Source organism: Phalacrocorax aristotelis, chromosome 7, assembly GCF_949628215.1.
Source record: "Phalacrocorax aristotelis chromosome 7, bGulAri2.1, whole genome shotgun sequence".
NCBI lineage: Eukaryota > Metazoa > Chordata > Aves > Suliformes > Phalacrocoracidae > Phalacrocorax > Phalacrocorax aristotelis.
The window spans coordinates 7,557,984-7,679,879 of NC_134282.1; the positions used below are offsets into that span (position 1 = coordinate 7,557,984).

Genomic DNA, 121,896 nt, shown 5'->3' on the forward strand with positions numbered 1-121,896 from the left:
AGGCTTCAGAAAGGTTTCCAGAAAACAGGTTCCCAGTTATACAGTGGGGAAAGAAGTGCTTGTAACAGGAGATAAAAAACATGAGCAACATGGAGCACAGAAGAAAATCCATCCTAAAAAGAAAATTTTAAGAGGAAGAAGCCTAACCGAGAAAGAACACACATTAGAGAGCATCAAGAAAGTACTGTGAAGTGCCTGCCCACCTAAAGCATTGCCACAGGGGAGGACTGGAAGAAGATGCTGATAGCTCTCTGCATCCAGGAAGGTCAGCCTGCTCTCCTAAGCATCTCCAGCACAGAAATCATCTTCCCTAAGTGGCAGCAACCTTTTTTTTTGTGTGTGTGTGTTGGCATTTTATCCTGATCTGATCCCTTATACCTTAACTAGTGCTACCTTAAGGGGTATAAAACTTTATCTAGGTAGGTATAGCTCATTCTCTAGGGTCAGACTGTCCAGTTCCCAGCCTCAGACTGAGCCTGTAGCGCAAGGAATGTTCTCAGAGGCAGACAGCTACGTGCAGCCGATGAGCCTTCTCCAACATTTAGACCCCTGCACTTGCTGTTACATAGCAGATTAAATTTACTGTGTGTGTAAGAGAGTTGCTGTGAGTTTAGTTCCTGAGCTCTCAGTTCCTTAGTCTGCCAATCCCAGCACTGCTTTGAAGAAATTTCTAATTTCAAGCCCAAATCCAATCCAATATTTAGTAAGAAACCAAAAGGAGCAACAGATGAAAACAATACACTTATGCCTCAGATTAAATTATATATATGCAGTCAATTGTTATAAAATTGTTTTAAATACTTATTTTTCTCTGAGAGAAAACACTGGCACAGATTTCATTAGGTTCAAAAAGAAATTTTCTTTTACATGCTAAATTTATTAACAAACCCAGCTGCCTTGAGTCTCACTTTAAAAAAAAGTCTAGAAAGCACTTGGCTCAAAAAGTTGGTAACCATGAGTCGCTACCTCTGAAGCAGTGCAGATCCAGTTCGAAGTGTTCTTGGGCAGGAGCTGAATTTTATTTTTACAAGGAACTGCCAGAGACTTCAAAGGGCCTGTGGTCTAGCTACAGTCCTTCAGATATAGTATTCACTATTGCACCCTCTGTTTTAAGTTTGCAACCATCCTTCAGTAAAATTAATGGGGAAAAAATACTGATCTCCTCAGAACAGGACGCACCACATCCTGGTTTCCCAGGGGCCACTTCTGAGAGTCTGCAAAGGGCTTTTGAATCCTCTAGGCATCCTCCATGTTGCTGAATAGCAAGCAATTAAAAATGAAGTGATGTGTCCATTTGTTTTAATGCTTTAAGGATGGAGTTTGAGACTGAGCACCCAATGTCCTTCCTTTATATTTGCAGGTGGAAGACACTCTAACCAGTGTTATTTGTTTTAGCGACAGGACAGGTACAGACAACAGTAGCGTGTTAAAGGCATGAAGAACTGAGAGTTAGTACCACAATGCTGGGGGGTGGGAGGAGGGGTTATATCTACCAGAACCTTATTTCAGTGGTTCATCAGTATCCATGCCTTGTGCCTGTGTGCATAAAGTGTGTTTATGAGAATGAGATGAGTTTTCATCTGGGGTGTCTGTCTTGACTGGATTTAGGAGAACAGATTTAATAAGTGATTATCAAACACTTTTTCAATTCTGCTTTTAATGTAGCATGGACAGAGATTTAAGAGTCCTGTTGATAAACTAGACATAAGAGAAAAAGTTGGTTTCTTTTTCAAACATCTTGTAAATATTGATAGACAAAATGAGGATCATTTATGAGAATGTAAAATAAATCCACCCTTCCTATAAAACCTGATTAGGTGTATTGACTATATAATAAAAGCCTATAGTTTGGTTTTAATAAGTTACAAGTGACATGTCCAAAGTGAGGAACACCCTCTTTGAAGTTGCTGGAGAAGATGCAACGTTCTTCCTTCTAAAGTCTTCCTGACACCATTCAAGCCAATAGGATTGTTAGTGAAAATAAAGCCGACCTTTTACATACCTTTTTTTTCCTAGTGATTAACGGTATTCAGAGAACTCTCACCAGTTACAGCTGGCTTGGGGTAATGCCCCAAGCAGATCTCAAGGGTAAATCCATACCAATGATTAAAAAGAGAGGCATTACCTGGATTTCAAATACTTGCAACAAATTGTCCATGAAAACTCCATGGGTTAGGAACGTATTTGCAGAATGTATTAAAAGCTAACACTGACTTTCAAATGAGCTCAAGAAAAATCTTATGGTGTTCCCAGACAATTTGAGAAGAGAAGGTGGTATATTTCCTGGATAACTTTTTTCACCACGATTATACATTAATCTCAAGCAGCATTTTAGATAGATACACTTAGGCTATCTAAAGCAGACCTGTGCTTATACTGTGAGTGCATCTGCAGCATCTCAGGAAAAAAATTCCACCTTGGATCAGCCTGGGATCCATAGAGACTGAATATCCAGCACATGATTTTTCATTAGACAGTGCAAGATACCAAGAAAAAGAATAAAGTAGGCATAGGGACTGTGGTAAGACCAGAATAGCAGGGAAGACACCTGCAAGTGGCAAGTTGTTTATAGCCCTGCAACCTTGTCTGTTCAACGTTCTTTGGTTAGCACGCAATTATAACAACTCTGGACACCCTTAATGAAAACACTAAAAAAATTTTTTGCATCAGCAACACCACTGTACAGCAATTGCTGGTGAGTACATTTCCCTAAACAAGCAGTTTGGACTCGTAGGCACTAATTAGCGTTCTAGCAAGAACAAAACCAGGAGACAGTAAGCAAGACTTGGGAGGACAGATAGCATGAATATTGTAAGGAGACTAAGTATCTGGTAGAAATTTGAATACTGAAATCTAAAGCAGTTATACCACTTACTGGAACAAAATTGAACAGTAGAAGATATTCTGGCTTTAGGCTAAGTTCATGAACAACTGAATTCACCTTCAAGTAATCTAACTGTTAAATCAATCAGCCTATTATCTAATGGAGAAGCCCTTTGAAAGATATTATCTCACTCCAATTTAGTTGCTGGTTCATTATCTGCTTAAACAGGCCTTCTGTTCTTTCCTGCTTTGCCATGCATTGTATGATTTGGGGATTGTATGATCTTTGTATATAAAATATGCAAGATATGAGCATCACTTGTAAGTGCTTTTCAATACTGATATCCATCATGTTAGAGGCTAGAATATTCTGTCACTGGCTCAGAAAAGAAAGGAGAGCTCTCTAAGAGCATGGGTACAATTTAAGAGCTCACTGAGGGCTGGTGCACAGCCTGAAGGGACACAGGAATCCAATGCACAGCAAGAGCTGTTACTTAACTTCTTTATTACATTTTAATTACTTTTTTGAACGTGACAAGCAATCAGAAGTTTTATTTGCAGCAGGCTCTACCTGCGTTTCTGGTGGTCCTACTTAGGAGTATAAGGAATACTTTAATGGCAGAGAGAATCAGCCATGGCCACATCACAACTCTGACACTGCACTGAATGGAAGAATTGACAAAAACGTAAATCTTTTCTTCAAAAATGTCATCCTTTGCATTTTGTTTCCCCTCAGACTTCTCAGGTATTAAAAATCTGACTCTGCTTGAGAGGAAGCAAATGGCACGAAGACACCTCCATTCACAGGAGCTTGAAGGGTTGTCAGTAGTGGGAAGTTAAATAATCAGGAAGAGCAGAAAAACCATCATGTGGCAAGTTCCTGCTGCAAAGCAATAAAAAGGCCCTGTAACAGAGGACTGGAACCTCAGAAAGGAAAGTGTCAAATTGAGAAATGCATTGACAAAGATAATGCAGAAATAAAAGGTAAAATGTTTGGGGAGAGGCAGCAGTGGAAAGGAAAATTAGAAACAATTTGTACATAGCAGAGGCTTCAGGAAGTTCTCAAAGCATGAAGTAGACTAGACAAAGTTTCAAAACAGCCACTGGAAAGTTTAACACATTTTTGCTAGGTTGTGTATTAAATTAACCAATTTCAAATACCAGATCTGAAACCTCTTGTTCCAACCTCCATGTCATGTCTGCAAGCTGCCTTTGCAGAGGAAAACATAAACCCCAAGAAGAATTGGGCTGCCCTCGCTTCTGTACTGTTTCCCCAAAGAGGAAGATTTTTTTTTTAATATAATTTTAAGTTTGGTTGCAATGCCTACATGACAAGGGCAGATACCACAGGCCTGAAAGCAGCTCTAAGTAATTTAGGTCTTGATCCCATAATCTGGCTAGGTCCAGGAAAAGATAGCCATGAATAATGTTTCTCACTTTGCACGCTTTTCTGCGATCACCAGCATTTATCAACACTGGCCAAGTACTTCAGGGAGAACAACAAGCTGCCTTGCACTAAAATGTTCAAGGTTTGTACACAGCATCAACTCAAGGTGGACTAACACACAAAGCCACATATGGGCTTGCTCACCTGCCTGCCACTGCAAATGCATCCTCAAAGCTTGGAATAGGCTAGAACTACAGATTTTACTAAGCTCATTTATATATTGCAGTTAGCAACCCACTCCCAGCCCATCCAGAGAGACGGCATGTCAAAACATAACATTTTTCTCAGTGCACATAGCAAATCATTTGCAACGCTCCCTGCAGACAAGCCATATGCTCCTCAGGACTTCATCCAGAGCCACACGTAACCGACTCTTCCTCTTGCACAGCCCCAGCTTGGATAGCCATGGAAATCACCGTGTCGAGATCTGAAGGGGCTATTTCAGGGTCCCATCAGTTCACACCCCACATCTCCAAAACCCCTACACGGTGATAACACAGAGCATCTGAAGCCACTCACAGTAAATGAGGGCTTACCTCCCCAAGGTATCCAAAATTCACCCAAAGATAAATCTTATTTTCCTTTTGCATCTCAAGTCCATTCATATGGATAGTAAAAACTCCGACAGGCTTTGGAGACCTCTTATAACATGTTACACATGTGGAGAGGCTCTGAAGAACAATTTGAGCTACACCTGAACAAGACAGCTCAATTTGGCTCCAAATGGCTTCTTATTACCCAAGGCATGGAACTGCAGATTTCTGTTCAATTGCATGTTTTACCACATACTCCCCAGAAGTGAGGGAGTTGCTCTCCAGCTTTCTGCTGGAGAGAAAAATGGTTTTATTTATTTTGATTAATAAAGACTTTCTCAGATAATGGCATTTCTAGCATTTGCAAATCTGAAAACACTGTAAATCCCCAAAGCTTCCCTGCTCCAAGTCTTTTAAATCACAGGCAGATTTGAAGTCACTTTAAATCTCACAGAAAGTGATTCTCCATAAATCCCAGTGCAGCCAGGGTGCGTTAAACACATTTTGGGTGATAAGAATGCCTCGTGAAAGCACAGCTGTCGTAACGGGTCCAGCACATCAATTCTGCTCACGTCTGCCATAGACTTCATAGGAGGGGCTGGCTCTGGCAACACAGTGGAGTGCTTCTAAAGCATTATAAAAAGAAAAAGCTTCATTTTCTGAAAGTATAATTTTTTTTCTGCCCCACTAAACTTTTTAATGTTTCCACCAGTGTTGATTTATTAGGATTGCTTTGGGAGACAGCACTCAGGAGCATCTTTTGCTATGAAATCCCAATGATGGAGAATAACTTTTACATCTTTTGATCTGTCCACTGTGAGAGATTTTGTTCATTAGGATGAAGGTGTATAGGGATTTTCTGTATAATGTGTGCTCCTCCGAGAGCACGTCTGGGCTTGGTTAGGAGGCCACGAATGATGAAGTACTCCTGGATGGGTAAGCGACTCTGTTTCCACAGCACTTATTTCTCTATTTGAGTGAAGTAAGCACTAGCGAAGAAACCCTGCCACCAGCAACGCGCTGTGCAAAGCTCACCAGGACTTTTTTCCTCTTTGAACTGGGATTTGTAAGAGCCAGCAATGAAGCAATTAGCCTTCTGAAGACAGAAAGCTAATTAGCAGATGTCACATGCAAACAGTACTTGCCATATCACACCTTAGACGTGTAAGGCAGAAGTGCTAAAAGGGGTAAGCAACAGCTTCCACCAGAGCACTGCAGTCCCCCATCCCTGTGCCCAGGCACCAGAAAGTAACTCTGACTGCTTTCTCGGGAAGCACGCACATGCCAGGAAAGCCCAGATGGGCACATGGCACAGGCAGGGAGAACATCACCCTCCCCACCCGCTCCTGCCCCAGCATGTACTGGGCTTAAATAGCAGATTCTTCTGTATATTCAGTGATGAAGGAATATCTATACTTTTCACACCAGCTTGAAAAAATTTTACCCTATCTCTACTTGACTTTCATATGAAAAGAAAGAAAAATCACTATTTTTCTATTAAACCTACACACAGAAAAAGCCAGGACATTTTCTTATCCAATCCTGCTACAGAGTATTTTTGTACCCATGACACATTTTGTTAATGCATAAATGACAACATAAAATATTTATCTTCATCAAAGTCCTTCCAATGGTATTAAGCAACTCCTTTGAGAAATTAAGGCTCCACCAAGAGCTAGTCCATAGGCAAGAGCACATCTGGAGCACCACAGGTTTGCAGCTGGCCCATATGCTGCAGACTTCAGCTTTGCACGCATCAGGCTGCACACCTCCCACTCCAGTGTGCTTGAGAAACTCTAGAGTACCCAGGAAATTAATAAGCACATTCTTATCATGTGAAGAAAGTGTTGCCTCTTGAACACCTTCATTTGTAAACAAAAGGGGGCCACATATGGAGTTGAAATCTGAGTGCTATTTTCTGCATTGAACTCCGTTTCAGATACTGGTGCCTGTGGGTTCACTTTAGATACTGGAGTTGTTGAGATTCCTGTAATTTCAATTATAACTTGTTTACTCAGAATAAAACAGACATGTAGATATAACCCTAACTTGATACCAGGTTTGGCCAAGCTGACAGTTTGTTACTAAAAATTGTAAGTTACTTTTTTGCTCAAGTGCTTTATTTTAGTTTTAAAATTACTTTCCAGTGCCTGACATTTTTTTAGTTTTACTTCTTGATTACTCTTTTTGGCTGCCAAGAGATGCTATAACTCTAATTGTGTTGCAGATGAATTTAGTCTCTGTTGGGAACAGCAGCTCGTATATGGGATTATTTTTTTTATTATTTAGTTTTAGGGAAGGTTTTATGACCCTCTGAAAGAATATATTTAGGCACATTTTTTAAAGTTATTTTCCTTTAAGTGACTGAGTCAATTACAACCAATTGAGTGGAAACATTTATATCAGAGTTAAACACAGATAACAACAGTGAATAAGAAATGGGAAGATACACACAGAAATAGCCAGAGAGACAGTGGTATGGCTGTTTATAACTGTGATTACTGCTTTAATAGCTTGGAGTTCTTTTCCATTATAGTTATTCAACTGAAAGTTAAGTTGTACTCAGTTTCAACCTATAAAGTCTAATTCAGGAATAAGAGTAGCAATTCAGCACAACAGGGCCCAGCCTCAGGGCATCACGGAGGCGTCCTCCTACCTGCAGCCATCGGGCTGGATCCAGAGCAAAATTTCTGCTCCTTTTACAGGGCATTGGAGCAAGTCTCAAGGGACAGGCCTGAAAGACGAAAGCACTCTGCAGCCCTGCCTGCACGGAGTTAAAAGAGTAGTTAAGGCAGAGTACAAAAGCTATGTTCAAAGGCCACACATAGATGCTAATGGCATCAAAAGCAGGGTGCCTGCTAGCTGGGAGTTGCCTTTGTGTGGGGATTGAACAAAATCAATCTATTTCAATTATTCTTTACATTGTTCTGAGTGCAGGAAGGTGGGCTAAACGTCTCATTTTGGCACTGGGGTCACACATTCAATAGGACTGTAAAGCACTGCTACATGGAAAGCTATTGATCTGAATTATCTTTAATCAATATTCCAGATAAACAGTGAAACCATGATCTAGGATGTACCTGCTGAGAGGTAAATACAGAAGGAGTTGGGCTGACTCCCTCCATCAGGCATCAACCCAGCCATACCACTTCCAGCTTGCAAGTAGCTTGGTGGCAGCCAGCGCTGATGTCCAAGTTGTGTTTCACACAGTATCTCTATGCCTTGAGCCAGCAAAAATAAGCATTCAAGCCAGGGAAGACCTGGAGAGAAAACTGCACTCATGCACAAAGATCAGTGTGCTCTGTTATCAAGATACACAGCAGATTCTCCCAAAAGAAGGTACATCGCACTTTATCGTTCATTACAAGCCTGTTTGTCCTGTTTTCCAGAGCTTTATCAATGCATTTTGGAATCCAAGTCCAATATTTAGCACCATCTTAGAAGACAAGTTGGGGCATGGGGGAGGGTTCCTGGTTTAAATATACCCCTCAGTGACCTCCTACTAGTGCACAAGAGGCTTTTTTTTTTTAAGTTTAAGAAGCCTGAATATTGTGTCATTCTGCGCAGTTGTTATACCACAAAACATGCACCACTTTCATGGAACACAGCCGGATCTGGAGCGTCCAACCCATTCATAAATACCATAGCTGTAATTTATGTCCAAAAGTCTACTGCAATGGCTGAAAACAGCAAGGTAATCCCACAAATGTATTTATTCCAATTCACCTCACACAGTTAGACAGTATTTCTGAACTGTAGTCACTGGGAAAGTGTTTTTAAATAAATTCTTCATAAAACCAAAGTTGCAAAGTCTACCAAACAGGTGTCTCTATCCTCAGCACTTTCATCTAGATTCACCAGTATATAAACCTCACAGAAAAGCCTTCAATGCTGAATATTAAATGCACTGAAGATGGCAAATATTGAATATACAATGCACTAAAGATGGCAAATACCATTTTATCTTCATGTAACTCTGGTATTCCAGAGCTCTGAGCTTTCAAACACCATTTGTTGCACCCTGGTATCTTTATACAGTAGCAGTGCAAGTAAAGCTACAGCCAATAGAGCCTGTGACTACTTCTCACACGCTAAATCCACATGAATAAATCTTATTAAGCTTAAAGGCAAGTGGTTACTGCACCTGTTTGATAGATTTATTATCCCCACAACCTAGTGCACTGATGTGAAATGCAGGCATGAATTGAATAGTTGCACCGTACAAACAGCCAGCTATTAGTTATATTATGGAAGCAAGAAGAATATTGATAAGGTGCTCCATTGGGATATTTAACAAGTGCCAAAGCCTAGATTGAAAGAGGCATTTGTCTATGAAAGTCAATGAAGATATACATCCTCATACCAGCTAAATTTCACTCATATAGCATACAGGAAAGCAAAGGAGAAAAAAAAACAGGCAAGGTGGGTGGTTCTATTATGTTAATCAACTTTCTGTAGCTACTATGGCTTCAAAGTTGACCCTGCCTCGGTTGGGTGGTGGACCAAAGACCTCCAGAAGTGCCTTCCAATCTAAATCATTCAGCAGCTGTGCTTCCAGCCAAGCCATGTGTCAGCCCCGCCAGCCCGCTGTAAGCTGCCATTAGCCACAAGTCCTTGTCAAAGCATCTGATAAGCTGGAGGTGGAGGTTTGGGGGACATGCCAGACACCCCTCACTTTCACAGGAAGCCTTCACTTAAAAGCACAGACTGACTTTTCTAGGAAACCTAGACAGCATAGTTACACTTCTTCATAGTTTCAGTTTTCAAGAATTTAAGAGACACACACTACCTTCTCCCCCCCTAAAATTGTCTGACATTTGAGAGCCACTGATTAAATAGAGTAAAACAGCCACCTCAGGGATGAAGAAAACCCAGCTACCTTGTAGAGGCGGACTTTTGCTAAAGGTCACACTGTGTTATGCTATGCATGCTTTAAAGCCTTTCTCAGGGCAAGTGATCCTTATACCTGGCTTCAGACTATTCTACACAACCTCATTTCTTTCCTCAGTGATGTTAATAACACTTTTGTCTTCTCTTATATGTCCACACTATTTATGTTCTGTCTCGTAACAAGATATTTTGCTGGTCCTAGTCATTTGGGTGTCCCGACAAGGCAGGATTTGTTCTTTCATACATATAAACTGTGTGAAAATAAGCTTTAAACCATTTGACTTTAAAGTCTACTTCTATTAAGCTATACTGAATCAAAAACAAGACGTTCATCTCCTCTTATTCCCATCTGCTTCAGTACATTTCAGAGAACATTACCTTATTAGAGATTTCTAGTGAAAAAAATCATTATTGCTATTCTAAAATAGCTTAGACTGGTGTGAGTGTTACTGACAGCATTTAAGAACTCATTGCATTGCAGCCTAATGAGAGAAGTCTGTAGTATAAGAGGTACTTCAGAAAGAAATATCACTTCATGCTTCTGTGGAATTTGGCAGTGTAGCAGGAATTAAAACCCCGGTATAGAGCTTCTCAGAGGCCAGAGTCCATCCCAAATCCAAATTCTGCACTTCTACAGTGTTTGTACCAGGCTGTTTTTCCTGCAGTCAGCATGCACTTGCCAGTTGTGAAACTGTCCAAAATACAGTAAGAACAGGTTTAGGAAATGCAATGAATTTGTATATTAATAATCATTTTGTCCAAGAGCATCTCCAAAGTCCAGCTTACAGCTGAAAACTACCATGGATAACCAGTTTTGATCCACTTTCACTAGGACTTTTTCTTTCTAAAGAAGGTGCACAATTTTTCAAGTGGGCAGGCAAGTGGTGTCCATGGCAGAGGAGCAGGAGGGGACAGGCAGGGCAGCGGGCAGCCTGCAGTCACAGCACAGGCAGGGCTGGCACCCAGCTCTGGGGTTCGGGAAGCACCCACCAGTGCTGAGTGTCAGACTTCCTCACGGGGGATCAGTCAGTGGCTTCAAGTGCTGCATGAGCGACAAGCAGTCAGAAAAGTTAAAAAAAGTTTTCCAAGCACATATTGGGGTTGGGGAAGGGAGGGCAGGAACAAGTGCTGTGTTCTCCCCCACCTCAGAGCCTCACAGAATAAAAACAGCCTAAGTAATAAATAAATCAAATAAATAAAACCAGTCTGCCCTTCCCAGCTACACCAGGGGAAATTCCTTGTGAAAAGAGATTTTATTTAGTAAATTAGAAAGCTCCAAGGCAGTGCTTTTAAGGGAGGCTTATGTCTTCCTTCACAGTGGAGGCAGTAGCTAAGGACACAAGACTACAGCGGATTCAGATCCCAGCTCATTCAAAAAATTAGAACAGATCTTCCAAAATAAGGTAAGAGCATGAAATTAAAGAAAGCTAATATATCAAGCTAACAGCTTCTAGTGCTTGCAAGCTCTTCCTGAGGAATGGAAAGCGCAATTATTTCATAGTGCATCTTCCTGAAAAGCCTTCACACTCTGTTGCAAACAAAACCTTTACTTGTTTACCCAAATTTTCTCAGCTGTCAGTCACCAGATCTGTCATGACTGCCATTCAGTTATTGTTTTCCACTCTTCATTCAATAACTTCTGCTAGTATCTCTGGGCCCAGGCAGGTTGCTCGCAGAGGACCCATTTCCAGTCCAAGTGCTCGGCCACCATATTCACGTGCACTCACTACTCACAACGTTTATTTCTTCAGCTGGGTGAGAAAGCCAAGACTCCAAACCTTCTTGCACCAACACTAGATGATACTAGTGGGGTCCTTCAGATCACAAAGCACAGAGAAGTTAAATTCTGATATTCCATTAGTTAGGCCAAGAATTAAGCAAGGGGAAAAAATACTTTTCTTAATATATAGCTTTCCACAATCTCTAGTATTTTGAGCACGCATTAGTTATGAAAGAGACACCCAGTAACAGCTCCTCAGTGCCATACAAGTGTATGTGAGGGCATGCAGAACATGGGTCCTGACATGGTTTTGTTTGCTTGGTAACCATAACCCTATTCTTCAAAATTCACTCCCACGTTGTCCCTCTTCTCCCTGCTTGTCCATCCAAAATGAGCTCCAGGGCAAGTGAGGCACCTGGGAAGTATCAGTACCTGCAGAGAACCTGAGAACATCTTCTCCTCATTCTCCAGGCAGTAAAAGGGAGAAAGAAACATCTCCCACACTGAAAACCCACTGGATTTATTTATGGTTCGGGCTCCAAAAAGGCTAGTGAATTTTTGTTAAAGATCACCTCTAATTATGTACCAGTAATTTGCCATCCAAAAAGAGAGTCAATTGCAGGTGCAGATAACAGCATTTGGATGTCTAATTAATTGATGAGTCTCACAAATCAAGAAGATGTCCAAGAGCTATATGTTGCCTTTACAGTTTTTCCAACTTCTGATTCTGTGCACTCGGAGACACCAAAAATGTGGAGTTTTAGGGTTTGGTACATTTTTAGCCCAAGCCTTCTATGCAAAAAAAAAAGAGCCCTCCAGGTGGTCACACACTTCTTAAAACTCTGAACTGTAAGAGTTGGGGAATAATACACATATGTGCTGAAGTTTGCACTCCAGCTGTCTGTATGCAGAACGCTCACCACAGACACATACCCTCTGTGGCAAAACAATGTTTAATTCAAAACAAAAAACAAAGCTAGCTTCAGGGATTTGAACGTTTGCAGTCTCAGCACAATCCCTCTTGAAGAGGCCTGGATGCTTTTGCAGACCATATATAGGTCTTCAGTGTAACATGCCATGACAGCATGTGCCACAGTTTACTATATGGCTCCCAACTGGTAAGGCTGAGAGCGAGGAAGAGGCTGGGAGGAAGAAACAAGCAGACATAGAGGCAGGTAGCAGCAAAGGTACTAGGAAATCCCATTCTTCTTGTCTATAACAGCCCTAAAATACACACAGGGAGCTACTGGTAAGTGTGAACCACCCCACTCACAGACCCAAGCTTAACCTTTCCTGCAGCTTCTGGGACATTAAGTCATAGATCGGCCTTCACTGTAACCACTGTAAGTGGAAGGGATGCCCTGGTCATGCCCACACCACCACGACAGCCCCGAGCCCAGTGCTCTCCCACCTAGTGAAATACCAGCTAGTGGCAAAGAGGACGTGGCAAACCTGAGGAGGATGGCCAAAGCAGCGTGCTGTGCGGAGCCTTGCCATCACAGGAAGCCTGGAGACAGGTTGATAAGCAAAGCAGTCTCTACACCACACCTAGTTATGCTGGAGACCAGAACTGATTATGCAGCCTCAACTCCAGCATAAAACCCCTCTTTGCGCCCAGTCCGCCAAGGTCAGAACAGAAGGTAGCTCCTACACAGCAGCAGTCGTCTTGATTTTTCAGGGGACTTTGTAGGCCAGACCAGAATTTCCTCAAATTTGTTGGTTCGTTTGCAGCACCACATTGCCATCTGCTGTCCCTCGCCTTCCTTGGCAGCCTCACCAATAAGCAGGTGAAATACAGCAGCACAGCTAGCTCAGTCTAAACAAAGCTGTTCAAAATGCAAATAGGTCTGCAATCCATCACTTATTTGAATGGATTTTAACATTTTCATTAACTCTTTAAGAAATACAAGACATGACCTTGCAAGGACGCAGTCAGATTAAGTGTCACAAACAAAAAGCAGTGTACAAGAGCGGTGCAGGTATTAAGTCTTGGCACATTAGGACGTTAGCATGCACAGGTGTATCACTTCAAAAACAGCTTTTCTATACGTGAGCAATTCAATCATTCAAGAATAAATCATGCCTCTTCAGCTGATGTCTCGTTTTTGTCATCCAAACATACAATAGTATTCTTTAACTCACTCTTGAAATGATGCACCACGCTATTTGCAGCAGATTTAACCTTCCACTTAAATCCTACGTGCAACCAAGCAAGCTACCTCCTTTTGCAAACAATCTTGATGGCCTGCCCAGTTTTTTTTCTGAAGAACCTTCACAAAGGGCTCTATTAAATACATGCTTAAGCGGTGGCTTTGGGACAAAGTTACCCAGACTCAGGGGATAGAATTTGGGTCTTAATTATGTTGGGAAATTGGAAGAATAACCTTTTTCAGAAAGTTACCTGGATATGAAAAGCAAGAAAATAAATCTAGCAAAGGTAACTCCTTCCTCAGCAGCTGGTATCCCGCCTAGTGCACAGTCCTCTATTAGGGTGAGTACAGTTGCTCCATTTGCCTAACGATAACGAGTTTGTGTACGGGCCATAGGCAAACAGTCACTGAAATATTTTAGGCAAGATGTACTGTTTTTCTTGTTTTGTCCTCCTTGCTTTACAAAACATTTTGTAACACCACAGCATCTTCAACACATTTTACTTAACTCGTGTGTTACACTCCCCCTTCCACCAGCTTGGCAAGAAAGGTCAAACAAGCAGGATCTCCTTGGAGGCTGCGCCTCCTCCTGGCACCTCTCTGTCCTGGCTCTTCCTTCACAAGCTCCTGAAGGCAGGAGCCCCATTTTGCATGTAGGGAGGTAAAGGACACTCCCAGGGATGAATCTCAGCTCATTTCGACCCCATCTTCAGCATTGCCAATGCATCGTAAAAACCTAGAAAACACTGCTCTTCACAAATCATTTAATTTCACCATGTCTTCTCTTCCTCTGTCTGTAAGATGGAAATAAAAGCCCCTTACTAGTGAGGGATGTTGAGGGGATCAGTCGCACTCATTCAGTACTCCAAAAGAAGTCTAAACCAGTAGCAGGGAAATAGCATCAACCATCTCTGCTGCCTGAGTAAACAGAGTAGAGCGAGCATCACCCATTAACTTCCAGAGGGAAGCACAGGACCACAAGACCAGGCTACACAGAGGCACAGAAACCAACGGGGGGGGGGGGGGGGGGGGGGGGGGGGCGGAATATAAAACACCAACAGGAACATAGAAACAACAAGGTATGAGGCTGTTTCTTACTAATTCTGGCTAGCCTAACTTGCATGTTTACTACATATACGTTAATCCCTTTTACAGCTCACAGTGCAAGCTCAGGAGGAAGCAAACAGATGGACAATGACTTATCATTGGAAAGACTTGGATCAGCAACTTAGAAATTCAGATTGCTACAGGAAAAGCAAGTTAGTCATCCAAACAAATAGATATGCCCTGGGGAGAAGAAAAATATGGATAGCAATAGAACTAAAAAAAAACCTTAAGAAAAGTAAAGACTATGAGTATGCAGAAGACAGAAACAGCTATAAAGTGAATATAAAGAGAAAAGAGCCAAGGCAACACATGCATATACAACTCACTGCTAAATGCTCTTTTCTTGCGTGACTACATTTACAACACAATGAAAGAAAAATATTTAGGTCTTAAAAGCACTAAATATATTGGCCTTTGTAACATACAGGTCCATATATTTGTGTTCTCTCAGCCACCTTTATATTTCCTGGCCCTGAAGTTTTTTCAGAGGAAGACTGAGGCTGCCTAGTTCCCAGGTGCACCCAGCTATGCATGCACAAACCCCTTCCAGCACACCTGCGCTACGATTCACAGGGCTGCAAGCAGCCAGGGCGCCCCAGCTCTGCGAGAGCCATATACCCGCCACGTCTGGCCAGCACCACATATGCTCTGACATTGCAGGGGAATTTCGGCACATCCTGAAAGTTTTGGGTAGTCCGGGCATGGGGTCACCCAGGAGCATACATGTGATGCACAGAGTGTTTGCCAGCAGCATCAGACCCCCTGCACAGGCACTGTGGGGTGCATGTTCGCCTTCTGCGCACCAGCAGCTAGATGTGATAGGATATTCAGGGTATATTAGGGTTCAAGATTTAAGTTTAAAATTATTAGGAGGTGAAGGTCACAGAGCAGGATCTCTTTGGCAATAAAGAGCTTTTCTGGAGTCATTTCTTTTAGATATATTCTAGAGGAAGCAACCTTGCCAAAGCAGAAGATGGTCTGGATGATCTAATAATCTCTCATGTCAGGACTGTGTCATTACCTTCAGTTTGCATTACAGATTACGTGTAATACACCGTGTCTAGAAATAGCATATGCACAGCAGGTTATTCTCCTGGACCCTGTTGCTTTGCACCTGTCCAGAAATTGTTTGCCAGATCCACAGATGCAAATTCTGGTAAGTCAGAGGCTATCATCTTGTTCAACAAGAGGACACAGGGATAAAGAGCTGAGATACTGTTGGTATTTACCCTTCACAGAAGGCAGGAGGAAAAAAAAAAGAAAAAGAACAAGAGAAAAAAACAGAGCCACAGGAGTATTAAGTACTCTCTCCAGGAGCACGTCAGACATCTGGCAGTGAGAGACAGTTACACTAGCCCTTGCCCTGTTTCCATCTACTTGGTAAATTAACAGGGATGAGCTACTTATTACTCTGGCTGCTATTTCCCACTTCTCTGTATAGCAATAGCATCAGAACAGCAAAGAGGCTTTGCCTGGGAAACAAACCCAAGAGAGGCCCAAAGCAGAATCCACGTTGGCATCATTCAATTAGAGCAGGAGAGTTCTAAAGGATTTATCTTCAGGTGTTTCCAGATGGAGGTTGAGGTTATTAAAGCTAACTTATTGTTTTGATAAAAGTACCATCAACATTCAGTGCCTCAAAGAAAACTTATCAAAAAGGTGTACTTTTTTAAAAAAAAATATAACCCACAGCTTGTTTTGACCAGACTGGACTTCATCCTTTCTCCATTGATAAAAGGAAAATCATGAGAATTCTTAAATCCTGTAGAGTTAGCTGCATAAAGAATTTAGAAGCCTGAACAACAGAAACAAGAAGAGAGGTAGGTCACACAGGTGAGGGAACCCCATGCTTTTTTCTTGAACACAGGCAGAAAGATCCTGATGTTTCAGCCTGCTTCCATCAGTGCTTTATTTCCTCCTGATGCCACGGAGCTGCGCTGGAGTAGGGATGGCAGAAGCAGGGGTATCACAAAACAGCCAAAGAATAAGAGCTCTAAAACATTAGAAAATATTTTGATTCTGAAATTGCTTCCAGCCCAAGCACCATGACTGGGTACCACACTTCATTGGGTTCAAGAACACATTTCATTACAGTTATTTTAATTTACCTCCAAGAAATGGATTTCAAATATGTGAATATTTGGAGCAGAAACATTTGAAATCTTCCCATCACCAAGATTATACAAAAAACCCACGTATTTCATATACTTTGAGAGGCTGTAGCACTCGGCAACACCCCTTAGCTCACCAAAAGCGGTCAGCCAAAGAACAGAACAGTCTAAAGGTACAGTTTGCTTATCATTGATGCAACGCATACCCACCCACCTTTCTGTTATATTCAGCACTGCAGAGAGGTAGGAACCTCCAGTTACAGCTGTGTCAGCCATGGCAAAGCCTTTGGGGAATTAATAGTGGTTCACTCTTTCCCTCAAGACATCATTACAGGCAAAAGTTCAGTAACATATGCATCAACTCCCTTCTCCCCATTTATTATCCAGGAGAAGCAGAACTAATTAAATATCAGCCTCAAACAGCCAATTCTTTCAGCATGAGGGAGATTGTGAAAAATCACATTCTCCCATTAACTTCCCATGCAGTACCAGAAGAGCTAAGTTAGAAACCCACCAGCCTGAAGACATTTTCTCCTCCAATTTACATTTTAATGGGACAGCAGAGGGCTTATTGCTAAGTGCCAGGAGCTGATAGAGCTGTGCACATTCTGAGGGTCTAATAAATGCACTGACCCATATTTTTCACATTTTATGGGACAGTGGGGAAAACTGCTGAAAGAGCTCGTTTGCAGCTATGTTAATTACAGTTTCTATGGGAAAGCTGAGGAACATGCCACAAAGAGCTACTTGCTGATGCATTTGTGGGGCAGTTTAATCTACTTTTTAGAGCAGGTAATTGCATGCTGGAAGGATCCTAGGTTCTTGTGACAGCTGGACCACTGGGCTCTGTGGTGGTCATGGTCAGACCTTGACCTTTCTGGACTGTTCAGACAACTTACAAAAGCTATAAAGGCAGTAGAGCTTTACAGGGCAAAAAAAAAAATGCATTAGAATTGAGCTTTCTCATGTAATTAGGTCCTACCAAGGAACTGTAACAAACTACAGAGGAGTTCATAAAAAGTTCTCTGTGGCATTCATTTCCTCTGATCTATCCCTGACACTGATTGCAGCTATTGGATAGGTGTTTCTCCTCCTCTTATCACAGCGGGGAAAGAGGCAGAGCTAAAGGGAGCCCCGTGCTGCCGTCCTGCCTGTCAGCTTTCAGAAGAACAGCTATGCAATTTGAGAAACGTCAGCTTTCATCACATACATCAGAGCCCTTCAATCCACATCTCGTGGCAGAGGAGAGAGGCTGAGGATGACATTGGTATGCGTGAAATGAGTAGGAAAGTGAGCTATGGAACAGACAACAGAATTGCTTAATTTAAAAATAGCAATTCAGCACGGGGGAAAAAAGTCAGCAGAAGGAGAGTCAGGTTTGTCCTCTCTGCCATGCAGCATGTGGGGCTCTACCAGGGCTCACCAGCTAACCTGGCCCTGCAGACACCTTCCAAAGCTCTAGGAAGAAATTCTTCACAGATGGTCTGTGCAGTGTCTCATGTCAATGGCAATTTCTCAGGGTATCTCCTGAGCAAGGCAGGAACTGGGACATGAGGTTTCTTAATAGTTCCCTTACACCACTCACTTAAGTCCAGTCTGGGTCCCTATTTAAGCAGGCAGTCACCCTGTGAATGTCTGTGTACTTTAAGTATTAAGCAATGTTGCACTGAAAGATGACAAATCCCTGGTTATTTTATTATGGGGATCTTGAGAAGGAAAAACAACAACCACTTGGCTGTTGTAACTGATCCCAGAAGAAACACTTGGGGCAGTCACTGTTAGTTTTTGGTAATGTTGATTTTCAGGAGCTGCGATCTACATGTCATGGAGATACTGGAAGCTTTAAGATGACTTGTCAGGTTTAATAAGAATTTTTATTTAGTTTTGATATCAAAAAGCTTACTAAGGACTTGGAAGCTTGTAAGAAGTATTTTTTCATTTCTTCCCATTCTCAAGATCTGCTGCAGTTTCAGCCATACCTGCCATGGCTCTGAGCTGCTTCACTCCCTAAAGAGAAAGTATTCTGAACAGGCCGATACAGTTTTAGCCAAGCAAGAGATGTTCTCTAGGGTCATAACTGCTTTGAATCTAAATTATTACAGTTTGTGTTTATAAAGCTACCCTCCATAAGCCAAATCTTATATCTTTAAAGCCAATTTACTGGCCTGTGTTATGCAGCTCAATACCAAAAGAAAAAGGGGAAGAGTCAAAGTGAAAAAAATAACAATTTAGTCACATAAAGCAATTGCACTATCCTGACATTTTATCAACTCTTTAAAATGAAAGAAACAGAGACAGATATCTTCATTGACTAGGTTGGTGCCCTTTCAATACCAAACTGATGAACAATTGCATTAAGCTAGCCACATATTTATGAAAACCTTATAGCTTAATAAATTGTTATTGAGCAATGAAAGTTTATGTAGACAACTAGAAATGTCAGAATAATATTACACAGACACCATAACATGGAGTATTACTCATTTGAATCACAGTCCAATGAAAATAAAACTGAGTGCTTGTTTTATGGCTTCGCCCTCATAGCAAACTTCAGTTTTGCAGTCCTTTCTCACTACTTGGTGACTCAGCACAGCAAAATACTCCACAGATGTAATTTTTATTTACCAATAATTGATTTTTCGTTAGAGAGCAATAGGCTTAAGTTTAAGATATAGAAAGACAAAGTGCAGAGATAAAGGTGGCCAAGAGGTAACTATAGAGACAGTTTAACAATAAAGTGAGAACAGACATTTCCTCTGCCAAGGAGAGCAGGTACACCAGCAGTTTCCCCACTTCCTCGTGCCTCCTTCTAAGAGATAAGCAATTAAGTGTTATGTTGTCTAGAAGAGACACATTTACATTGATCTCTTACCAGAAGAGCATAAGAGAAAGAAAAAGCAGCTCTGTCTGGTTATCTTCTCTCCCAGACACCTACCTTGCTTCCTAAGAGACACAGAGCTGGGCTAAAACAGACCACACACACCAGCCCCTTTGCAAAAATCAAAGAAATCTCATTCCAGATGATCCATCTCCCATCAAACACTTAAACTGAAAGCTCCTTGGAGCAGGATTGGGAGTCTTAAACATTTATATTATCTTGGAGGGACTGCCAAAAAAAGTAATCATCTCCTTTGCACAGCCTCCACCAGAAACACAGAATGGAAAATTGAAAATAATATTTCAGGCTATACCTTATGTCTTCTGTATCTGGCTACTTTACTGCCATCTTACGTAAGGAACACTGATCTTTAAGGGGGGGAACCTCCAATTTTAATCCAAAAATTAACCCAGGCTTTCAGCAGTACCAGTGGGGGAAGAAAAAGTTTGTTCCCCCTAGAATAAGCAGCAGCTGAGGACTTGCTGGGCTGCTCTCACACACAGCATGTGAAGAAACAGGCCCAAAACCCTGTATTAAGTTGTGCAGATCAAGAATTAGAGATCTTCTTTGAAGCTGTGCCTTGACAGACAAAATATTTCACCAAGAAACATATCTCTGGAAGCAGATCCATTATCAGAACACAGCACTTTTGGACAAAAGCCTTCTTCAAAAAACCTACCTGGAAAAAGACACAGGGAGAGGTAGGGAAATCAAATTACAGATTACCAAAACACTTTGGTCATGCTGTAACATTGAGGTAGATATACTCAGCTGCTACATATACAACTCCAGGCGGGTAGGACATAGGAAGTGGCAAAGGACCAGCAAGGAGCCAAGAATAAATGCATTTTGTAGTCCCTGCTATAAACACACACGTACACCAGTTACCCAAACCTTATCTGTTACAGGGAAGAGTGTAGTATCATCTGAAGAGGTAAATTCTCCTAAACCAATACTGTTCCTTCAGATTGTTGCTAGAAACACCAAGGACATTGAAACAACTAAGTCATCCCTTGCCACAATTGCCCTAGAAGTGCAATGCAGATTTGATGCTCAACTCTGAGTTTTCATTTGCTGAGCAGAGCTCACCAGAGAACTCCTTAATGCTGCTCATCCCTCCAACTTCCTTTTCCTAACTACCCTACATTGCTTTACTAGGGCACAACTGCAATCTAAAGGTGTTCAGGAAAAGAAAAAAAAAAAAAAAACCACACCACACCAGCTCAGTTAGCCACGCTCCCTTAAACACTACATGCTGCCTCCTAACTGACTTCATTAGCATTGGCCCATTGACTTCAATCAGAACCAAACCATAGGTTCCCCAAAAGCTCATTGCTCCTGTTACCTGCTCTCTTCCAAAACACATAGGTCTAGACTCCACAGGGATATAAATCTCAGTAACCTATTTGATCCAATCAATAGATCGCATTGAGGCTACACACACCACCACCTTGTTTACATCCAGAAAATATAAAGCAATTAGAACAGAGCTGGCATATTCTAAAAAAAAATTACAAATATTTTTAAAGTAAGACATTCCAACCTCTTCTCCTGTTCCCTTCCTCTCCCATTACCTTTGCATCTTTAGATCAGACTTGCTATTTTTTCCTGTTTACATGAAGAGTATAGTTAGTAAGTGCATTGGACACAATGAGGAACTGAATAGGGGACACTCATAGCCAGTACATGCGACATAGCACATAGAACAGCCCCAGCACCCAGAGACACCCACCAGCATGCTTACCCTAGCTCACAGCACAAATCTGGGTGCTGGTAACCACAGCACCATGAACACGCAGGGAGGCAGAGGGGAGGAACAAGGACACAACAACATATGACAACACCACTCCCAAAGCAGTGTTTGCACAGTGATCTCCGCTAGCCACAGCCGCCAACACTTGCGACAACAAAGCCATGGGTTTTCCAGAGGTCGGGTGTGTCTACAGGAGTTCCAGTCACCATTTAGATACCCTGAAAATAAGTAGTAAAAGCAATGCCTTCCACCCATGCACCATCCCACAGTAAACACACAGGCACATCAAAACATCCATCTGCCTTGGCATGTGCAAACATAAAGGTGCCTATAGGTGCACGCTCAGATGCAAGCATTTAAGGCCCAAGTGAACTAAAACCTCTTTTTTTGCTGGGGGGTGGGGTGTTTGTTTTATTTGGGCATGGGGGTTGTTTGGGGGTTTGTTTTCCTTAAGGAAAAAAAAATACTCCCAGACATAGTCCCATAAATTAATTTCAAATCCCATAGACCGTAAAAAGGTTTTATAGCAAAACAACATTTAAGTGCTATGGAATCAGCTACATGGGGCTTTTTGACCAAATAGAAGAAAACTTATCAAAACAATTTATTAGTTTCCTCTCTCAAAGAGCATGCACCTTTTTTTGCTTCATTTGATGGCTCTAACATCATGATCTGATACCAGGCCTTTAGCCTGCTACCTCACTCGCACACACACCCCTGTGTCTCAAGTGCAAATACCTGTTTCATGGAAAAGAAAGAAATATATACATAAAATCAGATATCTCAGTCTAGAGAATCTCAAACTTAAAACAGATTGGTTTGGAGGTTGTAAGACAACTTAAGCTGAGAAAGATTAGCTAAAACAAAGCCAGTGAGTTTTCTCTCCACCCTCAATTTTACCTTATCCAAATAAGAGATTTAGGGTTTTACCTCAAATGCAGTGAGGTTTTACCTCAAATAAAAGGAACAAAGTATGAAAGTTCTGACTACAGTGAGTGGAACTTTACCCAGAAAGCCTTTTTTAATCAAGACAGAAAAATGCCTGCTTGAGAAATAATTCATTTACAAAAATCAAGAGTAATTCAAATAAGTCATTAAAATGCACAAAGTGATTCAAATTTATCCCAAAATTGACTTTGCAACATTTAATAGATGCACTTAAGTTCAGGCACCTCTATAGAGGACCATAGCTGCCATTAAATCAGACCTTGTAACAGTGTGCAAGAGTAAACCCTTTCCATCTGGAATTCAAATGATTGCATGGTGCAGTACTCTGCTGTTCTGAAACAATTTCAAGTAATATTTCTGAAACCCCAGCCTCAGAGGTACAGCTTCACAGACAGAGCACATAAAACTGACAGAACTCTTACTGCAAATAAATAACAGTGGCTACATCCAGAAAACAATACCAGCCTACACATTGCTTGATAAATATCCCCTATTAAGAAGCTCCAGCATTTTACAAGCTTATCAGATAACTAGCAGTGATCACCTTATAATCCATTTTAATTCACATCAAAGGATGTTTTTTCCTCCTTTGAGGAGAGCCTTTCTGCAGCCAAGCCATTTTAAGCAAAGCAACAGATCTCTGAAAACACAGGACATATTTCAACTGAAATACCTTAATTTGAATTATCATATTGCATTTTCAAACCTATTATGAAGCTTTACCTTAAAGTCAGCACGGCTTCACTGAAACACATCCATTTTCATCCAAACTAGTCTATAACAGCAAGTGCTTGCTTACCTGGCTGCTACCTAAGACACAGCATATTGATCCAGGAGGAAGACCTCACCAAGGATGGCTATCTTCCACCAGCAAAGGTCACTAAGACATGATATCTACTCCCAAAGACACACAACATCCCCAGCTAGTGGGATGTTATCCCTTTTATTAACCAACCCAGCGTCCCTCAGGCTTTGCAGGTGGCCTTCGTTCTGGGGCAAACTCAGCTCAGCTGGTGAGCAAGATGAGGTGCATGACAGCAAGTGATGGCCCTCAGCACAGGCCATCTGGGGAGCCACAAAACAGCAGCAAGAAGCACAGGGACACCTGAGGTACTTGGTGCGGGACAGTGCCTCTGATGTTTCTCTAGGCAGAAACCACAGCCCTACCAACAAAAGTATGAAAAAAAGCGTTAATATTGTGGCATTCCTAACATCTAAGATAGGGATGGAAAGGCATGAAAAACACCAGAAGAGAAATATTTTCCTCTGGAAAGCTGAACAGCTTTGTAATCTCATTATAGCTGATTGCAGCATGACTTGTGCCAGGCAAGAGGGAGTTCAGCGCTGCCCTGACACCACTCCAGGTACTTTATTTACTTTGAGATGAAAGCGATGGCACAAAGCAAAGCTGTATCAGATAGGGGCTTTATCAAAGTATCAAGAATGATTTTCCTTCCCACCAGCATACCCTGTTTTCTGAGGTTGGGAAGAGTGGTGGCAGCAAGGAGTCGTGACTGCTCAGGATCCGTCCATCTGATAGTCCTCGCTCTCCCCTGGTCTTATACAGAGGACTTAGTTGCCTAACTCAGGGCTCCAATACATTTTTGCTAGCAAGGCACCCAAATCTTTCTGTAGATTTAGCCCTCAACATCCTAATTAAAGATGCAGCTGGGTTTTATGGCCTTGTGTCAGCTTGGAATAATTTTTCTTAGTTATTGAAAACAGCTGCTCTTCTGATTAGTACACTGAGCATTTGTTTTTCCTTATACCAGTGTCAAACTGCTTCATTGTAGCCCAGACAGGAGACACTTAGTTTTACAAAATAAATCTGTGCTAAGTAGAAGCAGAAGTAAAATGGAACAAATATTTTGGTATTTCTTAGCAGTGGCACACAATGAGACAAAACACATCCTCAATCAATTAATTCGCTGTTGTTCTGACATGGCATGAAAAATGAGGAAAGCTATATAAAAGTGAGGGGGGTTTTAAAACCTCCTGCAGAACAGTTTACTTCCATTAAAAGTTGTTGCAGCAGAACGCTTCACCAAAGAACCCCCACAGCAGTGAGACTGAAAAAAAAAAAAAAAAGACCTTTTACAATGGAAAATGGCTTGGATTAAAGTGTTCCAGCCAAACGGGAGCAGGCAGGAAGGGGTAAAGCCCAGCACTGCAGCAGGTGGAGGCAGCGCTGGCAAGGGCCGAGACCAGCAGCATGTCACACCCAGCTGGGCCCGTCTCCTTCATTTCTGCCCTCCCGCAGGTCTGCCGTGTTTAAAGCTCTGACACCCTTTGAGCAGGGAGGTTTCGTAGGGCCTTTAAAAGACAGAAACCCTACAGAGGCACCAAGCCCATCGGTCTCTGCCTGTAAAAGGAGTTGTTGTGTACATTTTTTTGTGTTGAAAATTTAAACTGATTTGGGGCAATTTTGGAGCCCAGCTGTGGACTGATCTGATTAAAGGTACTTGGGTAACAAACAACACATGGTTTGGCCAAGATATCAAAGCACAAAAAATAATAATGTAGAGAAACAATATTTTCCAGGCAATGTTCTTAATTCAATTTTATATTAGATAAAGATAACTCCCTCTCTGCAAAGATCCATATTTATCCAAACCACGCCTCACTGTGTTTAACGCACTTGACTTCACAAGATACTTGTTTAATGTATATTAACCAAATTTAAAGAAAAAAATCTGCTTTCAAAATAAACATCAATACTTTAAATTAAACTAAGAGTACCTCTGGCAAGGCCATAGACCCTAAGAGACTTACAGTTATGAAGGAGCTGTGTGTTGTTTCAGTAAGTTGTAGAGATGCTTCTTGCCTTCCCAGTCAGGGTTCCAGGCAGAAAACCCTTCCACTCATTTGTAGTTAATGATCAAATATGTCCTTAGCACAGGAGCCAGTACAGACTGCCATGGCAGCCCTCCCATATCCATTATGGGGGTTTAGAAATCAGTGGGATTGTGTCATGTGCATCCCATGTCCTTCCCCAGGATCTGCAAGTCTGGACCTTTGCACAGCCTGAATTGTCTCCAGCTGCCCATATTAACCTGCTCTCAGAGCACCTTTGCAGGATTTAAGCAGCTCAATGTCTCCTAATCTGGCTGCCCCCTTCATGGGTATATCTTATACGGAGATTTTAGGAAGGAAGAGGCACTATTCTAGTTTGTACGGTCTTGCCAGCTCCTCTGTCCCCCAGAGCACCAGGCAATTAATTTATGGAGACGATTAGATCTGAGCAGGTTCTTGAGAGAGACTGAATTTTTGCATTGCTTTCTCAAGAGCATTTGTAGAGGTTATTTATAGAAAAAGTGTAAGAAACTTCAGCGGGAGAAGAGAAAATTGCTAGTCAGATGTCCATATACCACCATCTGCTAGAGGGGCCGTATGGGGAGCAGCGTGAAGGCGCAACAAAAGAATTGAGGGTGTCGTCACAGCAGGAATCTAAAATTATTATTACAACTTCTTGGTTTTCCTCAATATTTAACAGCTGCCAGAGAATTCATAAACTGAAAACTGCATCTTTTATATACTTAGTACTCTGGATTTGAACCACATAGGAACTAACTCAGATTAAGTTCCAAATTAAGTACCAACTTTTTGACAAAGTCGGTTTCGGTTCAACTCACAGCTGAATTGCTGATACTGAAAGAGGGCTGCAAAGCTGATGAGTTGAAGGGCCCTTTACATTTACAGGATAGATAGGATCAGCCTTTTAAAATGGCCTTGTTTTTATCTTAACATTTAATGGCAGTCCTCTGGTGTTAACTTTCTCACTGTATTAAAAAAGTCTCAGGAACTCTTCACCTTGGTGCCATGTAAAAAGAAGACATTAGGGACAGGGACATGATTTATGATGGTATTGATATATGGTATGGAAAGCATGATAGCAATTTAAGCAAGGAAACTGAGAGCAATGGGAATAGTAGACTAATTTGCCCTGTTCGCGTTGGGGGTCAGACCCAGCATTCATCAAATCGCTGGGAAAATGTCCCGGGCTTGTGACTGTCTGAGAAGACAAGTAAATCCCAGTGCCACTGAAGGCTAATTATGGGACTTGAGGTTTTTTTCTCAAAAAAAGAGTGATTGGAACAATTTTGTGTGCCATAGTTAATATGCCAAAGGTAGTGTAAAGTTACCATGATGAGAGAAGGCGCATTAATAAGGGAATATATCCAATCTGACATCCAGAGATTATTTAATGTCATACTTTTATGTCACAAGATTCAGTTCCATTTTGGTAAACCGGCTTTTTAAAAATGTGCCCACACGTCTGCTGGGCTGTCACACCACCTTAGGACTCGTGCGAGTGTCAAAGCCTGCTCCTGGCTGCCTCCTCCTCTCCCCCACAGCCAAGAGCCAACCCTGCAGCATCAGCTGAATCACCAGTGTCTCAGAAACCAGGGGGTTCTGAGTAGCCTTACAGGGTGGATTATACATCTCTCTCAGTTACTTTTGAAAGTTTCAGATATATTTTTGCCTAAGTTAGGCAAAAGTTAGGGGTTTTTTACGCTGATCAAATAGCTCTAATACTCTTTTTGACAAACCTTTATATAATTCATGACCAAGTCTAAAGTACTAGATAATACTATTTCAATGATAAAATAACTTTAAATCTTTTCATGTGATTTCAAGAAACCTACTGCTCCTGTACAAGTCTGATTAAGCTCTACAAATCAAAGTCTGTAATTTTTACCCAAACCAGTGGTTATCAGTACTGATTTCCAGAGGAGTTTTGACCATGCAAGGATTGCAGGAGCTGGCCTGATTAAAATTGCAGTCGGACAATGAGTTTCATCAAATAATTTGAATAGGCTAATTACAAACCTGAAGTCTGTGATGTGAAATCCCCTCCCTTTGCGGGTCCTGCTGGCATTTGGACAATGGTTTCTCTTTGCCATCACCCACCTGCGCAAAGGACGTGCTGCTTCTTGGGGCTGCTAGTTAAAACTAATCCATATTTTGCAAATACAAATATTTTTGTTAAAAGATCATGAAATCTATCAACTAAACCAATATGCTAAACTGATGCTCATTTCTCCTCTCACAGGCAGGGGGAAAGGCATGTTTCTCAGCAACATCTTTGCCCTTTAAATCTATAGCAGGATCTCAAAAACATCTGGGTACAGAAGAAACCCTGTAAAGACGCTGTCATCCTCAGCACTGACATAGACCCCGTTCCAGTCCCGTGCAACCTCCAGCCACACCTGGTCGCCTGCGCTCAGCTTCAGGATGGTCAGGAAGGATGCCTGGTCAATCTCCTGGCCATAAAGCGTCTCGCGGGCTTTGGCCATCTTCCTGCTGCGGGCGACGAGGCTGACGCGGGCTGGGCGCCCTCTCACTGTCAGGTGGTAGGCGAAGACGTATGCCCCAGGCACGCTGCAGTTGAATTTCCCCGTGGAAGGGTTGTAATCTTCTTGGTCATTGTACAAGACCTTGTCAAATCTAATGGGGACGTTGGGCGGAGGGAAGGGCTTGGACAAGCCGGCGCTGAATGCTGATCGCAGGAGCTTTGCGGTGTCCCCACGGGCGCCCTTCGCCCCACGGGAGCCTTTCTTTCCTGGGACCCCTCGACCTCCCTTGCTGCCAGCAACCCCCTTGGGCCCAGAAGGTCCCATCAAGCCAGCAGGTCCCAGGTCCCCTTTTTCACCCTTACTTCCTCGCTCACCTTTTTCTCCCTGCTTTCCATCCACCCCCTGAATTCCCTCAACCCCCATCTCCCCTTTGCTCCCTTTTTCTCCCTTTGTCCCCGCTTCCCCTCTTTCTCCCTTTGCACCTCTCCCCCCTGGCTCCCCACAATACCCCTTCTCCCCTGTGTCTCCCTTTTCCCCTTTGTCACCCTGTTCTCCGTCCACTCCTGGGTCTCCAGCATCCCCCCTGTCTCCCTTGTCTCCTTTGGTCCCATTCTCACAAGTGTCCCCTTTGGACCCCTTTTGTCCCTTCAGTCCAGGGTAGCCATAGTTGCCCTTATTGCCTTTTACTCCAGTTTCACCTAGGAAAGTGGGGAAGAAAAAAAGATAAAAAGTATTGGATTGCTTTGGAGATGGAGGAGCATCACCAACAGCAAAGGGAAAGGGCAGTGCAATATTCCTGGCTTTCCCAGCCTGTGTTACATACCTTGCGGCCCCGGTTTGCCTGGATAACCGGGGTTTCCACTTATTCCTCGCTCGCCTTGCTCCCCTTTGCCTCCTAGGACATTTCACCATTAATATACTGTTAGTGATGCTGTCTGCAGCACAGCAATCATTGCACAGAAGATGACTGGTACCATTTTGCATGCGTCCCTCGCTTCATTAGTAAAACAGAGATGAGTAATGCATGCCTTCAGAAACCTCAGCTGAATCTCACAGTACCAAGCACCATCACGCAGACAACTGCATCTCACCTGAATGTTGGATTTCTGACTCTAATCAGTGATTTGTTGGGAGGCTGTTGGTGCTGTTTAATGGCAAGATGGAGAAGATGACAGCTCTGCACTTCTCACTCCAGGATTGCCAAAAGTCTTGCTCAAGAAGTGAATCAAAGCCTAAGAGACCACGCCGGCTGAACTGCGCAGCACGCTGCTGCTGGACCCCCGTTATCAGCTTTGCTGTGCATTTCGCCACAGCCAAAGGCAGCCACAGGATTCCACCAGTGGTGTGTGGCCACAGGACAAAGCTGCTCTGGGTCTGAAATGGAGGGCAGGGCTTCCTTTTGGTTACTACTGATGAATAATAATTGCTCACCGCCTTAGCTGAAATCATTTTGCCTAAGATACTTAAATTGAAATGCAGCTTCTACACCTGCACATAGCTTCCATGGTGGTTTTTTTTCCTACTTATGTCCCTAATCCAAAGCAAATTGAACTCAGTTCTTAAAATCCCATTCAGGATAAGGAGTTTCAAGTGAGATCTTTACGAGCACCTGTTCCTATACTGCCTGCACATATGCTACCGCCATCTGAGTTATTGACCCTGCACTAACGCCAGCTAAAACTCTCAAGGTGTCAATCCATATCAGAATACTCTTTGAAAAATATATTTTCCTATAATTTTGTGGTATTCAATGAGGACAACAGCACCTGTTTTTTGAAATAAGCAGTTAGTCTCCTTTACCTCTTTCTCCTTTAGAACCTTTTGGACCTTGAGGACCTGGAGCACCTGGCAGACCTTGTAGACCAGCATTTCCCTTCTCCCCCTTGGGACCTGTAATGTAATCACATCAAGAAAATTATCTTATTAATTAAAAGGTTTAAGTTTATAAAGAAAATTCACTAGGCAACGTGGCATCGAGAGATGCATGTAAGGCAAACTCTGTTTCCACCACCCTGAGGAGAGCTATTTGGCATCACACAACCAATGCAAGGAAGACATGAGACAGACAGGTTTGGCCTGAGCCCTGCTCCCCCATGCGTTGCAGACGTGGCAGCTGAAACCCTACGGCAGGGCAAAAGGTAGGGCGGTAGGGGTGGTAGGGGCAATGCTGCACTGCTCATGCTGAGATTAGTGGGGTGCGTGCTCGCAGGTCTCCTGGTCAGGCACGCAGCTCCCCAGCCTTTGCCTTTCAGCTACTGCAATACCCATACCTTATGGTTTGCCGTTTCACTCATGGCTGTAGTTAAAGAGTTTTTTAAAACCAACTTTCAGCTGCCCTTGAGCCACAGGAGCTCAGACATTCATAAAACATCAGAAGTAATCTGTCTTTAATATTCGAGCGCATCTAAGGAGCTCCCATAGCTTTGTAATTGCCCCTCTCCTTAAAAAGAATTAAGTCTGCAAATATAAAAGTGGAACCTGGCAGACAGCTCCATGCTGCATAAAGGATGGGTTGAAAGGCAAGCAAGCTGGCTTCAATTTTTTTTTACTTTTTCATCCACTTGGGGATCTAGAGACTCCCGGTGCATGTCTGGGAGCAGACTATGGCAGCTTCAATCATGACAACACAACCCATTTGACACAAGGACTTTTCCATCAACACTCAAGGGATGTATGAGCGCAAAATCCCTCTGCAGCCACTATAATTTCCATTAGCCAATCCCTCCCGAGCTATGGGAAGTGAAAATCCACCAAGTACATTGTATTAAAAGAAAATTATTTCATGATTTTACCACCTTTCCTCAGATGAATAGTTTCTATCTCCAATATTAGTGCTATTAAAGTGAACATTTGCAGACTAATGCACTATTCATTATAGAGGTATTAGAATTGGGCACTCTGTAGATATGTATTTTAGCAGCAGAAAAAAGAGACAAAGTACGTCTTATAAAATATTTAGGTGCTCTATATAGAGCTGCCTCTTGTGAGAGCAAATAATTACTTTAAAATTTGAACTCAAAATTATTTTTGTATTTAACTTCCTCTTTTCCAAGCGGAAAAAAGAAAAAGAGGCTTTTATCATAAACCTTCAGCAAAGACGCAAAACTGCTTGCAGGTAGTTTTGAGGGTCATAAAGCCATGGTTGAAGGGAATGTGAAAGTAAATCTGTAACTCCCAGGGGATCAGACACAGGGACAGAGAATCGCAGAGCGTGGCCAGGTGGGGCACCCGCCAGCTGCAACGTGCTGTGGGGCCAGCTCTGCATGCACTCCCGTGCCAGCGTGGTCCTCAAAGTGAGTGCTATGGGCAGGAAGTTCCTTTTTGGGGCTTTCCCACTCCTATAGGTGTTTTATAACTCCTGGGATGTGGCTGGCATGCAACTTTTTGCTCTGGCTTTACACAATTACAATCACATTCGGCATTTGCTGCACAAGTCCTGCCGACTCATTTCTTGCAGGAAAAGCAGGAGATGCCTTGATACGGTTTACGCGCTTTAGCTGAGAGCAGCAAGACAGGCGTCGCTGTACCTGGGGGTCCCTGCTCCCCCCGGGGCCCCACGGCAGGCGGGCAGCAGTCACAGCAGTTGAAGAAGAAATCGGCTGTGTCAAGTGTGTAGTTCTCAAAGGGGAAGAGTGTGGTGGCCCCTCGGGCCACGGGGCTCAGGGTGGGTAACTCGGCTCTGCCCGGTGCTGCCGGGAATGGGCTTTTCCCCGCGAGGGGGGTGAGGGGGGTATGAGAGGCACCGTCACCCGCCAGCTGTAAGGGCTTCGGCTTCGTGTACTTCACAGCTGGGGTCACCTTCGCTCCCACGTGCACGGCGGCAACAACCAGCATCACAAGTGCTGAGATGGGCCCCGGTGAGCTCCACATGTTGGCAGCTGTAGGAAAAGACGAAGGCAATAATAAATTGCTGCACAACACCCTTTGCACTCGCATGTTCCCCACAAAGCCAGAAGACTTGCAGGAGTAGTGTCAGGCACACGTGGGCACCTGCCTGGAGGACTATGCTACAAAGCTTCACTTTTTATAGGGAAAGTAAAGCACAATTAGCGAAACCTGCTGCCTGCTCACGCCTATTGACCGTCACCCTACAGAGCACTTGTCATTTGGCTGCTCCTGCCCACTGTGGTCAGCGGTGCTCCCACGGGTATCAATAGAAGTTCAAGGGACTGACTAAGTTATATGATCACTGGAACACATGACATCTCTCTTCCGAGTGTATGATTAGGAATAATTCAGTAATGATTTCACAGTGCAACACAACTTCAGATTGTAAAAAGGTTTGCTCTAAAAGAATAAATGGAAACAAAACAAAACATCAAGTATTCCAAAATTTTGGTGTCGATTTTTCCTTTGTTACTGACTGATTTTCTGGACTTGCATATTCTTTTAGTGTAAACTTTCAGGTCCGTTCTTTTTATTTTTGAAGTGTTGATTTAGCTGAACCAGAAAGAAAGAACAAAGTAAGAAGCACACATTTTATTCCTATAGGACAGATGACACTTCTCAGATGACTTGTCATATAATGCATCTTTGTTTCTTTTTTAAACCAGTGTACGGACCTGTAAATACAAACAGAACAGACTCCCTTTCTTGCTGAACCTGTAATCTAACCTTCCTTAGCAGCTAAGGCACTTCATTGCATGAAAAAGTCGCCAGAAGAAACTCTGACTATCCTTGCCATCCAGAGGGCAAAAGGAGGTCCAACTCAGAGTCAGGTATTTGGGGGCTGAATTATAATCCTTCCATCTTTAAGAATTCTGTTCTAGAGGAAGGGGTCATGAATTTTTCCATTTTCACACAAAACCAAATCATTTAATGGAAAATTTATTATCCACACAAAATCCCCCGTGATCGCTGTTGCCTGTAGCTGCTGTTCAACCCCATTCTTCACCCCATCAGCTCTAGCAAAGGATAAGTCAGAATAAGATAAGAAGAAGGGATCTTCTCCATGCATGTGTCAGGTTAGGACAGGCTACCGGGCACTGGCTTTTGTCGTAGGCCTGTATTTGCTCCCAACCAGCCCCTGCCAACCTTACCATGAAGAGTTTAACTCTGGGATGATTGGCACGGGAGGGCAGCGCTCAGTGCGGGCAGGCAGAGAGGAGCCAGATCTTACAGCCAGCAGCAGGCAAGCAGCCGTAGTCGCAGAGAAGTAGGGTCATCTGCTGCTAGGAAGAGGAAGAAAAGGCACCTAATTCTCCTTTTGAAGAATATACTCATGCGGGAGCATTTTGCCACTGCTGCAGATAATGAAATAAACCCGTAACTGCCCATTTCTATGTTTTGCTGTCACAAACCACCTCTGCAACAAGCTCTAAAACCAGACACTCTCCAGTTACATAGCCAGATTGATGTATTGCTGTCAAATACTGGAAAAAACATAATTAATAAAAAAATTATACCTTACCAGTCTGTTTAGAGAATAAATTGCTCAGAGAAAGGAACTGTTAAACAGATTTTCATTATAATGGGCAAGACTGTTCCTAAAATAATTATTCCTAAATATATAAATGCAGTTTAATAAAATTGAAATTTTGGACTTTTTTTATTACATTAGCTCACCACCACTTGTTCTAAAATAATTCATTTGAATTCCCCCCACTAGGAAAGATTATGATTCACAGTGGACACAAAACAAGAAGAATTAAACTTTGCTGCAGTTGACATCTCGTTCGGTACATCTACATTTAATTGGATCTAAATATCTACTAATTGTTAGTATGTGTCCCATCATAACATTGTAATAATACACTTTTTTTTGGTCCCTAAAATTATAGTAATTAGATATTCTAGTTCACAACAGGTATTTAACCCCAATCTCCCAGCTTTAAATGGCAGGGAGATGATTGCACTTTCTGTTATTTAATTATTTCAAGTTCTTATACAGGGGAGGAAAAACACTAGTCCTCATGCAGCTATACATTCATTACAGACAGTAACTTTCCTTGAGACAAATTGTATTGCCAGTATGTCTTAAATTCTATGACTACATTGCAAATATCCCACCTGAAGACTAAACAACCAGTGCATGCTATCTCCTACCTTATAAACGGTCCTGCTCCCAGGACGGCCCCCCCTCAACAGCACTTTGAAAAAGGCAATCTTATTTTCGGAGAGAATCAGTTTTATTTGTGTAACAGCTGCTCCCGTGGCCAATGAGAGCCTGCACGGTGTGGGGAGAAGGGGGATTGGCAAAGTCCCCTGAAAGGAGCAAGGTGACATTGAAATCTGAGGAAATCCAGACGCCTTCCCCAGGCTGGGACACTGCTCTCCACATGGGACTTTTTTGGCTCTTCCCCCAACACCAGTTTTCAGGGCTTTAGGGACACTCCTCTTTCAACTCACAGCATCATGTTTTGGTACCAACAGACTCAGTGTGAATTTGTCCATTTGTTTCAGCAGGGTCCAGGTTTCTCTCCTGGTATTTAGCGTGCGGTTTGGCCTCACACTGCCCTCCTTGCAGTGGGAGTTAAGAAAGGGTAAAAGAGAAATTACAGAAATAGCTGCATGGGATCATGTGTGCATGTGTGCATGTGTGCAAGCGCCCGCATGGAAACGCACTGAAATGGGAATTCAGCCTCAAATCCAGGCTGTCCCAGGTAAATGCAGAGATGGAGCAAGCAAATGCTTTCTGCTCCCTCCACCTCTGGCATAGAGCACGGTACCCAGGGCCTGGTTTTGTCCCCCTGGGACAAATCTCCCCAGGGAGGGTTGTGACAATGTTGTTCTTATTGGAACTGATAACCCCTCCAGATTTCATGGGCTAATTGATTTTCCTCGCTCTTTCCCAGCAATCACAGCAGTCGTTTCCTTCCCCGGTGACATTAAAATGGGCCAGCATTTATTCTTAGATTTCCCAACCCAGTTCAGAATGCAGTATGAAATGCAGGAATGGGAGGTTGCCTTTCATTGCCTTGTCTTGGTGAAATATGAGCGAGGAAACCATCTCACTCAATCACTCTGAATTTACTACATACCAGTACACTCAAAGCTCAGCTGCTGGACAAGAAAGGCTGCTTGTTTCAGGCAGGCTGCAGAAAACAATCAATTCTCCTTTAATGTAAGTGGAGAGAATCGTAATCCTCCATGATTTATTTGCGAACACCTCTTCCCACACAATAGTCTACAGCTTTCAGCAATAAAAATTTGATTAAGGAAAGCCTATTACTAAGCATACCAGGCTAGATTAATTCACCAGCTTTTTAGGCTATTCCAAAGAAATAAATCAGGAGTTTTGCAGCACGATGCTCTAATCCCATGTAGCACATGGGCTTGTCACAGGTCCCGCAACGGAACCTGCACCAGCGCTCACTGATGCTCCTTCGTACTGCTGAAAACAGAGCTGGATCCTGAATTTAAACAGTTCTTTTTAAAAAATTAATAACTCTTTTCAATACTGTTAGTGTTTTAAACCAAAGGTAAAAATACCTGTGTCTTCAGCAGTAATATTTCTGACAATATCATGAACACATAAATTGAAGGTAAAAGGCAATCAAATCAATTGTAATAAAATCCTTATTTTGGTGTTAACTCAGGACTTTTAATTAGCAACAGAAGTTATTCAACAGGGGAAGATTAACCATTTTTAACCAAGATTACTGTCATTCTATAGTGTTGCCTCCATATTCACCAAAGCTACTCTTACAGACTTCAGTTTAGTGCCATATTTGCTGTGAGCTAAAGCTAAAGCAAGATACACAGCTTTTATCCTGGGTTAGTGTACTTTCCTGAATAACTTGAATAGTAGCGGTCTGGAATAGTATTATTAGATTATGTGGCAACTGCAGGCTTTTAAGTTATACAGTGCTTGTTGAGTTACTGAAGCAGTTTGGAAAACTCATGGATTGAGAGTGTAAATTAAAATTTAGCACTAGATTAATCATCCTGTTTATTCAGGGGATCGGGATCTACATTTTACTGATATAAATGATGCATGTGGGCCATTAAAATTCCTTCAAAGTACATTTCAAACACATTCCTAGCCTTGCATATTTGCAGATACTGTTTTTGACGGAGATTTGCAAAGCTAAGTAAATAAAAGCTGTGTCCATGCTACTGATTTCTACTGGCACATCCACCAGCTATGGGTAGGAAGGGCTGGGATCTTCTCATAACTGCTGGGTCACTAAAAGCTACTCCAAGGACTTGGCAAAAGAGAACAACACAAAAGCCAGTGCATCCTGGAAGAAGCTTTAACAAGCATAAAGCAATTCCCCAAGGAAGTGGCATCTTTGCAACCACTAATCCTTGCAACCCTATTGCCAGCTCCCCATCATTATTAGAGATGGGGAGGAAAGGAAGGATTTCACCAGAGACCCTCATGTCTCCCTTCCTGTGCAGCCTGATGCTCCTCCTCGGACAAAGCGGGGTCCTGAACCTGGATGCGGCCACAACAACCTTGTACTTGCAGGATCCTCTCCTTGGCTGCCATTCTGAAACACAGAGGGACACAGTAAACTGCGTAAATTTATTTTGTATTAAATTAATGGAGTATTTCTTAAATGAGATCAGCAAAGGAGATTCAAAAAGCGCCTCCCAGAGGGTTCCGATTCCAATCGTTTGCAAATGAAAATAGAAAATTTAGACCTGCAGACACAAGGTAGACTGATAAACTGAAAAAATCTGTTTTGGAAATACAATAAAGGAGGAAACAGTGAAAAATCAAACGGCATAGAAAATAAGCTAGGTTTGTAATAACAGGTAATTTAAAATCTTAATGCTCAAGTATCAAGAAGGCAAACTGAAAAGAGAATATTCACATAGAATAGGAAGTGGGTAAAAATGAAATTAAATTACATTCGAGCTGGGCAAAAAGTGTTAAAAGGAAATTAGCATTTCTGTGTGAAAAAACAATTAACACTTCTCACAAGATTTCCCACCACAATTTAACAGACCTCCTGGAAGAGGCCCTCCTCTCCCCCGCCACTAATTTTATTTTCTGAAAAACTGAAATGTGTTCTGCTTTCATTTATTCATTGTCACAAAACAATTGAGCTAAACAGAAAACAGACTGAAAGGAAAATTTTCTGCTATGTTGTTAATTAGGGGAGGGAATATTTCCGTATAAGACAGCACAATAGATAAAGTAATCAAGTCAAGTTACAACCTTTTTCCTCCTCTCTTACGTACTCAGTATGCCCTAGCCTCTTAAATGTCGCGTAGAGCCAGCACTAAATGGACAGCAGGAATTCACCCTTGCTGGGTGTTAAAAAAAGCAGGAGGCTGCTTTTTTTTTTGAAGACCCACTGAAAAAGCTACAATTTTGTTTTCTCCCCCGTTTTCCATCTGTTCTTTCTCTCTTTTTCAACCTGGAAATCCAGCCAGCCCATGTTTTCCAGGCTTTTTCCATTTTTCCAAGGAATTCAAGATCTCTTTTGGGCCCAAACAACCCTCAGACACCAGATGACCCCATGTATCCCTTCCAGCCCTTCCCACCCATTTCTCCTCTGCCCCCCTTGGACCTTTATTCTCCTCAGTTACCTCTCAGTCCTGTGTCACCTCTGGGACCCAGTTGCCCCTTGTAGCCTGCAGTTCCTGGAGGTCTTCTAGGACCAGTTTGTCCCCTCCAGGAAGTCAGTCCTTCTTCGCCAGTGAGCACCTGATTACTCTTCTCCTTTTGGTCCGCGCTGTCCAGGTCCTCCTGGGGGTGTTTGTACTCCTCCCTTCCCAATGCTTCCTGGTTTACCCACGAAAGGGGAAAAAATGGTTAAATTCCCTTTACTAAGAACAACATGTAAGAACAGACAGAATACAGCCCTGTAGCAGAGCCTTCACTGGTCATCAAATTACATGTTCTCCCAAATAATGCCAAATTTTTCTACACAATCTATGACGATTGACAACTAAGCTGTAAGTGGTGTAAAAACACAACAAAGCAAGCAAAATATAAACGATCAAAATCTTCTTCCACGTGGAGATGCTGCTATTCAGATGCCATGGAGGACACTCACTCTGGGGACACAGCAGCCATCCCGGAAGCCAGGAGGTCCTGTGCAGTGTCCCCATGGGCACAGCATTTGGGATGCTAGCTTGCATTTTGTTGCAAAAGGAAGAATTATAAACAAAATGCTTGAGACAAAACCTAAAAATGAAAAAAAAAAAATCTTTGGAATTTGTCTCTATGGTTGTTCTCTTTTCAGCTTAAAATTTTCAGGGGCTTTCATTTGTGATGAGAACATTAAATATTGCGAGGTGTGTGTATTAAACAAGTCATGTATGTAAAAAAAGGAGCTACTACTCATGCAGGATTTTAAAATGCTTGACTTGAAAAAAATACTGCCATAGGGATTTTCATTGGTTGCAAAGGAATAAAATAATCTCCCTGTAAAATATAACTGCATTTAGTGTTATTAAGATTCAGACATCAAGGGGAAAATAAGATCAGAAAAAACCTGCATCAGTCTATGTCAGTTTATCCCACAAACCCTACGCCATATGTTGTTTTAAATTTCCTAAGCCTGCAGGAGGGCAGTGCAGTTACACCTAAATAGAGATTTATGGCACTTTAAAGTATAATGGCTAGACGGATCCAAAAGCTATCGTTTCACATAAATAAGCATTTAGGGAGTTATTTAAGGACTATAAGAACTTCATGATACCTCTTACATTCTGTCAAGTCAATCACTCTAAAAGTCCCTAAATGCATATTTAAAATACTAGTAACATGTACTTATTTATGTGAGAGGCTGGAATTACAGCACATGAGTTATTGTAGCTCGTCAGGCAGAACTCCTACACGGTGCTGACTCCTGAAGCCCTTTTAGTAGTGTAAAATGGCCCTGAAAACAAACGCACTCCCGCATGCATCGTACTGCTGCAGCAGGGAGCAGAGTGCGGCTCTGCTCCAAGCCCTGCTCCGCGACACGGATCTCCTTTGTCAGGACCTACAGATGCCTCTGGTCTTGACTAAGAAACACGTCCATTGTGCTTGTCTGGAAACTCTAGACAGCCAAAGGTAAAAAGTGATAAAATTACCTGGCTCCCCTTTTTCACCCTGGTCTCCCTTTGTGTGTCGTGGTTGGGGATGTCACAGAAACCCTGCTTCTCTGGTGTACTGCTGTTTTCCTTCAGTGCGCTTAAGGAAAAAGAAACAAAATAGTACTCAATAGCCATGCCTTTGCTAATAGCCAGTGGTGGGATTGTTTCCCTCAGTTTTCCAGTACCATCTTTCAGGAAAGACAATACTTCCTCAGGGAGGGTCTGAAACGCCAGGCTGGCTGGTGATAGCAGCATGTCCCTTTGGGGTGAGGGTCGTCAGCCCCTCCACTGGCCACATGCTGCAGCTGAGGGTGTCAAGCAGCCCAGGACCCCCTGAGTGCCACCCTCTGGGACCACTTGATGGCATGTGTCCCCAGCCTGGGTCAGTGGGGGCAGCGGGTGCCTGTGGCAGGTCCCCTGTTCCTGGTCCCTGTTCCCCACTCCTGCCGGTATCAACGGGAACCAGGTGAATGCACCGCGAGCACGAGCTTTCCCAGCAAAATGATTACTTCTAGAAGTAGAAGAGCAATACGCAGTCATAATGCAGTACCTCACCTGAAGAATACCTGACAATGCAGAAACTTCTTTCCCATCAACAAATATGGAGATTGTTGTATTCACAGGAGCAGATGCTAAAATAAGGAAGAAAAACTGCATATATTGCACAGTCCTTAAGCACCGAAAGATCTCCACTGTCACTATTTGCAGGACACACAGAGCAACAGCTGCTTTATTGCAGCTTCCTGGAAATTGTATTTTCTGGCTGAAATCTTCTTTTTCATGTTTAATATAAAAAACCCATGAGATAGCCTCAGTACCTACTACCTATGAGGTAATATGCTGCCTTTGTGTTGCTTCATGAGCAAATTCTGCAGCTTAAAGTGGCCACTCGACACTTTGTGACATATATCCCAGTATTTGATTATCCTGAGATCAAAATAATCCCAAAGGAAGTACATCATGCCTATAGCACATTACAAATCAGCAGTTTTATGTATCCAAATTTATAATAGCTTACGTTTAAATAGGTACCTAACTGATTAAAAATATTTTTTTCTCTCAGGCTAAATATTTGCTTGTGAATAATCTGGTAGAAATCACAGTGACCCCTATAACAGTCATGAGCTGTAATTTACCTTTTAAAACTACTCACTCTGTGGGCTATAAAATTGTATTTTGGATAATATCATGGCAAGGAGATGAACTGTCAGAGTGATTTTATATGAACATCCAACTTTAACTGGATTTTCTGAACAATTTAAAGAGCCAAGGGCCCCTGCTGGCTTCTGGTGGGTGTAATTCAGAAATCAAAGTGCATTTATGGAGCCAAAGTAAGGAGGAGAGAGGATCGGTGAGTTGGCAACAGCACACATGGAGAAAGATGCACTGGAGTGGTCGATGGGCTGCTTGGACCACCCTGAGTACAGGAGTTTCTACATCTAAGCACTGTAGTGGGGGTGGAGGTGGTGTTTTATATATATATATATACACATATGTGCACACATATGTATAGACAGGAGTATTTCTAGGATACATTCCTATTGCATATTGTTGAACTCAAAGAGCAAAAAGCACACGATAAAGTTTTATATTCTTTCTAATTCTTTGTACCCTCGGTTGTACTGCCTCATTTGTCTGTTGCCTCACTCATCCTACATTATCTGCGTTCCCCAAAGTTTTTAGGGGTACATCCCATCATGCCAATGCCTTCTCCTTCCAGCACACATCCCTGTATCTCCTTCGCTCCAACACCAGACTTGGCAGCTCTATCGATGTGGCGCAGGCATTAATTAGTATTTGTGGGTCTTTCAGGAAACAGGCAATTTCTCACTCCTTCTTTCCACAGACCCTACAGGCCCACAGAGGCCAAATAGTTAAAGGTCAAAGCTTGGTAAAAAATTATGAACCACCATTGTTTAAAAATTCATATTCTGATATTCAAAATTGTAATTTTTTTTTTTAATAGGGAAAGATTTGGCCATACAGCTGCTGTCGTACTTGGATCAGGTGCAATTACTCTCATACATGTAAAGTTCCCATAAAGTTCCACAGACAAATAACATTGACTTGGCTGCCTGCCAAGTTTCAGGAAGTTTTTTTACTATTAGAACAGGTAACATTTACCAAAGGTGTATGCTGGGATCACTAACACAGCAGCCACCTATTAATCAGCAAAGGGCAGGTGTTCTTTTCTAAGAACCTTTATGCCAGCACTGTGGATTAAGCCAAATATTATCAGTTTTAATCTAATTATTTCACAGAGGGTCTTGCTAGTTCCATACACCTGCCACTTTCCCTTCTGAAAGATAGAATTTCATTAAAGTCAGGAGCTTCCTCCTGTGCCTATGCACCTTCTCTTTCAAAAAGGAGATGTAGTATCAAGGAGCAAGTCAGGCACCAATACTGCCAACCCGCATAGTTTTGCCATGACACTTAGGATATTTACTACTTTTACAGCTTAATCTCTTAAAACCCTGTGATTGCAGAAAATCGCAGATTTCATTTTAAAAAGTCAGTTCTGAGCCTGGTGTTAAAAAGGCTCAGACTCTAGGAGGTAAAGGACAATAATCCCAAATGTAATTATATTTAAACATTTCCAGCCTCACAATTTGAGAAGAAATGACTCGCAGCTTATAATATTTAAGGGACCTCAACCTGGTAACTACAGCCATTTTTACACAAAGATATAGCAAGCCATGTGTTTGATTTCTGAGGCGGATTGTGCCCTTGCCAGTATTAAGATGTATACGTATGAATAGCATCAAGTAAAATACCAGGATATTGGACTCGGTGATAGACTCAGTCCTTTCCTAGTCCTCAGCTATGCTACCAGGCTTTTAATTATTGTAGGTATTAAACTTATAATAAGCCTGAACAAAGTCTATGTTCAGGCTGCACCTGCCCAAGAGATGGCAATGTCTCACTGTCGGACACAGCCCGTCCAAGGCAAAGTGCTTTTCATTAGCAACGGCTTTTTCCTACACTTATTATTCCATAATAAACACTGCAATCATTACCTATTTTAATACTGTGAAATCCAGTCAGCCTGAAACTACCCAAGTTAATAAGTATCTTATGAGACAAAGGGCTTATAGATCTCCACAACAGCAAATTTTATTCAGCAGAGAATCTTGTCCTGCTCCTCTGTGCACAACGCCAACACGCAGTGACGTAGATGCCTTTGCAGGTTATTTTATATGAGGAGGTGTTGCAACACCCCTTGGAAATAAGGAAATGGAAATATCTACTTTCCTCTTACCCAAATTCTTCTTTGCTCTGGCAAATATATGTTTTGTAACAAAGCAAGGTTACAGAACTTAAAGTCACAGTGTTTTAGAGAGTCGCATGCTGCAACCTTGAAATCCTGACAGGAAGCAAAAAATCCAGGAACAAAATTGTCTGTGTGTGCTGGACTCAAAAATTGTTGGGAGTTTATAGTATTTACAAAATTAAAAAGCAGCGGGGAGGGAGAAAATTGTTTTTTTCTGACACACAAACTAGATGCAAGGGACTCTGGATCAACACCAAAGTCAGAGGAAAGATTCCCACTGATTTCTTTGGAACAGATGCCTAGTACACATGCAAGGGTGAAAATTAACTATCCCAGAAACACAACTCCCCATTTAACAACAGGCGAGAGGCAGTGTGAGAACATCGTGGTTTGGGGCTCATTTCACACCTCAGCACGCTCAGAGACGACCTGCAGAGGCAGTGAGATGCACATCGGGTTTGCATCTGCCAAAAAGCGTAACCACCCGTGGTCTCCTGTGCGGTGGCTGCAGTTGCCAGCGTGGGGCTGGAAGAGCATCTTCTGGCTCTGCCACAGCAATGTTACAGGACTTTCATTAGCAGGAGTATCTCATGCCCTGCAGGGTTACACTCACACCCACCAAAGCACCATCCATCTTCCTCCCACACACATTTATTCTAATTTCCCCTGAAGATCCCCTGAGAGGAGCCACCGTGCAAACCTCTCCACCTCTTCTGCACCTCACCCAGCAGCAGCAGAGGCAGCAAAAAAGTATCTCCAAATGAATAATACAGGGGCATGTGTAATAGTAATAAATTGTAATTATAAATAAATTACAAAATAAATTGTATTTTTTAGATCTTCTGATCAGGGCAGGAGTAGAGTAACTTTCTTTCTGTCTCTCATGGCAGGCCCTGAAAATGGAGAAAAAGCAAAACATGCTTCAGTGGGAAGGATTTCTACGGCAGTAGCTGCTGTTTCCAATGAGGCAACAGGGCCAGGTCTGGGCTCCAAATGTAGCGACAAGCTTTGCCATATGCCAGACCTCGTGGTGAAATGTAGCATATTTTTACAAGCAGAGCTGAAAGACAAAGAAGAGGGTTTCCACGTTGGCAGGTGCAGCTGTGAAGAAACAGGGATGACAGGGCAGAAGGCGGGATGGAGAAGGGTAGCACAAGAGGTTTCGGAAAATGTGGAGAACTGCTGCTTCAGCCAGAGGCTCATCACAAGAGGGCACTCCAAGTGTTCCCAACAGCCCTGCACAGGATGATCTTACAGCCCACACCATCCAAAGATGAAGCACAAACATCCCGGTCCTAAGCCTTAATCATCCCCAGAGACCCTGGGCATCATGCTCTGCATCCTGAGCATCCTGCTCCACCCAGGACAAGCAAAACAGGAGACAACAACCAACCTCCCAGAATAACTTACCAACAGCTTCTAGAGAAAAAATGAATTTTTGAACACCGAGCAAATGTGATTAATAGATAAAACATGAAAAATCAGGTATCTGTGAGACCTACACTTTTCAAACTTGTTTCCACTGAGAGCGGTAATAAAGGCAAAATCTGTATGGTCAAAGTATACAGGGGAAAACAAACAAAAAACAAACTCTTGCTAAGAATAGAGAATCACTCATTTTAAGAAAATAACCCATGGCAAACTGGTATCAGAATGAGCAGGATTAATCAGAAAGCTGGCTGTACTCATACAGCATTGCAAAAGGGCATGAGGAGATGAAACAGGTAGGGGATGGAATTGCGTGTTTTTAAAATGAAGGTGAAGGCTTTCTCCAGCAACTGGCTGCAGCCCAGAGGAGCTGCAAAACTGGCCGGCACTGCGGTTCAATGGGCAATTCTATCCAGACCACCACAAAACACAGCCACCTTCTCTAGAGGGAAATTTTAAACTCCCAAAGCAACTTCATTTTTCTCTAAAACACTTAAGAAGCAGTTCTAGGACCAAAGCATACACTCACTACCACAGACGTAGGTCGATGCCTGCCCACTGGTAGAAGTCAGGTAATAGTGCAAGTCACCCAGCAGACGTGGGAAGAGGAATGGCTTGTATCTTGGACGTATGAGCATCCCTGGTTGAAACTTACAGCAGCTTCGCCTATCAGAAATTAAGATCCCATAGATGAGCCACTCTGCTAAGACAAAAGAAAGAATTCCGCAATAACTAGACCTCCTTGTGAATATTCATCCAAAACCAACACTGATTTGATTCGCATTTACTCCTCCTGTTGTTGTCTTTTTGATTATTCAAATGAACAAGCTTTGTAGCGAGTAGGTATGTCCATGAAACAATAAATTTCCCAGCAACAATTAGACAGAGGTACTTTTAATCCATAAGCACAAATCACACCTGATATCTGAGTGAGGATGTGAGTAGGGACATGCTCAGGTCTTCTATAGGTCAATAACAAGAATACAATTATAACAAGAGATCACACACTTGCTTTTACAGACCATTAAGCTGGCTGTAGCAATTTAGTATCGTCAAAAGGACGCATCAAGAGTAGAGAATGATGAGAAGACCTGACTCATTGAGAATTATAGAGCCTGCCCAGCCCTTGTACTCAAAGTTGATTAATCCTTTACCTTCTAATTACTTGTTGTACCTGATCTCAGAATGCCACCCAGCCCCTCCTCTAGCTGGGGTACAGGCAGAGTTACCCCAACTGGAATTTACCCAGAATATCAGTTAATACTGATATTTATGAGGACAAGTGATAGGCTGCTAATAAACAATCACAAATTCGCTGTATGCTACGTACAAGCAGTTCCCCGTGCAACATAGTAATTTCTCACACCAGACCATGGATCTTACCTTGCACAAAATCCCAAAAGAAATTGCACCACGAGGCAGGATCAGACCCAATTACTGAGGGTCTACCCGCCAGCATCTACACAGCCTTTCCTGCCTTCCAGCCACCTTTCCACTAACGCTAATCCCCAAAATAGATGCTATAGACTAATGGGGTGTTCAGCTAAAGCAAGTAGAGAGATAATCACCCAGAAATGGTTGTCATACACCCCCCACAGATGTGATTGCTTTATCCAGTCTGCCCTTTAATTAGATAAAAGGTTGTTCTCTAATTTGTTGGGTTGACTTCAAATGCAGTTTTGTCAAGAGATTGGTCTGTGACTTTCAACAGGATCACAAGAGTAACATCAAATTAGGACAATAATCAAAGGTTTAGCCAGAGCATCACCTCTGCCCAGCATCCCAGCCGAGGGATGTTTTACAAGAATATTCTGCAAACTCAGACAAACCAAGTCTTATGCTTACTCTGGAAGTTTCCTTTCCATTAATCAAGACAGCCTGACTAGCTGGACAAGACCTGAAAAAATATATCCAGATATCTCACTATTGCAAAAAGAAACTAGTTTGGGCCTGTTGTTTTGTCAGGTTTGCAGGAATATCCTTAGGTCTGTTCCGGTAGGTCTTTAGCGGACCCTGCAGTTATTTTGCTCCTGCACCTAAAGTTAAAATATACTTACCAAAATAAGACTACATGAAAAAAAAGTGAAATTTCAGACCTTGCCTGCAAGACAGGAGAAGATCTACCATCTGCAGAAGACAGGTGCAGACTACATAGTGGAGTTAATAAAAGCATCGTCATGGCACTTTGACATGACTTGGTAAATATTTGACATTCAAAGCTTGCAAATACCCATGGCACACATTGACAGTGACACAAACACAGACAGCTAACCAATGAAGGTCTTTATTTTTAGAACATTCATCCCTTTCTGCCCTCAAAGAGTCACCTTAATCCCAAATGAGCAGCCTCACAGCCTGGTGGTTTACCTTCCAGGATGGATGAAGCCTGCACATGTGAGTCAACCAGCAGAAGACAAGGGGCAGAGGCACTGCAGAAACCTCTGTGCCCGCTGGCAGGAGCCAGCCCGCAGGCAGCAGCAATGCAGCAGTCACGTGCAGCGATGGGCTCAGGCTGCAGAACGGTGCTCCCTGGCAAGAAAGCAACCGCTACAGAAGTCACCTAAGCTCCTACTCAAATATGACATCCATGTGTTGAATCCAAGTCGTGTTGGCAAAGGCAAGCTGCGGGAGCTAGCAGAAGGAAACGGGATGGAAATGCACCTGGACAGCAAAGCCTGCCCCAGTGTGCAATCCAGCTACCCGCTGACCCGAGCTGGAAAGAAAACTTGCCTGTTAGCAAGTATTTCTGCAGCAGGGTGTGACAGAGCCTGAAGACTCATTAAATATTCAAAGACTATAGTTTTGACTTTATAAAGGTTATGTTAGCCTTTACAGCAGGTAAGTTATTTTATTCCTGTCTCAAGGGGGTAATCTGGATGTTCCCTGCAGGAGCAAAAGCCAACGCTCAAATCCCCAGTAATAATTAACACAAATCCCCAGTGGTAAAACAAGGAAGGGAGCAGATTTTCCAGAGCACCAACCCCTGGGGAGACAAGGAAACAAACTGCCTTATTTCTACATACTTTATACAAGTAACAGCTTTGGTATGACTTTTACCATGACAAGCACAAGACTCTCAAAGAAGCCTGAGGTTCAAGCAAGTTTGGAGCGAGGGGCTGGCAAACCCCAGGGAAGGAGGCATCTAGGTCTAGCTTATCAGTGTTACAGAATCACATAATCACAGAATCATATAGGTTGGAAAAGACCTTTGAGATCATTGAGTCCAACCATAAACCTAACACTGCCAGTTCACCACTAAACCATATCCCTAAGCACCATCTAAGGTACTCATTTTTATTGTATAGGCCTGTTTTTAAAGCACTGGGAGGGTTTTTGGTTCCTTTGCTCAGGGCCTCCATGCCCTAGGGCCATCCTGCAGCAGGGGCTGTGCTGGTAAATGCAAGGGATGAGGGCTGGGGGGATGCATGTCTCAGCCCAGCCAAGCAAACCCACCCACTTCCCAACACAGCTCTGCAGCCATCGCACTGACACGGCTCCTGCAAAAAGGGGCAAGCACGTGGGAGAGGGAGCACCCAAACCCGGCGCATCGGCACCTGCCTCCTGGCTCACCGCACGCTGCTTGCAAGGGGTTTAGATGGTTTTTTAAATGTATTTATTCGACCACATGAAGTCTCTCCCTTTCAAACCCTGGTTGCTCCAGCTGGTCTGGTAGAAAAGGTAACTTTTTGTTTCCTTGTTTTGCTCTCTTTCTTCTTATTATTATTTGTTATTTTTTATTGTTATTATTCCTGTTTCACTGCTTTGCTTTTAATTTCTTCCAAGGTGCAAGCCAGCAGGCTTCTCTTGGGTAAGTCTCAGTGAGTGGAGGAGACCACCAGGAGCAGGCAGCTCAGGAACAAACAGTGGGTGAGGGGAAAGAGCCTTCCCTCTTTCAGCAGCAACGCACAATAAATCAAACCACAGCCTCCTTTAGATTAAATCCTGTCCTACTTCTCATGCAAAAGTTATTAATCCTGAATTCCATCAGGAGGCAGTTCTGACCATCCTCCTTGGTGTGGTTCCTCCCTCTGGAAACACCAGCCCTTGACACACCAGCAGGGCTTGGCAGGGCCCCTGCAGCTCTGTCTGGTCTTAAGGCAAACAACACTTGACTATCAGCAAATCTGTAATTCATTGCAAGGCAAATCCTTCTCCATTTGATAACATAGTGTGTGTCAAAACACAAGCTTGAAGCTTTCATATGCACACTGAACCTTCATCTTATATAAATTGGCAAATAGACCTAATGCAACCATCAGCGGGACTGAGTGAAGCAAGACAGTAACAAATCATCAGGGTGATGATGAGACTATGGAAAAGTTACTTGTAAACTCCTCCTTGAAAAATACCCTAACAACAGCTAAAGCTGTGTGTGGAGCAAGTGTTCTGACAACCAAGAATGATTTTGCAAGTATTTTTACAGGACTGGTGTAAATTATACCCAGCCGCTGCTACACCACTGGCAAAAACTTGCCATTTCAAGCACCTTCCACTCGGGCACCAGGTATTTTACCAAGCTAAACCGCACACACAGACACAACGCAGGCTCCTGTAGTACTCCAGGACCAATGGGAGTTCTGCTTCGAGCTAGAAAGGGGCACAACCATTTAAAAGTTTAAAACAAGGCTTCTGCATAAGTATTTTTTTAAGATTGAAGACTAAGCAAACATCAGTTCTGCAGTCAACAGCCATAAAAATAGCAGCAGAAGAAAGAGGCACTGTTCTTGCTGTATGAGCTGGGAAAGAAAGCATCACATCCTGACTGCCCCTCTGCCGCCTGTGCAGCTTTGTTTGTGTAAGTGTCTTTTAAAGATATTAATTGAGGAAAGAGAATTTTAAAAGCATCATTAAAATCTGTTCAAATATTAGAAGAACAAATTTAATAACAGCAGTTACATCTGGCCCTTGAAGCAGTTTGCGTGCCTTTATGGCCTTCTGTGGTTCACAAGACATCAGGCAGTGCCAGAACAGCGATACTGTGGCCCCGCTGTGCCAGAGGTGACCCCAGCTCCCACAGCCACACACTCAAGACAAGCCACCCTTCTCTGCAGGGACATCCCCACTGACCCAGCGACTTCAGGCAGAGACAGACTGAGAGGTGCGGCCACGACCAGCTCTGCAGGCAGAGCTGTAGTGACAGTCACCTCTGGCAGGGTGAAGCGATGAGCTGAACTGCACAGCGGCAGAGAACATGCAAAATTCAGCTCACCTACAAAGGCACATCTGTAAGAGGCAGCTTGTTGCGTAGAAAAGTAGGCAATTTACCAACGCAAGTTCTTTTTCTCACAGTTCCCACCTAGTTGTAAAAAGCAGCTGTACTCGTAAACGTGAGAACAATGCCATGGCTGGCTCCAGCCTCTGGGTTCGCTGCAGTACCTGCTGCCTTTGGGGTGTCTGTGTGTGGCTTCTGCTGGGGTGTGAGCACAGCCACGAGCCAAACACCTCAGTGCCTACAGCCAAACAGGCTGCAGTCATACCCTCAGAGCACTGCTTCTTGAGCCCCATCCCCACGCTGCCCCGGCCGTTTGCTCTCACCTCCGTGGCACAGACAGCCACTAGCAAAACAAGCTTATTTTTCAGGTGGTTACTCCCTCAGCCCAGCTCATCCCCCTGCCATGGGAGAAGATGTGCCCCCAGAGGGGAAGGCAGGAAGAGGGGCAGGGCTCCAGGGGGCTCAGTGCCACAGCTGAGGATGAGCAGACCACACTATGGGCTTCCCAGCTCTTTGGGATGGTCCCTCGTAATGGCACTCCTGCAGCTTCAGCCAACCTCTGGCTGCGGGAGCTGCCCTGGCACCAGCAACAGCCCTGGTCCCACCTGCACCTCAACCACATTTATAACATCCTCATTTTCAAACCCAGGAGGCTGAAGTTAAGGATTTTTGCCCTCAAAGGCAACAGGAGTTTCTCTCTAGCTCCTGCTGCACATATAAATCACGGCATGTCCCAATGCCCAGGTGTACCTGGCTTAGGCAGTTTTTACAGGAAGGCTTTGTACAGCAGCTGCTTCGACGCTCCTTCAACAGCTCAGGGCTGAGCAGGACAAACAGCTGCTCCCAGCGCTGCAGAAATTTGGATCTAGCCTGGCAGCACATCCGAAGAGTGTGCACGAGACCACACAGCAGTGCCTGGAGTCCCCATGCCCAGGTGAAAAGTGCAGATGTTTCACGGAGCCTGTCACGCTGCGCTCAGAGCCAGCACACTCTGAGAGATTCATTTGATGCGTCCATTTAAATGGGATGCTGGCTCATGCCCATGTACCCGGCAAGGATTTTGCTCATTCTGCATAGGCTGTTTCTTTTGCTACAGTACCAGTGCGAGGGTTTGGGTGCAGACACTGCGCTGGCAAAACTCATTTTGGAGAGGTCACCAAGAGCGATCCAGGGATCCTTCATCTCAAGCAGCGCTACCCCACTGGACCCAAAGCTGAAGCCACAGCCAGCAGCAAAACCCATAATCTTAAACGAAGGAATGCAAAACAAAACCCACCTTCTCTTAATGCCACTCGTTTATCACTTAATTAGTGTCACATAGTAACACTTTTGAAGGCTGAGGAATAGCATCAGCCTGTCAAGATCAGGTCTTTGCAATTCCTGTGTTTAGTGAATGAGACTCTACCTGGTATCCCTCTGCCCCAGGGGAAAACAGTGAACAAAGCATTTCTGTTACTTTTATTTCTTGCTCATACCGCAAAGTTAAGTTCTTAAGTAGCTCTTTGGTAGCGAGCAGGACATTAAATCATGCTTTTTTATACCGGGGGCAGAATAAACTAAGGAAACCTAAGCCTAATGGTTAGCAGCGTCATGTAGTATTTCACAGGATTTCAAATAAAGTCTTGTAAGTACTTGTCCATCTATCTCTCTTTATTCTGGAAACACCTCACCTGATACATTATCACCTTTTCCCTCTTCACACGCCGGTAACACTGGTTTCTCACAACGCCCTTGCAACGCTCAGGTCTTTCCCACTCAGCCCCTTGGAGCTGGGGAGCTCCCGGGCACCTGCCAGCACCCCCGGGCACCCTTTCACACACCGGGTCATCCCCAGCTATGCTCTAAACGATATTACAAGCTTATATATGACAAGGTATGCGTACAATATAAAGCACTATCGGTAACTAAGAGGCGGCTTGGGGGCAGATGCCCACCGGAGGGCCCCTGCTCCCGGCTGCGGGGCGACGGGCGGCAGCACGCAGGTGCACGGAGCAGATGCCGCCTATAGAGGCGGCACCGCAGGGAAACATTAACCGCCGCGGCTCCGCGTCGCGGGGGTGACAGCCCGCTACATCCCGCGGGTTTCCCCGAGCCCGGCCCCGCTTCCCCCCCCCTCCCCGCCCACGCCGGCCCCACGCACGCCGCAAGCCCGAGCGCAGCGCGGCGGCCGGAGGCGCGCAGCTCCCGCCGCGGCGGGGCGGGGTGGGGCGGGGCGGCGCGGAGAGGTGCGGAGCGGCGCGGAGGAGCGGCAGGGACCGGCCCCCGGCGCGGCCGCGGCCGGCGGGGCGCGGAACGGAGCGGGGCGGTAGGTATTTAAGCGCGGCGGCGCGGGCAGCGGCGATGCGCGGTATCCCGCGGAGCGGTGCGCGGTATCCCGCGGAGCCGAGGTGAGGGCGGCCGAGTACCGGGGAGTGCGGAACCCCGGCTTTGCCGTGCCGGGGGGAGGCGGCCCGGTGTCCCCCCGCACGGCCCGGTGGCGGCCGTCGGCCCCTGCCCTGCTTCGCTCGCCCAAGGGCATCGCGGCAGAGCCGCCGTCCCAAGGCTTCCCCAAATCAAGGGGCCGGTGGCCCCGGGCGGGCGGAGCTGCCTGCCCTGCGCCCGTCCGCAGCGCGGGAAGGAGCCCTGGAGCAAAGGCCTTGGAGCAAGAGCGGCGGCTGTGAAGCCTCCAGGGTTTGCTCTGCGTGTCCTGCTGAAGGTAGCTCTTGGCTGGTGGCATTACAGAAGGACCTACAGCCTTCAGCAAGGTCTCTCTGGACTTGTTGCTGTAGACCTGCAGTCAGAGATTTCCAGGTGGGGTGTTGCTGGTGCAGCTGTCAGGAGGATGGTTTGCCTTAGCGGGGGTTCACTGAAAACAAGTCAAAAGGTTAAAATAAGTGGGGAGTGGTGGAGGAGGGAAGGTGAAGGTGCTACTTGTACCGTCGTGTTGGCAATACTCGTTGTCTGTAGATTTCTGCTCTTTGGTTTTCCTACAGTTGGTGGTTGCTTCCAGTAATCCTTCAGTGTGAAATAGGAGCAAGAGTACCTCCCTGTTGTATAAGCAGATTTGGGATAGTATAGAGGAGAATCCCCATAGTAAATGCTGCTACTTCATCTAATCAGCAAGCCTGTTACTTTTTGGAGTGTGTATTTTAAAATGCTTTAGGAATTTGGATGCTTTTTTATATCTTGCTCGTGAATATCATGAGCATGGCACAAATAACTATGTCTTGAGAGCAATCCTGCAAGTCCTTGGAGTGACTTTCTAGGTGGTGTGGTTTTGGCAGAGAAACGCAGGGAAGCTCTGCACAGAGCGTGTATGTCGTTCATCCAGCAGCAATGGGAGATGTGGTGAACGGGCGCCTGGAGAGCAGCCCAGGGCCACAGGAATACTGGTGCCGTCCCCACTGTGCCCAGAAAGCGTCCAGGCCACGTGATGTAGTGAATGGCACCAAGGCTCAGGTGTCTGCTGGCTGATAGTTAAAAACATCTATTGCTCTGCGGTATGTTCTGCTGATCCCTTTTTTACTGAGCTTTTAATTTGTGCAGTAGCTGTATGTACTTCAAGCCTGGCCACGCTCCTGGTGTAGAGCTGGGTGAGTATTCCCCAAACCAGCGCCCCAGGAAGAGAGGAGCCCACGCAGCTGGGCTGAGACACGATGCTCAGCTGCATCCTCGCAGAGGGGAACCCGCCGTGCCCCACTTAATGGGTGTTTGCTTCTCTGCACCCGCAGCTCGCACTGCTTCGTGTGCACATCTATAGGCATGTGCAAAGCCCTTGAAGAAAAGATGTCAGCAGGTCACTCTGGAAACCTCCTCCTTTCTCTTCACCTGTGCCGCCTGCTCTAGTTAAACACAGTATAACCCAGACCCTGCTGCTTTTCAGGGGAAACTGGCATGGTGGTGTGTTGTAACTTCGAAGAGCCTTGCCTTGCCCTGCTGCCTGACAGGAGTATTTCTTGTGTCCTCCCCTCCAAAAATTAAGGCTGGCTTTGTTCTCCCCCGCATTTGAAGGGTATTCTACTATATCAATAGTTTCCTGTGTTCAATACTGGTTGCTCAGAGGGGTGAAGTGGGTTGCAAAGGAAGTTGTTCTTTATTGCATCTGTGGGATTAAATCTGTTCATGTGAAGAAATGTGAATCTCCCTTTTTACTACTTATCAGTTGCAAGTATTTCCCTGCTCTGGGTGTGCCTGCTCAAGCAGGGGGGCTGGACAAGGTGATCTCCAGAGGTTCCTTCCAACCCCTGCCATTCTGTGATCTCACTTCGTTTTTCTTTTCCCCCTTTAGACCTGTAACTGGCATGGTGCAACACTGCTTCCTTTCATAAGATCTCAAAGATGCACTTGCACAAGAGTTTGGTACCTGTTTTCCACTAATACCTGTCATGACTATGACAGTATTCACCTTCTCCTATTACATATAACCCAGGAGCAGCTGTTATTTTCAGCTGCCTCAGAAATGACTCAGAGCAAAACAAAGAAGTCTGAGTAAAAAGAGGAGTACATTTAAAAGTAAATCTTCTTATAGAGCCCAAAGATCTTGGCTATTTTGTTTATAGAGTGATGTGTTTATGCAACCTTCTGAACCTCTAAAGTCTTTTAAGTCCCCTTGAAGGATCTAGCCAATGTCCTAAATCTGAGAAGTCTTGCAGGAACTGAGGCTTGTTGCTGAAAGCAAAGCCAAAACCCCTCAAAGATACCTCCTGGAACAGTTCTTTAAGAACTCTCAATTTTTAAATATTGGCAATTTAAGCCTGGTGCCGGTTTCCAGTCACAAATTTGAGGTCTTGCTTGGGAATCAGCTCTGTTCAAAACCATGTTCATAAACTATGCCTACACTGAAACCACAGGGAAAGCTTGCCCTGAGACTTCAACCTGCCAATTTACCTGTCTTCTCTGGCAGAGCTTATAACCAAAGGTGAGTTCTGCTCCAATGTACAAGTCCTGTCCCAGGGGGAGGACTTGGAGCCCAGAACATGCTCAGCCCAGAGAAAGCTGGAAAGGAAGAGGTTTGCACATAAATTGTAAGAAGAAACTAGTTATGTAAGAAAATGACTGAGGAAACTTCGGAGGAGGGAGGAACAGAAAATACTTTGAAAAATTAATTTGACCTTGGAAGAAAATGGGACAGAGCTGCTCTGAGAATGTTTTTGTTATAGAGAAGCTGCATCATCTTCTTTCTCCATGCCTGAGCAGAGAAAGGAGAGTGCCAATAAATCAGCCAGGCTTCAAAGTTAGGGGGAGTTGTGGGGGAGGGAGGTTAATTTTTTTTTTTCTAGGAGCCAGCCTACAGTTTTCAGGGAGTAATTAAGGCATGAAATCAGTCTAAACACTAACTGCTTTCAGCTGCTGTGCTGTAACTTGACTGGTTGGGAGCCTCTTTCCAAAGGAGATCCCTGTGGGTGCTGGAGATCATCCTCTACTTTTCTTGAAGGTCAACAGTTATGTATCACATCTAGAATTACTTTCCGCATTGTTGGAGGCCGTCATACACTTGATCTGTGCACTGAGCTTGACTGAAGGAATAAAGAGTATTTCAGAAATCATCTGGGTGTACTGCAGTCGAGGTGGAGAGATAGTCTGACAAGAATCCATTTGCTCCAGTTACAGATGCAGCAATAGTGCCAAGCCAGTGCTTGGGACCCCAGTATTATTGAGGGCTGTTGAAGGAGCGTGCACGTGACATGTACATGAGGACTAGGCTTGTGTTCAGAGCTGGAGATGAGGAAGTTTGGGTCAGATTTTATGCAGGTGTGGCATTGCCACTCCTGTAGTGCCACTTGATGAGTGTTCGCTGCCTTGTCTGAAGCTACTGAAAGTAAAAGGAAGTCTTTTCATCAACAGCTAGACTCCTAGGTCTTGAGTGCATTATGTAACTCTTTTTTGTTTCTTTGTTTTCATTTAAAAGAGGCAAAATAGCACCTATGTGCTACCACTAAAGTCATCAGGAAGGAGGCTTAGTGTTGACAGATTAGGGAGCTGCTGGAGTTCATTCTTCTGAGCAAGGTAAAGCAGAAACATGGCTGAAAATGCCATTGCCTTTTCTGCCTTACCATTTCAACTCCTGAGGTATTTTTCCACTCTTAGAAGATTTTTTTTTTTTCCAAAAAACGCCATAGGCACAGTTGAACCATGTTCACCCACACACAATGTCTGAGTCATGTACAGCAACAAAATTCTACCAGCTCTGAACTTCCTTCTGGTGTTGCATGGATGGTGGCAGGAACACGTACGTAAGAAGAGCACAATTCCTGCAGCACAGTAGCTGGCAGTAACGTATGGCCAAGTGTGCAATGAGCTGCTGATTCAGGAAGATAAATGCTGAGGAAGAGAAATCAGAGATGGCCTCACTGCTGCTGTGCATTTTTACTCCAGAATTAGAGGTGGGGTGTTACTTAAATCTATATGTAAAGACATTTTTAATGGTGCACACTTGTCCATAGTGGGAGCTATGCCAGGATTATTGCTGCTGTTCTCATTCACATTCTTTGTCTGGCATTACCTCCCTGTGAAAACAAGCTTTAGGGTACATTTAAACATCCCTGTGTGAGTACTATGGTAACCTGAGGGTTCAGCTTGTCAGTAGGTAATAGGCACCTTTCTGGGCTGAGCTGATACTATATGGCCATGGTGTGTATGGGGAATCTGAGAAGCACAGATGTAAGAGGAATAAACTGACACTGTGTCCCTGGGAAATGCCTTCAGATTCTCTGCATAATTTTAACTGCTGCCGCATCTAAATTTCTTCCTGGTTTTTCTTCCCAATTACTGGTCCATAGGACCTGTATTTCATTCCTTATGCACTATGCTTGGTGCTCACTGAATAAAACATATTAAAGCAAATGTGTGATGGACTGGAAACGTGAATCCTGTTGTTGTTCTGTTTGCACTTACAGAAATGTCGGTCTACGTAAAATCAATGGGTTCATCCCAGAGTTATGTTAGCATTAAGAGGGACAAGGTTGGTGCCTTGGATAAGTTCAGATATTGTCTGAGTAACAGCAGTGCAAGCCTATCTAACACAATAAAATAACAAATAAGTAAGAACAGTTACAGATAAATAACTTGCACAAAGGATAGATATTTCAATACCCAAGAGGGATGACTACCTGTTCTTCTAATAGCTGAAATTATTTATCTATCAGACAACTTTAAAGTAATTATTGCACTTTGCCTTGTCACACCTGCCATTTGGAGCTTGAGTGTTGTAGGTGTCCTGTATACGAAACCAAATACAAGCTTCAGGGGCTCGTGGTAGGATTTTACTTAAGGTTCAGCATAAGCAAGGTCCCTTGGAATTCTGCGAGACTGACCAACTCTTGCTTCTGTGCTATCACCTCGCTTATTTAGCAAATGGCCACTTTTTAGCCAATTAAGTATTTGCATTTTGAGGATTGATTGATTGCTTTTCCCTCCTACCTTGTTTATAATACTTGTCCCTACTTTACACTCAAAGCATCAGAGACCACCTGTTTAATCATTATGGGGCTATCTCCAGCTCCAGGATTTGTTTTTCCCTAGTCTAGATAAACTTATCTAGATCTGAATATATAGAATCATAGAGTCGTTAGGGTTTGAAACACTTTCTCTCTATATGTGTAAGTCAACCAAACTCTCCAGCTAAGGGTGTAAGGTGTTTTTCAAGCATTCTTTAGAAACCAGTCTATCCCAGTTCCCCTGCAAGAATATTTTTTTTTTCACAGGAATTTCCCAGCAGGTGCATTTTGCCATGTGCTGTGCAGACACCAGTCAGAGCTGCAGACTGCTAATGTGAACAAAGCCCCCAGAACTCCATTGCTCAGAGCAGAAATAATATAGTAAAGTACCCAACACTCACATCTTCAGATTACAACTCTAAACACTAGCTCTAACACTGGGAACTGAGGTTATTAATGCTTTTTTTTTTTTACATTAGGCATGCTCTTAAATGAAACCTGGGAATTTTATGATGATGATTTATCTTTCCAGCTGCCCTAATCAGAGACATGTGTCAACAAGCAAGAAAATCAGGTTGCCACTTAACACAATGAAAGCTGCTTTACAGGTTTCTTTTCTTGCTTGGAGGTGAAATTGCTGAAAACAATTTGAATATTGCTTAATGGCTTTAGAAGCTGAATTCTATTCATTTTATTCATAGCTGGTTGTAACAGTCCCATGGCCTCTAAACAGGAAGGCATTTCCACAACGCAGCTGAATACTTAAATTCAAATTTGCAGACAAATGAGTGCTATGTTAAAATTGCATAACAGCAAATTATCTCCTGTTCTGGAATATTGGGAACTGATGAGCTAATAACACAGGACCCTTTCAACTCAGAACACCAGCTGATTGCAGCATTAATGTAATAAAAACCAGTAAAGCTTAAAAATTCAGTGGAAGCCTCTCTAGGACAAGTCCTGTTTAACATAGAAAATCTCTAGCCTTGAGAGTTTCTGTTTGTCTAGTGATCAGCCATTCCCTTTGATTATTGCTAGGAGGTAATTGGCCTGGGTTGGTAAGGCTGCCTGAGACCTCTGGAGGTGTGGAGCTTTGGGCTGTTGCTTATGCTTAAAACTGGCCTTGAATTAATGCAAATGGGGTATCTTCAGAAAAGGTATCTATGTCACAGTAACACAGTGAATCCTTCTATCTCATTGACGGAGCAGCTGGTTTAAGATGGCTTTTTTTTCCCTTCCCTCCTGTGTTTTCCTTTTATAAATTATGCATCTAGAATTGCATTATCCCAAAATGCCTCTCGTGCTTGCTGCATTTCCAAGACAGTCCTAACGGAGAAAGTCTCTGGGTCGATGAAATGCAGTGGAAGTGTGTTAGCGGTGAGGACAGAGACTGTAATTTGACTGTCTTTTACTTATCTCAACCTCTATCATTCATTTGGAGACTGTGCAGTCTCTACATTAAGATGGCTTGCGTTCTTGCTGGTAGCCCAGGGAGCCCCGTTACAGGTGTGTCTGAGTGCCTGGGGATGGGGTTATCCCCCTGTGCCATGAACAGCAAGAACTGAAGAAACACAGGGTGGCTGCTAGGACTTGGTGACCAAGCTGAACGGAAACACAGTCCCCAGGCTGCAGAAAATGTAACAAGGTCTTGGGTATCAATCAAAAGGTCCAATCCTTATTTTAATTACTTCATACTTTATTGATGTATCCCTCCAAGACTCCGATGTCTAGTAAGTGATAGTGGTGAGTCTGCAGCCTGGTCTATTATCAGTAAAATCAGCCTGGGGAATTTTTGTCCTGTCTTTGGCTTTTCCTTATACCAGCTCTGTATTGAGATACACAAGTGCATGTGCTGCTGTGGGCAGAAAGCTCCATCAGCCTGAGATCTGAGATCTCTCCCGTCAAAACCACTGCAGCACCCTTCTCATAACCTCATAGCCTCAAACACCCACAGCAAGTGCTCCAGCCTTGCAGTTTCTCCTTGCCATCGTCAGGCTTAACAGATATTTACCCAAGAAAGGTATGAGCTCAACTAGCACAGGTATAACCACAATGTAAATACCATAATCCTAGATAGTATGAGAGGGCCTTTATCATTTTCCTTTCAATTGTATAGGAAAGTGCTTAACCTCTTCATTGAAAAATGCTGCTCTTTTGCAGAAGGTATAAATAGAGACACGTTTGGCTCCCAGTGAGTCACAGTTTGCCAGCTGTGCCATTTTTATTACAGGCTTTGCAATATTTACAAGGCTTTAAGGCCTCTCTTGAGTTCTGCCTTAAAATTATTTGTCTGAAAGGAATCATCTTCCATTCATACCAGGAGAGAAACCAGTGGTGGCCTTCCTCCCCGGCCTGTACCCTTGCACGTAAAACGGTTCACAGCAAAGGCAGTCACTGGTAGACTTAAAATGGAAGTGATCTGCCCCCCGAAAGCACTGTAGGCGGCCTCTTGGTCTAGGAGATGTAGTCTAGGAGATATGGGGAAGATGGAAGCAAAGGAAACGGACTGTTTTGGGACAAGTAGGGGAAAAAAGATACACTGGGGAAGGTACTGATAACTGGAGGACACAGAAGAAGAGGGGTTGGTGGAAAATAAAGTCTGGGTGGGTGATGGGGGAAGTACAGAAATTTTTCTGCATAAAAATCTGCTAACACAAACAAGTCTCCCTCCCTTTTTTAATGCACAGTGTTTACAGCTTCACTGTGCTTGCTGCCAGCAAAGAGGTCGCATTCATGGGGGTGTTGAGAGTTGAGGAGCAACTGGGGAACAGATGCGAGGAGGTCTGGACAGGAAGCCAAGGGATGGGAGGAGAAACACCAGGAGAGGAGCCAGCACATGGATAAAGGAGGGGGAGCAAAGACAGTCAGCTCCCTTATCAACACTGATGGACAGGCGATTGGAGTGCCAATTCAATCAGTCTGCCACACTCAGGGTGAGCCTATGGTTGTTGCCTTCCCAAAGAAGAAGGGGCAAAAATCTACCTTACAGTTTCACCACATGGCGAGGTGTAAGCTAGGCTGGCAGGATGCTCCATTTGCATCTTAACACAGGAATGTTGAACCTTAACAAATGGCAGTACCGGTGGCCTAAAGGAAGAAAGATGGAGAAATACGATCCGTCAAGGTGTGTGCACTTAACAGTGCATCCACCGGACGAAATTTTACACATCAGTAACCAAAGTAAAGCCGTTACAAAACAAACCAGGGATCCTTTTTATCGGTAATTTGTCTTCCGTTCAGTAAATACCCACATACCACCAGAATATACTATTCAGCCTCCAGAGGCAGTAAACCACTCAATTTTGTAATATATTTGTCCCATACCAGTGGCCCATCACTATTTTAATCATGGGCTGCAAATTTTCGAGTGCTACCATAGTATTTGTTGCCTTGAGGAACAAAAAATTTCTGGTGCCCCAAACTCACTACAAACACAAGGCTGGAGGAATGTGACATGTCCAAGCAGCCCCATTCCTGGCATTTGAGGCAACAGAAGTGTCGAACAAAATGGTACCTTGGAAGGTTTTCCAACAGGACTAAAATCTGCTGTTTTCCCTTTTAGTGTGAGCTGACCTGGTCAGCATGTGAGTCCTCAAACTCAACCCCCAAAATAAAGAAGTCCCTCTATGAAGCCTTATACAGTTGCTTATCATTCTGTATCTGTATTTCCTCTAAGTAGACATTTTTAGTCTGAATTTAAAGATCCTTTAAAATACTGAAAAGTAATTTTAAGAAAAAACAGTGGAAGGCAAAACCCATTTCCTAGTTAATACTTGCTGAGCCATTCTCCTTTCTGTGTGGAGATGGGAACAATGAATGCGTAAAGGCATTACCTGAGAGGGAAATCTTTCCTAGACTTGTAACTTCCATTAAATACTCTTTTAATCTGTAATGTATCTTATTTCGTTGGAATGAGCTGAAAAAACTTCTTATGCTATTTGAGATTACTTTTTTCGCTCCCTTTCATACCTTGTCTTTTCGTTATTCCCAACAATTGCAGAATAATAAAAATTATTATCAGAAGCAAGCAGGGGAGATTTTACAGAGCAGTTCTTTTAATCTCACCTTTATTCCAGAGCATACGAGTCTGCCTTCCACATTTATGGAAGCTGGCCTAAAGCCTTCCCTTTTAAATGCGTATCTCCCTGACTTTGACGTGAAACCGGTGCCTTTGTAAGCTAATGCATTTTTAATTCTTACTGCAGAATGAATAGCAAAACGCACTCATAATCAGAATGTAGGAATTGAGAGTGCCCAACTGATACAGCTACAATAACTACAGGCAGCAGTTGCTAGCGCTGAAGATGTTTTCCTCTGCTCCAGGGCAGCAGAGGGTGATGACAGCACCGATGCATTATTTCTGTTTGAATTTTATTTTATGTAACAATTACATGCAGTATCAAACTGGAAATGATGGTCACACCGCTTTTTAGTTCCAGGTCTTTCTTTCTACTGCAACTGTAATCCAGGCTTCTCTATCGTTACAGGTCATCATCTCAAAATCACGGAAAGCTGAAGATGGATTTTAAGCGTGTGAAGGACTCTATCTATTGGCTGTACTACCAGTACCTACTCATCACCTGCAGCTACGTGCTGGAGCCCTGGGAGCGGTCCATGTTCCACACCATCACCGTGACTGTTTTCGCTATGGTGGTGTACACGGCTTACGTGTTTGTCCCTATTCATGTCCGCCTGGCTTTTGAATTCTTCTCCCAGATATTTGGAGGCCAGCCTGAAAGCACCGTTTCCATCGTGAACTGAACTTGCCTGAGTAGCGATTAGCAGCTCTTGCAACTTGTGAAATGCAATGTCTTCTTCAATTCTGTGTATTTATTCTGAAGCAGTTTTGCAGTAATGAAAATACCATTTTCTCTTACAAAACATGGCTTGCTTAATTACCATAGCTGAAAATGCACTGAGTACTGGCTGTTAAATGAAACATAGGCCAGCTTTTGCTGCATGATAATGACACCCATCACCTGGAACGCCACATTTACCTAATATTCAACTGGCTCCCACCTTCAGCGCTCTATTTTAATGACACTGGCATGTATGGAACCACAAAGACTGTTTACAATGGCTGTGAGGAGGAGTACTACGCTCATTATACACAAAGAAGTTCTGCCAACAGAGTGCAGTGGCAAAATATCCCAATCTTCTTTGACCCCGGTTAGAGAATATAAGGAGATGAGTATAATACAGCACGATTGAGTGCTAATATCTGGCTGGTTATTGACTTCTGGTTTTTAATGGATGGGAGAGGAGATTAGAAGAGAAAGTAATAGGAGTATGAACTTGAATCCAACTTTTTGCATCTAAGTTGCTGCATCTGAGTTTAGATGGTCTAAGATAGTAAAAAAACCATACTATAGGTAATCTTGTAGTTTACTGAAAATGACAGGAAGAAAGAGACCTGGCTCTGTTTCAGTGCACTCCTGCCTTCTTTGATAAAAACTGAGACATCTCTTCTTTCTGCTCCCATTCACCAAGGCAAGCAAAGTGCATGTTTGCACAGACAAAGGTGATCCAGAAAACAGAGCAGAAGTAATATTTTAATAACTGCAGGGAAGTCTGAGAGCTTAAAAATATCTCCTTTATAAAGAAGAAATTAGATTTATTGTAGTTGCATGTAGGGAGTTTCTTAACCAATAGGTTTGTTTGGTTTTCACTCTACACCTAAATCAAATGTCAATGCCAAATTGTAAGTTATAGTGCATGTATCTAGCAGCTGATGCTACTGTTATTAGAAGTGAGAGGTGCAAAATGTAAAGAGCTTTCAAATTATGTTTGCACAGTTTTAGGATTTTAAAAACTCTCTTCTTTACCAAGCTGCAGTGGGGTCCTGCATGCTTGAAAGAACCCTGTTTGGGAACTAAGACATGTTTTGAAGGTTGAACAGATCTGGACATGTGTATGCAGTTTTATCAGAGAAAAATAAAACTTTATTCTTCAGAAACAAAATTTAAGTGAATGACTCAGCTCTTCCTGTATTTGTTCATAAATACCCTGGATGTGTGCAGGCCAGGCTGGCACCATGGCAGATGGACTATTTGGTTGCAAATGTTTCGGGGCAAGGTTTCAGAGCCCCTTAAATGTATCCATGTGTGGACTGCCATGTTCATCCTCATTAGTGCTCCAGCCCAAGACCTATTCTCTCTGGTGGAGTTTTAAAAAAAAAAAACAAACAAACAACAACAACAAAAAAAACACAAACCCCAAAAACTTCATTGAAGATCCTGCTCCGCAGACCTATTCACAAAGTCCTGAAGGCAACTCTTGAAGATGTGCAGGTCTCTTGCTAGTAAGTAGCCACGTTCATCATATCACAGTGTCGCTAATTGTGTTCAGGTTCTGTCTCACACCGGAGCCACTTGTTCATATTGCCAATACAAGCAGGTCATGGATGTGCCGAAATTCTCTTGCAGACAGCCACTGATACACTTCAAATTAAGGTTACAAATACCTGTGTGTGCTGGTGGTACAACAATTGAGTGGTTTAGGCTCAAATGGGAGCCAAAGGCTTAGCTGTCCTCTCAGTTTAATCACAGTTGTTAACCTGCAAATATGAGGGACCAAGCTGTAATCACGCTTACAGTAATAAACAGAACATTGGAGGAGACAAAAAATGTCAAGTACCTGTGAAAATTTCTAGGAAAGCTGTTTATAAAATAGAATAAAAGTAACAACCCAAATGTTGGAGGTGAAAAGATGAAAATATTTACTTAGTAAGTTGGTGCTTGAACCAAAAATACTTCCCAATATTACATCCTCAAAAGATTCTACTTTTTATCTACATAATGTGATGATATAAATGCCATGGCATCTCCTCATCAATCCTGTTTCCAGTAACATCTCGTTTTTTAATTTCTCAAAAAGGTTATTTGTTCCCAATGGCATCAAACACAACTGACCTGCTTTTAGGAGTACAAGGAAAAACACTTTCTTATAGGTATGCAAAGGCACACACCCCAATGTAATGTTGCTATCTAAACATTTAACTTAAAGCAAACAGAACAAGCAAATGTCTTTGTTGAGGAAGAGGGAATTTCCACTGACCTCTCATGGTGGGATACCTGTAAAGCACTTCTCTTCCTTATTATTCCTGTTATCTTTGTTTAGCTTCACAGGAGGTGCTCGGAAGATGGAGGAAAAAAGTTTCTCTTTGGGAGGGTTCCTGCAGCCTTACTTAAGTGAAACACTTTTTGTGTGTGTGTTCTTCAGCTTCTTTACTAAATTTTGGGTCTGGGCAAGAGGTATTCACCAGGAAAGAAAGACACAGCTGAAAATAACCCTTCTCAGCTAAAAAGCCTTTTGAGATTTTTCCAACCCTTTTCACTTCTCGTTTCTGCTAGAAAAGCTGAAGTAACTCTAGCTACTTAATATTCAAGATTAGTGGGTTCCAGAAGGAGATTTCAAAGCATTTTTGGCACAGGGTAGTGAACAGAAACATTTGTTCCCTGACTGAAAGAGGGAGGAGGTAGGACACCACTTTTGACAGCTTGAGACCACACCACAGCTTAGGAAACTCTGCTCCAGTTTTGAAATCCTTTTCCCTGTAGATGAAGCCATTCATACACACTGGAAAGAGGTTTTAATCAGACCATATCTGCACGTTAACATGGAAGCACCATTTGCAGTATAGCAACAAGCCACAGGAGGAGGGTCGCGTTTCGGAGAGCTGCCGCTAACTCCAGCAGACGGCTTGGTACAAACAGCATATGGGCAACAACTCCATTGTGAAAAGAATAGTGTCGGGCTCTTTATCAAACACCTTGGCAGGGCAGTCTTTTCTCCTGCTTCATTATTACTCCATGTTAATTGTAGTTAATTGCTCCATTATTACCCTATGGTAATTGTAGTTCAGGCTGAGCACAGCAGCTAGAAGTTTTTACACCAAAAAAAGCAAATGAAAGGACTATGTTAAGAGTAAACAGAACCAATAATCCAACAGTGGCAAATGAAACAAAAGCGAGAAGGGAGATGAACCAGATCCAGTTGCATTCACCCTGAAAGTACGCATGCATCTTTAAATTAAGCGCTGAGAAATTTTGGGCTCAGCTGGCCAGCACCATACCTCCCTTATTTAAAATTCATTTTCTTAAATTTCATTTAATCAAAGCTAGCATTTACCCTGCCGTAAAGGTTTCCTGGCCAATTTCATGGATCGCCTCCTAGATCCATGACTGAGGGCACATGTCCAGACCAGGAACCTCCAGAAGCTTCTTCCTGAAGCCCCTCCAGGCAGCCTTTACCTAAGACTATTAGAAAAAGCTTTCCAGGGACCCTTTCCTTAGTGGAAACATAGGGATCAGCATCACCATCAGTGTCTGTGCCATCTAGCAGGCTTATTTCTAAGTTATTTTGGTGCCCTCCTTTTATTGCATTAGTTAAAATGCAGAGCTTGAAATAGGGTAGCAGCAGTTTATAGCTCGGAGGGTCGTCAGTGGTATACAGACGTCTCTGATGATCGTCTGCTAGCTAAACACAGCTTAAACACGCAGTGACTAAATGTAGTGCTAACTCATTTGAAATGTGATATTCCCAGTCCTTTTCATACCCCCAGCTTGCTTTACAGTGGCTCTTGCCTTACTGCTTGTTCACAGAAGAAAGAGAAAGCTCTATTTCCATCCTTTCTCTTGATCTTTCTAGAAAAGACTGGCAAAATATTCCAAGGCGGTTGGTGAGGAAGCACTGTCACTGCCTATCCTACACATCTTCAGGGCATCTGGGTACAAACCAGTCACTTGTCAGGCCATCATCACAGGCCATCATCTGGGTGTCCAATTTCATCTACATGAAATTCCCTGAAAAATGAGACCCTGGGTTCATGAAGTTTTGAAATCTTAAGGATGTTTAAGTATACTTTTTTCTGAAGTTTTATTATTGCTGTTATTTGGCTATAATTTAAGATTCTTGCTTTGCATGCAAATTCAGTGAAAAAAGTTACTTTTTTCACTTACAATGATTCATACAGTTATGGTTAAAGGTAAAAAGTCCCTGAAGTTTTTATCAAGTGAAAGATGTCACTAACATATTTTAAAAAATAATTTTTATAAAGCTCCTATTTTAGATAAACCCTCCAAAACAGCAAACAGATACCATCAATCAGTAGCATGCAAAAACTGTAATGCGTGATAAATCTGCCTCCACAGAGATACCTCTTTGAAACTTGCCTACGAATGAAAACGGTATGTAAAGGGAAGTCACTCTAATCTCCGTGGTAGGAAGTTTCTGCTGCACTACTGCAAAGGGCAGATGTCGTCCTGGTCTTCTTGCACACGCAGAATTAGCCCTGCCCAGCATGCACACAGTGCATACCATGGAGGACTGTGAATACAGTACATTGTGTCTGTCTCCCTTCACCTCTTACCAAGACAACGCTCCATTTCTAGAGTTTAATTTCCCTAATTACTTGGAAGCTAGGAAAAAACCCAAACCAACCATTTAAGCCATCGTAAAGTAAGTACAGCAGGGTGTAGTAACATTCAGCAGAACCATACTAACTGCAAATCGCACTTGTGCAGCACCAGAATGCGATTGCTGAAATTGGGCAGATTCTCGCAGATAGATTACTGCACCCTGGGGCAGAGACGTGGACAAGTGGCGGTGTGCCAAGCGAGCATTTGAAAATTAAAGTAGAAAAGGCTGATTTTCAAATTAAGTATTACTGAACGTGTAATAACTTTCTCATAATCAAAGAAAACTATCAACATCCAACATTGTGTCAAAAGCAGTGCTGCCCTCTCACAGTGAGCAAGTCGGCCCCTACCCAAGTAATTTTAATTATTTACTCCTAAAATACCAAACCGCAGCTATATCGGCGAGTTACTGATATCCTACCACAAACTGCTTTTTGCATGGAGCCCATTTCTCTCTGTTTGGTAACTCCAGAGATCTTCCTAGGCAAGATAAGATAACAACTAATTTATCTGGACTCCCTGTGTGCATCTAGATATTGACAGCAGCAGAATCTAGTGATAAACCATGACAAAGATAGCCACTCCTCTCCTTTCTGGAGTATTGGTTGCCTTCCTTGGGACAAAAGAGGGCAATGGGCTCATAGGACAGCAGGAGACATCAGCTTCTTGTTTCTCCCTGCTCCACAGCCCTGCCAGCAGCAATTGCCAGTCCCCCACGGAGCTGTGGCTGCACCTGACTCACCCTCTTTGCAAGGTGACTTTTGCTGCTGTTGCCCCAGACAGGATTAAGGGTTGGCTGAGCAGTGAGCGACCCTTGCTTCACACCCCTCCTGCTTTTAAGAAGTTTCTGCAGCAGACATTGATCCCCAGAGGAGGAAAAGAGGGCCCTATCTATTTCCCGAGACCAGCGTCCAGCACGCTGCATGTAAAAGGATGCACCGCTTTGTCCTACTGTCCCAGTGAGATTCCCACATCCCTTCCTACTAAACTTCCAAAACCAGGTGGGCTCCTCATTATTTCCAGAATAAATTATTTCCCTTTCAGACAAAGGGGATACAAAATCACAATCAAAAAATAAATCTATCTCTTTTGCCAGCTAAATTACTTGGTGTTTCTTAGCTTGCACTAAGATCTCCAGCTGCCTGGATAATTTTCCAGCACAAGCCCTGAAATGCCTCATTCAGATCATATCAGCACTTTCATCCAAATCAAACCTGATCAGAAACTGAAAAACTGGGGAGTCAGTAGAAAAGCTAGGGTAGGCTGCTTCCAAAGTACAGATCATGAGCTCCTACAGCCATAGTAAACTTCACCAAACATGCAGCCCTGCGGCCAACTTGTTACAGTCAAGGGAATCAAGGGAGTTGAAACTACCAAAATGTTCTGGTAAAATAAACTATCTTAAATCTCAGGAAACTGGAAATTCAGTGTAATATCAGTGTTCATCGGCTGACAAAGGAGGTCAGATGCCTGTAACATTCCCAAGGTCCTCCAAAGGATGGATCTGAGTGCACAGTGATGGCACAGAGCTCGTCCCACGACTCCAGTGAGGGAGCTCCAGTAGTGAGAGCAGCAATGAAACAGGATCCTCTTCATTCTCTTTCCTTACAAACAGGAAATAAAACTCAACCTGGACTAAGCAAAGACATGTTCGTTCAAAGTATGATGAATTTTGTCCTTAATAAATTTATTCCTTAGGATAAGCCACATTTTGCCTGAATTTGAGGAGCCCAGGTTGTGAAAAGATCTCCAGGCAACTTCTATGGAAACTCCCTAGCTGTAAGGCTATGATTCACAACTGGAGGTAAGAATTAACGCTGAGAGTTCACACTTGTCATCATGAGTCCACCCTTATTTCAGAGGGTGCTTTCAGTAGTTGCTACATCAGGACACCTAAGAGCTGATAAACTCTGCTGATTCTGGTGTTTCAGTACAGTCAGCCCCAAAGCGGGGTAGTCCTGGAGTTGTTACCAGGATAACTGAGGCCTCCTCTACATTGGGGTAAGAAGCTCTGAACTAGAAATAGGCTGTAGAAATTGCTTCATGTGGCCTAAGATAAGCTATAGCCACTTCAGTTACCAAAAGCTAGGTTTAGTCTAGGTTTAAAAGTGAAATTAAGAAGATGCGTGTGTATCCTTTGCATCAAAATACGTATCCTGCTTACATGGTATGGGATGTTCAGGCAAGAGAAAAAGCTAGGAACCAGGACAAAGAGGAGAATGGAAATCTCTACAAGATGGAGAATAGGGTAAATCTGGAAAATCTGTATGAAAAAAACAGATTCTGCTGTGCTTACAATGACTGAGCAAAGAGGGAGGAGGGGAGGAAATGAAGGTATGTTGTGGCAGCATCAGAAATAGACACATTGTCAGCTAGGGTGCTGTTTCAGTTATTTTTTCTGACAGCTCCTATCTTTGCTTCATAATCATGGAGTAGATCAGAAATATCTCATTATTTCAAGGTCATATTCAATGACGAGTTACATGCCACAAATCTCTATAAGGTTTAGATATTAAAAAAAATTAATAGGAAGAGAAAATGCAGGTTCAAATGTACATCAAGGAGTATTTGACACAAAAAAAACCTGAGGCTAAGCTCGGAATAAAGCACCCTAACATAGGAGAGGGCTGTAATAGGATTGCAGCAATGTAATTAAAAGACAGTGTGAGAAGGCACAGCAAACAGCCTCACCCATCAGGCTGGCAGAGGAAAGAGCCTGTATCAGTTCTTTGCATTCTTCACAGCCACAAATTGCACAATGAGAGAAGCCTGGTAGCTCATACACATTAATTATCTGCCAAAAGCAGAGACTGAGTGATTTATGAAGTAACAACTGGAAAAAAAGATGGTACAAACCAAGTAGATCCATCCAGCTCCATACATCCTGGTGCCTTGCCCAGAGGAAGTACAGGGCATACCAGATATTTCACTCAAGGTAAATAATACTCAGATCCCAACAAGCCCTCTCAACATCACAGATGCATACTCTTTACTTCCCTTTCCAATATGCCTCCTCACATGAGGATAAAGGGCACAACTTGATAAATCAAGTAGAATTAGACTGCTATCGAGGTGCACACATCTACATCTAGCCCTGTGTTCAGCTATCCCACATGGTGTGGAGAAACATCAAGCAATGCTAAGTGCTCCCTGTAAAAGCCTTTCACAGGGCTAGACGTAACTCATTTGCTATCCAATAATCTAAGCATTTTAGTATCCAAAAGCTCTTCCTTATCACAGATATATTTCAGTGGCACAAAAATACCTCAGGGCCCCATACCCAGTTCAATATCAGCTTTCTATTCAGAATTTTTGTGCCCTCTAAAATCCACTCCATCCCAACCTTGTTACAAGAACACAGGACTTGAGCACTGAAATAAGCATCTCATTGCAGCAGCCCTGGGTATGTGGCCTGTTTTACCCCAAGAAATCTTCAATAACAAAACTAGAATCACTGAGGTCGTATTTTATGTAAATGCTCCTAAATAAATCATGAGCTCCAAGCGTTCATATCAGTTTTGGAAGTTTCCACTCATAAAGAGCAGTTTACAGGCAGTGCCTTTACATTAAAAGCCTATCATACATACAGTAAGTTCAGGTTTTGCAATTTTATAGCTAGGCAATACCTGCACAGCCATCTTTTAATAGCAGTGTGTCAGATCATCATGTCGTGCATGTGCCAGCAAGATGGGAGCAGTGGGAGGAAAAACTCAACCCACTAAAATTGCAACAGCTCTTTCTGAGAAGTTATCTTGATGAATAATTATAAAATGCATATACCATCATAGAGGACTGTCACAAGCAAAAGAAAAAAAAAAAAAGAAGAAAGAGCTAACTGCCATTACATTTATCAAACCTGCTACTTCAGCAACATCCTAGGTTATCACTTGTAAGATGCTTAATGCTAAAATGCTCGCGTGGTCTGGCAGAGCCCTAGGTGGGCAGAGCACCCCTGTCCTCTTCCTTTCTTGTTTTCCTTTCCTGACTGTTTATGCAATTTTCACTTATCAGTCCACACACTCTGGCACAAATTACCCACAATCATGCAAATAGTTCTCAGGTTCTTTCTGCCCTGAGCCCCTTTGAATTGGACTGTTTCGCAGTGCAACCCTGCCTGAGAGGATGATTACAGCGATACAACGTTGGCACAGTGACTGCTGGGACACTACCAGTGCTTACTGAAGAAGGCATCAAGTCCGGACAAAAGCAAAGCCTCTCAACACTGAAACCATGGCCTCATTGCAAAGTTGGATCGTTATTTCCATTTGTTCCACCTCCTGTTTTCACCAACAATGTCTCCTTTCCTTTCTCCTCTTCCCCCCATCAATCTTTGGCTCTTCCATCCACATCGAAACACCTAACTTCTCCCTCCACCATACCCTTGTCCTCTGTTTCCCCTCTGAAAAGCAGTGATGGAGGGAGAAGGAGCAGTGCACATCCCAACCAAAGGACAAGGGATACGGGTTTGTTTCTATAGCAAGTTCACTCAACTGTTTTTTGGCTTTTTCTCTGTCTGGTTTTGTCTCCAGCCAGCTAGTGAGGAAAGTCTAGGAAGTGTCAACACCATCCATAATATTTATGTACAGGTTTCTAACAGACACAACGTGCAAAATATTTTTACCTGCATATTGCTATTCTCATATATTCTCATAGGAGAACTCAAAGTGCAAATATCTGAAAATATCTTCTACAAATATATTTATTTTTCTGATGCCAAGGTCCAGAGTTCACACTGGCGTGGGCCCTCCCCTGGCAGCTCCACACCTCTCAGTGCAAACCACCCTCTCACCTGGTTTCCTTTAGTTAATGGGATGACATGTTTGTGGCTGAGACATGGAAGATTACAAAAGGCCAGTGGAAAGCAAACAGCTACTCCACAATAGCCTCTAAGACTCCTATCATGTTCTGATGATCAAATATTTACCCTTTTAAAACAATTATTTCTTAGTCTGAGGTTCAGGTCTAGAGCATCCCGATACAGGTAACAAACACACTAGCACGAAAGCAACACTTCCTGGCTCCTGTCCATGCTTTTGCTTAAAATTAAATCTTTGCCACGGCTGTTCCCCAACCCAGGTAAAGAAGTCTGAACTGAGTAACAAGACCGATCACAATCTTTTACACTGAAAAATCAAAATTGTAATAAAAGTGATTGCTAAGTTGAATGGATCTGTTGGCACTGGCTGTACTTTCTGCACAGGTTCTCATGGATAAACAGGCAGGTACTAGTTGCCACACTAAAACTGCCACCCCTCTTTAAAAGTGGAAACAAAGAAGAAAACTTTGCAATCTCAGAATCATTAAGTATTATAAAGCAATGGAGAATTAATTACCAAAGAGAGTTTCTCTGACAATACAGCATGTTGATAAGACAGTGTAAAGGCTGAGCTCCTGGAGTTGTCCTGATGATAAAGTAAAAGCTTTGGTTTCTGTGGTTGTCAAGAAATAATAAGCTGTGATGCTTAATAAACACAAAATGGGTGATAGGAGCTGTGGAAAAATAAAAGTTAGCACGAAGAGGATTTTCCCTTATATTACCCAGAAGAGGATCCTATTTCATGGATGTAGGATGTCTCCTTGTTCAAGTAGCTCAATTCAGGTAACTTTGTGGTTTGGGTTATTTTGGTTTTTAAGGACTACTAGGAAAAATTCATCTGTTGCTAACCCCATGCCAGGCTTAGGAGTGATTCTTAAAAGGCTCCAGGAATTTAGAAAGCAGAGGATGCCTTTCAGTGCAAAATTGCTGCGTGTATCCACTGTGCCTCTGACTGCAGCAGCAGGACTGAATTTGCACAATACCAGGACCTATGCCTCTCGCACACTGAGCACCTGGCTATTCCCAGCTGCTTCAACACACATCAAGACTGAGAATTATCCCCCTCTGCTGACAAGCGGCAGCATTTACCCATTACTCTGTGGTACCCCTTGCACAGCCTGCATGGAAGCTGCTGCTCTTTCAAACATTATTCGAGAAGCATGCCCTGCACTGGATCAAATATGCCTTTTACGCAAGCTTCATGCAACACATTACCTAGTTAAAAGGAAACTAAACCACAGATGTGCGCACTGCATCGAAGCTCATTAAAGCTTCATGATGCAACGCGCAGGTTTTATCTATTGATCAGCTGAAAGTGGAGTGTCACAACATGCTGATCTCTGTTGCAAAGCTATTTTGAAGAAGTTTCTTCTCAGTGCTATTTGTTCCTGCCTCTGAAGTTCAGCAGCAATAATGTTTGCAGTTCATACTATAAATTGGATTGCTAATTGGATTCCTCACAAGGAATTGAAGAAATAGGAAAGAACTGGAAAATAATTGGAGCATTATCCCATTAAATTTAGTGCAGATTATCTCACAGAAAGCAGCTCCTGGAAGTGTCGTGTCCCAACAGAATTAGCTGCTGTTGTTCTTTCCATTCGTATCACTCCTTGAGACTGCAGGAGACAAGTCAAAGCAGCAGTACCCCTGCCAAAGCACAGCTCTGCCTTGTACGGCGTTGTTGAAATTACTAGTTTGCAACTTCACAGCTGCAATCAATACAAGGCAACAAGAACCCTTCCATCCTAAAGGAACAGGCCATGTGGCAAGGTCCGATTAAAACCTTAAATGGGGGGGTTAGATGAATCTGTGACTGTAAATGCAAAGCTGCAGGAGAAACAGCAGAGGAGAGCAATCATCCATAGAGGGGATGTGATGACATCCCTCCTGGGGCTCAGGACCCAGAAGCAGTGGTGTCCACAGAGGCAGACAGAAGCCCGTGCTGCATATGGAGGGTAAGATACCTCCTGGTCAGCAAAGCGGCTGCCTGGTCCCTGCTGGGAGCTAGATCCTGGTTTGTACTAAATTTGGAAGCTGGGAGTTACCGCCCCACACGCAGGCAAGGCACAATCTGTTCCTGCACAAGAATACCTCCTGCAGCTTCAAGAACCGCTGGCGCACTGAGCTGCTGCCTTCACCTTGCATCCTTAAACAGCTCGCTTGGCTGCAGCCATACCTTTATTTCCCCACTCCGCGAACTGACTACGCTTCTGTCATTTGCCTGCTCTCTGAACGGAAGCAACTTCATGCCTCCAAATTATTACTTGACACAATAGGAAGGAAAAGTAAAATTGCCAGAAATGTATGCGTGCTCAGGGCCATGATAACTAAAAATACTGATTAGGTGTCATCACAATCCTCTTAAAGATTAACTTTGACATTGGTAAAGACCATAGAGGTGTTTCGTTGTTATTGTGCAACCCTTCCCATGTAACCAGGTTAATGTTAGAATACTTCTACAGTTAAATGAGGGTATTTTTATTAATTAGTGACTTGGTGGTGCTGAATGGCCTAGAAGTTGTGCACACTGCTCTGAATATAAAATTTATTTTAAAGTGAATATTAAAAAAAGTGTAAATCAATATGTCTGCTTTTGTTCTTAAATTCTTGAGAGCTTTGCATTTAAATTAACGCAGCTAGTGAAAACAGTAGCCCAGACCAGAACAAGACCTTCTTGTTAGAAGGTCAGAGCAGCTCTAACTGGACAGGAGGTCCCAGGAGCGACTCTGGTAGCTCTGCCGCCTCCTTTCCTGGATCCAGTTTATGTGAGGGAATAGTGACCTCAGGCGTCTGTTAGATTAATCACAGGAATATCTTTCCCATGATTTTATCATTCTATGCTGCTTCTATTTATTGAAATTTCTACTGAAAACTAAGCTGCTGTGAGCCAGCTGTTCAAGCTGGCACACCTCCACAAATGCTGTGCGGCTTTTCTTGCCTTGGCACTTGAGCTTTCATGCAAACTAAGTACCGCTGTTTACCCAAGGGCCCAGTCATCCGCATATAAGAATGAGAGCAAACCTGGGTTAAAACTGTTTTTAAATGGCGTGCTTGCTTTCCTTGCATATCACACAGATCCTTTTAATGCTGCGACTTCAGTATTGTTTGGTAGTTTGGAGACCAAGCAGTACTTCTAAAGATCAGATACAAAGTCTACTGCAAATCTTAGGATAAACTCATCTTAACTTGCATATGAGATCAGTGTCACTTATGTAATTCAAATGTCAGTGTGCACATCGGTTAAATATTCGGATAGCCTAATTAATAGAAATGAAACATAATACAGCATAAGATGAAGTAGTGTGCTTACAGTAATGGATTATATAGACCCTAAAGAATGTAACAGTAAGAGCAGAAAACTAGAATATAGCTTAAATATAATATTTAATACTTACTGAAAAACACCAAAGGGAAAGATATCAGTGCAAACTGATACGCTTTTCATTTGGAGTAAGATTCAACTAGATGTCACCAAACAGCTAATCACTAGCAAAAACTATTGGCTCTGTTCTGCTTAGGTTTCTGCTGGCTTAGTGATGAGAACCCAGTGGCAAAGGTGCAAAGGAGTTTCCCCAAGGGTCAGCAATATGTAAAAAGAAAATATGTAAAATACAGTTGCCATTCACACCTTCAGCAACTGTACCCATCCAGAAAAGCTCTTACTGTCTCCATTTCTACAAATCATTCTGATGACTGGTTTCTGGATTAATGGGATTGAAAATAATGTTCATTGAAATATATGTGCCTCTTGGAAAAGGCGAATCAGGGTAAAATGACACTTAAAACTTGCTACAGCTCTTGATAGTGACAAAATTAATGGAAGAGTGAAAAGGTTCATTCTAAGATGTAATAAAGTATATAGACTGATGACTGAATTAATTATACAACTGCTGTAATTATTAGACAGTTCTATAAATGAGGTGTGTACTGTACACACTGACAATTAATAAATTCCATATTTCTATATGATGTTTTTAATGCCTATTTTAATTCATATTTTCTGATTCTGTAACAGGAATTAGAAAAAACTGAGTTATTTAAAACCTCAGTCTACAACCTTTGTCTGTGGCCTCAACCTTTGGAGGAACAATGCTTCAGAACAGACCTACCTGCACAAAGACAGGATGCACAGTACCGAGAAGCTTGTAGGACCCAGGCCACTGAGGAGCAGGGCCTTTTGCTTACCCTTTCACGACTACTGCAGCATCCAGACTGCTGCCACGATAACGTAGTGTGCTCCCGATTTGAACCAGTCAGCTTTGCACAGACACAGATGCAGAGGATTATCAAGTGCGTACTTTTCCTACCGAGTATTTATTTCCCAGACACTCTCATCCTAGCCTGTAAATCCATATTGACAGAAGTGGCAAAACATTTAAATCACTCTACATCCCCAAATTCTGCGAAGAAAAAGTGTAAAATAAAAACTTACGTGCACTGCTTGCCATGCTTCTGACCTTAGGGAATCCTGAGGAGTAATTCACAACTCCATGCAACAAGCCATACATTGAAATGCCAATACAGTTTTAGACAGCAGCAGTCACAGAAGGGGGAACAACATTTTCCACCCTCACCCTTTCCACTCTCCATCATTAGTACTAGAGTAGCTGGTGGTGGAGACCTGACAGCTTTATCACCCAAGCTGCCAGAATTTACAAAGCCGCCTTTAAATTCATAGTGGTGCCTGTACACAGACTTATAACTCCTGCAGCTCCTGGGTGAAAAGGGAAATTAAATGGAGCTGTGAAAACTGAAACGTCCTGATGAGTTACCATCTTGCACTTTGGCTAACAGCTCCAGAGACATTTGCAGGGAAAGAAAAAGACACTCAAAGCCTTGGCCCACATTAGAAGTATAATTCCTGTAGGGGTTTTTTCCAGAAAGGTAAGCAGCGATTGCCACTTTCTTAATTCTGTCTTACATATGCCATTAAAAAGTGCACGGCTCTCTCACTGAAAATGAATGAGAATGAAGCCAAGAGTACCCATGCAGCAGCACATCCAGACTGGGTTGAAATCCAGCCCCCAGCCCCCACCCCCACATCATTCTCTGGCCTGTTTAAAACATTTGTAGTTAATTTTCCTACCCTGTGTTTCCTCCAGTCATTTATACCAGACCACAGCTGAACACTCAGGAAACCAATTTTTCTGTTTCCACGCTACAGTTTTACATTGACTGCTACAAACATGACTGCCCAACATACATAGAGAACAGTGAAGAATCACACAAATGTACTTATGCACTGTTTTCTTCCAACACAGGATCTCCTTCTGTGCCCCTCGTACAGTCCCTCTGCAGCTAGTAGGGCAGTGAGGAGACAGCATGTCTGGTTTTGAAGACATGCCAGGCCTGTCAGATATCCTGCATGGCTCCTGTGAGTCTGGCTGCAGTATCAGTAAGACAGCAACAACACATGATGGCAAAAATACACAGTGATCTTCCTAAATGTAATGTATTCATTTAAAAGACTCATCTGGACCACCACAAATCAAGCTGATGCAGCTCAACAGGGCTGAAAAAGAGACCCATGTCCATCATTTTTTCTACAGGCATTACTTTAGACAGGTGGTGATCGCATGCTCAGAAGAAATCAATAGCCTACAGGTTTAATACTCACACTTGTGCAAATCTGACCCTCTCTTACATGATCTGCAGTATAAGTCATTTCCTAAGATGCCAGATCTTTGGCTCCTGCCAGCCTATAGCAAGTAAGGTCCTACCCATAAAGCCATTCCTAAAAATGCCATCAATTTAGAGGAAGTATCATCCGTCTTGACAACTACAATACTGGCTTTTCTTTGAATGCTGGATCCTCACTAGGAAGAAGTGGTGAAATCTTCCAGTCCACACCACATGGCCAAAGTCCATATAAGAAGTTCTGAAATCGAGGCCTACCGTTGCTAAAGTTCTCAGGGAATTCTGTGGTCTGCTTTTCATCTTAATGTGTGCAAAGATGTAAAATCTTTCAGAAGTGGTGCTAAGACTATAACAATACTTTGACAGTTTAAAACATACAAATTTTACTTGGATGGGTGGAAGCCACAGGGCAACAAGAGCTTGTGGAGACAATACAGAGCACCTTGGTGACTACAAAGTATATAGTTCTGATTATAACTGGCACAGAGATGGTGGCTGTGCCTTGAGCAGAGGTAGGATTTAGTATATTAGTATATTAGGATATAGTATGTTTAGGATATTAGGACCAAAATAAGGTGGAGAAAACTGCAGCTGAAAATAAATCTGCAGTGGAAACCTTTAAAGTATCATTAGGATCTAATTCTCTTCGCAGTGACTTTGCAGAAGATCTGGCTCCTATAAATGACAGGCTTTGTCCTACCCCTCTTGCAGCGTGAGATTCGCCAGGTGACAGCCTGGAATTTACCTGGAATTTGCAGAAGTGTATTATTTCAGAAATCAAAGAAATCAAAGATAGAGTTATTCATCAGGGCTTGAAAGTAAAAACTATATATAATACCCACTGTACAGCAGGGTTCTGAAGAGTATTGAAATGAAACTTCAGTGCGGGGAAACACTTCTTTTTAATCTTTTTTTTTTTTTGATTTTTCCTTTTTTTTAAATAATATGGTCCACAGTAAGTCTCCAGAGAGGTTTGCAAAGAAACTTAATTTCAAAGGAGCAGAAGTGAGTAACAGTCTGTGAACACAAGCAGCCCATCAAAGAGAAATGTGCCAAAGAAGAAAAAAGCAAGTCAGACAGCTTGACAGCCTGTGATTTTCAGTCCACAAAGCAATTCTAAAGCAACCAAAACAACTCATCCTTTCCATCAGGATATTACCATATTAAATAAACCACACACAATGTGTTTATGCAATTCAGCTCTACTTTTCTCCATCGTAACTGTAAACCTGCAGAAAAGAAATTCTGACCCACAAACACACCTTAATATTATAAATCCCCAAGGTTCTCTTCTCCAAAGGGAATGGTTGGTTACTGTACACCATGAATGGAATCTGAGCCAAATGGATTGTACCAACTCCTGCTTCTAAACCAAAGTATTACGTAACTCTTAAGGAATGAATTACAACACCATAGCTGACTCTGGCACTGGGGTGGCTCCTTATGTCAGGGAGTGTTTCGACTGTATAGAGCTCAATGATTGTGATTATAAGGTCGAGTGCTTACCAGTAAGGATGAGGGGGAAGGCCAACAGGGCAGATATCCTGCTGGGGGTCTGTTATAGACCACCCAACCAGGATGAAGAGGTAGATGAAGCATTCTACAAGTGGCTGGCAGAAGTCTCACAATTGCTAGCCCTTGTTCTCATGGGGGACTTCAACTTACCAGACATCTGCTGGAAATACAACGTAGCAGAGAGCAAAGAGACTATGAGATTCCTGGAGTGTGTGGAAGAAAACTTCCTGACACAGCCAGCAAGTGAGCCTACCAGGGGATGTGCTTCGCTTGACCTCCTGTTCGCAAACAGAGAAGGACTGTTGGGAGATGTGGTGGTCAAAGGCTGTCTGGGGCTTAGCGACCACAATATGATGGAGTTCTCAATCCTTGGTGAAGTAAGAAGGGGGGTCAGCAAAACCACTACCATGGATTTCTGGAGGGCAGACTTTGGCCTGTTCAGCGCACTGGTTGGGAGAGTCCCTTGGGAAGCAGCCCTGAAGGGCAAAGGGGTCCAGGAAGGCTGGACATTCTTCAGGAAGGAAGTCATAAAGGTGCAAGAGCAGGCTGTCCCCATGTGCCGTAAGACGAATCAGCAGCGAAGATGACCAGCCTGGCTGAGTAAGGAGCTTTTACTGGGACTCAGGAAAAAAAGGAGAGTTTATCAATTTTGGAAGAAGGGGCAGGCAACTCAAAAAGAGTACAGGGATATCGTTAGGTCACGCAGAGAGAAAATTAGAAAGGCAAAAGCCCACCTACAACTCAGTCTGGCCACTGTTGTAAGGGATAACAAAAAAATGTTTTTACAAATACATTAACAACAAAAAGAGAACCAAGGAGAATCTCCATACTCTATTGGATGTGGTGGGAAACACTGACATCAAGGATAAAGAAAAGGCTGAGGTACTTAATGCCTTCTTTACCTCAGTCTTTAACAGTCAGACCAGTTACCCGCAGCGCATTCAGCCCCCTGAGCTGTAAGGCAAGGATGGAGAGCAGAATAAACCCCCATAATCCAGGAGGAAGCAGCTTATGACCTGCTGCTCCACCTGGACATTCACAAGTCTATGGGGCCGGATGGGATCCACCCCAGAGTGCTGAGGGAGCTGGTGGAGGAGCTCACCAAGACACTTTCCATCATTTACCAGCAGTTTGGGGGACAGGGGAGGTCCCAGATGACTGGAGATTAGCCCACCTACAAGAAGGGCCAGAAGGAGGATCCAGGGAACTACAGGCCAGTCAGCCTGACCTCAGTACCAGCAAAGATTATGGAGCGGTTCACCTTGAATGAGCTCACCAGGCAAGTGCAGGACAACCAGGGGATCAGGCCCAGCCAGCATGGGTTCATGAAAGGCAGGCCCTGCCCAACCAACCTGATCTCCTTCTATGACCAGGTGACCCACCTGGTAGATGAGGGAAAGGCTGTGGATGTTGTCTATCTGGACTTTAGTAAAGCCTTTGATACTGTCATTGACACTTTGATACTTGGACACTGTCTCCCACAGTATCCTCCTAGAGGAGCTGGCGGCTCATGGCTTAGACGGGTGTACTCCTTGATGGGTAAAAAACTGGCTGGATGGCTGAGCCCAGAGATTTGTGTTGATCGGAGCTAAATCCATTTGGCAGCCAGTCACAAGCAGCATTCCCCAGGGCTCAGTGTTGAGGCCAGTCTTGTTTAATATCTTTACCAGTGATCTGGATGAGGGGATTGAGCGCACCCTTAGTAAGTTTGCAGATGACAAGAAACTGGGCGGGAGTGTCAATCTGCTTGAGGGTAGGAAGGCTCTACAGAGGGATCTGGGCAGGCTGGATCGATGGGCCAAGGCCAATTGTGTGAGGTTTAACAAGGCCAAGTACCGGGCCCTGCATTTGGGTCACAACAACCCCATGCAACACCACAGGCTTATGGAAGATTGGCTGAAAAGCTGCCCAGTGGAAAAGGACCTGAAGGTGCTGGTGGACAGCTGGCTGAGCATCAGCCAGCAGTGTGCCCAGATGGCCAAGGAGGCCAACGCCATCCTGGCTTGTATCAGCAATAGTGTGGTCAGCAGGAGCAGGGCAGCAATGAGCCCCTGTACTCGGCACTGGTGAGGCACCACCTCGAATGCTGGGCTCAGTTTTGGGCCCCTAAGTACAAGAAGGACATTGAGGTGCTGGAGCGTGTCCAGAGAAGGGCAACGGAGCTGGGGAAGGGTCTGGAGAACAAGTGTGCTGGGGAGCAGCTGAGAGAGCTGGGGGGGTTTAGCTTGGAGAAGAGGAGGCTGAGGGGAGACCACCTCGCTCTCTGCAACTGCCTGAAAGGAGGCTGTAGTGAGGTCGGTGTTGGTCTCTTCTCCCAACTCACTAGTGATAGGACAAGAGGAAACGGACTCAAGCTACACCAGCGGAGGTTTAGATTGGATATTAGGAAACATCACTTCACTGAAACAGTGGTCAGGCATTGGAACAGGCTGCCCAGAGAGGTGGGGGAGTCACCATCCCTGGAGGTATTCAAAAAACATGTAGCCGTGGCACTTCAGGACATGGTTTAGGAGTCATGGTGGTCTTGGGTTGGTGGTTGGACTTGATGATCTTAGAGGTCTTTTCCAACCTTAATGATTCTATGATTCTATCTCACTGTAAAGTTTTTTTCAGCTTTGTGGTTAAGCTGTATTAGCAATGAACCCAGGAAGAAAGGTATTAATTATTCTGCTGTTCTCCGCTGGGGAAACTCAAAGCTTCCTTTTGAAGGGGAAGTAACAATCCTACAGAGAACATGATGGGTAGAATAGAGAAGAGAAACTTGCTGCTGTTAACTTGGTGTCAGGCTTGGATATTTGTTATTTAAGCTTTAAGTTATAGTTCAGATAGATAGATACTAATTGTTTTGAATCATGCAGGCTGGAAGGGACCAGTCTGGAAGGAGGTCTCTAGTCCAACCTCCTGCTCAAAGCAGGGTCAAACATGAAGCCATAGCAGGTTGCTCAGTGTTTTAACCAGCTTAGGCTTGACACCCACCAAGCACAGGGACTGCACAGCTCCGTAGACAACCTGCTCCAGTTCCTGACTGTCCTCATGGTGAAAAAGTTTTTCCTTAAACCACTCTGAATATTTCTTGTTTCAGCTTATGCCCATTTCCTCTCATCCACCCACCATGCACCACTGGGAAGACCCTGGCTGCTTCTCCTACATGACCTCCTCATCAGTCTGGATGGCTGCTCTTAAGTTCCTTCACAGGCACCTCTTCTGCAGGCTGGGCCAGCCCTAGTCCCTCCGCTCCCCCACAGGGAAGGGGCTCCAGCCCCAACCATCCTGGCAGCTGCTGAACTCTCTCAGTTTGTCTTGCACTGGGAGACAAGCACCAGTTTGGAAGGTGAACTCTTAAAAAAAATTTTAAATATTTTATTTCTGTAAAATGTAACTTTAAATAAATTTTCTCAAAATCCAACAAGGCTTTGCTAAGGACTGGCTATCATGAAAAAGAAGTCAGTAGATTATTGACATCAGTTAGGATAATGTCCTGTTATTCCACTATTGAAACTGCATCCTCCCTTCAGAAACTCCCAACTGCCAGTTGGTCCTGGGGGTAGTTTCACGATAAGTGCTAACAGTAAATTAAAGGCATCTAATAATTATCGTAGTTTAATCCTTTAGAAATCAGTGACGAGAACCCTTAGTCATTCATGATTGATAATGATTTCAAATCAAAACTGAATCCTCAGCCGGAACAGTTGTTTTTTCATTTACAAGCATCTGCACCACCACATAATCTATAATCTATGTCCTCAGAAAAAATTGTGATCTCATTGCTCAGATACAGGAAGATTAAACAACAGGAGTTCTGGCAGTTTGGTTTTACCCGGTTCTACAAAGTGATGAGAGGTTGCTGGCAGATGCCAAAGACAGCTAGTTAATTCTTAAAGTAGAAGAGAACAGTCTTTTTGAAATCAACAGGCAATAGAAATGTAATGCCAAACATCCCTATTCTTACTCTTTCCCCCAAAGTTGGAAATTCCTTCTAAAATACACTTAAAGAGTACTTGGAGACGACAGTTGACAAATGGGTGAAAAAATAAAACTGCTTCAAAGCAGTACTTCTCTAAGATAAATTAGCAGCAATCTTTAAGGATTAATTACTGTTGAAAAGGGCCACCTCCTCATGTATTGCTGACAGCACCAGTTCACACCATTTCCAGCAGGATTTGTGGCAGCGCAGTACCTGTCAGATCGGTCCCCATGCTAATAAATGAATGTAGCACACTTCCGTGCAAAAAAAAAAAATAAGGACATAAATCAATCGGCCGAGGGAGGAATACAAGAAGCCGCCGAGGTTGTACCCTACCGCCGCCATTTGCTGCAGCAACAGCAGGGTTCTCCCCGCGGTGGGGGTGGGAATGGATGGATCAAATCGCATGGTTTTCAAAGGAAAATGAATTAATGTTTCAAAAAAGGATTAATTAAAATGTTTTCCGCAAGCAGCGCTGACACACCGGTAGGCAGCAGAAGCCGCCATTTTGCGGCTGCTGCTCCCGCCCCCGCCGCCCGGCCTCTCGCGGGACCGCCGCCCTCCTCCCCTTCCTCTCGCGCCCGGAACCCGGCCGCGCGTGGGTCGCTGCAGCCATGGAGTACATGGCGGGGCCGGCGGCCCCCACCCAGGGCAACATGTAAGCGGCGGTGGCGGCGGCCGGGTGTGGGGTGGCGGGGTTCTGCTGGCCGGGCCCCGGCCTCGGGGCTCCCCTTTGCCGCGGGGGGGGGAGGGTACCTGGGCGGCCATAAACGGGGGCCGCAACTTTTATTTAAAACAAACACAGTTAAACCGCACACGTACCTTCGGTTCCCGCTGAAGGGGTCCCGTAGCTGTCACCTGTGAGGGCAGAGTTGTTGCTCGTGACTGACTTTTTCTCCTTGCGTTCCAGCCTCTGCTGCCAGTGCGGCGTGCCCGTCCCGCCCAACCCGGCCAACATGTGCGTGGGGTGCCTGCGGGCCCAGGTGGACATCACCGAGGGCATCCCCAAGCAGGGCACCCTCCACTTCTGCAAGCAGTGCGAAAGGTGGGCAGCCGGGCCCCGCTCCTGCTCCCCCGGGCGAAGCCCACTCACGAGGGGGAAACGGGCCCCCTCCGTGGGGTCGCTGCGGCTGGGAAGTGGGGCGTTTTATGCCGGCAGTGCGTGTTTTTGTCGGGTCTCTGGTGATTTTCCAGCACATTCTTATATTTATTTTCTTGTGGAAGTGGAAAAGCGTTGGTATGTAGGGCCTAGAAGGTTGAGATGGGTGAATTTGTGGTCCCTGAAAGAAAAAAGTAGGCAGATTGGTAAGGATGGCAGTAAAAGCGTGAATGCGCTTGGAATGCGTGAATCTCAATGCTTAGGGAGGCAAAAATTGTAGCTGCGTAGTTAATACTAAAACCAAAAGCTTGGTAAATAACAGCTCCACTTTTGACTGATTTAAAATGCTGAAGCAGCTTCAATGTGCTGTGAAACGCTTCCTGTGTCACAGGTATCTTCAGCCTCCAGGAACCTGGATTCAGTGTACCTTAGAGTCAAGAGAGCTTCTTGCTTTGTGTCTTAAAAAAATCAAAGCTTCGCTGAGCAGGGTGAGTAGCTAATTCTGTTGGTATTGCATAGCATGTCTATTGGTATTGCATAAAATGAAGTCCAGGTAGCTGATACAGGGTTCAATCCTTCCGAAGCAACTGTTTGTACTTGTGTAGAGCTTATCAACTGATTTATATTAAACGTAGAGAATGGCATTCTGATCTCTAATAACTATACTAGAATTTTGGAGGATTTGGTAAGGACAGGCTCTAACAAAAAATCTCCAAGCACACTGGGGAGGGAGGCTATTGCAGTGCAATTCTGTGACTTCAGAGTATACAGCGTACTGCACAAGTGTTACTGTAGAGGTGGGAGTTGAGCATAATTAACTGAAGGAGGCTAATATGTTTTTGGTGCACCTTAATTTTAGAGTTTTCTTTTAAAACATTTTTAAAATTGTCTATACAATACTTACGCTTACTGGTTTATGATGATGTAAAAGAGGGTTGCAGAGGTCTATATGTAGATTAAATTGCAAGTCATGTGTTTAAGTTGAATAATTCTCAGGTTCAGAATCTTACCAGAGGAGAAAAATCTGAGGTATCGTTTTAGGCAAAAGAAATGCTTTGTTTCCATAGACATCAAGGTTTGAATTAGAGTGCCTTATTGAGCTTCTTGGTATTGGATTAGTACGTAAATATACTGAATATCTTTTGCTGCAGTAAACTTGCATGTTCTTAGTTTTAGAGATTAAATTGGCTTTTAAGTCCTGAGGAAACCATTATACTATCCAAATTCATCATTACGTGGCAGCCGGAGAGACTGTTGAACATGAACAGCGTATTCAGTTACTCTGGTGTGACAGTCTGAGGTTGCATGTCCATTATTTTAGGTAGATCAGACTCTGTGTTCTACCTAAACATTATTAATTCGGTTTGGTAGACTGATACATATGTTTTTAATTAAGGTTATTCACTTCCTCACTTGGGTGAGGAACAATGGGCTATGCCATAAGCTTGTGTTTCGTGGTAGTTAGAGCTGTATGTTTTTAACATGTGCTCTAGTACAACTGCTGGTGGCAGTAGCTGAGTTCTTGTTCTTTCCCACTGGCAGGTCCGGCTGATCGATGCTGGCTTTATTTGGACGGAACCACATTCTAAGAGGCTGAAGCTGAAACTGACTGTTCAGAAAGAGGTAACTGGAGTATAGTATTCTGCCTGTGGCTTTTAAAAAAATTTTGATGGCAGATAGTATGATTTTTTTTTTTTTCCCTTAAATGACTACATTTTAGATAAGTGGTTCTCTCTGGTAAAATCCAGCCTGTGTGTACTGGCTTATCTTGAAAGAATATTGATTTCATCCTGCTTAAATTTTGACATTAAACTGCCATTCATTGCGGTTTGAAGAGGGCTATTGGCTGTTTCAGGGACATTGAGAAAATACTAATACTTTTGACACAAGTACAGCTGTTGGTCACATAGTTTTAGTGTAGTATGGAAGTTATTTCAGAATGCTGTGGTAAACTAGCTTTCTGTCTTGACAGGACTAACAAGGAAACCTTTTAAACTTCTGTTTTGCAGGTCATAAATGGAGCAGTTCTTCAGCAAGTATTTGTGGTGGAATATGTAGTTCAGCCTCAAATGTGTGAAGACTGCCATAGGATTGAGGCTAAGGATTTCTGGAAAGCTGTAGTGCAAGTCAGGCAAAAGGTAGAGGCATGCTGAATTTTCATTTGTTTGTGGCTGAACAATCAGGCAGACAAATCTTTGGATAAATTTTTTATTTTCTCAGAAAAAGATGTACTCACACTCGCACGCTGCCACAGAAATATATTTTGTGTTCACATTGGGGTTTTTTTCTTACAGATCTTAGTTTAGAAAAACTTTCTGTCTGCTGTCCGGTATTATTGGCATATTCTTTTTAGATTATATCTGGCAGGAGGATCTTGTGTGAATTATTAAATATTTTAAGGTACTGTTAGTTAGGGCATATTTTAAGGCAGTCTTAGAAACAGTGATATAGATTGTTTATAAATATTTAAATCTTCTTTAAAGAAGATGGTATCTTTAGCAACCAGTTACATAAAAATGTCAAACAGAAACCTTAAATAATTTGGTATAAATAGAGCACATCTCTGAAATCTTGTTGGTTACTTGGAATAGGCTTTGGACTGTTTCTTCTCTAGATGATCTCTTCATATAAATGTTTATTCTTGAGAGATACTGCATTTGCACTAGACGGTGCTTAAATAACCTTGATAATTTTATGTTTGTTTGGTTTTAGACTCTGCACAAGAAGACTTTCTACTATTTGGAGCAGCTGATTTTAAAACACAGGCTTCATCAAAATACACTTCGTATTAAAGAAATCCATGGTAAGTGAGGTGGCTTGTTAGCCTGGAGGTAGAATAGACTAACCTGTTTTATACTGGAAGAGTGCTTGTGCTAGTAGCTATGTGCAGATAAGCAGCAGATTACTCAGCCTATGTATTGTATTTGAAAAAAAAACCACAGTACTTGATGTTCATCAAGTTTTCTTTTCTTTAAGATGGCCTGGATTTTTATTATTCTTCAAAGCAACAAGCCCAGAAGATGGTAGACTTTCTTCAGTGTACAGTTCCATCTAGGTATATCATTTACGTTTATTGCCTTGAATACTGAAAAGCCTTTTGGGAAATGTCTTTTACCCTTCATTTTTGAAGAATTTTGTGAGTGAAAGTGTAAGAAACCTGTGTTCCAGTTAAAACAGACAAAATCCCTTCTACCGAAGCCCCATGTTTTCCACTTAGCCATTGTAAAACTAACCTTCGTGTGTTTTCTGTTTTCTTAATTCTTGCATAGCTACATACTTTCATTGCTGTACTTTGTGCTGTTTATCTCCTGTTCCAAGGAATGTCCTTCTTGCTGCCTGAAGGCTCTATGTTTATGTTTCATAGATGTAAAGCATCCCAACGTTTGATGTCACATGATATTCATAGTAATGTCTACAATTACAAAAGCACTTTCTCTGTGGAAATTGTTCCAATATGCAAGGTAGAGTTCCTCTATTTTATCTTCAGGGTATTCTGTGAAGTGGATAGACTTTGGTTTTGGTGATGGAGGCCTGGTTTATTGAGTATTTGGAGGAATGGAGGGGTCTACTCCCCACAAAGTGCGGGAAGTGCAGATAGCAGCTATCTTGAGGAAGTTATTGGGTGGAGAACTGTAGAGATAAGGTTTAAAAATCTGTTTAGATTTCTCTAAAGACTTGATTAAAAATTAAGGAAATAGGAGTGTAAATTATTTTCTGTTTGTACGCAGGACAGTGTTGTATGTCTGTCACCAAAACTGGCACAGAGTCTTGGTAACATGAGCCAGATCTGTGTGTGCATTAGAGTAACAAGTACCATCCACCTCATCGATCCTAGCACTCTGCAGAGTAAGTCATGGGTTCTTTTCTGCAGTACGGCAGAATCTGATTTTTCTTCTGGCAAAGTTTTTGGGGGGTTTGGTTTTGTTTTGATGAAATATTCAATTTTTAGACTGTAATGCTGTAAATGTATCTGTCAATCACTGATGTAGAAATGTAATCGCGACCTAAGACAGTTCTCTGAGCTTGTCTTCTGTAGTGTCCTAGGCAAAATGTGCAGGGTCAGTGTAAAGTTCATAGATGTTCAAGGTCTCTGCTAAGCACTTATATTTGTCAGGTATATTCCTCTCAAATTAGATGGCATCTAGTTTTTTTCTGGATTAGGATTCTAGCCCCTTTGGTACCAGAAGCACTGTGCTTTGGTGTTTGCTGGTGAGCTCTACCAGCAAAATACCTCTAATAAGGATATATCCAGGAGAATTATTACTGTAAATAAAAAAAAGTCTGTGCTTCAGATACATGATATGTGATTCGGCTGTCACAGATCAACTGCTCTTGTAGCACAAGTTTGCAGTATGGGTCATGTCCTAAATACTTGTGTTGCAGTAACAAACTCGAACAAAATACATTTGGTGTTTGCCTTAATTTTGGCGAATGCTTCTTTTTCCTTCAATTTCTTCCCAAGAAAATACCTCCTTGTGATTGCCTGTGCTTGTGGTTTTTTCCCAGTTGCTGAAATTGATGGAAATACCTACTGGCGCCACCCTTTCAATAGCTTGTTCCACCCAAAACAACTAGAGGAATTTATCATCATGGATATCAATAGGGTTCAAGACAAGAAAAAAGGTGCAGGTGCAGGGCCAAGATCAAACAAGGTAAGAGTTCCTCTCTGTTTGATTCAGTGTTTTGGGCGTTCCGCTCCCTTCCCTCCCCTACCCAGCTGAACTTCTGTTTTGAATCATTCTACCTTGCAAAGTCAGATGAATACTTTTCTGTATCTTGCCATTGGCAAAAGCTCTTCTCGGGAAGATGTGGACAGTGTTTTGGTTTGGAAAACACATTGGTGTTATGTGAATTCAGCTTCTCTGTTGAAGACTTCAAACCTTGCTTGTTACTGTTGGTACTGAAATTATTTTATATTGGCTTTGAAACTCTTCAGTTGTTAAATCGTTTTTGTTTAAATACAGAAGCATTTCTTTTTAATCAGAATTAATGAATCGGCACAAAATGTTCTCAGTCAAAAGCTGTATGTGGTTGAAAGGTGTGAAGTAAAAAAACAAAAACAAAAAAAACCCACATGTGTCCAGTTATAGAAACAGCCCTATAGAAGAGCCAATTCCTATAGAACAGGAATTCTTGTGAAAAGTGGTTGGCATGTCCTTTTCCTTACTTCTGCAAAGATGAGAAAGGAGGAGTAGCAAGCAATACATGGATGGTTGATGTAGACATACAAGTTTAATTACAACACACTAATATACCAGTGCAGATGTTCTAATAGCACAGCAAGTTCAGCTGCATTTGATTCCAAGAGTGTTTTTGTTTTTCATTCCTCAAGCACACGCTGGCTGAAGCCTGGGTACAGAAAACCTCGGAGTTGAATACAGACCATCAGTATTTCTGCTGTACTCACTTGGGACACATTCTGAATCCTGGTGACCTTGTCTGGGGGTCTGTTCTGTTTCTTGTTTTTTTTATTAATTATTATTTAATGACTGAACTCTCTGGATCCTCTACAGTATTATCAAGGAAGTTTTGAACTGTTCGTATTTCTAAATGAAATCAGCAAAAGGGATAGAATTTTTTATCTTGACCATGAAGAGATGGTCCTAATATAGGAAACCTTTTTTCTAGCAGAAGTCATCTTGGGCAAGGGGCTATTATTAACAAGAGAGCTGAAGCAGTGACCATAAAGTACAGGTTGGAATAACAGTTTAGATGCAAATAGATGGGAGGGGGTTTTAAAATACCAGGCAAGATCTTTTTGTTTGATAGTGAGTGTTCTATGCAGCAACGACAAATGTGAAATTTTTGTAAGATTAGGCAAATTAGGTGATTCTCAAACAGGCATAAACATAATAAACATAAACATACTGGAGCTGTTGTGATCCTGACAGAACCTCAGTGGATATTGCTTTTGGGGTTCAGGAGGCTGGGGAGTTCTACTGAACAGAATTTGGGAGCAGCAGCTTCTGAGTTATTCATAGTTATGACAGCTGCATATTGATGTGGATTTTTTCTTTGCTCTGTAGTTCATTTGGAAACATTTATCTTAGGAGCTGTAACTTACAGCACGCTCCTGTTTAATACAAACATGTGATACATTGAGTTCAATTTTGCAGACTTCCATAGAAGGGGTAAGGTAAAATACCTGTTTTCATTTTAGATTCGACTTGGCGAACTGCAACTTAAATGACGAGTTTGCCAACAAGATGAACCCACACAATATTCCTGATGTGGTAAGACCATTCTCTTTCTCTGTACAAAGTTCTCCGCGTTACCCAGGGGTACTAGGGAATATGATTTTATACTGAATACTCACTAGTACTTTAGTGCCAAAGGAAGAGGGGATATTCATACTGAAATTTAAATAACATCTAAAATTATTTTGTCACTAATGAAGTGTTTGAGTGGTGGTTGAATGATACATTTACTTTAACTTACCTTACTCTTTGGTTTTGTTCAAATTATCATGTACTGTGTGGTGAAAACAGTATTACAACTCCAGTGTGTGCATGCCTCTTCAGGACATAATCCAAAGTGTTTGGAAAATTTTTAATTGATAGATGCTGTATAAATTCTATATCAAACTTCTGAGTGCCAGACTGCCACTACCATTTGTTCAGCTGATTTTACAGTTGCCCAAATGTAGACTTGGGTGGAGTTTGGGGTTTTGAAAGAGTGTCATCAATAGTATTGAAGGTGTGTATGTGTAAATACTGTCTGGTTTTCACTGCAGGTATTAATAAAGAAGAGCTACGACCGTACCAAACGCCAGCATCGCAGAAACTGGAAGCTGAAACAGCTAGAAAGGGACAGAGAAGGCATGGATACAGATGATGAAAGGTTCTGTATCTGCCATGACACTTTTTAGTCCCTCCTACTTAGGATACTGTGCCAAGTCAAGAAATAACATCTCTCGGTTTCTGCTGAGGCTAAACCCAGTGTAATGCCTAAGCTGATGAGCTGACACTTAAGGGGGCACAAGCAAATGCTGCTGGTGTTGTTTGAGCGTGATGGTTGCTCATAGGACAGGTTGATATCAGTGTCCTCTGAAGAGCATTATCTCACTTCATTTTTCCCCCTTCTGTAGTGCAGGAAGTGCTTTAAGCACCTTACTGCTGTTTACCTATCTGCTAAGTTTTCAGGGAAGATGGGTGCAGAGGACAAGGGGCCAGGGGGAGTGTGGAAAGACTAAATCCTGAAATCTTACAAGACACCACTGCAGGTTTTCCAGCTTTACTGTTGCAAAATACAAAAACTCCTTTTGTGGTTTTTCCAAGGAAAGCTTAAATCATGAGAGAAGTAAGTAATACCGGAAGCATTGTGTCTGTAGCTTATCATTGGTGTCTTCTGTGAAAACATGCTTGTCACTGCTTGTTCAGTGGCAACGCTGATACAGCAACAGCAGATTCTAAATAACGTTCAACTGAGTGTAAAAAAATGAGGCAATTGGAGTTAAATGAGGACAGCCAAATAATTTGTTTATTTGGAAACTAATAGGTGATAATAAAAAAAACCAGGCAGAAAAAATTAGGTGGAAATGTAGGAATGCTATCTGAAGGCACATCTGAAGGACTGTGGATTGCAGCCCTTCCTTGGGGCTTTGGTTCTTTGGTTTTATTTTGTTTTATAAATTTACATATACCCACAGGAAAAGAGAGTAAATATATTAAACATCTTTTACAGACAATACCAGGACTTCCTGGAAGATCTTGAAGAAGATGAAGCCATAAGGAAGAATGTCAACATTTACAGAAGTAAGGCCTTTTTAACCATTTAATTGCATGTAACTACATCATGACTATTTGAGTGACAATATTTTTACTGAGGTTCTATATTTGAATTCTTTGAACTAGTTATGCCTAGGGAAATGCTGTCATCAGTATCCACTGAATGGATGTTGATGGTTTTTGTTTGCTTGCCTTTAACATGAGAGAGAGAAGCATATTTTCTCACACACCCAACACCTCTGCTGGGTGAAGGATTTGATATATAATTCAGTGTCTTCCATGATTGCAATTGCCATGAGATTGCTGGTTTTTAGGAGTCATTTGTTTGGGGTTTTTGGGATTGTGGTTTGGTTGTTTTGGGTTTTTTTTCCCCTTCCTTCCTTGGGGTTGTTCAGGGGGTTTGTGGTTTGTTTTCTTTGCTTCGTTGTTTGTTTTCTATTGTTTCTTAGTTGTTGGTTTTTTTTTTCCTATTGCTTTTCTTAGATGCAGATATTCCAGTGGAGAGCGATACAGATGATGATGGTCCTCCACGAATCAGTCTGGCTGAAATGCTAGAGGATCTCCATATTTCCCAGGATGCCACTGGTGGGGAGGGAGCAAATATGATGACAGAATAAGAATAGTGCATTAGTCAACACAATAAAAATTCCCTTAATGAGGAAAAAGTACCCAAAACATAAGTAAACATAACAAACTGATCACATGAACATGAAAAGTAATGTGATAACTACCACTATACTCCTAAATAATGGCCCTAAAATTGTATTTTATATGTATCTTCTAGAGAATGAGCAATTAAAGTTAGGTTTCTGGTGCAAGCATTGTAATATAAGTTGCAGTGGGGGTTCCTCCCATCCCCAAGTGCTCTCTCCTTGCAACTTCTGCAGTGTAAAGGCCAGCTGACTAACTTCAGGGTTATCCATTGGGAGTAATCATTGTCTTGTGCTGAAGACAGCTAATAAGGAAGGATGTCCAGAGGGAGAGATTTTATCCCCGTTTGCTAGATTTGTAGGTAGAATTCCTACCTACTGTTTATTGCTTTCATTTCTTCACATGAGAAGGATTTTTCCTCCTTAATCTTTTCGGTACAATGGTTTGAAGCCTTTTATGATATTTCTAGATATTCCATATAACAATATTTTGGGGAAGCTCAAGAATGTATCTTCTGTTCCTTTGGTAAGGGAAAGGCTAATGTACATGTTGTGTACTCAGAAGAACTTCTCTGTAAATTGATTGAAGATGCAGCCCTTCATCGGAAAGATTGGAAACTTCTGTTAAGTATAATTAGTATTATATTGTATTTTACTATGTTCCATTCCTGTAGCAGTGGATTAAAAGCAATATGCATAATGTCTTAATACACCAGGTCTGAACTACTAAAAAACTACAGATATTTTTGGTCCATCATTTAGTTAACTTTAAAATCAAATTTCTCTCTACTGCAAGCCCAAAGAGGACATAAGTGGTGTAGGAGGACGTTACATGCTTCTGTTCATCTGGCGTTAATTCACTTTACTGCACAAAAGGTGGTTGAAGAGAATTTTTTCTAAGAGTTTATGTGCATGTATGTTTGTTTTAACTCAGTATAAATATGGAAGCATAGCAAGAGTGGATTTGCCACTGCATTGTTTTAAATTAAGGAGAAAAAATTTTCAAAATAACTGGCATATGTAAAGGAAGGAAATACTAGTAATGTAAAGTTGGAAAAAAACAATACAGATGCGTAGGAGTCATCTAACAGGGTATTAATGATTCCTCTGTCAAGGATCTGTATAGCTCAAATGAGAACACGTAGTTTGTCACTGCTTGTATGCTCATACGAGAAATACAAGGGGCTGAAAATTCACTGTTTCTCTGCAGTATCAGCTGAGGAGGTGTTGGGAGCACCTTTCTCTGTTTCACTGTGCTTCACAGCTTTTCAAGGCCTCACAGAAAAGCTAAGAAACTCATGGAGTTAGCCGTGTTCAGCCCACTGCCAGGTGAGAGACATTTTTACCTTATTCTTTGGTTTAAATGTAATCTTCTGACTAAGTGTTTCCGAGCAGGTGTGAATCTGTTGGGTTTCAGGCTTACTGTCTGAGCCCAGGCCATATGCCGTAGAATGCAAAGCTATTTTTGATTGTAAAAAGTGGAGCCAGGTTTAGTTACCAGTTACTCATATACTTTTTTTTTTATTGTGTCTCACAATCTCATAATCATCCATTTGTAAAGGGGGAAGAATGGGACAGTTTTGATGTCACGAACCTCTAAGCAATGTCTTGGCGTTAGCAGCTCAGCCATCCCCTAGTGCCATCTTTTACTGTGTGTTTGAGTCACACTAAGCTCTTCTGCTTCCACTCTCGGGAGCTTTGTCATGTTTTTTACTACGTAGAAGAGCAGTTTAAAAAAATCCATAAAGCTGCCAAGAACTAAAGGTACGATTTCTGTCATGACAGTGACTTAGTTCAGTATAAGGAAGGCATAAAACTGTGCTTAAAAATATTTGTGAGAATGCAGCTGCATAGCTACCCTGAATTATCACTACAATAAAAATGTTTTATTATGCATATTTTACAGTAGCTGCACCTGCCAGTAGTGCTGGGGAGATGTACATAAACTCAATTCTAGTGACCATTAGGCCAAATCTGTGAAAATCTAAGAACTTTAATTTGTAACCTGTAGCCAGTGAATGCATTCTGTGTCTGGATGAGATGTGGTTTGGGTTGTGATTTTTCTGACAGAGGTCAAAATGATCAAGCCTTTTTCTTGCATAGTTTGGTAATAAGCTTCCTGTTGTTGGCAGGAGAACAGGGAGTAACAAAAGCTTGTTTTAAACTGTCCTGTTTTGATCAATTCTTTTCCTTCATCTCTAATATTTTCCTTTATAGTGTCTCTCAGTAATTTCAGATGTACTGATGTCTTGTCTGTCATCCTGTTTGTCACCAGAGATGTCCCTCTTCCTTTCCCCCCCTCCCTGTGGTCTGTTGCCAGTCTGCATTAGGTTTCAAGCATCTTTCACCAGGAGTCTTGTTTGGAAAGATCTCATGCTACAGATGCTAGGCAAACAAGTCATAAATCTAAGTATATTGCTTGGCTTCTTTGTGCATCTCTCTGCTCGCTGGTAATACCTAGTAGCAGCTCGCCAATGGGTGGGTAAGCTGTGTGTACCTGAAGCCAAAGTTAGTTCTAATTTTAGGTTCTCGAGTTTACAGTGTCCCTTTAACATTTAAATGGTTGGGAGCCAAAAGAGGCTTGGGTGGTGTGCCAGCAAATGAAATGTTTGCCAAGGTCTTCTCACTGACACTGGATAAGGAATTTGACAAAAGGTACTTAATTCACAATAGATAAAAGACTGCCACTTAACCCTGCATCTCTTTCTGAAAAACTCTTAACTGTGGACTGAGCCACAGCTTAAAGATTCTCTCCTTTATACATACAGAAGTTGCTTAAGGATTTTAAGTCATAACTGCTTAAAGATTAATTTGCACCCAGATTCTGATGAGTTTTGAATCAGAAGAATTGAAGCATAATATCCCACTAGTTTGCCTGGGGAAGAGACGCTTGCTTTTGCAATGCAAATATATGCACGTGTGTGTACCAGATTTGGCACGGGGTATGTGTGATAGCGAGTACCAAGCAGTAGCAGGACGTACAGTGATTTATGAATAGTAACGCAGATGTAAAAGGGTTGTCTGAAGTAGTTAAGTGATGGTTAAATTTGAAGTGTACTTGCCACATGTAGTAAGCTAATAGTAAGACTAAAGAGAAAGAATACTTTTAAAGTATTTAAAAAAAAAAAAAAAGCAGCACAGCCAGCTGATGAGATTCTGTTTCAGCAGAGAAGAGAAGTTTTGTGCTTCAAAACAGCCAACATTTTGTTCTTTCAGAAGCAAGGCTTTTACAGTGAGAAACCAAATAAGGCTTCGTGCAGCCTTTCAGCCCTGTCACTGTAGCTTCCCTGGCTAGGAATGGTGGGAAGAAATAGTTCAAACTATAAGGGAGTTTCACTCCCGCCCGCTAGTGAATTCCTGGGGGGAAGAATGGAGACAGAGAAAATGCAAGACTTGGATTTAAACTGTGGTGTCTAGTGCTCAATTTCCATTTTGGGTAATGATGAATCACTTGTTTTTGGGGGTTCGATTGCCTTAGTGAGCAACATGTGCAGTAGTTCCTGTGAGCAATTGATGTATTACTGTGGTTCTAGATTATTTTATTGAAGTTCAAAGTTCTATTAAAAAAAATTTTCATTTGTCATGGGAGAAGTTGTCCAGAACTTTGTAATAACTGTCTGAAAGTTTTTTGCTCACAGAAAATGGTGAAGGAGAATGTTATGTTGCAGAAGTCAAACCTTACAGCAAAAAAGCCAGACGATTGAGGGGAAACAAATACACAGAAAAAGGTGGTTCAGATATGCAAGCACTACTTTTTGATATCTTTTTTTTCTATAGAAAAAAAGTGTTGTATATTGATGATGAAAAGCCTACGGTTGATAACTTCACTTTTAACTGCTTTAAAAATCTGTTAGTGGTTTCTCTTAGGTAACTACAGGGGTTCCCAAATATGTTTCAGGTGGAAATTGTTCAGGAAAATAGTGTTAAGATTGTGTCAGATAACTTACCTTTGTTGTATTAAAGGACTGCTTCTGTGCCAGTTTGGGGAAATCTCAACCTGAGGAATAGCGTTGTCATTGAGATACTGCTCTGGTGGAGAGTTTTGATAGAATCAATATTATTTTAGTCTGTCTTACACTTAGAAGTAGCTTCGATATAGGGCATTACAGGGGAATGTTTTGTCATAAATCTTTCCTTAAAGCAGTTAGACTCAGACTAGTATATAAGTTGCTCCTATTGTTTGGTTCGTTGGGTTTTGGCTGGGGGGAGCATCCTGTCACTGGATACCACTGAGAAGAGCCTGGCTCAGTCTCCATCACCATCTCCTATCCCGTATTGATACACATGGCTACCATCCCGCTGAGCCATCCCCTCCCCAGGCTAAACAGTCCCGGCTCTCTCAGCGGCCCCTCTGCCGGAGTGCTGCAGTGACGGTGGAGGGGAGGAAGGAAATAGCGGGCCATTTCCAAACAGGGAGCATAGTTTGGGAAAACCTACACATACAAGATAGTGTTCATCCTCTCAGACCACTTTGGAAAAAAAAAAGGTCTATCTCTAGATGTATATCTCTCTGCCCCTAACCTTGGATTAGTTCCCATATCAATTCTGCATCCTAACACATCCATCCACGGATGCTCAGTGCAGGTGTAGGAGCTGTGGGGCAGCACACCACTGGCCTTTGCTGCCCCTGTAACCCAGGCATGTTTTATGCTCAGCCTCTTGGCCTGTCCTGGAGAGATGCTGGATCTGATCCTTCCCAGGCTGGGGTCAGCAGCAGCTCTGCTGGGCGCAGGAGGGAGGGCAGGGTTAGGCCTTCACAAACGGGCAGTACAGAGTAGCATGTGGTCCATTCTAGGATACTGCCTGCAGTCAAGTTGCTGAGAATCTGATGTGGGCAAATACTGTTAGACAAACTCCTTTTCCTTTTTGTAACTGAAATGTGCTCAAGGTGGAGCACAAAGTGCCAGATGTGGTGTAAGGACCTTCCTAGGAATGGCCAGGTGCACTTCACCTGAAAGGCTGCAACGTCTTGGTGAGATGCACAGGTCTCACTTTGGTCAAGAGGCATCCACAGTGGCAGGCACTTGCCTGTTCTTCTGTGCAAGTTGCCGTAGAAAAATTGAGACGTGCCTGTGATTAATGCAATAGTCCACCTGATGTCACTATTCCTTCATGTTAATGGCACCAAAAGCAGTCTGTTCAGCTGCTCTAAAGAAAAGATGGCTATAAACTCTGAAAAGCCTGTTTATGTTGATGTAGTTCCTAATACTTTCATTTAAGTTTAAAATAACACCGATCTAAGGAGAAAAATACAACAAAAGCTGTTTTGATCGTGATGTTAAAGGACTTATTCCTGGCAATCTGCTCCTCCCGATGGCAGATTCACCTCTACTTACACCTTGCCAAGGCTGCTTATTTTAGCTGCATTCTCCCAGAACAGTTAAATATAGGGGTGAGGTTCATGTGTTGGTTTTCAGAGGGGTTTTGGGAAGGTTTGCTATAGCTCATTCCAGAACATAATCGCTTAGCAAACAATATTATTGCCTTCGGAACTTAGCAATGTTTTCTGTACTTAACCTTCATCATAAGCTTAGGATGGGAACCTGGTTAAAACACGTTAGAAACAGGAGATGAAATTTGAATATTCCACTTTATAAAATGAAACAATTATGTATGACACAAATCCATCAACTGAGAAAACGTTTCAGATGTACCAAGCACTGAAAGGACTTGAAAGACTATTTTAAAATAGCCTGTGCTCAGTGACAGGTTTTGTAAGATAGAAGGAAACTACTTAAGCTGTAAATTATTTGGCAGGTTGTTTGTATACTACTTAGCGTGATGAGACTTCATGCTGCATGGGCTGTAATGATTATGACTAACACCTTTGGTATCAATGTAGGTCTTTTTTAATTCATACCTTTTTGTAGGGTGGATCTGAGATATAAAGGGGTGCAATTTTTAACCCATACCTCTGCTGAAATGAATTTATGCTAATGTATGAAAGCTTGATGTATTTAAGCTCGTATGGATGCAGCAGAGGAGAAAACCCTCAAAGCTGTGGTTTGAAGCTCTAGGTTTGTTTTAGGCTTTTCCATGAGAGGTGGATGATTATATTGAGAATAATCCAGAATTAGGTCCATTAGGAGCCCCTGAACCCCCTGAGGAGAGGACACATTCAAGCGCTTTGTGTTGTGCTGTCTAGATCTGCAGTTCCCTGATGCTCTGTGGAAGCCTCGGTCAGAGGTAGGCGTGCAGGTTCCCAACACAGCAGACACAGACTTAGTCCCAAAACAGAGAACTTGCAGAAGCTGGCACCCTGAGAAAGGAGATGCTGGAGCCAGCCTGGTGAAAGTGCTCATAGGAGTGAGCACCGATGAGAGCAGCCACACTCGGGCCACTCTTCCAGCTGGCTCTCAGAGGCAGCTGCTCCTCAGCTTTCCAGCATCTCTGGCCTTCGGTGCCCATTTCCATACCTGTGTGCTAAACTTCCCGGTCTAGCAGGTGGCTGGTATTGCCCAAGACTCAGAGCCAGCAAAAGGATGTGTACGATCCAAGTAGGATTTAAACGGAATTCTCTTCAGTCCAAATTGTGACAATGTTGAGGCAGCTGCTGTTTAACCTTGGCAGCCTCTGAACTCCATATATAGCTCGCTCGTTTACCGCAGTTTCATCCTTGCCTGAATTTGCTTTCCCAAAGCCCTGATCTTCAGCCTGGCCCAGTCCCTTGCTGCGGCTTTCCTGCTCTGTAACGAGGTCAGCCTGAGTTAAAATGCTTTGTAAAAGTGTGGGTATTCATAGTTACTCCAGGTTTTCTCTAAGTTTGATTTGACTTTTTAATCTCACTTCCTATAATATAGACATAAATCTTCTATAGGTGCCACTGACAGGTAGTGTACAGTAAGAAACTTACAGCGCTGTATTACCTGCCCACACACTAGGTCAGTAATAACTGATGCAGTTGAGCTCATACACAATTCCCTGCACTCCAATAGGATGTGAAATACATACAAGATTATTTAATCTCAAAACCAATTTTTTTAAATGTAGGTTTCTAATGTAAAAAAAAAAAATCAAAAGTCAAGTTCAAGTGTTAATGGCCTTTAATGCATCACTTCCTTATGCAAAGAAATTAGCCATGCATATTAGTGAAAGTAGCCCTAGATATCGTCAGATAAGTTTTCCAAATGGAAAAGGTTCTTACAGGATATGAACACTTGAGGGGGTTTGTTGGGGTTTTATTTGAACTTCACCAGCTTTCTAAAAAATACAGGTGCTTCTCAACAGCATATTTTAATTTGCTGGGTGACACTATAGCCTCCACATGCAACATGCAGTGGGAAGCAACAAAAAGGTTTCATTTGTCTCTAATCAAGCGTGTGCTCCTCCAAACTAGAGCTGAGGGAAGAGCCAGGACCCACCTACAGCCTGGGGCGATGCTCTGACTGCAGGCTGGGTGTTGTTTTGTACCTGATGCGCTCCTTGGGCTCCCCTTCCCATCCCAAATGCGCCTGCTGCCCCGAGGGATGGGAGAGGACTTGCGAAGTGACAGTCCTTGTGCACCATGTGCACTGGGTGTTATAATCAGGCTCCTCAGTGACATACTAACAGGCATTTAAGATTTATAGATAGGAAGCTACGCACCGATTATAAGGTGGGGAGGTAACAAGTTGGTGCAGCCCTTTTGCCTGCAGTGTCTTAGAAGGTGAGAACTTTGACTACAAATTCTTCCTATAACTGGCAAAGCCATCACATCTCTCCCTTTAGGTGGATGCCTGGTGGCCTGAACCCCAAGCTGTTAAATGAGATGGATCACAAATTCACCTACTGAACGTGTTGTGGGTGGTTTTTGTGGTGATTACGAATTTATTTGAGCAAGGTCAGAAATCACATGAATGCTCAAGCACCTACAGACTCATCTTCTATTTTCCTGCCTGACATATCCTTAAAGAGGAGCACTGTCAGTAGGAAAGTTGTGGAGAGCCTCATTCTGGCACGTCTTGTGTAGGAAGTTGTAGTGATGGATACAGGTTCAAAGCATGTCAAACGGAGACAGTATTTGAGTCCTTTCTGTCATGCGTGAACGCCACAGCCATTAGGCTACTGGATTTCTCTCTTCCTTTTAAGGCAGCCACATACCATCCTCAGCTGGCTACGCAAACCCAGCTGGCAAACAGAGCCTGTAAACTCATGTGCGATAAGCAGGAGGTAAACCCTTAACTGCTCAGCTGCCACCCTCTGTTCAGTTAGGTACCTGGAATAATTTTCTGGTAAACTTAAGAAGCCCCAGTGCCTCTACTTTTAATCAGCAGATAAATAGTGGAAAACCTGTATTAGAGGATTATGGACCATGTGTTAAGTATCTAAGCTGAAATGGGCAATTTACTTTTATGCATTTTCTATAGCCTTCAAGCCAAACCAGGAATAATCCCATTATATATAAAGTGTTAACTCTTGCCTTTGTAGAAATAGAATTATTAAGGTTGGAAAAGACCTCTAGGGTCATCAAGTCCAACCACCAACCCAAGACCACCATGACTCCTAAACCATGTCCTGAAGTGCCATGGCTACGTGTTTTTTGAACACCTCCAGGGATGGTGACTCCCCCACCTCTCTGGGCAGCCTGTTCCAATGCCTGACCACTGTTTCAGTCAAGTGATATTTCCTAATATCCAATCTAAACCTCCACTGGTGTAGCTTGAGTCCGTTTCCTCTTGTCCTATCACTAGTGAGTTGGGAGAAGAGACCAACACTGACCTCACTACAGCCTCCTTTCAGGCAGTTGTAGAGAGCGATAAGGTCTTCCCCGCAGCCTCCTCTTCTCCAGGCTAAACCCCCCCCAGCTCTCTCAGCTGCTCCCCAGCACACTTGTTCTCCAGACCCTTCCCCAGCTCTGTTGCCCTTCTCTGGACACGCTCCAGCACCTCAATGTCCTTGTACCAAGGGGCCCAAAACTGAGCCCAGCATTCAAGGTGGTGCCTCACCAGTGCTGAGTACAGGGGCATCCTTTTGAAGTACTAGGTTATTTGTTAATGGGGTTTTTTTTCTTACACATTCTGTACAAACAAAACCAAATTCTAAGTTAGCTGTATAAGAAGGGACAACATTTTAGAGTCTTGCAGTTGTGAGATCCATGAGGACCCTCTCAGCACCCTCAGCTGTGCTTCTCATTCCAGTTCCTCGGACAGGGCAGGCAGTTCAGACAGGGAGATGTGAAAGTCAGCAAGGTGAGTGAGAAGCTACAGGTGCTGCAGAGAGGAACAGAGGCAAAGTCCTGGCCTCCTCAGGGAAGCATTAGCAGGCAAATGTTCACACTTTGAAATTCTTACCTTTGTCCCTCTGAAAAAAAAGTAGAAAAGTGTTTATGTAAATACTGTTCTATATAGTATTTACACTGTGTACTGGAAACATCACCAATACAGGAAGAAGTAATTTTCTGCAACAAAGACAACTGTAACTAAGCTGTTGCGTGAAGTAGTTTCAGCTGAGCAGGAAAGTTAGGCAGAAAGTTTCCGCCAAGCAGGACTGAGTAATTTAAGGTCAGCTTTGTAATAGGAAACATCTGCTGTAAACTCAACGTTGTTCGGGACAAATATATGCAAGATGAAAAGGAATATGTTCTGCAGGATGCAGAGACTATTAAGTACTGACAGGTTCATCTTAGAAACAGGATTTTCAAGTCAGATAAGGAATAGCTAAGATAAGAAATTACGCTCGGATGTAAATAGTAGCATAGACAAAATGCACATGTTGCAGTAGCGAAACAATACAAGTAACAAGGAGCATGAACTTATCTTGGGTCTCTAAAAACTGTTAAGAAGTAATCAGTAGCAGAGGGGATAAAGTTCTGCGTGAACCAGATAATCTTCATTGCCTTTAGGAAGTTTAAACTATTTGGATCAGTAAAATACAGGTTCTAGTTTAATGAGAGGGAAGCTGTAAAAGTCCTACAATAATAAACCTTCATAATGAGGACTCTGAAACTACCATTATGTATAATAGCTGTAAAGATCAAACGGTTCATAGTGAACAGCGTGAGCAGTTTTATTCTTGCAGATGTTATTATTTTGCTCTTTAGTTTCAACTCTTGCTGAACCAGCATCGATAAGTTGTACAATTTAAATATGAGACTCCTTTTAAAAAGTCAGTGAAACAGACTTGATCTGAATGGTGCTCCACATCACCCTCACCTTCCTTTTTAACGTATAGCACCCCAGTGACATAAGCTTCCTCTGTACAAGCGCGTGGTCAGATCTATTCACAAAGGTGTGGAGCAGAAATGATGCTGGAGTACCAGACTGATCGTATGTCAGAAACAAACTTTGTCAAATTAAGACTGCATGTTTAAGTCCACGTTTGCAAATACTCAAATGAATTTCATTATTGACAGAAAGTCACTAAGCAGCACATAATGCGTATGCAAGCATACACTGGTCAACAGGCCTAGGAGAGAGCAACAAGCACCTCTTGTTCATCCATCTGATAGTAACACCCTGCTAACAGCAGCTGCAACCATCCATCTCTTCTCCCATGCACGCACGCCCAAACACTCGGCCTACGCGGACAGTGGAAAACAGGCTTGTGGAATTAGTAGCTATCTAGTGTGCCAGGCATTTGCGTTAAGGATTTGATACTCTGTTGTTGAGCAAGCAGATCCTCTGACAACATTTAGGAGACTAACCAGCCATCCTGGTGTCGAACAAACAACCTCCTACTCACGTAGACTCTGTCTGTATGAGGGTCTCTGTGCAAAAACTGACCACAGATGGCTGGCTTGTCTATGCGAGAAAGTTTGAAAGACTTTGCTTGTCCTTGGTTGCACAAGAAGCTTGGGCAAGGTGGGATGGAAATGCTACCGGTGCTAGCAAGATGTCATGGGGAACTGAACTTGGTGCAGGTGTCCTCAGAGAAGGGTGCGTGGGCAGGAATCGCAGGGAATATTCCATTTCGTATTCCTCTTGAAATACTTTCTGCTTCAGCCATGCATTAATATATCTATATTTGCAACACTTATCATCAGGTTTGAAAAACAAATGTGGCCACTCAGTGCAGATGGCCAAGCCAGTACAAACTCTGCGGATTGAAAAAAATCTTGTAAAAAACTGAAACAGACCGTCTCTACTCCACAGCAGATAGCATCTGTTCTCACAGCTGGGATAAATGTATCAAGTTGTGGTGGGTTGACCTGGTCGCCAGGTGCCCACCAAAGCTGCTCCATCATTCCCCTCCTCAGCTGGGCAGGGGAGAGAAAATATAATGAAAGGCTCGTGGGTTGAGATAAGGACAGGGAGAGATCACTCAGCAGTTACCGTCCCAGGCAGAACAGACTCGACTTGGGGAAATTGGCTTAATTTATTACCAATCAAATCAGAGTAGGGTAATGAGAAACAAAACCAAATCTTAAAACACCTTCCCCCCACCTCTCCCTTCTTCCCAGGTTCAACTTCACTCCTGATTTTCTCCACCTCCTCCCCTCCAGCAGCACAGGGGGATGGGGAATGGGGGTTGTGGTCAGTTCATCACACCTCGTCTCTGCTGCTCCTTCCTCCCCAGGAGAAGGACTCCTCACACTCCTCCCCTGCTCCAGCGTGGGGTCCCTCCCACGGGAGACAGGCCTCCATGAGCTGCTCCAACGTGGGCCCTTTGCATGGGCTGCAGTTCTTCACAAACTGCCCCAGCGTGGGTCCCTTCCCCGGGGTGCCGCCCGCCAGGAACAGGCTGCTCCAGCGCGGGTCCCCCACAGGGCCACAGGTCCTGCCAGCAAACCTGCTTGGGCGTGGGCTCCTCTCTCCACGGGCCCACAGGCCCTGCCAGGAGCCTGCTCTGGTGTGGGCTTCCCACAGGGTCACAGCCTCCTTCGGGCACCCACCTGCTCTGGTGTGGGGTCCTCCATGGGCTGTAGGTGGGTATCTGCTCCGCCACTAACCTCCACGGGCTGCAGGGGCACAGCCTGCCTCACCATGGTCTTCCCCAGGGGCTGCAGGGGAATCTCTGCTCCAGCACCTGGAGCACCTCCTCCCCTCCTTCTTCACTGACCTTGGTGTCTGCAGGGCTGTTCCTCTCACACCTTCTCACTCCTCTCTCTGGCTGCAATTGTGCAGTTTCTGTTTTGTTCCCCCCTTCTTAACTATGTTACCCCAGAGGTGGTGGGTCTGTCTTGGGGCCGGTTGGCACTGGCTGTGTTGGACATGGCGGAAGCTTCTGGCAGCTTCTCACAGAAGCCACCCCGGTAGCCCCCCTGCTATCACAGCCTTGCCACGCAAACCCAATACACAAGTGCATGGCTAGTCTGATAGATACCAAATTATACCAGTGCCTGACCCTGATCAAATTTACATTGCCAGGTGAGCATGCAGAGGCCCGACATTTGCAAATCTGGAGCCATGGCCTTATTCTATCAGTTCAACACCTCAGGCTGCTGGTCAGAGCACAGCTTCCAGTAGGGAACCTGCCCAAGCAGGTTAGCATTTCGAAACTGAAATTGCAAGGTAGAGTTTGTGTGTAATATTTTAAATCTTACTCTGTAGATAAGAGCCTTGGGGACATGCAGGGAAAAGATTGTAATGCGTAAAATAAATCAAGAAGTGCCAGTTGGTCAGCTGCCACTTGGATCTTTGTTTCCTTCGTTGCTCTTTGGTGCTTTCCTAGCTCTCGCCGATTCACGCAGCTGAGCTGGGATGTTTGCTGCTGCGGAACAGCACGACGAGCTGAAACGGCATTGCTGTCACTAGCAGACACCCAGGAGCTGGTCCCTGCCGAAGGACTGCTGCGTGCAAACAGGGCAGCTCCACAGACACGATCCTGCGCCGGCTGTTGCAAAAGAGGCACCAGGCACTTCAAGGAACCACAACAAACACCAAGTGGGTTTGCGCTGGAGAGACTGGGAAAGGGTGGCAATAAACAAAAACACGCCCAGGGTAAAAGTTCCTGCTTCTCCAGCCTGATGTCAGATTCCTTAATGTCGAAAAATACTTTGGTTGTATATGTATAGTCTTCTGCTGTTATTTAGTGTAAACATATTTATGTCGGCTTGCTTGTCCACTGAGCTTTCTTCGCAGGCGTACAATGCAATACGTGCACAGCTCTCCGGCACATATAACGTCAAGTACTGCATTTACTTACCTGCATCATAGACTGACAGTTTTGAAACAAAATTATTGTCCTCATAAATATTTTAATAATTGACATAACAAAAGCACTACATTTCCCTCTTCTGTCCCTAAATATCAATAAATGCAATACACATACTGAGCATGAAAGCTGCTAGGTGCAAATGCAAGGTATTTACTACTTTAGCTATTATATTACTTTAATGAAACATAGAATTGGATTCTAATCTGAAAACATTAAATAGAAGCTTTTTTTTTTACAAACTTAGAGATTACTTTGGTACTGTCGAAAGAGCTGTAAGTTTAAGCTCAGCTGCCCTCATTTTCCCAAACTATTTTCATATCCTATCTTATATTCCTCTAATTATAAATTGGGAAAGTAACTGGATCTCATGTTATGATGACAAGTAACATAATTAGTGTCTTCACTGTGTTCTATTTGGTCTATGACCAAATCTCATTTCCCAAGTCATTTGACTGCCACTTACTAATAACATCCTGTTGTCTTGAAGGAGAGGATATTCTAGGAGCATCTCTACGCTGGAACGATGTAGAACTCACTTCAGTGTGGGTGGGAGCAAAGTTGCATTTGTTACCCTGTCTGCGCCCTGCTACTACTCTGATCTTCTCCTGGATGACAGAGAGCGCCAATTCTAGCTGCCAACATAATTGTCTTGCTCCTTCATCCCTGGCCAGCTCCAGTCAGTGTCCGCTGTCGCAAGCCAGCAGCGCAGGCACCTTGCGTTTCTAAGGCTGAAGCTCAAAAAAACACGGCCTTTGACACAAAGCCAATTACAGGGTGTCCAGCATGTTAGTTACGAAGTCTGCAGTCTCAAGAGTTCATGTTTCAGACACTACTAAACATGCAGAGTATGGAAGGAGGTAAAGGAAGGGGAATAGGAGTTCAGGACAAAAGGACAGACATTGTATTTTAGGTAGGGTTTTTATTGGTTTTCAGCTGGCATGTCCCTACCACAACAGAATGTGTAGTTCCATGTTCTGTATGTGAGCTGCATGCTTTACCAGTCTTCTAACAAAAATTATTTTTTTTACAGTTCAATAAAATGAGAATTTTATTACAAATGTTCACGGAAGTAAATCCCCACATTTTTAATAAATCAGCTGCATTATTTTCATAATGATGTTGAACCAGTCAAGTAATTCATTGTATTAAATAATTGAGGAACCTAAATAAATAATGAAATAATTCTATAAATACATACATACCAAGCTTAGAGAAGCGGCTTATAGTTGTACAGTATTGTGCAAAACCTTTCACGTACATATTTCTCCTGACAGCAAAGCTACAGCAGACAAGAACAAATGTATGCCATTTAATTTCTTAAGACGAAAACTCCCCATATCCAAGCAGCTCTCCCTGGAATAACAAAATAAGCAGCACAGTTGTTTCTGTACCAAACCCAACTTAGTAACTCCAGCCAGTCTTTAAAATTGAAAGCTCTTTAAGAAACAGTCAGTCAAATGATAAAAACAAAGACTGATTGAAATTGTTTTGGCAAAATAATTTGCTGTCAGAGGGTCCCAGAATACAGAAGAACATTAAGAGATACTGCAGAATAGAACAGTGTTTGCACACACCCTGAACCTGTTCCTAGACAAAAACTGAGTGTTAAGAAAAACACTTCTTTGATCCAAAAGTCAGTGTCAGGTTGCCACTGTTACTTCACGACAGAAACAGTATTTTCATGTTGGTTTCCAAATAAGTGCAAGAAGAATTGAAAAGCTGTGCTAACGTGGACAGGGACAAAGACGTAAGCAGTGTATAATACCATAACTAACATAGTAATGTTGAAAGTGTAGAAGAGCAGTTTTTCCCAGGGCTCCATGAGATAGCTGCAGGTGATGAGTTCAAACTGGCAGTACAGCCAATAGAGAGAGTACTTCATGCTCTTAATATCCATCTTCAACTTTGTGCCGTTTCTGAAAGCCTTCCCTATTACCATAAAGGTAGTTAGCAGCAATAGAAACCTGACCAAAAATACAAGCAAAAAAAAAATGTAAAAACATGGCATGGGATGCAACTCCACAGTACTCAGTTTGCTCATACTGACCACTTTTAGTAAATGATGTTTTAAAAACACAAGAGATCTAAAATTCCACAATCGCAAATGCATTTTAAAACATAAAACATGATCGGATAGTAACAGGCTAGCGTGAGTCATTCTTTTATCCTTTCCCATAAAAGGCTTCACTTGTATTCCTTTTTCCTTTCCCACATTGAGTTCTGAACACGACAGTACAATTTAGACCACTGTGTACTGGCACCATTATTTACCAAGGCGGCTCCACAATATATCTTTTTTCCATAAATCAGTTACCCAATTATTTTTGCAACTCTGTTCTCCAAGCCAAACTCTACTTCCATAACTCTGGCTTGTACTGGATTATTTAAGGCTCTATTGAAGCGGCTTAATTCAAAAAGCGCTTCAAACCCTCTCACCCTCACCCGTCGTGGATTTTGACATAGAACTTGGCTAGAAGTCTGATTTCTACTACTGCGGACTGAATTTTGTGTCTTATGCTTCAGTTGCTGCTGGAATGCAAACTGGGAGTATGCAGAACGCCACACATACACAGCTACGATAAAAGGAAACTATATACAGATTATCCAGCTCCTTCTGCAACAGAGATTGAACTGATCTGTTGCCAGAATGAAAACATACAAATTTATTTTAAAGCTTTGTGTTCACATTAGTGCTAACAAGTATTGAGTGTTACATGATATAGTTACCAGAATACAGGACTGGGGAGGTAAAGGGAAAACAGGACTGTTTCAGTTACTGGGGCTTCCTGTCATTTGGCAAATGAGAGGAGACAAAACAACAACTGTGATTCCCCACTTTTTAATTGGAAAGTTAAGCGCTTCTAGTGGTATCAGGATCTGTGGAAAAAAAAACTTACTCCACAGAAATTGAATACAACTTCATAGATCTATATAGAGTGGGATTTTATCCTAACAAAAGCCACTTCCTAAAGTTTTTAGAAAAAATTTGCCTCACCATTTCCATTTTACTTCCATAGCTTCCCCACCTCTTTTCTGCCTGGCAGGTGAGATAAACTAGATAATGCTTCTGCAGTCAGGAATTACTATTAACTACTTTTAGCAATATCCTTACTATATCCATCACATTTTTGTACGTTACATGCAGTTTTTACTAAACCTAGGCTATACTTCAGCCACTTAGCATCAAATATATTGCCAAGCTACTTTGAGGAAACACTTTCCTTTAAAAAAAATGGATTTTGTAAAAAGTAGAACTTACCCCTTCACTCCTCCGTGATGACAAAACGTCCAGGTGAGAGATGCTTCCTCACACTCCTGCCTTTTGCAACTGAACAGCTCCTCTACAGATTGAGATGGAGAAACAATTAGCTTTGATCCTCAATTACAGAGTGTGTCCTCCATACCCCGCCCTTCTTCACTATTGCTAAAAACTCCTCTGGCCAAAGTTGTCTGCATTATGCAACAAGGACAGCCTTGGTCTGGCTCAGTACCACGCTCTCATGACAGCATTAATTTGATAATTTGTACAAAGTCAGAGTGGAAGAACTGCAGGTAGGGAAGATCATACAAGGCCAAAATAGCATTTAGGACAATCAGTAAAAAATGTTTACAGTTAGTGCGTTCCCTGATTTTGAACCTCAAAAAATATCTCTGCTTCTGTGGGACTTCACGATGCAGGCTGCCAGAGTTCCTACAAGGTGCAATTTAATGGCCATGCAAAAATATGGTGTCAGAGTTAAGTAGCCACAAAAATGTAGCTCAATTAATATGTCTCGGGAAAGTCTCCGGTGAAGCCGCCACCTCCTGCAACCTTCGATGAATACCACTTTCAGACAGTTCCCAGTCTTCTCTGTGTCAGTATCTCCTAGCTCCGCATACGCACCTCAGTTGTCCTCATCCAGAAAAAACAGAGTGGAGGGAATACGTGGACAAGATTTCTGCAAGGAAAAGATGGTCATTTTTTTCTTAAAAATGCTACAAAGTAAAACCAAGCCACAAATGCTTGAGGCAGTTTAATGATCTAATTGGACAAGTAAATTAGGTAGAAATCTGCATAATACATTATGTTCTGAACTACCTGCCTGCAGTCAAATCATTTCCAAATAAGAATCAGCTTCATTTTGGGAGAATATGCCACAAGCAACGTCTAAGGCATCTGAGCCTCACCTTCTTTCTCCCCTTCCTTAACAAACACAGCCTGAGCTGATCTATTAGTAAATGCTGACCTATTCCCTCAACCCGCCCCACCCCCTCCCCTACCCCCTCCCCCCCCGGGTTTTCAATGAACTAAAGTTTTCTGTTTCAAAACTATCCACATTCCATAGAAAATTCAGAAATGGTAAATCACTGCCCTGGCAGCTGTACTGCATACACCCCAGGCCCTACCTTTCTCCTGCGGAGCGCAGGTCTGCCACAGGAGTGCATCCACCGCACGGGGTGAACTCCTGCATCTGGAGGATATAACTTAGGTTGGGGTCTAGAGAATGAACATCAGATGTGAAATATAATTGCCCTGGAGCAGTGCTGCAGGATCATTATCTCTTTTTCAGCTACATATTTGAACCGAGTATGGAGGGCTGGGGTGGGACAAGGAGTTTTTTAGGGTTTTTTTTCCCCATGAAGATGTTGGTGAAAAACAACATATACACAGAAGAAGCAATATTTGACTACCCCAGTGCCTGTGTCCTTGGCAGGCCAGCATCCCTGCTTCATGTTGCTCACCTTCCCTGGAAGGTGGATCAGCCTCCTCCAAACCCCTTAGCAAGATGCAGTAGCAGAGCACCAATTACCAGGGCAGCCGAAGGCAGGGCTGTCACCTCCGCGCTCTCGGAATTCTCTCCAAAAAACATTTGCATAAAAGCCAGGAAAACTTGGGTAGGCACTTCTGCCGTTCTCAAGTGCAAACCTGTACAGATGTTTTCATTCTTCTCAATAATTCGCCACTGGTTCTTTCAATAACAAATTCCCTGAGTTGAAATAATGCAGAAAGTGAGACCTGTCTGGGTTTGTTTTAGTGCTAACAGCTTCAAAAGTTTTCACCTGACAGCTGAGAGCCATTGTGAAAGAGATAGGTGGGAGCACAGAGGATCAGGCGATTTCACAGAAATAAAACGTCGGGGTAAGCAGAATCCATCGCCAACGTAATGCTGTAAGCAGATCTTGGATGGTGGTACGTAAAGCCCCCAGGCATCCTCTCCTCCTCACTTTCCGGGTAGCCACTCCCGCTGCTTTTCCCAGATGCTACCCCACCAGGAGATAACAACTCATTAATACCTTTCACAATTCGTAATCAGATGTGTACAGCTTCACTCAGCACAAAACATTTGCCTGAAATGCCTACCTTTTGAGGCCATTTTAGCCTATGGGTTTTAAGACACTTTTCTCCACACAGAGAAGAAAATAGTCTTCAAGATTAAAAAAAACAAAAGCCCAACAACAACCAAAAACCCAGACAAAACCACACTGCTACATTTGGTAAGGCACTGTGATGGATGACTGCAGATGCGTGAGGAAAGCATTTTTTTGCAAAGGTCTTACTCTGAAGAGCAGGAAAGAGACTCTGCTGGGTAGCACTCTGTCCCAGAGGGGCTGGTCCCTTGTTTCCAGGTCTCTTAATCATGTTGCCCACACAATTAAATTTCAAAGCCTCTTTTTACTGCTTCTCACTGTGGTTTCCAGCCAAATAAATTCAAACACAGGCATGTAAAAGTCATACAGTGGCAGAGCAATAGCTCTTCTTAGCAAGGGAAACATGAATTATAAAAGCAAACCGGAAACATTCAAATTACCACCACACTGAAGGAAATCACCATCCTCCCTTTTTTAAGTTCAGTGAGGTTCCCCATATAGAACAGCTGCGACTTCTGGTTTATTCAGAATTGGGCAGATTAGCTCCAGAAGCAGAAGTAAGGGGTTTTTTTCTTATTATTTTATGCCTTATAATGGGATTCTCTGATGTCTAATAAGGTGTAAACCCATACCAAGGCATTTGCTCTGCATTTGGCTTCAGAACGGCTGTCTTCTGCATGGCTCCTCTGCTGCCTAGTAAGGAGTATGTAATAATGCTGCTTTTCTCTTCTTGATCATCTCTTTCAACAAAATCAGTATCTTTAAATTCAGTATTTCTTTTCCCGATTTAACTGAAATTGGTCATGGGCTTAAAAGTATGGTATGTGGGAGTATAGAGAGATAGCGGTAATGAAAGAAAATAAGCCTTATTTCCATAGAAGACCAAGCTTAAAAATGCCTGAAATATCTCTGCCTCACACCTATACACTGTGGTAAGTTGTTTATCTTCCTACTTAAAATGAAGACACTGGAAAGTAATTGAAGCAGAAAGTCAAGGTGATCAGGAGCGCTTTCTCTCTAACCCCTTCTGTCTGTCCACACAAAGCAAGGCACAGGCAAGTTTGTTTTGTCATAGTAGTATCCTTGAGTTTGTTTGATCCCTTTTGGCTCCAGCACCATTTGGAAAGAATGGAAAGAAGCAACAACGAATTATTAACATACTGGGGAGGCAGCCGTGACAGCCAGTGCCTGCATGTGCATTAGTACAAGTTCTTCTGGCTGCAGCTTTGGGTCCCTAACGTGGTTCTTCTTGGCCTGGCAACATTTTCCTGTCCTCTCCCTCACACTGGCAAGGAAGCACATCTGGGAACTTGTCAGGCCTGGCAGGACAGAGATAAGCTAGCGTCCTCAGCCTGCACAAAGCCTGACCGCACAACTGCAGGTGCTGGAGGAGGGGATGGGATGGAAACACATGACAAGGGCAGGGAGAAGGTGGGAGGTTGGGCAGGCCAAGGCAGCCCAGGCACACATGAGCTTAACCTGCTGCATAAATAGTGGTGCCGACCTCCTCCTATGAACATCTGCAGGCTCTGATAGTTATCCTCAAGACACCTGAGCACCAGCTTAGCAGCACAGGGAAAGAAACTCAGCAGTAAGGAACGGCTCGTATAGTGAATTGTTAGCTTGACTTGCCAACACAATCAAGCTGCACCAAAGAACCTACAGAATATACACGACTGTTCTTGGAAAGGAGAAAAATTGGCCTATAGTGTAGAGCGGGCCAGTTCTTAGAAAGGCTCCACATGCGTAAAATATCTGGCATGTGGCTCCACAAATTCCAGCACCAGACGACAGGTTTATCTGGAGCAATATCACGCCTGGAATCAGGCTATATGACACCATGTAACAACTAGATGAGGACTCTATCTTGATGAGGAATGTATCTTGGCTCCAGCTTATAGGGGCCTGACTTACTGCTGTCTGTAATGCAAATAACACATTTTAATTACTACATTGTTGGCTGCAAGAGTCATACGATTTCCCGGCAAGCTTCCCCACACCTGGCTAGACCAGCTCAGGAACTATTTTAATTCTACATCAAGACTGATAATTAAGTAAGTGAAAACTATGGAGGCTAGTAATCTCCAAAAGCACAAGCAATATGCATAGTTGTCCCACAAGGATTAGGCACAGACTATTTCAGCTTGAAGTAGGATGATATCAGACCATTTCACATGTCGTGAACTGAGCGTTTCATAAAAGTTGGACAACTAAGCGTGTCAGTTGTGAAGAGCAGTGAACCTATACCTTCCCAGCTGCAATTCTTTCTTATCTTACTATACAGCTCACTCACGTAATTTTTTATTTAGTCACCACTGATGCACAGGAAACTTGGGCACAGCACGTTTCTTCTGCCCACCAGTGCCCCAGAAGCATACAAAGCATGCATTTGTGTAGCAGCCTGCTGTCACTGTTCTTGTGTGCCTGGTCTCTCCCCGAGGTCAGGGGCTCTTCACTAAGTGCGCTTCAAACTCAACACATTTTCCAGCTCCAGGCTGTGCCTTGTTCCTTCACCTGGCAGGTTTTTACATCCCTTTCTGTGCTGAGGATGTGTCATTTAGGGACAGAAAAGAGAAGGGAAGCTATGTCTTCCTGCACTGAGCCACGAAGCTCTGCTTTCTCCCTCGTTTCACAAAGCTGTTAACAATGTTTACCCGTTTCCATTCTCTTCCCCAGTTTCCCGTACTGTGGTATCACTCAACATGTAACTGATGTTGTTTCAGGTGTAAAGCAAATATAACAGAAAAGGAAAAGCTGCCTAAAAGGAGTTTAAAATCTAGAACTGTAGCTACAAAGCCACGGCTGTGAGTGGCAGAGCTGAATGCCCAGCCTGGGACTAGGAGCTGATTAAACTGGGAGTTCTCCTAAGCCCAAGATTCTCCCATTCTCTAATTTCTAGGATCATTCTGTGGTTTTACTTTAAAATAGGGTGATACAACCCTAGCTATTTTGCAGACCTTAAGCACACTTTATATGACGAAGTGACTGATACAGTAAGGAGAAGAAATTTCATTTGGCTTTTAGTAGAGAAATAGCTGCGGTTCTTCTTTATTTTAGACATTTTTACAAGCATACAGCAAATCATATGCACAATGACAGTCATAACAAGCATAGTTCTGTCAAATATTATGGAAGAATTTATTAACATAGGACTTGAAAAAAAAAAGTGCATTTTCTCAACCAGTTTGTTTATTCTGTATATTATTCTAAGATCATACTTCCTGTCATTAGCCTGGTATATAGAAAATTACATCAGAATGCCCTGCTAAAAGTGACACCGCAGTAGAGTTGCACAGGATGGGAATAGGGGACTTTCCATTAGCACTGGTCAGCGGCATCACATCCTGCTGCACTCCCATCTCTTGTTTCTTCTCCCCTCCTCATTCAGAGCAGAAGTATATGCACCTCTGGTGAACACTCTGAGTAAACTTTTCAACTACACACCTCAATGAAATTCCACCTTTAATTAAGAACTCTGAAGCTGACTCCTGAAGACTCCTGCAGCAACTGAGTGTCAAGAGACGACAAAAAACTACTGCAAATTTCAGTTGTGCTGCCAGCAAATACAGTTGTCTCCCACATGTGTGCGGAGTAGAGAGTTTCTATATATAGGCTCAGGATGGCAACAGCTGCAGTCCCAATGTGCTCCATTAGTGCTTCATCCCTTTTCCAGAAAGCCACTCAGCTGCCTGTTTCTGTCACACTTCAAGGGAATCCCAAAGCCTTCATGACTTACCCCAGTAGCAAAAAAAGGCAAAAAGGACTCTTTAGTGGGCAACAATTAATTTTAAATCATTGCAGCATGAATGGTTCTCCCATCTAATGCTGAAACCACAGGAAACAGTGCACTGGGTTTGGAATATGCAAAAGAACATTCCACTTACAGCTCATCAAAAGGATAATAGCCACGTGCTTGGTTCTCTCTCCCAGGTATGTCAACACATATTTAGCAAGGACTAAGAATCCACCAGAACTCGTGCACTGTACTGAAGATTTCTCTGTAAGATAAGTTAGCATTGGGTGAGGTCCAAGGAGCTGGTTTTCAGGATGAAAGACGAGGAACTCAAGATTTGTTTTTTCAAGAAAATAAGCCAGATGAAAGGATGACCTCAGTGATTTTCTCTTGTTATAACTAAGGCAGGTAGTTACCAAAATGGATGTCCCTTCCTGGGCAAGAATAACAAATTCTCATTCACATCCTCTTTAATTGCAGTTGTGGCATCTAAAGCCTGCCTGAAGCTTTTACTACCCTACAAAAGAGTTCTCAAAGCTGAATTCAGTATTTCAACAGAGTATATCTCCTCATCCAACCAACACGAGGAGACCCAGCCTTGCTCTGAGACAAAAGCTGATGAGGGACACAGGGTCTGTGCTAGGCAGGAGCCTTACCTTGTGAGGGCCAAGTAGGAGCCACTAAGTGTTCGGTGCCATAAACAAACCCAAAGGGGGAAAAAAAAGGCAAACCCAAAAGCAAAAAACCAACTCGCTCAGATCTCATCTTTTCATTACAAACGAGGGGCCAAGGGCGGCTGCGCAGAACCTCCTCAGCACCCGCCCCGCTCCTCGCCATAGCCCATCCCCCGCGGCCCACAGGGGTCCCCCTGCCTCCTCAGCCTTCCCGCCGGCCCCTCACATCTCCTCAGCCTGCTTGCTGGCTCCTTGCTGGCCCCTCACCGTCCCCAGGCGTCCCCCTGCCTCCTCAGCCTTCCCGCCGGCCCCTCACATCTCCTCAGCCTCCTTGCTGGCTCCTTGCTGGCCCCTCACCGTCCCCAGGCGTCCCCGCCGGGCCTCCCGCGGCTACCGGCCCGCGGCCTCGCCCGGTGCCGCTGCTCGGCGTCGCTCCCTCCGGCCCGGGCAGCCAGCAGCGCCTGCCCTACGAGGTAACCAAGCCGCTCTCCCCGCGGCTCCCTCGGGCCGCCGAGCTCCGCGCCTGGTCTCACCGAGGCGACGGCAGCTACCAGCCCCAGCAGCCGCCGCGCCCCGGAGCCACCAGATGCGGCGAGAGGGCACGGCGAGGGCGGCTGCGGCCGGTAGTCCCGGGGAACGGCGAGCGGGAAGGCTGAGGGAGCGGCGGGCAGCGCGGGTTGTGGGCATGTCGTGAGAGGAAAAAATCCGTGTAGGGATAGCGTGAAGGGACAGATTGCGTCTGTGACAGCGACAGAGTAAGGACAATCACACAGGTCTCAGAAATTCCTCTTACACGGTGTTTATGGCTGTTGCTGCATCCACCCTCCTCACGACCCTTCCAGAACAGACCCTATCCGCCTCTCCAGCAGCAATGTGAACAGCTCGGGGTTTTTTTTAGGCTTGTATTTCATTCCACATTTTCCAAACTAGAAATATTTTTACGTAGATGAGCCTCTTCCCTGAAGGACTGTCTGTGTCTCTCACCTCAGGTGGAGCGAGCAACCGCGTCAGGACAGCAGGGCCAGCAGCCGCCCTCCGAGCAAAGTGCTTCAGGTAACCGGTGGCCACCATTTCACTGCGTTTCTTTTCAGCGTAGCCATATACTTGGTGACTAAAACCCAAGTTAGCTGTAAGAAGAGAAAATCCCCAGTAAAATCTAATAATGCATTTTCTACAGACAACAGATAATTAGAGTGTTGTGAGGCAAAAATAGTTCCTGCCTTGTGTAAGGGATCCTTTGAAAAGGCAAATTTGAGAACATTCAGTGTATCCTTTGACTGCGACAGAGGGGTCTCTGGAGGAGTTACGATACCAGAAGCATTACAGTCTTTTCTGTAATTGCTTTAAAAAGTACATGGTCTTCAAATATGTCTGTTAAGAAATGCTCTCTTTTCTTTCTGTCTTGGCACAGGTACTTTACAGGAATAAAATCTGTGAGCACCTCTCATTTTTCCAGCAATTCTTTTTCTTTAAGTTTGTAGGAGACTTTAGCCATTTTAGCATGGATTTTCCCTTGCCTTATCAAGCCCAAGGCAGAGGTGTTTGTTCCTTGGTGTGCATAACTCTGCTCAAGTGAATGGGCCTTCAGAGGAACAGAGTGCATGGCCACAACTGTGGACGTGAACAATTTGGCAGGATGAGAAACCAAAATTAGAGTTATCAAGTTATTTAATGCCTAACTCCCAATTGTCTTGAAGAGGTTTCAGATATCTAAATAGCTTTGAGCTATAGATACTGGAGTAGAAATGGCATGGTCATTTGGGTGCTTACTCTCCTTCAGTGATAGTTGGTAAAATCCTACTTGGATTTGAATACATGGTGTAAGAAGTGAAAACAATGCAAGGGGAAAGCCCTGGGAAACCAAATAATTCATCCAAATAATACATATTTTTTCTCCAAAAGGCCACATCAGTCTGCCTATATGTGTTTTATCTAAAACTTATTTCAAAAAAGTCTTCATTGATATCATCAAATTGAAACTATTTGTAATTTCATTTCAACTAAAGTTTCTTTTATCCCTACACTTTTAAAATTCTGTTTCAATCTCTGGTGCTTTATGACTACGAGGAAGAAGAATACTCCATGTAGCTCTGAAAGGAAAAAGGTAGTATATATCACTTATAATAATGGAAACATTGCTAGATGTTTATCTTCTGCCAAGAGACCATCCCAGACTGCCTCATGGGTACCTTTCACAGGGAGGAGGATGACTTTCAGTGAAATTTAATCTACTAAAAGAGGAACAGAGAAAACACTTGAAGACCCAGGAAATAATTTGTTTTCTTAGTTGCAGACTCCTAGGAACTAGAGAAGTGAACATCCTCACACTACTACGAAAGTGGGACCAGGGATAAGTCAAGGAAAGACTGGAAGAAAACAGCAAACCTGCAACTTCAGTATCCCAGAATGTAATCTACTTAACAGAGAGGAAAGTGGCCCATCAGCGATGTTCCACAATTAAGAAACAGGGGTTTGCACTTTTCCTACAAAAATACAGAAAGCAATAACCAGGCTATATCAACCCACCAGACCCTGCCTCGTCTGCCTGTCAAACCCGCTCACACTAACATGTTGGAGCTCGCCTTACACAACTCAGCCGTTTGCACCCAGAGAGGATTGTGCCCTTTCTTTGATCACCAACTCTGCTCTCCCGAGTAGCTTCCAACAGCCAAGAGTAACAAGGTTCAGCAGTACGGAAAATGCCGGCACGCTGGAGTCGTCTGTCCCCCAAAGAGACAGCTAATTCACCTCACGCTGCCGTCAAGCCCCACGCCGTGGGACTGAAGGCGCGTGTTTTACAATTGGCTCATCACGGTCAGCAATGCCTGTCATCGCTTTCAAACCGGGATGCTTCAGGAGTCAAAGTGTGTCTTGTCACCTTTTCCTCTCGCAATGCTAATTAGGCTCTGCTCTCTGCAAGTGCACAACAGAGACACAAAAGATGTTGATGAGTCTTGTTTTTTGCTGCCCATGGGAGTTACAAAGGAGACTTTTGCAGTAAATGGCAAGTGATGCTGTTTGCTGGCGGGATGATACTGTATTTCACAAGCTCGCTATGTACCAAGCTCTTGCTGGAGGTGGGAGGCAAAGGGTTTTCTCCCATACTTAATGCACAGTCCTTTTTCTGCTGCAGTTCCTGCAGCCGTGCATCTCTGGCCTCCCCCAGTGCCCCTGCACTCCTGTTTCCACCTACCCCGGGGGGAGTGCTTGACTTGGCCTGTTACCGAAAAAGGGCATCAACCTAGTCCTAGTTTCTCTAGGACTGTGGGATAAGAAACAGGAATTTATTTTCAGTGTAATTCCCAAATCACCACTGATGGAAATTAAATCTGAAGGATAACTAGAACTATTCTAGAAATACGTGAGAATAAAAAAAAGGAAAATAAATAGATTCATAGCTTATAATTTACAGCAATGTAAAACCAGTGTGTGTAACTGTTATTGCATCCTGTGTTCACAAGCACGCACACAAGTGGCAGAACAGCATGTATTGTACTAGTGGTACAATGAGGTTAATTGGGTATTTCTTCTGTTGTGAAATTTTTACTTGTCAGCTTTAACAGTATTCCTGTTAAATACTGTTTTGTGTGAAATTTCTTAGCTTTTATTGCTGTCTTCTGAAAACGGTTTCACACTGTTGCAAGAACTCATGTATGGATCAGCAAAGAGGTTTCTGTTCAGTAGCTTTATTTTCAGTGTAACCAAGAACTACCAGAGGGATGCTATCATGTATATACATACCTAAAAGGTGGGTGCTTCATTAAATTGGATACAGTTATTTGCTAAACAACAAATTAATAAGAACTGGGGTTCATGAGTTTTAATCTTTGATCTGCCCTGGCTCCCTTGGTGCCCCTTCATCGCTGCGAACTGTGAAAGCAGTGCCAGAAGGTCTCATTTTTAACATTTCTCTTTGCTTTTCTCTTTATATCCTTCTTTTACTAACACTCATTTGTCAATGTAGAATTTTCAGAATTTTAGTGTAGATGTAAAAATATCTTCTTTTATACATATCCATCTTTATGATTAATAACAAAAATGTAGCGACTGACCTAAAAAGACTGATTCCTTTCAGAATTATAAAAGGCTTTCATCCCATCTTCTGATCTGATCTTAAATGAGGACATTTTCAGTCCTGGAAGAATGAGGCATTGCTACTCCATATAAATCAAAATCTGAGCTCACAGTCTAATTTAATCAAAAAAGGGAAGAACAGGTTTTACTGGAAAATGCAGACATAATCGTCAAATGATGGATAACATAAGGTCAATGGTAAGTAATAGCTTAGAAGAAAAACAAACCAGTGATTGGCAGATGCAAGATTGTATTTACTATTAACCTTTACAGTGTAACTAAATAGAAACATTTCCCATCTGGAATTAGTACCCAGAGTGTACCTTCTGAATCTTCATGGCTTTATGACCCATGTTCAATTACATTTTTAATTCTTTCCTCATACACAACACTTTTACAACCTTCCCACCTATCAAAGCACTATAAAAATAGGACTCTGCCGCTCCAGAGAGACCTATTGTTTCAAGACTTCACAGGCTCACTATTAAAGGCCATTTCATGTTTCATAAATTTTTGTATCAAACATTCATCCCTGGCTTGCTTCCCTGTCTGAATGACATACTGGATTTTATTTTAAAGGTAAATTAAATCCTTCCAGCCATATTTTCCTTATTCCAGATGTAACCCTAGGGAACCTCTGTAAAATACCATTTGAGGGTGGGAGAAAACAAAGCCCATTTTGAAAACAAAGGGCAAAATTATCCATAGTTTGTCTCATTGCTACTTACATGTTGAAATCCTCCTCCGTGCTGCTAATATAAATGTAATAGTTGTTGATCTCCTGCCTCTTTTCATATGCAGAGTCTAATCACTAAGTGTGCTTCCAATGAAGGATATTTATCAATATACTCTTGGCTTCAAATGGCTAGGGAAAGGGAGAGCTCTGAGTACACAAAATAGCCATTTTAGCTATAATTCTGCCACTGATTCTAACAGAAAGCAATGTATTAGGCAAAGATTTAGATGTGGCTAAACGATACCAGTTTGTCTCTATGAGTCGTTAAGAAATTTGCATCTCCTGGAATAGATTGGATTCAGTTGTCATATATGTATGTGACATTTCACATACAGAAATTTAATGCAGGACTATTTGGTGTTCCTTCAAATGATTTTTATTTAAAAGATGGCCAGGGAAACAGTTTCCCACAAAAAAAAAAGTGTTGTAATTGTCAAATATTTCAATGAAAAATGTATTTTTTATGAAAAATGTAAAACAAATGTCAGTGATTCCTTAAACATATTTATAACAACTTTGATATTTTCAATACCCTTTTAAAATATTTCTAAAGATCTAACAGAAAGAAGAATAATCTCGGGCAGTTTTTAAAACAAGATCCTCAGGCTCTCGGGAAACAGAATGATGTTAAGGAATTGTCAGGAACAGTGAGAAGGCAGCGAATTGCAACGTGACAGTGGCAACCTCTTAAACTGCTTTTGACACTGAGGAAAAGTCCAATATAGCTACACCTTTACTCTCTGTTCTTTCTACAACCTTTCATATGTATAAGGAGTTAAATGCAACAAAACAGAGTTCAGTGGCACAACTGTGAAATTACTCTATTTATCCTGTTAAACACACAGCTATTAACATTATTAAATAGTTGAGCAAATTTCTGTGAGAAGAGCTAGCATTGAACATCAATACGGGAGGTGTGGAAAGAACTGTTGTAAACCCTTCTTCAGGTCTTTCACTAGTTTATTGATGTTTGCCTTAGTAGTACAGCATGCTGCACTTAACTCCCCCGATGTGATTTTTCCATTTTCTTACTTATGCACTGTCCTATAATGGCAGACGACTGTGAGGTCCTTAGCTTTGAAACATAAACCACAAACAGTTACATCATTACCCTCATAACTAGTTGCACTGATTTCAGTAGGACATACGTTCCTAAGATAAAATCAGGAAAGCTGTATATAGCAGAGCATAGGTTGAAGAGAGTACTTATGTGCCGACCTGCCTTTCCAGAGCAGGGTCATGTCTGAAGAGCCTTTGATTTTAGGTTTTCAGCAGAACTCAGCTATTTGGAGCAACTGATTTTAAGACACAAGACTTCATTAAATCTCTCTTGGTATCATAAAGTAATAAAGACTAAGTGAACTTACTAACCTTAAGGGAGTAATAGAGCAGGTTTAGAAAATGGCAGCTACAGTTTCAGATACGTATTATTTCACGCCAACATAACTGAGCCAAAGTTTAAAGTATATATCCTTATGTAAAATTAGTGTGTCTCATTTCTTCAGAGAGGTTCCGCCTGACTTGCTTTCTTGTGTTGCCACTGCTGTCTTGAAGTTTGTCAGTGTGAGACTTCTCAGAACTGTAAGAACCCATTTTATTGGTGTTAGAGGCCTTTGTTATGTGCCATTTAGTCCACCAGACAAGTACTTGAACTTTAATACATCTTCTTAACTTCAGAATTAAAACTCACTGTAAGGGAACTTTGTGTGTTGTCTCAAAACTGGGTTTTACTCAAGCCAACATTTACTGCCACTGCATCAGCTTCATATCTTGTGTTTCTCAGCCTTCTCCTTATACCTCAGCAGTGCAGATTTTCTTGAGAGTGCTTGTTCCTGGTAGTTTTGGGTAGAAAACTTATAAAGATAAAAATATCTCAGAGACTTGCAAGTAATACTTCTCATGTCACAATCATTACATGAATAAAGTATATGAGCATTTAGGTTTTCCACTGTGGCTCTACTGTTTCACGTGTACTGACTGAACCAACCCTTGCTGAAGGAAACTCTTTAAAAGGCGCAAGGCTCAAAGGCACTGAAAGAGTGGGGGCTCCCATGTTTTATACAGGAGCTAGGTTGGAAATATAGCTTACTTCACTTCCAAAGAGTTATGTGATTCAATACTTTTATGAATTTTCAGATCTAGAAAGACCAGATAAAAAAAAGCAATAGCAGAAAGATAGATCAACATGCATACAGCCTACAGATTCTGCAAATTATGCTATATTTTGCTTTTCTGTCCTCACATGCATCAATTCAGGAATTAATTCTTGTAGTTCGCAGTTGGGAATACAACTAGTAAAACTCACATTTTGGCTGGTAGCCCAGATCCTCTCATATAAGTGCATCAGCCGTCTCCTGTACCATTACCAAATCCATAGCATTGTGTATTTGTTACACAGGAAGTGCTGTTAGCTAATGCTTAGCCAAGCGTGAAATAATTTCTTCAATATTTTTCTTTTTCCATTACAGCAAGGAGCAGAAAAGAAACTATTTTATCTGCATGCAGTTATCAGGTTTTACTCCTAAAGCACAGGATTAATTCTAATATTAAGATCTTTCTCCTCAGTTGATCTGCCTATCCTGAGATACATTTCTTATGCTTAAAAACTAAAGTAGAAATATTATGAGGGTGCTTTTATTTTGTGCTGTCACTGCTGGTGACAGAGCAGAGTGTGGTTGATGCCCTTTTTCGGTAACAGGCCAAGTCAAGCACTCCCCCCGGGGTAGGTGGAAACAGGAGTGCAGGGGCACTGGGGGAGGCCAGAGATGCACGGCTGCAGGAACTGCAGCAGAAAAAGGACTGTGCATTAAGTATGGGAGAAAACCCTTTGCCTCCCACCTCCAGCAAGAGCTTGGTACATAGCGAGCTTGTGAAATACAGTATCATCCCGCCAGCAAACAGCATCACTTGCCATTTACTGCAAAAGTCTCCTTTGTAACTCCCATGGGCAGCAAAAAACAAGACTCATCAACATCTTTTGTGTCTCTGTTGTGCACTTGCAGAGAGCAGAGCCTAATTAGCATTGCGAGAGGAAAAGGTGACAAGACACACTTTGACTCCTGAAGCATCCCGGTTTGAAAGCGATGACAGGCATTGCTGACCGTGATGAGCCAATTGTAAAACACGCGCCTTCAGTCCCACGGCGTGGGGCTTGACGGCAGCGTGAGGTGAATTAGCCACCTCTTTGGGGCACAGACGACTCCAGCGCGCCGGCATTTTCCATACTGCTGAACCTTGTTACTCTTGGCTGTTGGAAGCTACTCGGGAGAGCAGAGTTGGTGATCAAAGAAAGGGCACAATCCTCTCTGGGTGCAAACGGCTGAGTTGTGTAAGGCGAGCTCCAACATGTTAGTGTGAGCGGGTTTGACAGGCAGACGAGGCAGGGTCTGGTGGGTTGATATAGCCTGGTTATTGCTTTCTGTATTTTTGTAGGAAGCAATGACTAATTGCGTCAGCCAGCAAAAGT

At 43.0% G+C, this 121,896-nt stretch overlaps 5 protein-coding genes and 1 long non-coding RNA gene across 6 annotated transcripts; 3 read left to right on the forward strand and 3 right to left on the reverse strand.

The window, feature by feature from the left end:
* Nucleotides 1-27,399: 27,399 nt before the first annotated feature.
* Nucleotides 27,400-32,784, reverse strand: OTOL1 (otolin 1). The gene is made up of 5 exons (XM_075098564.1): nucleotides 32,697-32,784; nucleotides 31,185-31,535; nucleotides 29,458-29,547; nucleotides 28,481-28,552; nucleotides 27,400-28,355 (listed from the first exon to the last, which is right to left on the reverse strand). The coding sequence occupies exons 2-5, from the start codon at nucleotides 31,525-31,527 to the stop codon at nucleotides 27,460-27,462; spliced, it is 1,401 nt and encodes a 466-aa protein (XP_074954665.1). The 5' UTR covers nucleotides 31,528-31,535; nucleotides 32,697-32,784; the 3' UTR covers nucleotides 27,400-27,459.
* A 1,916-nt stretch (nucleotides 32,785-34,700) lies between these two features.
* LOC142059664 (uncharacterized) lies at nucleotides 34,701-82,220 on the reverse strand. The gene is made up of 5 exons (XM_075098561.1): nucleotides 82,137-82,220; nucleotides 39,193-39,269; nucleotides 38,635-38,734; nucleotides 37,141-37,336; nucleotides 34,701-36,092 (listed from the first exon to the last, which is right to left on the reverse strand). Exons 2-5 carry the CDS (start codon nucleotides 39,228-39,230, stop codon nucleotides 35,713-35,715), a joined length of 714 nt encoding a protein of 237 aa, XP_074954662.1. The 5' UTR covers nucleotides 39,231-39,269; nucleotides 82,137-82,220; the 3' UTR covers nucleotides 34,701-35,712.
* Nucleotides 50,769-61,920, forward strand: SPTSSB (serine palmitoyltransferase small subunit B). The gene is made up of 2 exons (XM_075098562.1): nucleotides 50,769-50,853; nucleotides 60,451-61,920. The coding sequence occupies exon 2, from the start codon at nucleotides 60,482-60,484 to the stop codon at nucleotides 60,722-60,724; it is 243 nt and encodes an 80-aa protein (XP_074954663.1). The 5' UTR covers nucleotides 50,769-50,853; nucleotides 60,451-60,481; the 3' UTR covers nucleotides 60,725-61,920.
* On the forward strand, nucleotides 81,868-91,533 carry NMD3 (NMD3 ribosome export adaptor). The gene is made up of 15 exons (XM_075098560.1): nucleotides 81,868-81,972; nucleotides 82,225-82,359; nucleotides 82,805-82,901; nucleotides 83,956-84,036; nucleotides 84,423-84,551; nucleotides 85,126-85,216; nucleotides 85,390-85,468; nucleotides 85,778-85,874; nucleotides 86,142-86,259; nucleotides 86,920-87,065; nucleotides 87,746-87,858; nucleotides 88,574-88,646; nucleotides 89,147-89,253; nucleotides 90,097-90,167; nucleotides 90,624-91,533. Exons 1-15 carry the CDS (start codon nucleotides 81,929-81,931, stop codon nucleotides 90,755-90,757), a joined length of 1,515 nt encoding a protein of 504 aa, XP_074954661.1. The 5' UTR covers nucleotides 81,868-81,928; the 3' UTR covers nucleotides 90,758-91,533.
* Nucleotides 91,534-105,518: 13,985 nt separating this feature from the next.
* On the reverse strand, nucleotides 105,519-105,761 carry LOC142059666 (serine palmitoyltransferase small subunit B-like). The gene has a single exon (XM_075098563.1). It carries the CDS (start codon nucleotides 105,759-105,761, stop codon nucleotides 105,519-105,521), a length of 243 nt encoding a protein of 80 aa, XP_074954664.1.
* Nucleotides 105,762-113,773: 8,012 nt separating this feature from the next.
* Nucleotides 113,774-117,670, forward strand: LOC142059488 (uncharacterized). The gene is made up of 3 exons (XR_012661381.1): nucleotides 113,774-114,093; nucleotides 114,610-114,673; nucleotides 115,908-117,670. It is a non-coding gene; the product is annotated as an uncharacterized LOC142059488 (long non-coding RNA).
* The last annotated feature ends 4,226 nt before the right edge of the window (nucleotides 117,671-121,896 follow it).

Coding starts and splice junctions, on each gene's coding strand:
- OTOL1 (XM_075098564.1), bottom strand. CDS start 31,527: ATGTGGAGCTCACCGGGGCCCATCTCAGCACTTGTGATGCTGGTTGTT. Junction 29,548..31,184: donor GGGGGAGCAGGGACCCCCAG/GTACAGCGACGC, acceptor ATTACATTACAG/GTCCCAAGGGGGAGAAGGGA. Junction 28,356..28,480: donor AGGCAAACCGGGGCCGCAAG/GTATGTAACACA, acceptor CCACTTTCCTAG/GTGAAACTGGAGTAAAAGGC.
- LOC142059664 (XM_075098561.1), bottom strand. CDS start 39,230: ATGGGAAAGAAGTTTCTGCATTGTCAGGTATTCTTCAG. Junction 37,337..38,634: donor GGGTGAAAAAGGGGAGCCAG/GTAATTTTATCA, acceptor TGGGTAAACCAG/GAAGCATTGGGAAGGGAGGA. Junction 36,093..37,140: donor AGGTGACACAGGACTGAGAG/GTAACTGAGGAG, acceptor TCTGTGTTTCAG/AATGGCAGCCAAGGAGAGGA.
- SPTSSB (XM_075098562.1), top strand. CDS start 60,482: ATGGATTTTAAGCGTGTGAAGGACTCTATCTATTGGCTGTACTACCAG.
- NMD3 (XM_075098560.1), top strand. CDS start 81,929: ATGGAGTACATGGCGGGGCCGGCGGCCCCCACCCAGGGCAACAT. Junction 84,037..84,422: donor AACTGACTGTTCAGAAAGAG/GTAACTGGAGTA, acceptor TCTGTTTTGCAG/GTCATAAATGGAGCAGTTCT. Junction 84,552..85,125: donor TAGTGCAAGTCAGGCAAAAG/GTAGAGGCATGC, acceptor GTTTGGTTTTAG/ACTCTGCACAAGAAGACTTT.
- LOC142059666 (XM_075098563.1), bottom strand. CDS start 105,761: ATGGATATTAAGAGCATGAAGTACTCTCTCTATTGGCTGTACTGCCAG.